The 144179-nt window shown below is 43.1% G+C and overlaps 1 long non-coding RNA gene and 1 pseudogene across 1 annotated transcript; one reads left to right on the top strand and one right to left on the bottom strand.

Moving 5' to 3' along the window:
• The first annotated feature begins 37503 nt into the window (after positions 1–37503).
• LOC117595131 lies at positions 37504–128872 on the top strand (annotated as a pseudogene).
• Positions 97276–98356, bottom strand: LOC117595316. Its single transcript, XR_004576527.1, has 5 exons — positions 98307–98356; positions 97946–98215; positions 97753–97833; positions 97492–97575; positions 97276–97364 (listed from the first exon to the last, which is right to left on the bottom strand). It is a non-coding gene; the product is annotated as an uncharacterized LOC117595316 (long non-coding RNA).
• Positions 128873–144179: the final 15307 nt, after the last annotated feature.

The following is a 144179-nucleotide window of genomic DNA, read 5'->3' as shown; positions in this document are numbered from 1 at the left end:
TCAATACTTTGTTATATACCCTTTGTTGGCAATGACAGAGGTCAAACGTTTTCTGTAAGTCTTCACAAGGTTTTCACACACTGCTGCTGGTATTTTGGCCCATTCCTCCATGCAGATCTCCTCTAGAGCAGTGATGTTTTGGGGCTGTTGCTGGGCAACTCACACCAAAGATTTTCTTTGGGGTTAAGATCTGGTGACTGGCTAGGCCACTCCAGGACCTTGAAATGCTTCTTACGAAGCCACTCTTTCGTTGCCCGGCGGTGTGTTTGGGATCATTGTCATGCTGAAAGACCCAGCCACGTTTCATCTTCAATGCCCTTGCTGATGGAAGGAGGTTTTCACTCAAAATCTCACGATACATGGCCTCATTCTTTCTTTCCTTTACACGGATCAGTTGTCCTTGTCCCTTTGCAGAAAAACTGCCTCAAAGCATGATGTTTCCACCCCCATGCTTCACAGTAGGTATGGTATTCTTTGGATGCACCTCAGCATTCTTTCTCCTCCAAATACGACAAGTTGCGTTTTTACCAAAAAGTTCTATTTTGGTTTCATCTGACCATATGACATTCTCCAAATCCTCTTCTGGATCATCCAAATGCTCTCTAGCAAACCTCAGACGGGCCTGGACATGTACTGGCCTAAGCAGGGGGACAAGTGTGGCACTGCAGGATTTGAGTCCCTGGCAGCGTAGTGTGTTACTGATGGTAGCCTTTGTTACTTTGGTCCCAGCTCTCTGCAGGTCATTCACTAGGTGCCCCCGTGTGGTTCTGGGATTTTTGCTCACCGTTCTTGTGATCATTTTGGCCCCACGGGGTGAGATCTTGCATGGAGCCCCGGATCGAAGGAGATTATCAGTGGTCTTGTATGTCTTCCATTTTCTTATAATTGCTCCCACAGTTGATTTCTTCACACCAAGCTGCTTACCTACTGCAGATTGAGTCTTCCCAGCCTGGTGCAGGTCTACAATTTTGTTTCTGGTGTCCTTTAACAGCTCTTTGGTCTTGGCCATAGTGGAGTGGAGGTTTTGAGGTTGTGGACAGGTGTCTTTTATACTGATGACAAGTTCAAACCGTTGCCATTAATACAGGTAATGAGTGGAGGACAGAGGAACCTCTTAAAGAAGTTACAGGTCTGTGAGAGCCAGAAATCTTGCTTGTTTGTAGGTGACCAAATTCTTATTTTACAGAGGCATTTACCAATAAATTCATAAAAAATCCTAAAATTAGATGAAAATTACAGGCCTCTCTCATCTTTTTAAGTGGGAGAACTTGCACAATTGGTGGCTGACTAAATACATTTTTGCCCCACTGTAGCTGTAGGACAGTCTGTGTGTGTGTGTGTGTGTGTGAGATCCATCTTATCTCAGCCCACCTCACAGTTGTCCTTTAAGCCAAACTCAGTCTCTCTGGGCTCCAACCAGTCCTCTACTGCTAAATCGCTTTCAAGTGTCCTGTTCCTGTCAGTGAATTTTCTTTGTGAAGATAAGTTGCAACTGCACAGTACACCATCACAAATATGTTAATTGCATTAGCTTGTTGCATCTAGCTAATCCATTAGAACCCAAACACTCAAACCTATATTACCAATGCCTTTCTGCTTCATTTGTCTAAATAGATTAGAACAGTTATAATCAGTAACAGTACCGTTAAAACTTTAACATTTCTGGTGCTTCTGTTCTGCTAGTGTAGCAAAATAACAATTCCACTCTTCTCTATAGTTGGTTTAACAACCAACAAATGACAAAACATCACAAAGAACAGAAGAACACAATTTCCCATTTCCCATTAATGTTCCAATTACTCATCAGTTAAGAGAGTTTGCTTACATTGAAGTATCACTCAATCAAATTCACCAATGCTTCACATAAATTATCAAATAACTCATTGCAAATCAAAACATGTCACACCATCTTGATGGTCAGCTAACATAACTGATATTTAGCCTAATTTCTCTACAAGATTAAATTGTGAATTTCTCCAAGTCTCTTCTTATGATCCTAGCACATCAAAGACATTCTGTAATCATGTCATAAATCATGAATCCCCCCTTTATGCCCTCCCCAGAGCTCACCCTGGAGTGGGGGATGGTTTATTAACCTAAGGATAACAGAGCCTGTTCTTGAAGAATGGTCACTTTATCAATTAGGGACACATTGTTGTTATCCTGAGAAACAACCCAATTTTGAAGTTGTCACCAGTAAGTATGTTACTCTTCTGAAGAGTTCAAACAAGTCAAATACCCATTTCAAACAGCCCCCCACCTCACAGACTGGTGTTGGTGTGAGTGAGTTGAGCACTCCAGGGGGTCTGTACCTCTCTTTACAAATTAGACTATGTTAAACTTCTTAACTTCGGTTTCTAAAATAGAACTTGATGCAGAATTACTTTCTCAGTATCAATTAAAACATGGCAAAGCTTAGTAAACATGTAAGGAATAACAAAATGTGCTCCCTGCACCTTTTTACCCACTTATTCCATAATGCATGAGATTAATAGGATTACTTCTAATCAAATATCAAACAGTACAGAACAGAACTGTAACAATCCCATAGTCACTTATTCATCCCATCAAATTAGTTATTTCTTATCTAAACCAAGTAAAACACTGAACAGACATTAAGGGATGTTGATTGTAACAGATACCAATTTTCTATGGAAACAGAAAAACGAAATTCTTCACGTAACTCTTTAAATACTTATTTCATATGCTTTGAACTCTAAGTTTAACTCTTTTTCATTATAGATAATCATTTCATACATTCCCCTCCTGCTTTCACGACAGAGTCAACAGAAAATGACTCCAAGCATGGAAGCATAACCACTACAGGATGGACATGAAAAGAAAATTGATAGTTGGGAGGAATCTAAAAAGTCTAATCAACCAATCACATGGCAGTTGCTTCAATGCATTTAGGGGTGTGGTCCTGGTCAAGACAATCTCCTGAACTCCAAAGTGATTGTCAGAATGGGAAAGAAAGGTGATTTAAGCAATTTTGAGAGTGGCATGGTTGTTGGTGCCAGCAATCTGAGTATTTCACAATCTGCTCAGTTATTGGGATTTGCCTTGTTGTCACGTACATCGCAGCTCTCATCCAAAGCCAGAGAAAAATAGTCAAAGTGGCCGCTCTGTTCTTCAGCTGAAGCTCCAAGTTTCCAGCGATGTCGTTACAGTGCGTCGGGAGAGAGACATGTTCTCAAATGCGCCCTTTTTCTCTGGGCACAACAACGCAACAGAGTCCAATAAGCACTCCTTAATAAACTCTCCGTCAGAAAACGCCTTACTTTTTCTGGCGATTTTGTGAGAAATTACATAACTTGTCCTGACGGCTGCATCTCTGGGGGTGTGAAGTTTCGTAAAAAGTCCTTGATGGGTTTGCAGTTTTGCTAGCAACACATCAGACTCCCACGCGCGCTCTTCATCAGACACATTTCTGTATTTATCCTCATGCTTGGTCTTGTAGTGGCGATTCAAATTATAATCCTTTAACACAGCGACCTATGTACCACAGATTAAGCAAACAGCTTTAACTTTAATTTCTGTAAAGAAATACTTGGCAGTCCATGTCTTGTTGAAAACATGGCATTCGTTATCAACTTTTCTTTTCTTAATGTGAGCCAACATCTTGAGGGTAACCTGGCTAGCATCACTTGTCGCTGTTCACCTTCACTCTCAGCTCACGCACGCATATACGTCCATACGTCCATACGTCTGTAATACAAACGTAACACTTTCCAAAATAACATTTCCAAAGGCCGAAAACCAAAAACCGAAACACCGAAAGAAAAGATTGTGTCAATTATTCGGTTTTCGGTGCATCCCTATAATTTATGATTGACCTCACACGGGCCGGACAGGGACATACAACGGGCCGGATGTGGCCCGCGGGCCGGTGTTTGCCCAGTTCTGCAATAGAGCATCTTTGGGATGTGGTGGAACGTGAGCTTCGTGCCCTGGATGTGCATCCCACAAATCTCCATCAACTGCAAGATGCTATCCTATCAATATGGGCCAACATTTCTAAAGAATGCTTTCAGCACCTTGTTGAATCAATGCCACGTAGAATTAAGGCAGTTCTGAAGGCGAAAGGGGGTCAAACACAGTATTAGTATGGTGTTCCTAATAATCCTTTAGGTGAGTGTATGTCTATGTTATTCAAAATAGTGGCGGACAGCCAAAATCGCTACTTTCATGCATAGGTCACACAACGACATCAAGATTGTTCTAGCAAATAACAATGTTGGATGACTTTAGGTCTCCACCCATATTACAAATATGTGTCAAAACCATATATTTCTACAGAAAAGCCATAATTAGCTACTCATGTAGGGGAAATTACCACAGGTTTGGACAGGCAGAACACTCGAATGGAACCCTTAGTGCAAAGGCCAACACAGGGGGTCTGCCCCCCTTCCTGGAGCCAATGAAAGTTCCCACACAAAAATGTGACATGGTCTTCAGACTGCCTGTAGTAAAAGACGTCATGCCTACAACTTAGCTGATACCCCACGTTAACTGAAAGTTCAGAGTTATTGCTCTACCCATCTAATAGCGTTGCTGTCCGAAAAATATCGCCTATCTTATCAATACAACTTCAGTAGGGGGGGAAAAACTCTCAAGAGAGGCCAAGTTAACAGAAAACAGATGCATGAAGTCACTAAAATCAAAGAACAATCAGGGAGTGATGCCCAGGATACTCTAACCTAGATCTCTAAACACAGTCACATCAATCTACCCCATTTGTCAGTTCACCAGGCTAGAATTTAAACGCCAGTAACGAGCATCAGGCGTAGGTCTGAAAACACAAGAATTATCCCAGGTATCATTATAAAGACAAATTGTAACCACATTAATTAACCAAACCCAATTCAACATTTAAAATAGGACGTCTAATATTACGGGTTTATTTATTCTGGGAATAAACAGGCTTTGGCTATTTTGCCCTCTGTTGCAGGCCATGATTATATTGGATGCAAATCCAGTCGACATGGAAAACAGCGTTTTCCTCAACTTGAAAAACCAACGCCGCATCCTACTCCATACAAGGAGAGAGAAACACACTATTTTAACCCCTCATAACGAAACCACAAGATCATATGTTACCAAATTAGAGAAGAATCATTATACCAATTTCCAATATATCCCTCTAATTAAATGTATGACATTATTTTCATGTACAATTCTAAGGTAGCAGCCGAACACTCCCACGTGTGCCAGCCACCAGCACAACACTAGAAGGCAAATTCGAATTTCGCGGATTTGGCACTAAGGCAAAAGCTAGTGTACACCAAACCAAGTAAAACCTTCCAAATTAACAACAACCTCGGTAAACGAGATCAAACAAGATCAAATAAGGAACACAGAATGCAGCCAATCGGAACCCTCGTGCACAGGAAATACCAAAATGGAAATGCATGTACTAAGTCAACCATAACCAGGTATAGACAATTCTATTATCCAAAAACCATTATATACAGGAGCAAACACTGCTCCATCTCGCAGTCCAACTTATTTTAGATCTTTACTTGGAAAATAGGAGGGCAACAGGCTGTTTGGACATGGAACAATTATGCCTTTCTCTAACAATCCTTGAAACACGGGAGCTATCCTGTCAATAGCATCTGCTTGCAGTGGGTATTGAGTCTGGCACGGTCTATGGGGTCCTGTAAGTGTAACGACAAGAGGCTGTGCATCGTTTAATAGCCCAACATCACAGTTATGCTGCGACCACAAGGAGGGTGGAACTTCCGCTAACCTAGGATCTGTAGCAGCCACTGTTAATATTAAGGAATGGCTGTAGGAAGTAGTTTCCTAGTGCTGTTTGAATGGCTGTAGGAAGTAGTTTCCTAGTGCTAATTTGAATGGCTGTAGGAAGTAGTTTCCTAGTGCTGTTTGAATGGCTGTAGGAAGTAGTTTCCTAGTGCTGTTTGAATGGCTGTTAGAAATAGTTTCCTAGTGCTGTTTGAATGGCTGTAGGAAGTAGTTTCCTAGTGCTGTTTGAATGGCTGTTAGAAATAGTTTCCTAGTGCTGTTTGAATGGCTGTAGGAAGTAGTTTCCTAGTGCTGTTTGAATGGCTGTAGGAAGTAGTTTCCTAGTGCTGTTTGATTGGCTGTAGGAAGTAGTTTCCTAGTGCTGTTGTTGTACCCTTAAAAAGGGAAAAAGTAGCGGGAAGGTTTAAGAAACACACAAGACGCTGCTCTCGCCTTCACTCGTCTGTATTGAATGAGTTGAACAATGTATACAATAAACCATACACTTCTTGCACTTGTACACATTCTAAGGCTTTCTAATTTATCTTTTTAACTAAATTACCATATAAAATGTGAATTGTTTTAAACAAAGTTACCAAATACATTTTAATACTCCTTTTTAAATGGGTTCTCAAGTAACATTAAATGAATTATACTTTTAACAATATTCAGCAGTATTCAGTATCTCAGCATCACAATAAATCACCCTTATAGTGATAATTACACAATAACCTTTACAGCAACAACGTGTGTACACACTGTAAACACTCATATGTGTCGAGACTCGGACACGACGGAGCCACGAGATACTTAGCAGCTAGCATAAAATTACACACCTACGCGGTTATCACAAAACTATTTAAACAATGCAAAAACTGTCTTATTTACTCATATAAAACCACAATATCATAACGATTTATATTATAAACATGTTTTAATATCTACATTGCTTTGTGAGTGGTAACTACCTTAAAAAGGGAAAAAGTAGCGGGAAGGTTTAAGAAACACACAAGACGCTGCTCTCGCCTTCACTCGTCTGTATTGAATGAGGAAGAAAAGCGCGCGCCTGCGATCCCCCTACAGAAGCCCCAAGGCATTATTAATACATTGACGAATAATCAATCTATACATGGATCAGCATTATCTGAATTCTGCTTCTCAATATTACTCATCTAATTTTAACAGTGACAACCTTAATACGGTTTTTAACAGTGACGAACTTAATGTGTATTCTAATATAACCATTAATATAACAGACTATTGTAAATTAAATGAGTTAGAACCACTTGTCACACTGTTTGATTGGCTGTAGGAAGTAGTTTCCTAGTGCTGTTTGAATGGCTGTAGGAAGTAGTTTCCTAGTGCTGTTTGAATGGCTGTAGGAAGTAGTTTCCTAGTGCTGTTTGAATGGCTGTAGGAAGTAGTTTCCTAGTGCTGTTTGCATGGCTGTAGGAAGTAGTTTCCTAGTGCTGTTTGAATGGCTGTAAGAAGTAGTTTCCTAGAGCTGTTTGAATGGCTGTAAGAAGTCATTTCCTTGGATTGACTAAATTCCGTTTTGGTCACTGTACAGTTTAAAAAATCAGTGCTACCGAGACAGATTTTGAACCGTTTTGGATTAGTTTAGCAGTTTTTCCGCTTGCAATGCAGCTTTGCGGGAGTTGGATGCCCAGTTTCCATTCATGCATTTGGACGTTGCTAAGAATGTTAATTACAGCCGGGTACAAAGCTGAATAATGGATGGTTGGAAAAAATGACCTATGTCCATACCAAACTTTTGAATAAATATGATCTTTAGATGAACTATTCCTTTAATGTATATTTAAGTTGTATTTATTTTAATCTATTCATTTATGTTGAGATTTTTCCATTCAAAACATTTAGACTTTTAAAAATGGTCTTCAGCATATTTCTTATAGATGGTATCAGTCTTCCATCAAACAGTGAATCAAACAGTGAATTATAAGAGCTGACGTAACCTTCGGCTGTGGTAGTAGCTTGCTGGCAACAGCTCCTTGACTGGTGTGCTAATATAAAGAAAAGACTACCACAGGACTCCACATATAAACAAATAATAAAATGTATTATGTTTAGTCCGTTTGCATCACAGTTAATGTTGTACGTTAAAGAAATCTTATTAGAAAAAGTAAAGTAATTCCTACATATAACGTATGGAACTACAGATAGAAAACAGTTTTGCTCCACGGAAATCCTGGACACTCACTTTGTTCAATATAACACATATCTGTTCAGTCCAATCACCAACTGTCATGAAGTGACGGTAACCAAACAAGAAAGATATACAATGACAATGTATCCTGTGCCTATACAATGTACATCAATCATAGAGTCCTACCATTATATAAAAATGTCAAAAAATACAATAAAAATAATTGGACAACAATTTATCCCCAGTATTTAGTATATACTGTTTATAGTAGTGATACTATTCCATGTGCACTCACACCCAATAGTAAACAACCGCACACCACTAAAGGTGCTTTGGCTCCTACACCACTTGGTTTGCATCATGCCAAACCCCCCCAGCCCCAAAACTGAACTAACTACCACCACACTGATGTAACTACCACCACACTGAACTAACCAGCACCACACTGAACTAACCACCACCACACTGAACTAACTACCACCACACTGAACTAACCACCACCACACTGAACTAACTACCACCACACTGAACTAACCAGCACCACACTGAACTAACTACCACCACACTGAACTAACTACCACCACACAGAACTAACCAGCACCACACTGAACTAACTACCACCACACTGAACTAACTTGTATCTTTGAAAATTATATATTTGAATAATTTGTAGTAGACATCATTTGTTAACCTCAGTATAAAAGGCTCATTTCATCCAACTATGTTTTTTTTTGCTAATGTTAGCTGTATCTGGGGCGCTGTTGTGGCTGCTACACCGCAACACATCGAACACGGAGCATTCTTTTTAGTTCACGCCGTGTTGAAGTAAATGCTTCATCATATTTGACGTGCTGCCTCCCTTGCACCAACTGTCCTTGCTGCATGTGTTGCATTTTGTGGTGTCTTTGTATTTTTGTTCTGAAGCTAAGCCACACTTCTGACCGTTTGCTGCGGTTGGACTCAGCCGTGGTCCAGGATCATGTCAGTGTACTTTGACCTTGAATCTGTTTTCATGCTACTTAAAATGAGTACAGGTAGGCAGGTCTGAATTTAGCTTATATTACATAATGCAAAAAAACATCACAACTTTATACTACATTACTAATTAGTGATAGAGAAAACATCTACAGGACTTACTTGAGTTTCTCCAGTCTCCAGTGTGGATCCTCCAGTCCAGCAGAGAGCAGTCTGACTCCAAAGTCTCCTGGGTGATTGTAGCTAAGATCCAGTTCATTCAGATGTGAGGGGTTTGACTTCAGAGCTGAGATCAAAGAAGCAAAGCCTTCCTTTGTGACCAGACAGCCTGATAGCCTGTAGAGATTCAATCATGATTACACAAACTACTTTGGGGATGGGACGATAGACAATGTTATGTAATGGAAGAATATCTGCTCAGACATTTTGAGCTAGAAACCAGAATTGTTACTGGGATTGTAATTAACTGGGATAAAATCGTAAATCGGTATAATTTTGGCCAGGATTATCATGGCAGGAAATTCTCATTAACATACAGTTCAAGCATCACTGGCCCATGAGTTTCATGGTTTATATTGCAGAAGAGCAATGTAGACAAAGGTATGTCATTAAATGTGCTTAAATATATTTATCACAATTTGTTAATCACTTTGTAAACATATCTGAGATCAATAACAATAACAGACAGGCACTGACTTAGCTCACAGTATAAACCTTTATCAATAGAATAGTACACAGGACATCTATGGGACAGGTACTACTAGACAACCACAGATGTACATAAAGTGTATCACTCTGAGAGGAGCCTCCTGATATACTGAAATGTAGCCGACTTAAGAGACATACTATTTTTGAATTCTGTCAGAAGAAACAGATAGTAGAAAAACATTGTTAGGCCAGCCTGCCCTTAATATGATACAACCACTGGGCTGTGGGTTGAGATAACCAGCGCATCACTACCAGATGAGTTTTTCGGGGGTTTTTATGTGTATGTTGAACCCACAGTACACATATGCTGAGGCCCTGGTTAGTGGTCATGACCTACATAGAGGAGCTGGTTTAGAGTTAGATGAATGTGTAGCATTCACAGATATTGTTTGGTTTGAAATAACAGGTTGTAAAATTGCTGTCTTTCATGGAACACGGGATGGTCACTTTACCAAGTTTCAAAACAGCGAGGAAATCCACCCTAGAACTGTCTTCATGTACTTACACGATAACCATTTCTACGGTATCATGAATCTGAAGGGTTTTCTGGGTGTGTCTTATGTCTGTGACTGGTGCTATACCGGTTTCAACACATGTGGTGATCATGGTTGTAAACATAGCTGTAGTGTCTGTCTTCATGAAGATTGTCATACCCACCCCCGTAACACAAAGCAGTGCCCTGACTGTAAGCAGATATGTTATTCAGACTTCTGTTATAAACAGAATAAACGCTTGAACAACCACAAAGGTGTGGGTCGTTGGGTTAGCAGGTGTGACCAGAAGAAATACTGTGTCGATTGCGGCCGTCATTACAATGTTAGTATTACCAACTATAAAGCACACAGGTGCATGGCTAACATGTGCCCCAATTGTAACGTGGATCTGACTGTTGAAATGAATCATCAGTGTTTTATAAAACCAGCCAAGCCCGAGGACCCCAGTGAGCGCTACATATTTTATGATTTTGAGACTATTGCCAATCCGGTGAATGGTGTACACACTGAAAATTTTGTGTGTGCAATAAGCTTTGATAACAAAATGTGGTGTTAAACTTTTGCGTTTTTCCAAAACATTAGGCAACCGAAATATAGTGATTACACATTTATAGCACACAACTCTAAAGGTTTCGATGGTTACATCTTGATGCAGTACCTTGCTAACAATGGTATTGGCACAACAGTTATTGCTAATGATAGCAAGCTCATGATTTTTACAGACAGCACATTCAATCAGAGATACATCGATAGTCATTGCTTTCTACCTATGAAGCCTGTCGGCCTTGCCACGTGCTATGGGTTTTAAGGATTTGAAAAAAGGCTACTTTCCTTACAAGACTAAAATACTTGATTCAGTGCAGCTGATATAGGATCATAAAGGAACAAAAAGAACACCCTTGTGTTAGCTCATGAACTTCACTTATAATATTGATGATTGCATTTCATTATAATAATAACTATTTGTATAGTGCTTTTCTTGTACAATTACACTGTGCTTTACACACATTCAAAATGGAAATACATACAAATAAAATATATATATATGTATATAAAACAAATTTTAAAAAAATAAAGGAAGAAAAAATAATAAACAAAATATAAAATCACAATGATAAAATCTCAATTAGTGAAAGCCATCTTATAATAGTGACTTTGGTATATAGGTGCCGATATAGCAAAGTCCCAGTTTCCTTTAGTTTTCAGTCTAGACTCGGGATTAGCCCGAGGTCCTTTGTCACCTGATCAGAGAGGCCTACTGTAACAGCGCAGTATAGGTTTAGCATGTCACTAATGTAATCAGGTGCCAGACCATTTAGGGCCTTAAAAGTGCTAAGTAGACATTTTAAATCTGTGTGACCGTTAACCAACGTAGAGCTGCCAACACGGGTTATAAGAGGCGTTGATTTAGTCCTGGTATGAAGTATGGAACGGGTTACCATAGAGATTAGCAACCAAAGTATAAAAATACAGATGCTGGTCATAAAATTGGAATATCATCAAAAAGTTGATTTATTCCAGTAATTCCATTCAAAAAGTGAAACTTGTATATTATATTCCTTCATTACACACATACTGATATATTTCAAATGTTTATTTATTTTAATTGTGATATTTATAACTGAAAACTAATGAAAATCCCAAATTCAGTATATCTGAAAAGTAGAATATTTCTTAAGACCAACACAAAAAAAGGATTTTGAGAAATGTTGACCAACTGAAAAGTATGAACATGAAAAGTATGAGCATGTACAGCACTCAATACTTAGTTGGGGCTCCTTTTGCCTGAATGACTGCAGCAATGCGGCGTGGTATGGAGTCAATCAGTCTGTGGCACTGCTCAGGTCTTATGAGAGCCCAGGTTGCTCTGATAGTGGCCTTCAGCTCTTCTGCATTGTTGGGTCTGGCGTATCGCATCTTCCTCTTCACAATACCCCATATATTTTCTATAGGGTTAAGGTCAGGTGAGTTTGCTGGCCAATTAAGAACAGGGATACCATGGTCCTTAAACCAGGTACTGGTAGCTTTGGCACTGTGTGCAGGTGCCAAGTCCTGTTGGAAAATGAAATCTGCTTTTCCATAAAGTTGGTCAGCAGCAGGAAGCATGTGGTGCTCTAAAACTTCCTGGTAGATGGCTGCGTTGACCTTGGACCTCAGAAAACACAGTGGACCAACACCAGCAGATGACATGGCACCCCAAACCATCACTGACTGTGGAAACTTTACACTGGACTTCAAGCAACGTGGATTATGTGCCTCTCTCTTCCTCCAGACTCTGGAACCTTGATTTCCAAAGGAAATGCAGAATTTACTTTCATCAGAGATCACAACTCAGTCCAGTCCTTTTTTTCTTTAGCCTAGGCGAGACGCTTCTGATGCTGTGTCTTGTTCAAGAGTGGCTTGACACAAGGAATACGACAGCTGAAACCCATGTCTTGCATACGTCTGTGCGTGGTGTTTCTTGAAGCACTGACTCCAGCTATAGTCCACTCTTTGTGAATCTCCCCCACATATTTGAATGGGTTTTGTTTCACAATCCTCTCCTGGGTGCGGTTATCCCTATTGCTTGTAAACTTTTTTCTACCACATCTTTTCCTTCCCTTTGCCTCTCTATTAATGTGCTTGGACACAGAGATCTGTGAACAGCCAGCCTCTTTAGCAATGACCTTTTGTGTCTTGCCCTCCTTGTACAATGTGTCAATGGTGGTCTTTTGGACAGCTGTCAAGTCAGCAGTCTTCCCCATGATTGTGTAGCCTACAGAACTAGACTGAGAGACCATTTAAAGACCTTTGCAGGATTTTTGAGTTAATTAGCTGATTAGAGTGTGGCACCAGGTGTCTTCAATATTGGACCTTTTCACAATATTCAAATTTTCTAAGAAACAGAATTTTAGGTTTTCATTAGTTGTGATTTATAATCATCAAAAATAAAATAAATAAACACTTGAAATATATCAGTCTGTGTTGAATGAAGGCATACATTATACAAGTTTCACTTTTTGAATGGAATTACTGAAATAAATAAACTTTTTGATGATATTCAAATTTTATGACCAGCACCTGTATACACTCACCAAAAGGATTATTAGGAACACCTGTTCAATTTCTCATTAATGCAATTATCTAATCAACCAATCACATGGCAGTTGCTTCAATGCATTTAGGGGTGTGGTCCTGGTCAAGACAATCTCCTGAACTCCAAACTGAATGTCAGAATGGGAAAGTAAGGTGATTTAAGCAATTTTGATCGTGGCATGGTTGTTGGTGCCAGCCGGGCCGGTCTGAGTATTTCACAATCTGCTCAGTTACTGGGATTTTCACGCACAACCATTTCTAGGGTTTACAAAGAATGCTTTGAAAAGGGAAAAACATCCAGTATGAGGCAGTACTGTGGGCGAAAATGTCTTGTTGATGCTAGAGGTCAGAGGAGAATGGGCCGACTGATTCAAGCTGATAGAAGAGTAACTTTGACTGAAATAACCACTCGTTACAACCAAGGTATGCAGCAAAGCATTTGTGAAGCCACAACATGTACAACCTTGAGGCGGATGGGCTGCAACAGCAGAAGACCCCACCGGGTACCACTCATCTCCACTACAAATAGGAAAAAGAGGCTACAATTTGCACAAGCTCACCAAAATTGGACAGTTGAAGACTGGAAAAATGTTGCCTGGTCTGATGAGTCCCGATTTCTGTTGAGACATTCAGATGGTAGAGTCAGAATTTGGCGTAAACAGAATGAGATCATGGATCCATCATGCCTTGTTACCACTGTGCAGGCTGGTGATGGTAGTGTAATGATGTGGGGGATGTTTTCTTGGCACACTTTAGGCCCCTTAGTGCCAATTGGGCATCGTTGAAATGCCACAGCCTACCTGAGCATTGTTTCTGACCATGTCCATCCCTTTATGACCACCATGTACCCATCCTCTGATGGCTACTTCCAGCAGGATAATGCACCATGTCACAAAGCTCAAATCATTTCAAATTTGTTTCTTGAACATGATAATGAGTTCACTGTACTGAAATGGCCCCCACAGTCACCAACCGCAACCACCCTGAATGAGAGCGGAGTATTGCCAGCAGAGTACAGCCCAATTGCACAAGTGCGCCACAGAGAGACAATAACAAGCCAGTGACTCTTCCCCCGAAAGGCATTGGAGGGAGGGCATCCCAGTGGCGACGAGAGCCCACCTGGCAAGACAGCAAGGGCGGACAGTATCAAGCCTTTCTGGTCACCTTCACACCCCTGGGCCAGACTACACTTAATCATAGACTGTGCTGTAGAGATGAGTCTTAAGTAGACACTTGAAAGTTTGCACTGAGTTTGCATTTCTAACCTTAAAGAGCATGAGTATCCAGATGAACACATCTGGAACAAGAATCCTAGAATCTTTGTTTTATAGGCTATGGAAACCTTTGGTGAGGACACGCAAGACTTACGTTCACTGGAAGATGTGTTCTTAGTCCATGAAATTCCACAGGAAACGTTAAGTCTTTTTAGGCCACATTTACAGTGATGAAACCTTCCTCATGTTAACAGGAAGTAATTGATAGAAGAGTATCAAGGGACACGTGTATACTATTTGTAAAATTGTAGTTAAAGAAAATAACCACGTTGTAAAAACGGGGACTGTAGCCCTAGCGTTGTAATTTTGAAAATGGCAAGATCATTGGCTGATGACATCCAAAAGATCTTAGAGATAGATGACTGTCGCCAAGAGATAATAAAAAAATATGCCAAAGCCAACCATTACACAGTCCAATATCCTCCAATAAGAAAGGTTCATTCTACAAAATACCCTTGTATGGTATGTATGTTCCAACCTATGGTCAATGGGCCTATCCATAGAGCCTATGTCAGTCACATGGGCAACTCCTAGCAGGATGTATGGACAGGATGTGTGGACAGGATGTATAGACAGGATGGATGGACAGGATGTATGGACAGGATGTGTGAACAGGATGTGTGAACAGGATGTGTGAACAGGATGTATGGACAGGATTTGTGGACAGGATGTATAGACGGGATGTAGAGACAGGATGTGTAGACTGGATGTGTAGACAGGATGTATAGACAGGATGTATAGACAGGATGTGTAGACTGGATGTGTAGACAGGATGTCTAGACAGGATGTATAGACAGGATGTTTGGACAGGATGTATGGACAGGATGTGTGGACAGGATGTGTAGACAGGATGTGTAGACAGGATGTATAGACAGGATGTTTGGACAGGATGTATGGACAGGATGTGTGGACAGGATGTGTAGACAGGATGTGTAGACAGGATGTATAGACAGGATGTTTGGACAGGATGTGTAGACAGGATGTGTAGACAGGATGTATAGACAGGATGTTTAGACAGGATGTATGGACAGGATGTGTAGACAGGATGTTTGGACAGGATGTATGGACAGGATGTGTAGACAGGATGTATAGACAGGATGTATGGACAGGATGTGTGGACAGGATGTGTGGGGCCCATCAGTAACAGGCAACACATCCTATCTATCCTTTTTTCAGAGTTAGTCAGCACTTACTGTATTTGTTGTGTTTAGTTTCTCATGTCCATATCCTATCAGAACAACCCCAGGAACACATTATAAAATGTTTCCTTTTTGTATACATTGTAGCTATAGTTAGTATAAATGCTATGGACCGCCATGCTAATTACAAATCCACTGTGTTTTTCTGAAGAGTGTTTTGTCCGTGGTGCTGAAGTTTTTCCTAACAATAATATTGCTGACTTTTCCTTAGTTTATTAATCTTGTGTTTATTTGGAACTGAGATATATTTTTTAATATAGAAAATAATATTTACCTAGCCAGGATAAGTGAATGTGCGTGAGAGTTAGACATACAGTAAAGTAGGTGTGCATAGTTCTATAGGTTTGTAAGGAAATCTTGCACCCGGGCCTGGCCCACCGTCACCACATGAAAGCTGTTTTCACTGCTCTCAAACCTAAAATATGCACATTCAAATTCCAAAAGCAATTGGAATTGTCAGGACTCAGCCCTCCTGAGCAGTGTGTCTGTCATTACATCTCCCCAAGTACCAGTCTCCTTGTTCCCAGCACTCCACGAAGGCACCCGTAATCACCACTGATCCTGAGCACCTGCACCAGTCTACACACCTGGGGGCCTGATTGCCACTCTCCCTATAAATAGGAGAGTTCTGCTTTCAGTCCCTGCCGGATTATTGTACAGCCACGTAATTATTACAGTGTTCTCTACCTAATTAAGCAAGCTACCCTATTTCCCGAGTATCCTGTTTTTGTTATCTTCTGCTCACCGTGTTTTTTCCCCCGTTCGTTTCCAGCCCCTTGTTCCGAGACCCGTCCTGTACCTCCCTCCCAACCACCTTTCTGCCTTCCCGTTATCGACCTTCGCCTGGACTGACTCCCCGCTCTGTTAACTGAACCCTGCCTGACTATTCGACCATTCTTGCCTCCCGGACTTCGTACCTCTGCTACCCACTATCCACCCTCCAACAATACATTCATACCCGCCTACGTAATTCTCACGTATCTCCACTGTCATCTCCAACTACTACAATAATCATCATCATTGTCCTTTTTCCCTGGTGTCTGTATCTGCTTCTGGATCCTACCTCTGTCCTGAGTCCCGGGAATCGTGACAAGAATTAAAAACTGTCATGTGTTTTAACATGCATGTGATTAAGTAATTAACAGTGAAAAGCAAAACAGCTTTACCACTCACCTAACAACGATTGCAGATAATTTAGTGGTCATTAAAATGTATTCATATTTAGCATATTGATGATGCATTTACCTCAAAAATCATGACACACTGCTCTCCCCTAAATTAAAGTACATCAACCTCTTCTAATAATAAAAATGATCGGTACTGGTATCAAAATCGGCGATTCTTTGCAAAAAAGCGAAGTTGTTGGAAAATTAGGCATTATTAACAGAAAATGTGTTTATTCAACATGTAATAAAGGAGACCAGAAATAGATCCGATTTTATTTTTAATTCTAAGGCCATGTCCACTATGTATGTCTGATTGATTGTATTATTTCACTAATTTAGCAAAGTGAGTCTGAACCAGATCAGAGAGTCAGAGAGATGAGAAGGACAGTAGGGTGGATGAGAGGGACAGTAGGGTGGATGAGAGGGTCAGTAGGGTGGATGAGAGGCACAGTAGGGTGGATGAAAGGGACAGTAGGGTGGATGAGAGGGACAGTAGGGTGGATGAGAGGGTAAGTAGGGTGGATGAGAGGGTCAGTAGGGTGGATGAGAGGGACAGTAGGTGGGTGATGAAGGACAGTAGGGTGGATGAGAGGGACAGTAGGGGTGGATACTGAGGGACAGTAGGGGTGGATGCTGAGGGACAGTAGGGTGGATGAGAGAGACTGAGGGTGGATGCTGAGGGACAGTAGGGTGGATGAGAGGGACAGTAGGGTGGATGAGAGGGACAGTAGGGTGGATGCTGAGGGACAGTAGGGTGGATGAGAGGGACAGTAGGGTGGATGAGAGGGACAGTAGGTTGGGTGATGAAGGACAGTAGGGTGGATGAGAGGGACAGTAGGGGTGGATGCTGAGGGACAGTAGGGTGGATGCTGAGGGACAGTAGGGTGGATGAGAGAGACTGAGGGTGGATGCTGAGGGACAGTAGGGTGGATGAGAGGGACAGTAGGGTGAATGAGAGGGACGTGTTTAGTTTAAAATATATTCTGGTGCTCTATGTTACAGTTTGTCTATTTTTAAATAAAAATGTGAATGTGAAGTAGGCTAAAATATAAAAATTAGATGATAGAAATAGAAGATGTTTGATAATGTCACATGTTTTGAATTTCAGGTAGTACAGATCTTGTCTTTAGATCATTCTCATACAAGTGTTTGCGATGGGTTGTTACAAAGTATCCACTGGTTAATTTTCATGTTGATATTATTGTGTAAATTGTGTTCTATAAACCTTGAATGTTTATGGACAGTGTTAATTTGATGTATTGGATTTATCAAGAATTTTGATGTAACCTTTATTCCCATTCATCAGACATTTCGATAGTTTAAATACAGCATTTGTGAAATATTAATTACTGTATTGGTCTACATCTTTCTTTATAATCCTTTTATGTAGCCTAGATCTACATTTTCTTTTGTGGAACAGTTTGAACAACAAGTGAAAGGCTTTTTGTGGGTTTTATATTTAATGGTAAAACCAAAGTTATTTTTCAAGTTACTTTTCAAAGTGAATAACATTGTAATGTCACAAGTGATAATTGTTACAAAATTACAAAATGTATTTACTGTAATTTCCTGTGTGGATGATTAATTTACCATCTTTGGTCAAAAGAGCAAACTCCTCAGACGGTGTAGAAATGGACTATCAGATGTATTGTTTCTATCCATTCATTCCAGTGTTCTGGTGAGGATTTGTAATTATGGACGTCTGGTTTACAAAGCTACCAAATGTCATAAATGATATAAAAATATCTAAAACAGGAATGAAGTAGCCTCAGTAGGCAGAGATCACTGGCCGCTTGGCAATCAATTCAGTTAATGTAGTCTATGCTGATACTGGAGTCATTATAGATTGTATCTAATGTTTTGATTTTATCATTTTTACAGATTAAGTGACATATCTTTACTATTAGTCCCTAAACAAATGTGTCTTTGTGTCTCTGACTCTGCCCCTCCAATATTTGACTGACTATTTAACCCTTGGTAACAGGCCCTGTATTTCTTCCAAATCCACTATACAGTGGGGAGAACAAGTATTTGATACACTGCCGATTTTGCAGGTTTTCCTACTTACAAAGCATGTAGAGGTCTGTAATGTAAATCATAGGTACACTTCAACTGTGAGAGGCGGAATCTAAAACAGAAATCCAGAAAATCCCATATATGATTTTTAAATAATTAATTTGGATTTTATTGCATGACATAAGTATTTGATCACCTACTAACCAGTAAGAATTCCGGCTCTCACAGACCTGTTAATTTTTTTCTTTAAAAAGCCCTCCTGTTCTCCACTCATTACCTTTATTAACTGCACCTGTTTGAACTCATTACCTGTATAAAAGACATCTGTCCACAAACTCAATGAAACAGACGCCAACCTCTCCACAATGGCCAAGACCAGAGAGTTGTGTAAGGACATCAGGGATAAAATTGAAGACCTGCACAAGGCTGGGATGGGCTACAGGACAATATGCAAGCAGCTTGGTGAGAAGGCAACAACTGTTGGCGTGAATGGAAAATGGAAGAAGTTCAAGATGACGGTTAATCTCCCTCGGTCTGGGGCTCCATGCAAGATCTCACCTCGTGGGGCATTAATGATCTTGAGGAAGGTGAGGGATCAGCCCAGAACTAGACGGCAGGACCTGGTCAATGACCTGAAGAAAGCTGGGAGCACAGTCTCAAAAACCATTAGTAACACTACGCCGTCATGGATTAAAATCCTATCATAGATAATAATTTCATACAGTCCCCCTCTGCTTTCACGACAGAGTCAGCAGATAATGACTCCAAGCGTGAAAGCAGAACCATTGCAGGACGGACATGAAAAGAAAACCGATAGTTGTGATGAATCTAACATTCATTCAGTAAAAAGTCGCAAACTGGATATCCCAAAAAAACAAATGAAAATGCTAAAAACATCCACAAAGAAAATAAAAAAAACTATTGTGCCACACGGTCGCTCGTGTGAAGGAATTTAAACCCATAAAACCCATAAACAAAAGTTGTCTCCCCCAACCAAAACTCCCAAATTAGCATATCAAAATGTGCATTTCCACAGGCAATGGCCAAACTAAGTTGAGACCACATAAACATCATGAGTCAATTAACCTCCTAAAGTCTAGGGAACTTTCTCAACTTAGATGTGTCTGTGTTATTCAAAATAGTGGCGGTCAGCCAAAATCGCTACTTTCATGCATATGTCATGCAACGAATTTAAGATTGTTCTAGCAATTAACAATGTTGGATGACTTTAGGTCTCCATAGTTAGCTTTCACTTAACATGTTATTAACCCAAAACTGGACATACTTGTTGGGGAAATTACCACAGGTGAGAACTGGCAGAACACTCGAATGTAATAAACTACTTTGATTTGATGGGGAAAGGTTGAGAAAGGGCAACCCAGGGGGTCTGCCCCCCTTCCTGGAGCCAAGGAAAGTTTCCACACAAAAACGTGACATGGTCTTCAGACTGTCTGTAGTAAGAGACGCCATGCGCCATATTTAGCCGATACCCCACGTTAACTGAAAGTTCAGAGTTTCTGCTCCACCCATCTAATATCGTTGCTGTTTGTAAAAAATGCGTATCTTATAAACACAGCAACAGCAGGGGGAAAACTCTCAAGAAAGGCCAAGTTAACAGAGAACAGATGCATGAAGTCACTAAAATCAAAGAACAATCAGGGAGTGATCCCCAGGATACTCCAACCTAGATCTCTAAATACAGTCACATCAATCGACCCCATTTGTCAGTTTACCAGGTTAGAATTTAAACGCCAGTAACGAGCATCAGGCGTAGGTCTGAAAACACAAGTAATATCCCAGTTATCCCAGTTATTAATTAACCAAACCCAATTCAACATTAAAAATCTAATTTTACCGGCCTCCGCTATTCAGGGAATAAACGGGCCGTGGCCATTTTACCCTCTGTTGCAGGCTATGACTATATTGGCTGCAAATCCAGTCTTCATGGAAAACAGTGTGTTATCTTAATGTTAAAGACTATCGCTATGTTCTGCATTCTACTCCATACAAGGAGAGAGAAACACACTATTTTAACCCCTCATAACGAAACCACAAGATCATATGTTACCAAATTAGAGAAGCATCATTGTACCAATTTCACATATATCCCTCTAATTACATTTAGGATATTATTCTCATATACAATCCTAAATTATCAGGCGAACACCTCCACGTGTGCCAGCCACCAGCACAACACTAGAAGGCAAATTTAAATTTTGCGGATTCGGCACTAAGGCAAAAGCCGAAAAGGTGGGCCTGGCCAAAACGTCACATTAACGACGCAATGAGTGCGTTCACCCACGTGTATACAAAACAAAGGAAAACCTTGCGATTTCAAAACTTCCAAGTTAACAACAACATTGGTAAACAAGATCAAATATTCCACCAAGGAATACACAATGCAGCCAATCGGATCCCTCGTGCACAGGGAATACCAATTGTGGCCCGAGTCCCGGGCATTTGTCAATATCCGGCCACCAGCGGGGTGGGCTACGTCGATGCTAGCGAAACATTCTCCACCGATGCAGTGTCGCCGGGCGGGATGGGACCACGCAAACCTCCAAAGATTCCCAGCGATTGGCCGGGTGGAAAACACCGCGGGAGGGTTGGGGCAGTCAGAGGGACGATCCATCCAACCTGATCCAGGGGAACTACAATACAGAGATCAATAAACCCCACACAAACTTTCCCAAAGCTTCCATCAGTCAACACTTTCTACACACCGTAGCCTACGCCTTCCAAACAACCTCATATTATACCTTCTGCAACTTCCATACGACACCTCGGCCATATTCCTCCAATCTGCCCGGTAGGCCGCGCATCTGTCACCGAACGAAAACACCATTTACCGGAAAACCTAATAACACTCAAAGAAACACCAAACACCATAGTTTATGCAATTTTGGCCGGTCCACAGCAAATACGTCAACAATTTACCAACACACCAACCCATCAATAAACCCAGCAAACCTGAGCGTAGCAAAAACGCCGGATCCAGAGCGAACACCATGGGTCACCCCGGTACCTTGATTAACGTGCCCAGCATACGTTAATGTTGTGGAAATTTCTTTATACAATGTATTCTCACTGAGTAAAGGACTGGGTCCCACTGTTTAGATAGGTAGAGGAATGTGGGGGATCTGGTATATACCAAGGGGGAATCATTGACTGGTATCAGCTGATGAAATGGTTACTCTTTATCTCCTTATCTGTATAACTCATCAGGGCATCTATTGTCTGTTCGGGTTCGGTTGGAACCCTTAGAGTTGAAGAAGGTATTTAGGGCAGGAAGGAGAGCTGTCCTTTGTGTGATGTTTAGGTTATAATGAAACAAAGGGAATGTGTTTGATTGACATGAGACAGATGGCAGCATCTATGTGATATATACGGTTGAATGAGCTATCTTTATTTAGAGACTATTCACTGTTACTTTGTAACCTGCATATTCTCTCCTTGCAAGTTATTAAAGCCGTTTATTGCGCAATTGATTTCTCCTGTCTTACCTACCATTTTCATAGAACTGTTTTGCACTTTAGAAATTGCCATCACAGTTAATAAGCTCGTCAGCCCTTTCACGAAATATACCTTACACTGGTGTGTTATACAGTGGTCCAACCACAATACTGTTAACAGTTTTCTATAAGGTCCAACCTTATACTGCAGATTTTCAAGCGCATTGTGCCCTTACCTCCTGAGTTCAAAATGTAAGCCCGGGTACCTGCACTGATGAATCCCAAAAATAATTAAAGCTGGGCGCCCAAAATCTCACCCTTTTTGCAGCCAGTCCACAAGCGGGGGAGGATTAGGACTCCGCTAGGATTTGATTACGAGACACCAGGATAAGTAACCAAGTACAAGCTCCCAAAGTGTGATGGCAATTTCATCGATCAGAACTCTTAAAGGCGGAAGTACAGAGACAAAATTATCTTGGCATAATGAAGTTATTTTTGCAAATAGAGAGATGCGTCAAACACTTACAAACATAATCATCCGAGGAGTCTCTAACTTAATACATGAACGGTTCGTATTTATAGAGGAAAAAAGGGGTGTGGTAAGTTGTTGCCCATCTGTCTCGTGTCACATAGGTTTTACCTAAAGGGAGGGCTGCCCCCCCCCACCTTATCCTTCCTGCCATAATGTTTACTGTTGTGTTCACCTAAACAAGCCAATTCTTCCTACTTCCCCCCAAGGACCGCATTCCTAAGGAACAGAAGGACTGACACCCTCCTGGTCTAGGCAGGAGAACATGGTCAAAGTACCTAATAATCCTCTGATATTTTACAGACAAGTGTGTCACAATCAAATTAAAGATGTACATACCAGCCAATAGAAAGCAAGACATTTCCCAAATGTACCTTAGTTCAAATTTCCATAACAACTGACAGTGACAAAACATTCTACTTACATTGGCCAGATATTTGATTTAGGTAAGGATACCAAATTGAATTTAGGGAAGGATGGTAAGTAATTACATTTTGATATGGTTTAACTTTAACAAGAGTGTCTTGAACACAAGTGTCACTTAGCACCCATTGGTGGCTAAGTGAAGTATAGCAGATTCTACTATTTATAAATAAACCAGGAACGACACCCCTGAGGGGAATACTACGTAGGATGTACAACCTACTCAGATTTATCAAGGAAACACTTTTATCAAGGAAAGTCAGGGCTGACAAACTCTGATTAAAATGGGTTAAACGGTACTACGATGGTGTTTAAGGTGTTTGTTAGTTGACTCTGTGTTAACTTAATGAAGTTTGTGCACGTTCGCCTAAAAGGGTTTTTGCAAAATGGCTTGTGCTCCCTATTCTTCCCTGGAAGCACGTTTATAATGTCAGGATATAAGGAGTTTAAAGGAAGATTAACGGCTAAATCTCACACCGTGGAGGCCAACAAAGCCAGGGAAGATTGTTGGAAGCGCATTGCCAACAGAGTAAATTCGTATGAGCAGTGTTTTTGTCATATGTTCTCTTTTGTCTTACAGACCCTTTTTATACAGCCTATTTATAGTATGATTGAGATGTAAGGACAAGTAAAATTGTCTAAATATGTGAAAACAATTAATATAATTCAGTTTTGGCCTACATCTCTGAAATTGAATTGAAATTGTTAATAATTAACTCACTATTAATTATTTAAGATCTACTCCATAAAACGCCTAGGTTGAAGGGCTACCTGTATGAATTTAATGATCAAATATCTGAACATGACTGCAGTGAATTGGCATCCTATTCACATAACCTCCTCATGTTCTCACAGGGGCTCTAATGGGAATATGAGTACAGTCAACCACACCAATCACCCTGGGATTCCTATGGTGTTCTGTATACAGCCCAGGCCCAGCCTATGTATATTAACACTAGAACCGCCAAATGCCTACGCCAATTGATGTTTGAGTTTGTAATTAAAATAAAACTGCCATTTTGAAAGCTACACCCTCCTCCTTCCATAACTTTTCCTAAATAGGCGTATATTACCATGTTTCGTTGTGGGAATTCTAAACTGACAGAAAACTATTTAGAGAAGATTTAAAAAAAAATGTACCCTGTTTTCTGACTTAATCCGCCAACAGGCCACACCACTTAGCGTTGGTACCCATATGGTACCCAGGCACTAATCACCCCTCGCTGAATGCATGACATCAATGGATGAATGTTTGATATTCCCAGATGAATGAAAACTAAATTAGTCCATTATTGAAACTTAATACAAATGATATAGGCTTCTTATCACATGGGTTACCATTTTTCAATAGGAGATTCAGCTTAGTGTGTAGTCTAATTCAGTGTCTCCCAACCTTTTTCAGTTACTGTACCCCCAAAATGTTTTTGCACTGCTTTCAGTACCCCTGAAGTACCCCCTCATGTTAATTTCACTAGTAAGTCTATAGTGTCATGAGTGTTTTCAAGTACCCCCTGTGGAGAGGCCAAGTACCCCCAGGGGTCCTAGTACTCCTTGTTGGGAACCACTGGTCTAATTCATCAAATGTAAATCGACAATGTAAATCTACATTATTTTAGAAGGGAAAGAGAAACTAAATCGCACACCCATCGTATCATCTCTCTTTGAATTTTCCCTGATTATTTTATTGAAGCCAAATGTATTAGGCTAAATAATTATTCACAAAACGAAATTCCAACGAAATCTCCTCTTTATCTACTGACTCCTCTTGGTTTTTCGATAACCTATTCATGTCACCTAAGTCAATAATCTAGGTGACTAGAGCTATGCATCGGTGTTGGCATCAACCTGATAGCCCCACAACAACCCTGGGAGAGACTTGCAAAGACACGCCGTTCACAGCCTATTCATTGCAGACCTCGTCTTTTTCTAATAACTCCTCTCAGTTTTGCAATAACTTATTGATGTCACCTATAGAAAAATATCATATGCCAGTAATCTATGAGACTAGAGCTATGCATTGGAATTGAAATCACTTTGGACCTTGTCTTTTTCTATGTATTCTTTTTTTTTTATTATCATGAGACCTTCAATACAAACACATTCCCTGTATTTTTCAAATTAATTTAAAACAGACAAATTCTGTAATTCGTGATTTTTTTTATTTTTTATATAGTTTGATGACAACCCAGTAGATGAACTGATTGTGAGGTTCTCACGTCGGCTCCTCCCCGTCACGATCCACACCTGCCACCGTTACGCTCTCTCTTCCCGACACGCATGAATGCACCCAGCAATCCAGATCCCAATCACCAGAATACTGAACACCTGTGCTCTGTTGGCCTCCCTATTTAGCCTGTTCTCTGCCTCCACTCAGTAGTGAGGTATTGTTTGTAGTGGACCTGCCAAGCCTTTGTATCATTGCCTTTGCCTGTTGTTCTCTCCCTTCCCGTGCCTGTCCTCTCTCGTTATCCAGAATCCTGCGTCCTGACCTGCCTGCCTGCTCCTTGGATTCTCCTGCCGCCTAACCCTGCCTGTACTGTTGCCATCGCGGACTGATCACCCGGTATTCCGACCTGTCTGCCTGTCCCTGGATTCTCCTACCGACAGTTGAGTTTCTGCAATTGGAACCACACGACCCTGGTCTCGGTTTTCATTACACTGATGCTCTGGCTGGATGGTGATGCTGTGGAGGAGAATGTCCATGCTAATAGGGACGATTCATATGCTAATGAACCCAAACGGCGTTTGGCTCTGGCGGGTATAGGGGGGAAAAAAGGCCTGGCGGTTCTAGTGTTAAAAATAGACCAAGTATTTTTGTGAATTACTTGCAATGGCATAAAAAGCATATTTGATCTTTAGAACGCATAAATAGCCAGGGAAAACAACAAATGCATCCAGCAGTTTAGTGAGAGCAAGTACCACCTTACAAACTGCATGACAAACAGTATTCTTGCTCAGATGTTCAGCATCACCAATGGAGTACATGAAATGTCCACTGGCAAAATATCACAAAACAAGGCACACTTGTCTGTTCAACAGTGAGGGTATTTCTCGGGGTATAAAAGGTGGCGCTGTATAGTTTACATAATTAAAATGAACATACACCACACACTCTGTTTGTCTTACCACATCTATGACATTTATGAGAAAAGCAAGGGAAATTGGATACTGTTGAAGTCTAACACTTCCCCGAGTTGGTTTGTTGGAAAGGAGAATAACACACCAGGAGTCAGGTCAATTACCGTACCGCATATTCCGTTTATTACAGAAGCTTTTGGAGACAAGTGTCACCGAACAATGTCTAAGGATCAACAGTCAAAACAGCATTTTATACTTCAACTACGCCCAAAAGATAGAGTCGTTAAATTCACAAAGCAAGTGTGCCATTGGTCCAGTTCCAGTTCTATTCCTTATAAGGATAAATGCAAGTATCCCCTTGCCCCCCTTCTGGTTTCTGTCTTGTCTGTCCGACTATGTGTGTGTGTCTCTAACCTGTGTCCTGTTTCTCAAAAGACAGACATACTAAATCTTTCTCTCCCCGGCAACCGCTTAAACAGGGTTTCCTATTCTCCTACTTGCTCCTTCAGTTTCAGCTCATCTACAAACATTTAATATTTTGTTTCATTGGTTACAACAGCTTATAACAGTTCACTAACTTATACAATCAATACATCTACATTGGTTACAACAGCTTACAACAGTTCACTAACTCATACAATCACTACATCTACAATACTGGTTGTATAAAATGTAACTATTTGTAATTGTTTGACACAGGTGTTTCATGCTGTAATCGCTTAATCGCAACTCTGTAATTGACAACCTGATGAAGGTGTAAGCCGAAGCGCATAGTTTTTTCTGATGATCTAGCCAACACATTAAAGGCTTTTAAAGTTTAAATCCACATGAGTGTCTGGAATTAAATGTTTTATAAACCAGTATACATATTTCCTTGCTTGTTGTACAACTGCTGCTTTGTTTGACCTCTTGTACAGTGAATGGAGTGTCACAGATTAGACTGATGTGGTTATTAATAAAACAGATAATATGAGCTGTTTAATATGGGGTCTATTATGGGATCTTATTTCTTTCACCTTCCTAGTTCTCTCATGTTCTTTCACATTAATTCACATCTGATTATTACAGATTGTGGGACATCCAAACATGTTTCAAAGGGAAACCCTAAAAAATGGAAAACACTAACAAATGTGTTTGAGTTTATCAGCCTGTGTATGTTTAGCAAAATGAATGAGATCAAATGTCTGTTAGCTCCACCTCCTGATGACACAACTGAAAACAGAAGTAAGGTTTCTTTACATGGTTCATTTTGATACGACTGAGCAGCATATTCTTATTTTATCTTTAAACTGGAATAGACTTTTCAGAATGACAATTCAAAGATGAAAACAGGGAGTGACCACATGGAGTAAGTCATCACTTTTCTTTTGAAGGACTGCTACTTTAGTTAGTCAGTCTGTTTTCAAAGGGAAAGTAAACCAGTTTGTCTGTCATCAGTAAAATGTAGTTGAAGAGTGAAGTCAAAACAGGAGTTCAGTCCATATTTGTTGGTGATGTGTCTTTGTTCAATGGTAATGTGTAATTATATTCCGTTTGTGTCTGAACCAGATATTGTGTGTCTCTGTAGTCTTTACAGTTTAAGTCTTGATGCAGGAAGTGTATTTCCATGATGTGTTTACAGGTTTAAGCAGAGAGAGTAAAGGACTGGACTAAGCCTCTAAAATGAGTCTCTCTGGGTAGAGAGAAAAGGGCACTGCCTCATGAATGAGTCTCTCTGGGTAGAGAGAAAAGGGCACTGCCTCATAAATGAGTCTCTCTGGGTAGAGAGAAAAGGGCACTGCCTCATAAATGAGTCTCTCTAGGGAGAGGGAGGAGAAGGGCACTGCCTCATAAATGAGTCTCTGTGTGGAGAGAGGTGAAGAGGGCCCTGCCTCTAATATGAGCTTGTAAACAAAAAACAAAGCTAAGAGGTCAGATTATAATTTAGGAATGTATGTTATAATAATAATGTTTTGATACTGACACTATAACAATCATTTTATGATATGATATATACACTAAAACAATATTGTGATGATATAATATTAACACTGTAATAATTAATTGTATGATATCCCTAAGTGAAACAGAGTCTTGTTCTTTACCCTGGGATAATTATTCAAAATAGTTCAGTGGGTCATTAATCCCCTCTATTAATGCCCAATATGGATTATTTACCCACTGAACATTTAACACAGCAGGAAGACATTAACACTATAATGCAATGTTGTATTTCCCATCTGAGGTCAGAGTTGACAAGTGAAGTAATATTTGTGTTGTATGTTGTCCTTTTCTTCTACGGTTGAAATCCTTTGGCCAGTTCATTGGTTGTCCGGGTTAAATAATCATGAATAATGCATTAAATAAATGGCCTAGTAAATTAAGTATCATTCTACAAATGTATGTTTCCCATTATAGTAGGAGAGAGATGTAATGTTGGTCTCTGATGTGTTAAAGCCTAATCTATCAGGAGAGACCAGCCTCCTCTGTACCCAGCTGTGTGTCCATGGAGAGTGACTGGTCTATGGGACGACCTACCAAGTTCAAAGAGAGAATCTTTTCAACTGAACACAGGTAAGAACTTGTGGGTCATGATCAGTAAGTACGCAACAATATCTCTTAATTGGATCCCCATTAGTTGATAACAATATTGTTTACATGTTATGTCATTTAGTAGAAACTCTCATCATATATTCCAGAAGACATTACAACTTATTTCTGAATTAATTCATTTGGATATTTGATCCATTGTTCAAAGTTTTCAAGACAGATAACATTACTAACCTACATTAACTAATTAGGTGTAATGACCTTAGTAACAAGGGCCTTTGGTGTGTGTTTTTTTACAGTAGTGGCATAAATTACCAGAGGACGTCTGCTGGGAATGATTTAAGATTATTTCTTCTATTATATTTAGTCACGTGGGTGCTGTTCACACAAGTATTTGTATTATTTCACCCGTAGTACAGAAAACACACATTTCTAAGCACATCCGACATTAACTGTGTGCAACAAACCAGATCAAATATCAGCGTGCTACATAGAAAGACGTGTTTCACATTGAAATACATGATGTTCATACAATTTAAATGTACTGTGTTGTGGAAATTTCTTTATACATTGTATAAAGGACTGAGTCCCACTGTTAAGATAGGTATAGGAATGTGTGGGATCTGGTATTTGCATAGGGGACATCTATTGTCTGTCCAGATGGAGATCAATGGGTTTTAGGACAAGATAGGAGAAGATATACAACAGGGGGAGTAAGGTCAGTTTGCCCCTTTGGGTAAACACTACAGTAAACATTATGGCAGGAAGGATAAGGTGGGGGAAGATAGCATTTGACTTGTGTGATAGAACAAAGGTAATGTGTTGGATTGACAGAGACAGATGGCAGCATCTTACCACACCCCTTTTCCTATGTAATAAATACTGTCGAAATGATGTTTTTATTTAGAAACTATCCACTGTTACCATGTAACCTGTATACTTTCTCCTTGCAAGCAAGATTAAAACCGTTTATTGCGCAATTGATTTCTCCTGTCTTACCTACCATTTTCATAGAATTACTTGGATTTTAGAAATTGCCATCACAACTGTCAGAATAGGTGTCGTAGTGGTATGTGTAGAATGAAGGAGTCAAACGCAGGGAGGCGGTTAACTTAATATTTTTTTAAATAGCATGCAGAAAATCAAACGCACATGCGCAAAAACAAGCGTGCAAAGCTTCTTGTTCAACACCAGACATAGAACAATAACTCACAAAGACGCCCAGAAACACAGGAACTAATATAGGCAACCTAAAGAGGGAATGGACACCAGGTGTGTGCAATAACAAGACATGACAGTGCCGTGGGAGGAGGAGCGGCGTGGCTAGAAGGCCGGCGATGACGCACGCCGAATACCACGTCAGGGGGGGATGGCGCGTGTCTTCCACGCGCGTCCTCGTTACAGTACCCCCCCCTCGATGCGCGGCTCCGGCAGCGCGCCCCCGCCGGCCCCGACACGGAGGACGCAGCGCAGGACGATCAGGGCGCCGACGATGGAAGTCGGCGAAGAGCTCCAGATCAAGAACATCCACCGCCGGCACCCAGCAACGCTCCTCCGGGCCGTACCCCTCCCACTCCACCAGGTACTGCAGGCCCCTCCCCCGGCGCCTCGAGTCGAGGATGGAACGGACAGAGTACGCCGGGCCCCCCTCGATGTCCAGAGGGGGCGGAGGGACCTCCTGCACCTCAGACTGTTGGAGGGGACCAGCCACCACCGGCCTGAGGAGAGAAACGTGAAACGAGGTGTTAATCCTGTAATCGGGGGAAGTTGTAATTTATAAGTTACCTCATTCACTCTCCCTAGGACTTTGAACAGCCCCACAAACTGCGGCCCCAGCTTCAAACTGCGGCCCACAGTGTAGACCGGGGCGTCGCTACGCCGGCGGTCAGCAACAGACTTCTGGCGTTCCCTGGCGCGCCGGATGTGTCGATGGGCCACGGACCAGGTGTCCTCGGCGAGCCGGAACCAGTCGTCCACCGCCGGAGCCCCGGTCTCGGGCTGGCTCTGCCACGGTGCCAAGACACTGAGGAGGCCCAGGATCGCTGCACAACGCTCGCTGAATGTCCGCGTCCACGTCCCACACAACCGGCGCCACAATGCACGAGGCAGGGCAGAATCTGTGTTTCATCTACCCGCCTTACACCCGCGTTGCACAACTGTCTGCCTTGGCGTTTTTTGTACCTGAACTTCCCGGGAAGGTATTCCGGGCCCGTCCCACTGGGAGGAGACCCCGGGGAAGACCTAGGACACGCTGGAGGGACTATGTCCCCCCGGAAGAGCTGGAGGAAGTGTCTGGGGAGAGGGAAGTCTGGGCATCTCTGCTTAGACTGCTTCCCAAGCGACCCGGCCCCGGATAAGCGGAAGATGATGACGATGAACGTGTCAACGCCTCGACCCAACTGATTCACAACACCTGTTCTGGACGCTTGTGGTGGTGCTGGATTTGATTGTATAGGCAAATGTGTCAATGATGATGATAAAGAGGCTGTAAGTCTGAATCAATTGAATGGAAAGTGTGATGGCAATTTCTGAAGTCCAAACAATTTACGAAAATGGTAGGTAAGACAGAGGAAAACTCAAATGCACAATAAACAGTTTATTCTTGCAAGGAGGGAATACACAGGTTACAAAGTAACAATGAATAATCTCTAAATTAACACAGGACAACCGTCAGTATTTAAGGGAGGCAAAGGGGTGTGGTAAGATGCAGATGCTACCCATCTGTCTTAAGTCAATACGACTCAGTCCCTTTGTTCTATCACATATCACAAGGCACCTGTTGTCCGTCCCCCCACCTGGGTAACCTTCTCAACCCTTGAGGAGGACTTAAAGTATCTGGACAAACTACAAAATAGACACTAATGGAAAATGGGTCTGTACAGATAGATTTATGATTAACCCTGTTACCAATTAAGAATGCCCCCTAGGACAAATACCAGATCCCCTCTCCCACATTCCTCTACTTAACTAAACAATGGGACTCTCCTTTAATCAGTAAGAATGCATAAGGTTTCAGAAATTTCCATGACAGAAGACACAAGTTAAAATATATTTAATTGTGCACAAAAAGCACAAGTTAAAAACTGCTAAGTTCAAATGATGTAATTCATGGCACTGCTTGGTTAAAAAGATGGTAATTGATTTCTGAAGGTAAAATACACTAGGATCTGTAGATGGGGAAAGCCATTGCTTTGACCTTTAGCTTTACTTTTAGGAAAAAGGGGTTAAAAAGATAAATAGGATGAAGGAAGGCGATTTGTGTTTAAAATGCTGTCTAACTTACCTTTATAAGATTTTGGGGAGAATGCACTTGAAATTGTATTATGCCGTATTTGTTTCCATTTGTTTCTTGTTTCAAATACCAATTGTGATTTGATTGCCTGTTTTGATTGCTAATGCCTGGTTCTGACTGTGTGGGAACGCGTGGCTCACGCTCGTTCCCTACGACATCGGACTAGACTAAGCTACATCGTGTCCATGTTTTATTTTCAATTTTCCCCTTTTCATGTAAGAACGAAGTTTATAATCTGTTTGATTATTGTATATATGTTTAATACTGTAAGAAACACGCGGTGAGTAAAGTATTAGTTACTGTGATCATTTCAGCATGTGAATTTAGCTGACTAAACAGGAAAGCATTGTTCTACTGTAGCCTGCATGCTAGCTGTGCCATGTGAAGCTAAGTGAAAACGAGGTACCATTGTAACATCGCGGTTGTGTTTGTATTTCATACTGTATGTATAAAATATTGCTATTGCTGTAGTCTAAAGAAATGTAGTGTTGACTCACAGTACTGAACGTGCAGAACCAAACAATTTGTGCTTTTGCTACAATTGATGTAAAATTGTAAAAGGGTTCTGGATTAATGATAAAGGAATACCAGCAGTATTTGGCGAGGTGCAGTTTAATATTTTTTGTTTCAGAAATTGTTTTGTAAAAGGTACTATTTCAAGTTAATTCATGAAAACTGTTTGAGATACTGAAAGGGAGATTATTGTAAGTATAGAAAATATAAGGTTTGTTACATTTTGTAACTCTGCCATTATGATGTTCATGGAAAAAAAAAATTACAACATCGGACTTGACTAAGCTACATCGTGTCCGTGTTTTACTTTCTATTTTCCCCTTTACAGGGCCGTAACATCAACGCCTCTACCCAACTGATTCACAACACCTGTACTGGACGCTTGTGGTGGTGCTGGATTTGATTGTATAGGCAACATGTGAGAAGCCGGAGATTGAAAGTTATGTTCAGCCTGTACGTTAGGAGACTAGAGCTATGCTTCGGCGTAGAAGTCGATTTGATAGCCACACTAAAACCCACAGGAGAGACCTGCAAAGACGTGCAGTTCACATTCACTTTGGACCTATTCACTTTGGACCTCGTCTTTTTCTATGTATTCTATTTTTTGTTGGTTTTTGAAGTATGAGACCTTCAATATAAACACAAATTCCTGTATTTTTCATATTCATTTACCATTTAAAACAAACAAATTCTCTAATTCATTATTTTTTGTGAAAGAGAATTTGTGAAAGAGAAATGCTTCAAAGTCCTAAAAATAAACAAAATATATTTAATTCAACATACATGCTTTTAAAATGTTTACTTTAAGTAGGGATATAATGGTATGCAAAATCCATTTAGCTAGATTGCGTTCGCTACAGGGGTTGTCATAAACGATGACCCAATTGGGGCCTCAAGATGTCTCTTGCGTCGGCCATATTTATAACAGTAGTAGAGTACTTCAGTTGCTAAGCAAAATAAATCTCCACAGAATATTATTCAACAGATAAAAACACAGTTAAAAATTATCTTCATTCGAATTACAACACATACCATTATACACATACCATTATATCCCTACTTAGAGTAAAATCTTATATAACATTTTAACTTTAATAGGTTAACAAGTATGTAAAAATATATGGCTTACCTTTTATTCTTGTTTGAAAGTTCCTTTTTTGCTGATTAGCACGGCGCAATCCTTTTGTCGGAATGACTTGTGAAATGGATTCTTTCTCAACACAATCCAGCATTTAAATCAGACTACTTCTACGACATACTGAATGGGTACTTTAGGTGCTGATAATTAAAAATGCCCTGTTTTTCCTGCTGGTCCGTCCTATACTATTAATTTCTAAACTACTTGTTTTTCTCTTGAGTAAAAAGACCATAAACCAGGGTGTCTGGTATTGAGAGTGTGGGACAAGGGGGGGTCAATTCCTTTTAATGTAATGTGTTAAATAATCTTAAATTCAAATAGGCCCATCATTTTACATTCTCACTCTGCCTAAATAAATGATGAATTTGATAGATCATTTGAGAAATGTTTATCAAGTTTTTTATATTGGTATAAAAATGTTGGCCTGTTTTGAAATATTGTTGTGGATGGGAATATTCACGATAAAATCTACGTTAAAAGTGCTAAAAGACAGGCAGCCTATTATTGTTATTTTCCTTTGCTGTCCTTGTCATTTGGACGCAACTCCAATAACTCACAACATTTTACCGTTAACATCAATAAGTACTGCAAAAGTTGTTTCATACAAAGCTAATTCCTTAATTAGGGTTTCAGCAGTTCACTTCGTTCTGAATCGTTATTATTATTATTAGGGTGCAATTATTATTCCTCGTGCAATTAAGTGTTTTTTGTGATATGAGCCTGCACCTTCAATACAGAGAGAACATTAACAAACGTGACAATCTCATCCCTAATCATTGAGATGATACCATGGTGCTGAATCACCTGTTCTGCTGCTGTGAGGAACCTGCGCAATTTCCCTTGTGCCATGTAGTCGTGCACCAACCCAAACGCATATCTGCTATCTGTATACACAGATAACGGTTCAGGGTGAGTCCTGAGGACTTCTAGCAGCGCTATGAGTTCTGCCTCTTGGGCGGACATGGAAGGAGTTAACTTGTCACATACAGTAGAAGCAGGACACCTCACCGTGCAGCCTGTGTGAAACTGACCATCCTCCCAGTAGCGTGAACCATCTATGTATGCCCAGGTCATGTTCCGGAATCTCTTGATCCAGAACTGTCCCCAAGGCTTCTGGTTCTGTTTCACAGGTGTGTGGATGGCCCTCTCCCCCACCAAGTAGGTGAGGTAGGATCCTGTCATTGACAGTGGTTACATCTCTAGCCTGTACATCTGCCAACCATCTAGCTAAACGTTGATCAGACACTCCTTGGATTCTGCCCTGCAACAACATTTGAACCAGTGTGAACAACCACAGGTTGTAATCTGACTAAGGGTTCTGTTGTTGTTAACATCCAGTGCAAAGCCAGAAAGTGTTGTGTACACAGGTCAAATCCCTGTTCCAATGGAGGTTTCTTCCTGCTGTAGTAAGATATAGGCCGTAGCTTACCTCCATGCTCCTGGGCTATAGGCCGTAGCTTACCTCCATTCTCCTGGGCTATAGGCTGTAGCTTACCTCCATTCTCCTGGGCTATAGGCTGTAGCTTACCTCCATGCTCCTGGGCTATAGGCCGTAGCTTACCTCCATTCTCCTGGGCTATAGGCTGTAGCTTACCTCCATGCTCCTGGGCTATCGGCTGTAGCTTACCTCCATGCTCCTGGGCTATAGGCCGTAGCTTACCTCCATGCTCCTGGGCTAAGACGCCATTCATCAGAGTGTTGTCCACTGTGTCAACCTGAACATGGAAACACTTTGATAGGTCGGGGAGGCCAAGGGTCGGTGATGAACTCGGAGATCTCGCCTTGGTCCCCAGTTTTGCCAGAAACGCCACTGTATGTCTGTCCTCGGTCAAGAAATGGTGGTTCTGCGTTAGTGTACAACCTAGGTTTTGGACCTCCTAACAATCAATCAGAGCCTTTGTCCTGTTCACCTTGAAGCCTGCATCACCCATTGTCTGCAATAACTTATCAACCAGCTGTAGATGGTTTTCATATGAGTTGTCTGTGTGGAAGATGTTTGCGATTTATACATGTAAAAACTTCTGATATAGCAGTTGATTATTTCAAGTTTAATTACGTGGATCCTGTGATGGTAATTCCATGTATCGACACTCGGAGTAAGGGACACAGAGACAAAGTTCTCTTTGTACATTCAAACAGGTTTATTAACTATTATGCACATATGAGAGACGCGTCAACCGCTTACACACACATAATCGTCTGAGGAGTCTCTAACTCCATACATGAACAATCCGCATGTATTACATAGAAAAAGGGGTGTGGTAAGATGCTGCCATCGGTCTTGTCACAAGAGTTTACCCAAAGGGCGGGCTGTCCCCCCACCTCATCCTTCTCAACTCCTGAGGAGACACAATGTCTGGATAGTCAACAGAGACACTAAAGGGTTATACAGATTTACGAGTACCCCTCTAATCCACCCGTGCCGGTCAAGGATGTCTCCTATTCAAACACCAGACCCCTCTCTGCATCTTTAACTAGTAACTCATTCATACATGTATAGGACGACAAAGAATACATCCTTCTTCTAGGCAGGAGGACATGGCCCAAATACCTAATAATCCTCTGATATTATACAGACATGTGTGTCACAATCAAAGTACAGATTTACATATCAGCCACTGGAAAGACAGACATTTCTCAAACGCACCTTAGTTCAAAATATCCATAACAATCCACAGGAACAATTGCTTTCACAAGACAGAGTGCAAGTACAGAGACCAACAGAGTAGTGTCATAACCATTGTGCTGATTACACATTATTGCTTCCAGCTCTTTATACTCCATCTTGTCAGCTGTCAGAATATTATCTCTAATGCTATGAGATACATACAAAACAAGTCATCATACTTATAGGAAAACAGGATAGAACCCTATACTTCCATGGCAACCATAGTTCTAGGTCATAGTTACCAGACCTCCTGATCTGAGCTACCCCTAATGTCCTACACAAAAGGAAGGATACAGAGGAGACACAGGCAACTTTACCTTGGTGCCAACTGAACAGGGTCGTTGATAAGATAGATTTGAGGCCTGGCACCTTGGTTGTGGCCCTAATCACTTCTAAGAACAAGGCATGCTGACCTAGTTCTTCTTCTGTATGTGGCAACCATGAACAGTCTAAAGCAATTTCAGGTCTAATCTAAAACAGTTCATTTATTTAAAAGAACCAGAGAACCAGTTAAATTATTCATAAAAAATTCTCTTCACGCTTAGACTCCCTTCATCTTCTCACAATATATCCAGGTCCAGGTTTAGGATACACTTTGTGTGTTGTGGTTTTTAACAGTGAGTTAAAGGGATTTAAGAGCCCACAAGTTTCTATTACAGAGCTACAATAGTCAATGTTGGATTATGTATAGTACCATTTATTAACTTGCAATTTGAAAAAAGTTGTTAGTCCCGAAATTGGAAGCACAAAACTGTGTGTGAGTTTTGTAAAACTCTGGAAGTGTAGATGTAATGTCATGTTTTGTCCACAGAGACCAACAGGAGAGATCAGAGTCAGAGATTCTCAGTGGTCAATCTGTCCAGAGTCATCAAACAGACCTGTCCTCTATATTCAGTGTATGTGGTCCTGTTATGTACATTTGTTTCTGTATACCTCAAGTAAAGTTAACCTGTCAATCTTTCATGCATTTGTTAATATTGTTCTGATATTTAATTAACTTTATTTCAGTCTAATTTGAACTTTTTCACTCTCTTTCAGTTACTTGAACAGAATATCATGATGTTTGTGAAGAAAGAGTTAAAGAGGTTTAAGACAATGCTGAGTTTAGATCTCCCTGAAGGATTTAAGAGTCAGAGGGAGGATGAGGAAGGTGTGGACCTTGAAGATGAGAAGCAGGAGAGCAGTGCCAAAGATGGGGCTCTGAAGATCACACTGCATGTCCTGAGGAACATGAACCAGAAGGATCTTGCTGACACACTGGAGAAAAGTAAGAGTTGTCTGACTTTACTGTTGAATGTTCCAAATGATATTATAGTGACCTTGAGACAACGTATAACAACCTCTTCTGTGTTGAAGAACTTAACATAGAAGAAAGAAAGACGAGAGACAGACACATATCTTACATTTGATGTACATGATATATTGACACAATTTATGAAATAACATGTTGCGCAATATCAAAATTAAAATGACTTTGCACTAGATTTGAGATTTAATCAATAAACTAAATCTCAAATGATGTATGAACTGCCAAGAAATACAATAGGCACCTTTACAAAGGCTGAAACACCAGACTATTCTAGTGAAAAGCGTTCAGATTCCCTTTGCGGAAGCAAAGTTAGTTTGCAGTCTGTGTCCATGCGATCATTAGTTTTTTAGTGTTGATTAAAAACCTGTCAGGGATAAGGCAAAAAAACTCAATTTCCACCTAAAATAATGTACCCAAATCTAAATGCTTGTAGCTCATGACCTGAATATAGTAGAAAAAAATGTTTGGTACCATTTGAAAGGAGACACTGTAGGAATTATAAATTAATGCAGGAAAGTATAACACAATAGGTTTGGCAGAAGATAAAACAAACCATAAACATGTTTGAGTTGCTGTGGGGAAGGGCAAACATGGATTTGTAACCTGGAGGAACTTCCCACTTGATCTTCTATATGTCAGCAGGATATGGGTAAAGTTTCATGGCCATTTGATATTAAATTCAGTTATCTACTTACTCATTTGTAAAGCAAGCCCAAAGTGTCCTTTCCAGATTGGCCACTTTGTGCCAAATTGGACACGTTGTGCCAAATTGGACACATTATGAATTTTCAAGTTCATACATACACAAAACATACAACACTGCAAAAGTGATTAATTTAAGGGTTACACACTCCCAGGAATGTTACACATGATGGAAAATGTGCTTTCCTTCATAAAGGTACTGACAGGAGGCGCCACAAGGAGGCGGATCCAATGATCTAACATGTGGTGTTTGCATCATATGTGGTGATCTAACATCATAATTGGTGTTTGCATCATATGTGGTGATCTAACATCATAATTGGTGTTTGCTTCATATGTGGTGATCTAACATCATAATTGGTGTTTGCATCAAGTTGCTTGACTCACATTCCATGATTTCTTCCAAAAAAATATAGTCCAAATTGATCTCCTATGTTGCTTTTCCACTTAGGAGTAGCCATTTATAGTAGCCAAGTATAGTTTTTTGAGCAGTGACAGCTATGCGTCTTGGGCAATAGTCAAGTTTGGTTGAAGATTTGTGGGGGTGGTGCACATGGCTGGTGTGTCTTGCCATAAAGTGTGGCTCGTGTGCTCTCAACCTAGGGAGTTTCAAATCCATTGGTCGTCATTTGAGGGAGCTACATGCTACCAAAGACATGCGCTCACGCGTAACCGGTGCCAGACTGCATGTCTTTGCTTACATGGTGCGAAGCATATAGGCAACGCAGAAGGATAAACTATGTCTGGTTAAATGCTAGAGACTCTGTTCTTTTCAGGAATACCAATTATTGCCGTGTTAAAACATAGTAAGGTTTGAATATCATGAATAGTTTTGCTCTGAGTTGGATTTTGTTGTACAACACTGTGGAGAACATGAATCGTGTTGGATTATAAAAACCGGATTTATCAAACAAAACGATGCTTGGCTAAATCTCTGGGACCATCAAGATAAGAAATCAGAAGAAGACGGCTCATTGTAAGTACAGAATTTACCATCAGACACCAAACTAGCGACCCTGGTGCCATTTTTGTGGATGTTGACTATACTCAAACATTTGCATAGGAGTTAGTCTCCGTAATAGCTATTTTAAATTGTGTACTGCAGTTAGATTAATGAGATTCTAAGCTTTCTGCACATATATAATATGCCTATAACAAAAAATAAATGAATTACAATTTGCACACTTTGTGGCATAAACGTTAGGTGTCCCGGCGCCGGGACGGTTGCAGCTTAGTGGAGGCAACTATTAAGTACTGTGTCTAAAAAGCCAATACCTGTGATTGGCCCTGTTTGAGAGTTGACAGGTATTCCTCTACTGTAGAGACTTTATTTAGGGGCATATCCTAAGAAAAACTTTAGATTACATTGAAGTGCCAGAAAACCTGGTACACCAGTCTAATACTTGGTAGGTCTCCCATGGGAGCACCTTTATCCATGAGGGAACGTTGCACAGTCTTAATGCTGATGTTTGTTGAGGGCCCAGCATTGAATGCAGATGTTATTTGAGACAGTGTTGCAGGTCTATCGCATGAAACAATTCTTGCTAGTTGACGCTGGTCACGTTCTCCCACAGTCTTTTTATGGCCATACTGCTGTTGTCAGTTAGATGTTTGGCCAGAATTCTTGTATTCACAGTACACCCTTTAAATGGTAGTGTGTGAAAATCCAAACTTCTCCTGTACCCCTGAAATGCTATGACCCATCTCACAAGCTCCACCTATTAATCCGTGTTGAAAATAGCTTAAAGATGATTCTACATTGTTGCTATGTATTTTGAATGGGCTCGTCTGAACCAGTTTTTTCTGGCACTTCAGTGTAGATTCAACTTCATTGTCATTGAACAGTACAACAAGTACAGTACAACAAAATGCAATTATCATCTAACCAGAAGTGCCACATTTGCCAGCCCTGACTGTGGGAACCTGAGGCGTTCCCAGGCCAGTGTCGAAATATAATCTCTCCACCTAGTCCTGGGCCTACCCCGAGGTCTCCTCCCAGCTGGACGTGCCTGGAACACCTCCCTAGGGAGTCGTCCTGGGGGCATCCTTACCAAATGCCCGAACCACCTCAACGGGCAACTTTCGATGCAAAGGAGCAGCGGCTCTACTCCGAGTTCCTCACGGATGGCTGAGCTTCTCACCCTTTCCCTAAGGGAGAATCCAGCCACCCTTCTGAGAAAACCCATTTCAGCCGCTTGTACTCGTGATCTTGTTCTTTCGGTCATGACCCATCCTTCATGACCATAGGTGAGGGTAGGAAGGAAAATTGACCGGTATATCGAGAGCTTTACCTTCCGGCTCAGCTCTCTTTTCGTCACAACGGTGCAGTAAAGCGAATGCAATACCGCCCCCGCTGCTCCGATTCTCCGGCCAATCTCCCGCTCCATTGTCCCCTCACTCGCGAACAAGACCCTGAGATACTTGAACTCCTTTACTTGGGGTAACGCCTCATTCCCTACCCGGAGGAGGCACTCCATCGGTTTCCTGCTGAGAACCATGGCCTCAGATTTAGAGGTGCTAATCCTCATCCCAACCGCTTCACACTCGGCTGTGAACCGGTCCAGTCGATATAATGTATCTATTAAGTGTAATATATGTATTAAGTATAATATATGTATTAAGTATAATATATGTATTAAGTATAATATAAGTGTAAAGTATAACATAAGTGTTAAGTATAATATATGTCTTAAGTATAATATAAGTGTTAAGTATAATATAAGTATTAAGTATAATATAAGTATTTAGTATAGTGTATGTACAAGTGGGATGTATAAATTAATGCAAATGCAAGTACAAATGACAGTTCTGAACCCCAATTTGCCGTGTGTGTCTGGTACTGTAAAAGGTTGTACAGGGTTGTCAGGTCTTCTGTTCCACCAGTACAACATGTCCTGTTCTGTAGACATGGTCTTTATTTATTCATGTTGTACCAGTCCAGTATGACTGTCTGTTGAAAAAAAACCTTGTGTTTAAATAAACCCTTTGTAGTTTTCATATGTTATGAATCTATTTTGATGGGTTTTCCCATAACCTTTGTGTTTTTACATATGTTTAAGAATATCTAAATTAATATCGATATTGCAATAATCATGATAAATATCACAGTATCACATTTTGTCAATATCATGCAACCCTACTTACAATACAGACATTTAAATGAACACTAATATTCTCTGTGTTATTTATTAATTGATAATTTATAGAAACATCATTAATATCATCTGGGTTATTTATTTCAGATGAGCTTCCTTTGATTTGCCAACATGATTTAAAATCTAACCTGAAGAAGAAGTATCATTGCTTATTTGAGGGTATCGCTAAACAAGGGAACCCAACACTTCTCAATAAGATCTACACAGAGCTCTACATCACAGAGGGTGGAAGTGGAGGAGTCAATAATGAACACGAGGTGAGACAGATTGAGACAACAACCAGGAAACAAACAAGACCAGAGACAGCAATCAAATGTAATGACATCTTCAAACCCACACCTGGACAAGACAAACCTATCAGAACTGTGCTGACAAAGGGAGTCGCTGGAATTGGAAAAACTGTTTCTGTGCAGAAGTTCATTCTGGACTGGGCTGAAGGAAAAGCAAATCAGGATGTCCAATTTGTATTTCCCCTCTCTTTTAGGGAGTTGAATTTAATGAAAGGGGATGAACTCAGTTTGATTCAACTCATCAATAATTTCTCAGTTGATACCAAAAAAGCAAGAATCTCTAACTACAACAAATACAAAGTTCTGTTAATCTTTGATGGTCTGGATGAATGCCGACTGCCCCTTGACTTCCAGAACAACAAGAGCTGTTATGATGTCACAGAGTCAACCTTAGTGGATGTGCTGCTGACAAACCTCATCAAGGGAAATCTGCTTCCCTCTGCTCTCCTCTGGATAACTACCAGACCTGCAGCAGCCAATCAGATCCCTTCAGGGTGTGTTGACCTGGTGACAGAGGTGAGAGGGTTCAATGACCCACAGAAAGAGGAGTATTTCAGGAAGAGATTCAGTGATGAGGACCTAGCCAGCAGTATCATCTCCCACATAAAGACATCAAGGAGCCTCCACATCATGTGTCACATACCAGTCTTCTGTTGGATCGTTGCTACAATCCTTGAGCACATGTTGACTACAGATGATAAAGGAGAGCTGCCCAAGACCCTAACAGACATGTACTCACACTTCCTTGTGTTTCAGTCCACACACAGGAATGTAAAGTATGATGCGAAAAAAGTGACAGAACCACACTGGAATAAAAAGAGCATTCTGACCCTGGGAAAACTGGCTTTTCAACAGCTACAGAAAGGCAATCTGATTTTCTATGAAGAAGACCTGAAAGAGTGTGGCATTGATATCAATGAAGCATCAGTGTACTCAGGAGTCTGTACACAGATCTTTAAAGAGGAATGTGGGCTGAACCAGGAAAAAGTGTTCTGCTTTGTCCATCTGAGTATTCAGGAGTTTCTAGCTGCTGTCTATGTGTTTCTCTCATTCAAAAACAAAAATAAAATCAGAATGGGTCAAACACAATCAAACTCCTTAACAACTAAGTTCAGGAAAATACCTGAAATAGATTTTCACAAGACTGCTGTTGATGAAGCCTTACAAAGTAAGACTGGACACCTGGACCTTTTCCTCCGCTTCCTTCTGGGTCTCTCACTGGAGTCAAATCAGAAGCATTTACGAGGTCTACTGACAAAGACCAGAAGAAGCTCACAGAGCCATGAAGAAACAGTCAAATACATCAAAGAGAAGATCAGGGAGAATCCCTCTTCACAGAGGTGCATCAATCTGTTTCACTGTCTGAATGAACTGAATGACCATTCTCTAGTGGAGGAGATCCAAAGATACCTGAGTTCAGGACGTCTCTCCAGAGAAGAACTGTCACCTGCACAGTGGTCAGCTCTGGTCTTTGTGTTACTGACTTCAGAAGAGGAGATTGATGTGTTTGACCTAAAGAAATACTCCACATCAGAAAAAGGTCTCCTGGGGTTGTTGCCAGTGATCAAAACCTGCAGAACTGCTCTGTAAGTACAGTCACACACACACACAAACTCTTAAATCTACAGTATATTTATTGACCGACAACATTAATGATTTTATGTACAGGAAGTTACATTCTAGTGTCATACATTAGGGGTGTCACAATATACAGGTATTGACAATAATCGTGGTATTTAAAAAATGAAATATTGGTATCATGTTAATAATACACATATGATAATATCGTGTTCACTAGGCAAAACTATGAATTTTTCCAAAAACCCCTCTCGGTTTTTCGATATCTTATTCATGTCACTTATAAACGATGCATGTGCTTAAACAATGAGACAGGCCTTATGTACTGGCGTTGAAGTCAACTTGTTAGTACAGTTGCCATCCGTCCCGTACTGTACAGGATCGTCCCGTATTGGAAAATAAAATGCACAGAATCAATACGGGACGCGATTTGTCCTGTATTTCCATGCACACCCTACTTTACTTTTTAACAAGCTTGGATTGAAACAAGAAATAATAAATCCAAAAAATGTTCATGAAACATAGTGAAGTATTACTTCAGAATGACAGTGCCGTTTTCCCTGATAAAGTTTTCAGTTCTGTAAGCAGACGATGCAACCATCCACACACACGAGCTGTAACCAATATCCCACTTGGTGGAAAGTGAAGTCACTTTTATTCATATAAAACATTTAAAAACAACAGGATTTGACCCAAAGTGCTTTACAGTCAAGGCAGGTGGATTAACATCTGCCTCAAAACAGGCATACGTGCAGGCACTACAACATACGTTTTGGACGGTCTTTTTATTTCCATGGACAGTCACATTTGTCCTACTTATCAACATAGAATAGTGGCTAAAGAACGACGGACGGAAAGCAAATAATCTTTGCATGCATGACTTGCTGAGGCTATATACTAGCAAAATACACAGCTGTCATTCAAATGTGAATGCTTTAGTAACTGCAGTAGTTACACATTCTTTGTAGCATAGTGATCACATTACCTAAAGCACATCTTTGATCGCATTTGCAGATGAAGGCAAGAGAGAGAGCCTACATTCCCAACTGTAATAAGTGAAGTACAATATTGAGAAGCATCTTACCCAAACTATTTTCTGGGGGCAAATAATTCTTGCCGGGGGACAATGACCCACTTGCCGCCGGGTCTGTATACATGATTAAATAAATAATACATAAAAGGCCCACAATACATAATATAATACAATAGTACAATAGTACATATATCCTTGAACTGCCACCTTAACGTGGTGGAGGGGTTTGAGTACCCGAGTGACCCTAGGAGCTATGTTGTCTGGGGCTATATGCCCCTGGTAGGGTCTCCCAAGGCAAACAGGTCCTAGGCGACGGGTCAGACTAAGAGCGGTTCAAAACCCCCTTAATGATGAACAACATTGAGTTCTGTGACGTCGCCCGGTATGGCGCAGCCGGGGCCCCACCCTGGAGCCAGGCCCGGGGTTGGAGCTTGTACGCGAACGCCTGGTGGCCGGGCCTTCCCCCATGGGGCCCGGCCGGGCTCAGCCCGAAGGTACGACAAGGGGCCGCCTTCCCGTGGGCTCACCACCCACAGGAGGGACCGTAAGGGGCCGGTGCGGAGAGGATCTGGCGGCAGTCGAAGGCAGGGGCCTAGACAACCTGATCCCTGGACACAGAAACTAGCTCTAGGGACGTGGGAAGGTGTTCCGGTCCCGTCCCACCGGGAGGAGACCCCGGGGAAGACCTAGGACACGCTGGAGGGACTATGTCTCCCGGCTGGCCTGGGAACGCCTCGGTGTCCCCCCGGAAGTGCTGGAGGAAGTGTCTGGGGAGAGGGAAGTCTGGGCATCCCTGTGGAAGATGATGGATGGATGGATAGTACATATAATACATAGAGGGCAAGACTTAAGACAACTAAAATTATGTAAAATCTAATCAAAGTAATACAATAAGAAGTTAAGGGAAATTGAATAAAACCAATGACAGATTAAAACAGTAAGAGGATGTTAAAAATAAGCAAAGAGTGGGCTTGACAAAAACCAAGGGCCAACCTCAGACTGAACTTAAAGCAAGAGAAAAAAAGGTGGTTTTTGATTTAAAATTGTCAGTGGTGGAATGGGACTTAATGTGTGATGGGAGACTATTCCAGAACATGGGAGCAGCAACAGTTTACTAGGCTAACTCATACTTCCTGGAGGATGGGTTCTTGCTTCTTTCAAATATACCAAATATTCTATTTTGAAAGACCAAACATCTTGCCCATATACAATTTATTAAAACAAAAACATAGAAATATATGGTTATTAAATAAGCATTATTTAAACTTCATTTATCTCAACACTATTCACATGGAAAAAACAATGTTGTATTTTTCCAAAAACTCCTTTCAATTTTTCGATACTTTATTCATGTCACTTGTAGACAAACGATGCCAGTGCTTAAACAATGAGACCGAACCTTTGCACTGGCGTTGTTATCCACTCGTTAGCCCCACTAGAACCCCTGGGAGAGATCCGCAAAGACGCAACGTTTTTGTGATCTATTTACATGGAAAAAGGGACATTGTATTTTTCGAAAACTCGGTTATATGTCGTGGAGCCCCCTAGTGGTTTACCCTGGCCGCGTCCGCGGCCATACTGAAAACTCATTATGCAAGATGCGTCAGCCAATCAGGGCACGCCTGTCCCTATATATGACCTGTGAACCCAGAGAACGCCCTCCCTTTTTATTCTACAAGCGCTTGTTTAATGTATTCTTTAGCTCCGCGTCTCATCATGAAGAGGTTTTTCCCCCCATCGATCTTGTGTTTCCTGCCTGGGACCGGCCCACGCTCGTGAGGGTCTCACAGACCCCCCGGCTTGCTCCTCCTGCGCTGCCTTCTCCGTCTCTACACGTGCAGAGAGGGCAAACTTTTTAGAACAGGAGGTGGACATCTCCGCCGTCTTGAGTTCCGGTGACGACGACGACGAGATGTCTGTGGAGGACGCTCCTACTCGAGACCGGACCCCTCTGGCACAGGCAAACCCGCCCCCTTCGCACGTGGGTTGTGGTGGCGGTTCTCGCGCCTCTCCTTCTCTCCAGGGAGAGATGGAGGACGATCTCTCCTCCGCCCCTTCTCCACGTGGAGTTTGCGGGCATGATTGAGAGGGCAGCTCTTCGTATCCAGCTGCCTCTGCCTCCCCTGCCTGCGCCGAAGGAGCCTTCAGACATGTCCTTCAATTCCTGGGCCGAGCGTGTGAAACCGGTGGACTCCCCTGCACCTGAGGTCCGCGGTTTTAGAGTTTTCGCTGAGGGTTCCTGGTCCGCTCCAGCATCTGCCAGGGCACCTGTCAAGTCTTACTCCACCTTCACCAGGGTCCACGGTAGGCTGGCTCCCATCAGCTAGGCCACCCCTCCTTTGGAACCCGAGCTGGCTGCGCATTTCCTGCCCTCCTGGGGCTGGTCCGGTAAGAAGCCCGCCCTGCCATCCACCAAGGACCGCTACTCGGGACAGCTGTGGGATAAGCTGTACGTTTTGGGATCACAGGCCCTGGCCGCGGCGAACAACGTTGTTCTCCTCGCGTCGGCAGCTTCCCATATTTTAGACCGTTCTCCTACTCCGTCGTCACGTGACGTTGAAGAGGTGGCGGCTATTCTAAAAGCTATCCTGCACCCTAACCAGGCCCAGACGGTCTGTGCAGGGCGCTCTGTGGCGTCTGCTGTGGTCGGACACCGTCATTTGTGGCTGTCTCTCTCCTCCCTGCGTGAGCCTGATCGCGCACCCCTCCTGAACGCACCGCTCTCACAGGAGGGTTTTTTCTGCGACGCTGTCCACACGGCCATAGCGCCTTTCAAGAAGACAGATGAAGGACGGAAGGAGTTATCTCGCCACCTTCCTCTTGCCAGCCGTTCTTCACGCTCGGCCCAACGTCCCTCTTCTCATTGCCAGGGCTCTTCTGCCAAACGTCGCCAGCGCCGCCACGTCTCTGCCGCCGCTTCTGCCTCCGCTCATCCTCCTGCTGCCGCGGCTCCTGCTCCTCTTCCCGTGCGTCGCAGACAACCCGCTCCCAGACTCGACGTTCCATGGCCGTCTAAGCCCAGACCATCCTGACTAGGCGTGGAGCGGGCTGTGAGTAGCAACGTTGCCCTCACGGCCCCCGCCTCTTAATCCATTAACAGAGCACGGGCCAAGTCTGACAGCTTCGCAGACTCGGCCCGACAATCCCTTCGTTTTAATAAACAAGCCAAACGTTACTCAGGCATAAGTTGTGCTTTTGTGCAGACTTCGGCGGTGTCTGAGCCTGTGGCTAATAGAGACTCAGTGAACGCTCTCTCTGTCTCTATGCCGGCCCTGTTGGATATAAGCAGTGGCGCAAATGAGCGGCTTATCCCTCATTCTCGCCCTGCAGCTGGTAGGCTTTCTAATGTGTTTGCTTGTGCATGTTCTATTCCTTTCCCTAGGCAGTGTAAGGATAAGAGCTCTGTTAGTTACGTTCAGGTTAGTGAGAGTTTTCGGGGGGTTAAAGGTATAACTACTCTCCCCTCTCTACTCGCCACCTCTAATAGACATAAACGCCGGCTAGCGGTTTCGGAGAGTCTCTTGTTCCGCTACCTGCCAGTCAGGAGCATGTTCGCTCTCAGATTTCTGCTCAGCAGGATTGTGTTTACATTCACTCGCCGTCTGGCAAGCGTTTGCGTATGCAAATGGCGGTTCTCTCTCTCTCCCGCTGTTCGTGGGCTACCGAGCGTCCGGTGAGTTTACCTGTTGTTACAGACGTAACCGTGGTGGCTCCTCATCCCGCTCGCTATGAGGAGATCAAATGCCGGGCTACGCCGCCGGCTATCACTTGCTCTTTCTGATTATCTCAGCCCTGTCTGCTCTGCTCGGCATCTCCTTGACAATGCGTCCCCACTCAAGGGTGCTACGTCCGCGTATGCAAATGCCAGGCTCCTCTCTCACTCAGGTTCTTATGGGTGAGAGCGCAGCATCAGCTGTACAGCAGGATGGCTCAGTGATTAAGGTGGTTGGCTCTCCATTGGTAGACCAGGGTTCACCTCCTGAGGCAGTGCTGGGTTTTTCTCCTGTTTTTCTCATTCCTTTCTCTCCCTGCCCTCCTTGGGCTGTGTCTCTTCCTCTCGGGTCGAGCTCGGCGGCGGTAAGGGCAGAGAGGGAATTTGAACTTTTCCTCGCCAATGCCCCCCAACTCCTTGCTCTTCCTCTCTCAGAGCGTTATTGGGAGTTGCGTCAGCATTGTACCATGTCAGCCTGGCTCGATCAAACCATCAGGCTGGGTTATCTGGTCCAGTTTCGCGCGGCTCCACCCCCCTTCTTGGGGATAGTGGAGACGGTGATGTCATCACCCAACAGAGCGTCCTCTCTACTGTCAGAGGTAACGGAATTGTTGAGCAAAGGAGCGATCTCCGAGGTCCCGGAAGATCTCAGGAAGGACAGCTTTTACTTCCGTTACTTCCTGGTTCCCAAGAGGACGGGGGAGTGAGGCTGATCTTGGATTTGCGCAATCTGAATGCACACGTAGCCAAACAATAGTTCTGCCTGCTCACCACCAGTCGCCTGCTGGAGGCCTTTTTGCCGGGGGATTTCTGTTCGAGCATAGACCTCAAGGACGCTTACTTCCATGTCCCGATCGTTCGCAGGCACAGGAAGTTTTTCTGATTTGCCTTTCAGGGCAAGGCATATGAGTATACGAGGATTCCATTCGGTTAAGCCCCACGCACCTTCTCCAAATGTCTGGAGGCAGCGCTGGAGCCCCTACGCACAGAGGGCATCAGGATTCTGGCCTATCTGGACGACCTCCTGATTCTAGCGTCGTCCCTGGAATTGGCCAGAACGCACACTGTCCTAGTGGTGTCCTTTCTCACGCGACTGGGTCTCGCAGTTAATTGGAAGAAGAGCGCGCCGAGGCCAGCCCAGCAGGTTTCTTACCTGAGTTTGGTCATGGACACGCGTACGATGAGAGCACACATTTCGGACACGCAGGCTCTCGATCTGCTCTCTGCCCTCAACCTGTGCCGCCCGCCCTGCAGGCGCCCGGTTCGGGCCATCATGTCCCTGCTGGGAATGATGGCGGCAGCACACAGAGTAGTTCCCCTGGGCCTGCTGCACATGCGCAGCTTACAGACCTGGTTTGCTCACCAGCGGGTCGACCCGGTGCGTCATCGGAACCGGACTTTGTCTCTGCCAGCTCGCGAAGGGGGGGTCAGATCTCCTGCTCTCCACCGGTCAGCGACACAGCTTTGGCTGCTGGCTCACACCCATCTCCGTTTCCTGACTGCATCTCACATTCCTGGCCATCTGAATGTGGGCACGGACATGATGTCTTGGGGCGGCCTCCATCATGACGAATGGCGTCTCCACCCAGATATCGTGTCCCTTATCTGAAAGAGGTTTGGGGAAGCTCAGGTGGACCTGTTCGCGTCCAGACGGAACGTACACTGTCACCTGTGGTTCTCCCTGTCCCAGACGGATCGCCCCCCTCTGGGGGCAGATGCATTTGTGCACCACCCTTGGCCTCAGGGCCTCATGTACGCATTTCCTCCGCAGCGCAGCTTTGCGCGTCTGCTAGCCCGGATCAAAGCGGAAGGGCTTCGGGTTATTCTGGTGGCACCCAACCGCCCTGCGGCTATTTGGTATCCGGAGATGATCCAGTTGCTGGCGGACCGGCCGTGATCAGTTCCACCCAGGCGGGACGTACTGTCCCAAGCGGAGGGCTCGATTTTACACCCCTCGGTGGAAACACAGTATTAGCCACCCTCTCATTCGCCGTTTTCTTTCGGGGACGCGCCGTCTGCACCCGACGGCTAGACTGGGCGCACCTCAATGGGACCTTGCTAAGGTGCTGGGCGCTCTCTGCGAACCCCCGTTCATGCCCTTACAGCAGTGTTCTCTCAAGTTGCTTTCCCTTAAGATGGCCCTGCTCATCGTTCTGTGCTCTGCTAAGCGAGTGAGTGACCTCCGCGCGCTTTCTGTGCGCCCGGGGCGCCTGGCTATCAGAGAGGACTTGGGTCGCACTACGTTGAGACCAAACCCGTCCTTCGTACCTAAATTTATCACCAGTTCCTTTCGGTCAAAGACTATCGACTTACAGGCCTTCTTCCCTCCTCCGCACGTCCGTGAGGAGGATGAGAGTCTTCACTGTCTGTGCCCGGTGCGTGCTCTCACCCTTTACGTAGAGCGCACTAGGTCCATCAGATGACTCCCCAGCTGTTTGTTTGCTATTCGGATTCCCAGTTGGGTCGTCCGCTTTCCAAACAGCGTCTTTCCCACTGGCTTTGTGACTGTATCACTTTGGCTTATGGCGCATCGGGTTCTGTGGTTCCGGAGGGTCTCCGTGCACACTCCACGCGGGGTGTTGCCGCCTCCTCTGCCCTTTTCCACGGGGTCAGAGTGGATGACATTTGCGCCGCAGCGTCGTGGTCGTCGCCTTCGGCGTTTGTGCGTTTCTATTTACTTGACGTGTCTCCGTCTTCTCTTGTTCATTCGGTCCTCGGGGCAGCTGCCCGAGATCTTTGAACTTGTTGAAGAATCACCACCTATGCCTTGATTCTACCTTCTCTGTTTCAGTGCTTACCTGATGGCTAGTTGGCTCAGGGGTATTGTCACTGTCTAGTAATATACTTGGTGTAGTTTAGCCTCATGTCTGGGGTGTTACTTATTATTATGCATTTTTTTTGTATCCTCTGGCCCCTCATCTCGTGATGTGTGGTGCATCGATATTTTCTGTTGTGCTTGTGTGGAACGGATACGTTTCCGCCTCGCTTGAGCGTCTTGGGGTTTTTGGGGTTATTGGGGTCAGTATTTACTGAACCCTGTGAGCTTACTGGTGTTCATTTTTGGCTCGCTCGCTCCGCCGTGAACCACTAGGAGCTAAAGCCCCTCTAGGGGGCGGAGCTCCATGACATATAACGTTAGTTACCTATTGTAACTCCGGTTATATGAGTGGAGCGGAGCCCCCTAGACCTGTTGCCCTGCCGTCCCATGAGTTATGCTGAATAATCTCGGGAGGGTGTTCTCTGGGCTCACAGGTCATATATAGGGGCAGGCGTGCCCTGATTGGCTGACGCATATTGCATAATGAGTTTTCAGTACGGGCCGCTGATGCAGCCAGGGTAAACCATTAGTAGCTAAAGCCCCTCTAGGGGGCTCCGCTCCACTCATATAACCATTTTTCCTATTCACTGGACGAAAATGCTTTGTATTTTTCCATAAACATCTCTTGGTGTTAGGCCATGTGGATCTTTTGTTTAGCAGTTCATCGCGTTGACTTTTCCCTGTCCATTAAGTGTAATTGTTCTTTTTGTACGCTTTAATTTTTTTATTTGTGGAGTTATGGTTACAGACTCTTTCCACCTCCACACACTTGTGATGGAAATTCCATGTATCGACACTCGGAGTAAGGGACACAGAGACAACGTTCTCTTTGTACATTCTAACCGTTTTATTAACTATTATGCACATATGCAACATCGCGTGGCAGTTGGGGACAGTGCCTCTGGGATGGCAGACCGGGGTTGTGGTCCCTCTTTTTAAGAAGGGGGACCGGAGGGTGTGTTCCAACTATAGGGGGATCACACTTCTCAGCCTCCCCGGGAAAGTCTATGCCAGGGTTCTGGAGAGGAGAATACGGCCGATAGTAGAACCTTGGATTCAGGAGGAACAGTGTGGTTTTCATCCAAGCCGTGGAACACTGGACCAGCTCTATACCCTCTACGGGGTGATGGAGGGTTCATGGGAGTTTGCCCAACCAATCCACATGTGTTTTGTGGATTTGGAGAAGGCGTTCGACTGTGTCCCTCGCGGCATCCTGTGGAGGGTGCTTCGGGAATATGGGGTGCTTTGCTAAGGGCTGTCAGGTCCCTGTACGACCGAAGCAGGAGCTTGGTCCGCATTGCCGGCAGTAAGTCAGACTTGTTCCCTGTGCATGTTGGACTCCGGCAGGGCTGCCCTTTGTCACCGGTTCTGTTCGTCATTTTTATGGACAGAATTTCTAGGCGCAGCCAGGGGCCGGAGGGTGTCAGGTTTGGGGACCACGCGATTTCGTCTCTGCTCTTTGCGGATGATGTTGTCGTGTTGGCCCCTTCAAGCCAGGACCTTCAGCATGCACTTGGACGGTTTGCAGCCGAGTGTGAAGCGGTGGGGATGAAAATCAGTACCTCCAAATCCGAGGCCATGGTCCTCAGTCGGAAAAGGGTGGCTTGCCCACTTCAGGTTGGTGGAGAGTGCCTGCCTCAAGTGGAGGAGTTTAAGTATCTAGGGGTCCTGTTCACGAGTGAGGGAAGGATGGAACGGGAGATTGACAGACGGATCGGTGCAGCTTCTGCAGTAATGCGGTCGATGTATCGGTCTGTCGTGGTGAAGAAAGAGCTGAGCCGCAAGGCGAAGCTCTCGATTTACTGGTCAATCTACGTTCCTACTCTCACCTATGGTCATGAGCTTTGGGTCATGACCGAAAGGACAAGATCCCGGATACAGGCGGCCGAAATGAGCTTTCTCCGCAGGGTGGCCGGGCGATCCCTTAGAGATAGGGTGAGAAGCTCGGTCACCCGGGAGGAGCTCAGAGTAGAGCAGATGCTCCTCCACATCGAGAGGGGTCAGCTGAGGTGGCTTGGGCATCTGTTTCGGATGTCTCCGGAACGCCTTCCTGGGAAGGTGTTCCGGTCCCGTCCCACCGGGAAGAGACCCCGGGGAAGACCTAGGACACGGTGGAGGGACTATGTCTCCCGGCTGGCCTGGGAACGCCTCGGTGTCCCCCCGGAAGAGCTGGAGGAAGAGTCTGGGGAGAGGGAAGTCTGGGCATCCCTGCTTAGACTGCTGCCCCCGCGACCCGGCCCTGGATAAGCGGAAGAAGATGATGATGATGATGATGCACATATGAGAGACGCGTCAACCTCTTACACACACATAATCGTCTGAGGAGTCTCTAACTCAAAACATGCACAATCCGTATTTATTACAGTGAAAAGGGGTGTGGTAAGATGCTGTCCTATGTCAATAAAACACATTCCTTTTGTTATGTTACTACCTAAGCTTCACACAAAGGACAAGCTCTCCTTCCCCCCATAGGTAACTTCTTCAATTCTAAGAGTTCTAACCGAACCCGAACAGACAATAGATGCCCTGATGAGTTAAACAGATGAGGAGATAAAGAGTAACCATTTCATCAGCTGATACCAGTCAATGATGCCCCCTTGGTAAATACCAGCTCCCCCACATTCCTCTACCTATCTAAACAATGGGACTCAAGTCCTTTAATCAGTAAGAATGCATTAGGCCTTAGAAACTTCCCCAACAAACCATCCTCTTGATACCATGCCAAACCTTGGTATCAATCCTTAAAAACGCTTCTAAGTCGACATCCGCGATATCACGGACAGTGCTCATTTGCATAAATATTTCAAAAAATAGATTCGCCATAATCATCCGATTCCAATGGTATATTATTTGTAGCCACTTTCCTGAAGCGTTCCGTGTATAATTGGGGTTGTCCGTGTATAATATGGGTTGTATAGTTGTATAGTTTGGGTTGCTATGAGAACTTTTCACCAGGCAACGACATTGCCAATGCATCTTAGAAAGGCTCATGTGTACTCTAGTATAAATATTACAAGCGTGTACATCACTATATATGATGTTTTGAACCATAATACATTGTTTGTATTATATATAAGATATAAAAATTAATATTTAGTCAAAATAGTATGGGGATGTTCTTGAGTTTTTGGGAAGAAGTTGGTAATTTTTCTGAGTTTATAAAATATATAAGTCCAAACGTAACTAGCGATCTAGTAACTAGCGATCTAGTGCGATCTGCTGGCCGTTTTGTGTCATTACACCTAAAAACCGTTAGATAGGTTTTTGATCTTTCATTTTATAGTGTTTCATTTCTAGGTTGAAGAACCAAATTTTCTGGGGGTGCCTATATTTTTTACCTTCTATTATATAATTATTTCATTATTTTCAACCCAATTACAGTGTAATTTGATAGTAAAGGCATGAAAGTATGAGGAAATACCATTGACACAAAATCTCATAATGCTTTCAAAAAAAAATCTTGATGCTGAATGGCAGAAATGTTTTCCGAATTTTTTTTTTTTGCCATTCAAACAGATGAGTTTTATAAATAGTGACCCAGAAGTCTGTTTTTATGTGTTTTTATTGTAGCCAGAGGGGTTGCTATTAAAAGGATACATCATAATAGGTTGTATCTGTTACAGAAATGAATCTAGGACCCAAAATGTCCCAGTAGTGAAATCCGGCCGAAAGCCTCATAGGTTAAACAGTTCACTCATTAGGATGTAGACTGCAACAAAACAGACAAAGTTCTCTTGTCACATTCTGACAGTTTTATTAACTATTATGCAAATATGAGAGACGCCTCAACCGCTTACACACACATAATCGTCTGAGGAGTCTCTAACTCCATACATGAACAATCTGTATTTATTACATAGAAAGATGGGTGTGGTGAGATGCTGCCATCTGTCTTGTCACAAGAGTTTACCCAAAAGGCGGGCTGTCCCCCCACCTTATCCTTCTCAACTCCTGAGGAGACACAATGTCTGGATAGTCAACAGAGACACTAAAGGGTTATACAGATTTACGAGTACCCCTCTAATCCACCCGTGCCGGTCAAGGATGTCTCCTATTCAAACACCAGACCCCTCTCGGCATCTTTAACTTGTAACTCATTCATACATGTATAGGACGACAAAGAATACATCCTTCATCTAGGCAGGAGGACATGGCCCAAATACCTAATTCTTCTCTGATATTATACAGACGTGTGTCACAATCAAAGTATAGATTTACATATCAGCCAATGGAAAGACAGACATTTCTCAAATGGACCTTTGTTCAAAATTTCCATAACACTCCATCCTCTTGACACCATGTCAAACCTTGGTATCAAACCTTAAACAGTTCACTCATTAGGACTTAGACTGCAACAAAACAGTACTCTTTAACAACATGACCCAGTCAATATTATTACCCTTAATGATTAGAGAACGGAACACATCTGAAATGTCTGGATCCTCATTTACATTTTTCTAGATCATTAACTTCGTATAAACTCCAAGATCACACGTTTTCATTATACAGAATCATAACATGGTACAACAAAACCTTTTTTTAATGTTAAAATCATAGGTCAAAGGAAATGATTTCAGGTGACATATTGACAGTATGGGATATGCAGCATCAACACGTGAGCGCGTAAACATATTACTGAATGCATCCTTCAATTTATCACGACTACAAAGTCCTCTCATGCCAATTAGATGTACTTCCAAAGTCATCACAAATGTTCTGCTCCTCCAAACGTCAGACAGTCAGTTATGAACCATTTCTTTGGCAGGCCAATGTAACAGAACGTAAAAGCCAGATGTATATTCCAAGGTGTTGTCCTTCATTCTAGCTGCTTTATCAGCCAGGCCAGGAGAATCTGTGTTCTCCCTTGTGAACGCCAAGATGATTAGTTTTAGCTAAAGGCTCTATAGCTAAAGGCCATGTAGAAAGTGACTGGTTACTAGCACCAGAAAATTCACCTTTTCCCTCAGTGACTTCAATTCCCTGTGTCTAACCTTTAAACACTGAAATCCACTTGTAGCGTGTCGTCGATCCCAGGTTCCTCTCTCAGCTACCTGGACAGCAGATGAGTGTACCCAGTATGGACACAATCAGCGTAATATGATGTTGTGCAGTAGATTTTTCCGACCTGCGTGAAGTTGGCCCCCCCACCAACGCAAAACGTCCTCAAACTATGCTCGTTCGTTTGTGCTCCGTTTGTGCTGTAAAAAGTTTGTATGTGCTGCTTCGGTTTTTTAGATGTTAACATAATATTTTTGGTCATTCTTGAGGTCAACCAGCCCCCCCACATTCTCCAAATTCACCCAAAATTGTCTCATTCGTTTGTGCTTTGTTTGTGCTGATTTGTGTGGGTAAAAGTTTTGTTTGTGCTGCATTGGGTTTTAAAATATTCGACATTGAATTATAGACGATGACGTCACCAGCCCCCCCACATTCTCCAAATTCACCCAAAATAGTCTTGTTCGTTTGTGCTTCGTTTGTGCTGGTTTGTGCCGGTTTGTGCCGGTAAAAGTTTCGTTTGTGCTGCATAGGGTTTTAAAATATTCAACATTGAATTATAGACGATGATGTCACCAGCCCCCCCTCATGCTCCAAATTCACCCAAAATAGTCTCGTTCGTTTGTGCTACGTTTGTTTTGGTTTGTGCTGTAAAACGTTTTGTTTGTGCTTCTTCTGTATTTTAGATATTAAAATAATATTTGTAGGTCAATCTGAGGTCAACCAGCCCCCCCACATTCTCCAAATTCACCCAAAATAGTCTTGTTCGTTTGTGCTTCGTTTGTGCTGGTTTGTGCCGGTTTGTGCCGGTAAAAGTTTCGTTTGTGCTGCATTGGGTTTTAAAATATTCAACATTGAATTATAGACGATGACGTCACCAGCCCCCCCACATTCTCCAAATTCACCCAAAATAGTCTTGTTCGTTTGTGCTTCGTTTGTGCTGGTTTGTGCCGGTTTGTGCCGGTAAAAGTTTCGTTTGTGCTGCATTGGGTTTTAAAATATTCAACATTGAATTATAGACGATGATGTCACCAGCCCCCCCTCATGCTCCAAATTCACCCAAAATAGTCTCGTTCGTTTGTGCTACGTTTGTTTTGGTTTGTGCTGTAAAACGTTTTGTTTGTGCTTCTTCTGTATTTTAGATATTAAAATAATATTTGTAGGTCAATCTGAGGTCAACCAGCCCCCCCACATTCTCCAAATTCACCCAAAATAGTCTTGTTCGTTTGTGCTTCGTTTGTGCTGGTTTGTGCCGGTTTGTGCCGGTAAAAGTTTCGTTTGTGCTGCATTGGGTTTTAAAATATTCAACATTGAATTATAGACGATGACGTCACCAGCCCCCCCACATTCTCCAAATTCACCCAAAATAGTCTTGTTCGTTTGTGCTTCGTTTGTGCTGGTTTGTGCCGGTTTGTGCCGGTAAAAGTTTCGTTTGTGCTGCATTGGGTTTTAAAATATTCAACATTGAATTATAGACGATGATGTCACCAGCCCCCCCTCATGCTCCAAATTCACCCAAAATAGTCTCGTTCGTTTGTGCTACGTTTGTTTTGGTTTGTGCTGTAAAACGTTTTGTTTGTGCTTCTTCTGTATTTTAGATATTAAAATAATATTTGTAGGTCAATCTGAGGTCAACCAGCCCCCCCACATTCTCCAAATTCACCCAAAATAATCTTGATCGTTTGTGCTACTTTTGTGCTGGTTTGTGCCGGTAAAAGTTTCGTTTGTGCTGCGTTGGGTTTTAAAATATTCGACATTGAATTATAGACGATGACGTCACCAGCCCCCTCACATGCTCCAAATTCGCCCAAAATTGTCTCGTTCGTTTGTGCTTCATTTGTGCTGTTTGTGCCATTACAATTTCCATTTTTTTCTATGTGGGGTTTTAAAAAATCAGAAATTAAATCAAATTAATGTTAATATTTATTAGACCTATAGGCTACAAAATAGGCTGACTGAATAAAATAGATAAATCAATGGTCACAAGATCAAAAATAGTTATTGATAGCTCTGTATTTCTGTGTGAAGTAGGTCAGTAGCCTATAGCCTATGAGCATTTTATTTCGGTTTTGTCTATTCAATCTCTAAAATGTTAGATGCTAATAAAGATTATTTAATAGAACATCATGCAACTTCTTATCAGTGTTTTTTGTAGTCCTGTAGTGTTTAATAAAAACGTCATGTTGTTCGGATATTAGGTCTATGTCACTTTTTTTTTCTGCCACTCTCTCTGAGCAAAATGGATTTGTGCGCATGTGCCAACAATTTGTAGTTTACAGTTTTTTTCAATTGTTTACACGCAATTTTGAAAACAGAGTTCTTTTTGTCAAAATATAATCACAATTATCCAAACACCACAATCAATTAGCAAAATTCCTAGATTGTTTGCAAAATGACACACTTCAGTCAAAACATACACACTTCAGTCAAAACATATACACATATTTGTGAAAATGCTATTTGTTTTCATTTAACCAACACAGTCATCAATGATCATACACTATTGCAGCCAGTTTCACACTGCTGTGATAAATAAAAAACACATTTGTAAAAAAAAAAAAAAAAAAAAAGATTTTTGGCCAGACATTCTTACTGTATGTAAGAGATAATTCAGATGACAAAAAATAGTGAGAAACTCACAACATTATTCATGATTTGTTTTGAGATATAAGGAGAATGTAGACAAATACTGTAGGCCTACTATGACCTTACCAAGCACTGCACAACACTTGATGCTGCAGACTGAATATTTCAAGTATTTATTTCAATACTTACAGTATTTCTTACCATAATCAGTTACAGTAATCAACCAACAATTATATCAATTACTGTAAACAAATAAAATCCGTAGACAAATAAAAATTACTGCATGAATTACAGTACATACACTTTGACTCTGAAGAAAAGTAAAGTAAAAGTAAACAGAAATGAAAGAAAACTACTGTAAAAGCAACAAAAATACTGTAACTATCCGTATCAGGTATCGGGTACCTTCTTCTCCTCTACCTATGCCTCTTCCTCTACCTCCTTCTCCTCTTTCTCTACCGCCTTCATCTCCTCTTTGAGCTCCCCCTCTCATTCTCACTCTTCTTCTTCTTCTAACTCCTTCCATTTTTGTTGAAGACAGGTGAACTCACCTGCTGCCTTTTATAGCACACCTGAGTGCTGCGTTTTCAAATTAGCACGTGTGCTTCCACACCTGGTAGATGTGTTTATCCAATTCGTTCATTAGTGTGGTAATTGGCAATCCGGTGCTTTGTAATTACAAGGAAGTAACCTCACGATCCTTATCTGTGTCTAAGGTGTGAAAATGTGTGTAGAGTTTTACAAATCACTGTGTGTAATGTTTTGCAAAAAGGGTGAAGCGGACATTGTGTGTAATGTTGTGCAAATCTGTGGAGGTGTTTACTCATTGGAGTAAAATTTTGCTAATTGTGTGGAAATTTTAATTTTAGTGTGTAAACAATTGTAAAAAACTGTAAATGTAACTTCAGCATTTTGGGCAAGAAAACAGTGTCACGGCTTCGTGGTTGAGAGGAGCAAGGAGGAACCGGAGAAGGCGTGATGGAAGGATTGTTTAATGTATCCCAGCGAAAGTAATCAGCATAAGCTTTAACAAAGCGCTGTACAGCTCTTACGTTAGCAAGAGACAATTACACACAAAGACAGGGGGAGCAGAGGGAACATATATACCGGGGGAAACAGCGATGATGAGGAACAGGTGCATAAACGAGACACAGGTGAAATGTATGATGAGACGGTGGCGTCAGAAAGCAGGTGACGTCGACCGCTGGGGCCCACCCGCTGCAGGGGGGGGTGAACCAGCAGAGGTCGCAGTTGTCACAGTACCCCCCCCCCCCCGACGCGCGGCCCTAGCCGCGCGACGACACCGGCCCTGGGGCCGACCCGGGGGGCGCGGAGCAGGGCGATCCGGCCGACGCTGGTGGAAGTCGCGGACAAGGACGGGAGCCAGGACGTCCTTCACCGGAACCCAGCTCCGCTCCTCCGGGCCGTACCCCTCCCGAGGTACTGGAGGCCCCCCGCCCGGCGCCTCGAGTCGATGATGGAGCGGACAGAGTACGCCGGGGCCCCCTCGATGTCGAGAGAGGGAGGGGGAACCTCCCGCACCTCACACCCCTGAAGGGGACCATCCACCACCGGCCTGAGGAGAGACACATGAAACGAGGAGTTAATACGGTAGTCGGGGGGAAGGCGTAACCGATATGTTACCTCGTTGACTCTCCTCAGGACTTTAAAGGGCCCCACAAACTGCGGGGCCAGCTTCCGGCAGGGCAGGCGGAGGGGCAGGTCCCTGGACGAGAGCCAGACTCGGTCGCCCGGCCGATACACCGGGGCCTCCCTGCGGTGGCGGTCCGCAGAGGTCTTTTGACGGCGGACAGCGAGCCGGAGGCGGGATTGTACTGCCTCCCATGTGCCCGCTGCCCGCCGGAACCAGTCGTCCACCGCAGGGGTACCGGTCTGGCTCGGCGTCCAGGGCGCCAGGACCGGCTGGTAGCCCAGTACGCACTGGAACGGCGTCACGCCCGTGGAGGAGTGGTGCAGAGAATTCAGCGCATATTCTGCCCACGGCAGAAACTCTGCCCACTCCCCCGGCCGGTCCTGGCAGTAGGACCGGAGGAACCTACCCACTTCTTGGTTTACCCGCTCCACCTGCCCGTTGGACTGGGGATGGTAGCCCGAGGTCAGGCTGACCGAGATCCCCAGGTGCTGCATGAAGGCCTTCCACACCCTGGACGTGAATTGGGGACCCCGGTCAGACACGATGTCCTCGGGCACCCCATAGTGCCGGAAGACGTGTGTAAACAGGGCCTCCGCGGTCTGTAGGGCAGTAGGAAGGCCGGGCAGAGGCAAGAGGCGGCAGGACTTCGAGAACCGATCCACAACGACCAGGATGGTGGTATGGCCCTGGGAAGGGGGAAGATCAGTCAAAAAATCAACGGATAGGTGGGACCATGGTCGTTGTGGAATGGGCAAGGGGTGCAACTTGCCCACAGGTAGGTGCCGGGGTGCCTTACTCTGGGCGCACACCGAGCAGGAAGAGACGTATACCCTCACGTCCTTGGCTAAAGTGGGCCACCAGTACTTACCGGCCAGGGCGCGCACCGTTGGCCCGATGCCAGGATGACCGGAGGAGGGAGATGTATGCGCCCAGTAGATGAGGCGGTCGCGGACAGACGCCGGCACATACGTACGGCCCTCAGGGCATGCGGGCGGAGAGGGCTCGTTGCGCTGCGCTCTAGCGATGTCCGCGTCCAGCTCCCATACCACCGGTGCCACGATGCATGACTCCGGGAGCACGGGAGCCTCATCCACCAGCCTCTCCTCCGTGTCACGCTGGCGGGACAGCGCGTCAGCCCCGACGTTCTTACTCCCCGGCCTGTAGGTAAGAGTAAACACAAACCGGGTGAAAAACATAGCCCACCTTGCCTGGCGAGGGTTCAGCCTCCTCGCTGCCCGCATGTACTCCAGGTTCCGGTGGTCAGTCCAGACGAGGAAAGGGTGTTTAGCCCCCTCTAACCAGTGCCTCCACGCCGACAGAGCTCGAACCACGGCCAGCAGCTCACGATCACCTATGTCGTAGTTCCGCTCCGCCGCACTGAGCTTCTGGGAGAAGAAGGCACAGGGACGAAGTCGGCGTAGCTGCCCTGGGTGGGCTGCTCGGTGTTCCAGACGGCGGTGGCCCACTCCAGGGCTTTTCCGGACAGGCAGGAGACGAGCGAGGTGATCTTCTGAGCCTCGGTCGGCGCAGGGTGCATCGCCTGGAGCGCGATGTCCAGCTGTAGGAGGAATCCCTGGCAGCGGTCCGCCGCCCCGTCGAAGTCCCTGGGCAAGGGGAGATGCAGTGCCCCCATGCTTGGCGGCACGGCAGGGGCAGGCGGAGAAACGGCCGGTGCTGCGGGGGTCTGCTGGCTCAGCTCTAGGCGCTGCACCGCTTTTAAGATGTTGTCCATTGCAGCGCCTAGGCTGGCCAGCATTGTTGAATGTACTTGGACCGCCTCCGCAACACCGACCTCGCCTGTGGCTCCCGTAGGCTCCATATCCTTGCTGTCTTGATAGGTGTGTAATTCTGTCACGGCTTCGTGGTTGAGAGGAGCAAGGAGGAACCGGAGAAGGCGTGATGGAAGGATAGTTTAATGTATCCCAGCGAGAGTAATAGCATAAGCTTTAACAAAGCGTTGTACAGCTCTTACGTTAGCAAGAGACAATTACACACAAAGACAGGGGGAGCAGAAGGAACATATATACCGGGGGAAACAGCGATGATGAGGAACAGGTGCATAAACGAGACACAGGTGAAATGTATGATGAGACGGTGGCGTCAGAAAGCAGGTGACGTCGACCGCTGGGGCCCGCCCGCTTCAGGGGGGGGTGAACCAGCAGAGGTTGCAGTTGTCACAAACAGCTAAACTATCCTCGAGGCAAGTACACTTTTAAAGTAGAATTGACGAAGACGTTCTGTCAACACAAAATTTGTTGACTAAACAATTATCTTCACTTCAGTGTCTCCTGATTGTATTTAATTTTTTTTTTTAAATTGGTTGAACATTTTGTATGTCATAAACTCTTGTTTTCCCACTCCTGTTAGGAGAAGTAATGTGCTATTTTATGGAAGTTTGCACTCAAGTCTATTATTTTGTGTGATATCTTTTGATGACAGTTTGTAACTTTGATGACAGTTTGTAACTTGTCAGTATTAAGTGTTTTTAAGTTTTTAAAGGTATTTTTTTGTGGTTAATGGAATGTTCGATAGTACATTATTATATTTGAAAAGTTAAATCATTTTGACTTAATTGAGTCTCCACATACATAATAATAATAATAATAATAATAGTAGTAGTAGTAGTAGTAGTAGTAGTAATTAAATGATATATACACACAGAAGCATAAATACACACACGGTAGCCTACCAGTGAAAAGTTTTAAAAAGTGTTTCTCAAAGTTTTATGTTCTCTTATGCTCACTAAGGCTATATTTATTTTATCAAAAATACAGTAATATTGTGAAATATTATTCCAATAATACTGCAGTTTAATGTGTGAATATATAGTATATAAGTAAAGTGTAATTTATTCCTGTAATCAAAGCTGATTTTTAACATCATTAGTTCAGTGTCACATGATCCTTCAGAAAACATTCTAAAATAGCTAGCCTACTGATGTTATCAATTTGATGCTCAAGAAACATTATACATTTTGAAAAGAGTTGTTATTTTCTTCTTCTGAAAACCAACATATACAACAATTCAAAGATTTTGGTTAAGTAATGTAGCCTATATAAAAAAAAATATTTATATATTATTTAGCAAGGACGTAATTAATTAATAAAAGGTTGATCAACATTGATCAAAATTAAGAACCTTTCTTAACTGAGCACCAATAATAATTGAGCATACAATCAACATTTTACTATAATTTCGAATGAATCATGTGGAATTGAAAACTGGAGTAGGTCTAATGATACAGAAAATAGCTAGCCAAAAATAGCTATAAAATAGCAAATAGCTTGTAATAGTATTTCACAATATCAGTATGTTCAATAAAAAATAAAAAGCCATAGTGAGCTTAAGAGACATATAGGCCTATGGCCTTTACAATACACATGTGTATAAACACAGCAAACCGATTATGGTGCGTGTATTTGTGACAATTTTTATATTATTAACAAAACACAGCATACAGTAAGTAAAAACACATCCACACATCCTGTGATCCGCATCAGTTCGTTAAAAGTTTAAAACGCACAGGATAACAGTAACCTATAAGTGAATATTGTGATTTGGTTTGCCGATTCTTTAGGTCTTACCTTGTTACTTCAGCTAGCCTACTGTTAAACAAAAGTGGGCTGGTGCACCGTCTATAATTCTCTCTCATTCAGTGTCTTTCCCATTCCGTTAGTTGTGCACAAACGGAGCACAATGAACGAGAATTTAGAGCGTGTGGGGGCTGGTGACGTCATTGTCTATAATTCAATGTGTAATATTTTAAAACCCAACGCAGCACAAACAAAACTTTTGCCGGCACAAACCAGCACAAAGAAGCACAAACGAACAAGACTATTTTGGGTGCATTTGGAGAATGTGGGGGGGCTGGTTGACCTCAGATTGACCTAAAAATATTATGTTAATATCTAAAAAAACGGAAGCAGCACAAACAAAACTTTTTACAGCACAAACCAGCATAAACGGAGCACAAATGAACGAGCATAGTTTGAGGACGTTTTGCGTTGGTGGGGGGGCCAACTTCACGCAGGTATCTTTCCGCCCCCGTAAACGTTGTCCATAACCGGAGCTTTCCTCGCCTCCATCCTCTCGGTTGGAGGCTGCCTTCTCCATCACATTGCAGAATCGTCAGGACTAGAATTAATCCAGCTCACAGGAACCAGCATCCTGTAGACGTGCGGCCACCTCACAGTTGTCCTTGTAAGCCAAGCTCAGTCTCTCTCTGGGCTCCAACAAGTCTTCGATTGCCGAATCGCTTTGAAGTATCCTGTATCTGAAGTGTGAATTATCCTTGAGAAGATTAGTTCCAACTGCACAGTACATCATTGTTGCATCTCGCTGATGAATTAGAGTCACACACTATCAAACACTCAAACCCTATATTTCCAATATTTCTCTACTTCTTTTGTCCAAATAGATTAGAACAGTTGTAATCAGTAACAGTATCGTTAAAACATTAACATCTCTGGTGCTTCTGTTCTGTTAGTGTAGCAAAATAACAATTCCACTCTTTTCTATAGTTGGTTTAACAACCAACACAAAGAACAGAAGAACACAATTTCACATTTTCCATTACTGTTCCAATTACTCATCAGTTAAGATAGTTTGCTTACATTGAGGTACCACTCTCTAAGAGCAGTTCATGAACAATTCTCAGTTCACCTATATAATTTACATCTGATTGTGTTGTATCGGAACTACAATCAAATTCACCATTGTTTCACATAAATGATCAAATACCATATTGCAAATCAAACATTTCACACCATCTTGAAGGTCAGCTAACATAACTGTTATTTAGCCTAATTTCTCTACAAGATGAAACTCAGTGTGAACTTCTCCAAATCTCTTATTATCCTAGCACATAAAAGACACTTCTGTAATCCTGACATAAATCATGACCCCCCCTTTTTACTCCCTCAGCTCAGCACCCCTAAAACTTGGAGTAAGAAATGTTGTTATTCTAACATTTTTGTTCGTCTTTGACAAGGTTAAATAATGTCCAAAACATACTCCGTAGTTTTTGGTTTAAAGTGTATGTGTTAAGCATGAAAATGAAAACATCCCCGCTTAGCAAATGGTGTCATCCTCTTCTCTTCTACTTCTCCTCTGTACCTGCACCGCTCAGCACGACCGTCATCCAGCGCGAAACACACGCTGAGTGAGAACCCGTTATGTAGTGTTGTGAATCGACTAGTTGCTCCAAAGCTATGTCTCACACTTCTTTCCTTTTACCTAGAGTTGTTCCGATACCGAAACCATATCGGTGAGTACTGGAGTCAGTATCCTGAATCACGGTACACCTATAATAAGTGTTTATTTTCTGACTATTTTAGTCCAGCGTGTCGCCGCTGCTGTGGAGTTGCACAGGACCTGGGTGACTCGTCCATGGTCATAAACGGAGAGAAGTAGCGCCGGTTACAATGTTCTTCCGCAAGACGCATGCAGTTCTGTTTTTTTTTTTTTTTTTTGTATTTAAAAAAATATATATATATAACAAAGAAGAAAGTATACATCACATTTGTGAATGTAAAATTTGCTTAGGAAAATATTTAAATTAATAACAAAACCGATATTTTCTTTTGTGGGGTCTGAGTCAAAGTACCCAAATAATGTTTCTCATATGTATTGAGAAGCCTGGCCAAATCTTACACTTAAATGCATCAATATCATTCCAAAGCATCTGAGTGTAGTGACATGACCAAAATAAGTGAACCACTGTTTCATCAGACTTCAAACAAAAAGAGCATGTTAGCTCAATATCTGACTTAAATCTTTGTATACATTTCTTAGCAGGATAGAACTTGTGTATGAGCTTAAATGAAATTTCTTTCACTTTATTTGTGAGAAAGAATTTCAGATTTTTTTCCAATTAAGGTTAACAAACAGATTTTTCCAAAAGGAAATAACAGGAGGAACAGATATCACATTTTTAAGAAATAAAGATCTTATTTTATAGTTTTTAGCTTTCAACTGAGAAAAACAAGTTTGACCCACAGGAGTATCACAAGGTTTAGGAAAGGATGTAGTAGATACTGGGGAGGAGTATTTACAGTTTTTAAAAAGCATACATAAGCCAGAAGGAATAACACCCATTACAGTATGAAATTATTTTGGGGTTATTGGTATGTGGTATTTTGAAAGAAATTCTGAATATCTGAACAAAAGACCTTGTTTATTAAACAACTGCTCTACCAAAAATAAACCATTACTGAACTAAGTGTCATAAAATAGAGACTTATTCTTGAATAAAATGTTCTTATTGTTCCAAATAAAACATCTCTGTGGTGAAAAGTTATGTTTATAAATTAGTGCCCATGCTAAGAGAACCTGACGATGAAAGTTGGAGAGTTTTATAGGGAGTTTGGATACATCATAATTACACAATAAGAGAAAATGAATGCCACAATGTTTTGAAAAAACAAGTTGAGGAATAACATTCCAGATAGAAGATGGTTTAGCTAGGAATTGTTTCAGCCAATTAATTTTAAATGTATGCAGTTCTGTTTATTAACTGCTAGAGCATGAAACAAAAATAAACTGCGTACCAGTGTATTGCGTACGTGTGTCTCTGTTGTTAAAGTTTATTGTTCATTTGATACTCATGTAAACATGACATGATGTGCGACTTTTCTGGTCAGTCGTCATGGAAACATGAAGCCCTGGCGTTTGGACCAGGGTGAAAACAAACATCACTGTATACCAGTATCTGTGAAAACACTAACTGTGGCTTTTTAAATGAATTGTTATTCATTCCTAGATTTATATCTGTTATTTTTCAGTTGTGGCTGACTATCAAACTAGACAATAAAAGAAAGTTTAAGTGTTGATACAAAAGGAAACACATGGAGTTAACGGTCAGGAAAACCAGCTGAGTGAAGAAGGTTTTGTGTTTGTTACAGGGGTTAGGGTTTTTTCTCAAAAAAAGAAAAAATAAATCTGCATTTTGGAGTTAGTTGAACCAATTTTTCAATAAACATATTTTTTGTTTTTGTGTGAAAAGAGGGTGGGTGGTGGCAGTGGGTCTCATTGGGTGCTCAGCACCCCTAAAGCGCTGACCCTAGAATCGCCCCTGCTGCAAAGGCCTTTAAATGGTCTCTCAGTCTAGTTCTGTCGGCTACACAATCATGGGGAAGACTGCTGACTTGACAGCTGTCCAAAAGACGACCATTGACACCTTGCACAAGGAGGGCAAGACACAAAAGGTCACTGCTAAAGAGGCTGGTTGTTCACAGAGCTGTGTCCAAGCACATTAATAGAGAGGCGAAGGGAAGGAAAGGATGTGGTAGAAAAAAGTGTACAAGCAATAGGGATAACCGCACCCAGGAGAGGATTGTGAAACAAATCCCATTCAAATATGTGGGGGAGATTCACAAAGAGTGGACTGCAGCTGGAGTCAGTGCTTTAAGAACCACCATGCACAGACGTATGCAAGACATGGGTTTCAGCTGTCGCATTCCTTGTGTCAAGCCACTCTTGAACAAGACACAGAATCAGAAGCGTCTCGCCTGGGCTAAAGACAAAAAGGACTTGACTGTTGCTGAGTGGTCCAAAGTTATGTTCTCTGATGAAAGTAAATTCTGCATTTCCTTTGGAAATTAAGGTCCTAGAGTCTGGAGGAAGAGAGGAGAGGCACAGAATCCATGTTGCTTGAAGTCCAGTGTAAAGTTTCCACAGTCAGTGATGGTTTGGGGTGCCATGTTATCTGCTGGTGTTGGTCCACTGTGTTTTCTGAGGTCCAAAGTCAACGCAGCCATCTACCAGGAAGTTTTAGAGCACTTCATGCTTCCTGCTGCTGACCAACTTTATGGAGATGCAGATTTCATTTTCCAACAGGACTTGGCACCTTCACACAGTGCCAAAGCTACCAGTACCTGGTTTAAGGACCATGGTATCCCTGCTCTTAATTTGCCAGCAAACTCGCCTGACCTTAACCCTATAGAAAATCAATGGGGTGTTGTGAAGAGGAAGATGCGATATGCCAGACCCAACAATGCAGAAGAGCTGAAGGCCACTATCAGAGCAACCTGGGCTCTCATAACACCTGAGCAGTGCCACAGACTGATCGACTCCATGCCACACCGCATTGCTGCAGTATTTCAGGCAACAGGAGCCTCAACTAAGTATTGAGTGCTGTACATGGTCATACTTTTCATGTTCATACTTTTCAGTTGGTCATTAGCTGTCATTTATAATCATCACAGTTAAAATAAATAAACATTTGAAATATATCAGTATATGTGTGCAATGCATTAATATAATATACACTTTCACTTTTTGAGTGGAATTACTGAAATAAATCAACTTTTTGATGATATTCTAATTATATGACCAGCACCTGTAGATTTACCACGATAGTATCGTTACCGTGAATTATTTTGGCCATGATAGTGTAGTGAATTTCTGATATCGTGACAGCCCTATCATGTATTACAATGTCAGTTTTATAAGCATGAACTAAAGTAAATTTGCCATGACAATGATGTAATATATTGTTCAATTTTCTCTTTGTCACATCGTGATATTCTCTCTCAAGACTGTCAGGTTGTGGAATCACGGAGGAAGGCTGTGCTTCTCTGGTCTCAGCTCTGAAGTCAAACCCCTCACACCTGAAAGAACTGGATCTGAGTTACAATGACCTGAAGGATACAGGAGTGGAGAAGCTCTCTACTCTGCTGAAGGACCCACAATGTAGACTGGAGACTCTGAGGTGAGTAACACCATTGACAACAGAACAATAAACATAACAACAACACAACAGAGGGGCAACACAACAAAAGGGGAATACAAACATCTTCTGTGTTTCCACCTCTACCTGCTCTGAGCTGCCAGCAGGTCCAAGCCTCCATCCCTGGTAAAGACCAAACCCTGTCAGACATCCCTGCAGGCCTGGAAGGAAACACAACACAACTAACAGGACCACCATTACAAACATAAACACATTCTTACATAATAAATAATAATTTCTGTTAGTCCAAGTCCATCACACATTAGAACTAATCTTCATTCCACCCCTGATGTCCACTGATCCACCATTCATTCCCACTGTATTATTGTTACACTCTTTCTTATTGAAGACATCCCTTCATTCTACCATGTTGTCTCATAGGGACTTGAACTTCCCATCTGTTACATTTCTTCATGAATTGTCTGGTTACATCATACTGATGCTGCCCAGGGATCCATCATAGTACAGAGTAATTTGTCTCAGTTCTGCCAGGGTGGATGGGTGGAAGTCACACAGGGCTGCCTTATCATGTTGCACTCTAGCGACTCCTTGTGGTAGAGTCGCTGATTGTAATATTATTTTATCATGAAACTGAGAGGGGAGAAACAAAAATGTTAAAAACTGTTAGAAAATCTCAAACATTTTAGCCAAAAGCACAATGATATTTTCTATTGACTGACCTGGATCAGTATTTGTTAGTCACACAAGTAGGGACTATAATTCCCACGTTGCAGAGATTAAGATTGTAATCACTGAAAGGTAGGTCAAGTACAATTATTCCCCATAGAAATATAATTATAATTTAGTCCTGTAATATTAATTACCATTACATTTTGCCTACTTTAAAGGTGCGATGAGTCTGGAAGAACTTTGGGCTTTGCAATGTGTGTGTGTTGTTCCTTTAATAAGCTATTGAAACGACCTAATATGCATACCACCGCGTATGCGACCGTGTATACGTCTATACGCGTATGTGACCGTGTATACGTCTATAAGCGTATGCACCCATACGCGTTCCTATACCCGTATACACGACGCGTCAGTATACACGTTCAGTCGACTGTTAAAGACGACCTACCCAGACGAGTGAACGCACGTTTATATGCGTGTAGATATTATCCCATACAGTAAAGGGCGCAGAAACCCGGGGATCTCTAGTCTGTACAAAAAAGGAAGTTGTTTAACACCTCAGAGGAAATGAGGCATTGGTTCGTTTTTCTACAGGTGAGTTAAGGTAGTCATTCATCTAGCGAAAACCACCAGGCATGTTGAGGTGCTTGGTTATGCAATACAGCTAGTTACCAGTGAGTTTTGTTGCCTCTGTTAGCTAGCGACATTGTAATTATTTTTTCACTCTGGAACATTTCATCAATGTGGCTGTAAACCGTTGGCCGTTAGCTATAGCCTGTACCTCCTTACTTCACACTGTGACAGAAACCATGATCTCACTCAGACAGGTCTGTGGTCTAGTAGTGATACACTGGTTGTCTCATAACCCACAGTCCAGTGGTTATATCCACTATATATTATATCCACTATATATTATATCCACTTATATCCACTATATATTATATCCACTATATATTATATCCATTTATATCCACTATGCAGCCAGGCAGATGGTCAGAACATATTGTTTGGGTAAAGAGAAGGTTGTATTACATTTCTAACCCTAACAATGTTTTTGTAATGATCTGTTACTTCTGACAGAATTAGACTATTGTATGTCTCTGAAGTAGGCTACATTTCAGTATATCAGGACGTGTCTCTCTGTCACTCAGTGTGAATCTCTTTATGTACAGCAGTGGTTCCCAACCTAGGGGAGTAGGACCACTGTTAGTACATCTCCTATCCACAGACCTACTGTGTACAAGGTTATTTCATTGATAATGGTTTATACTGTGAGTGAAGTCAGCACCTGTCTGTTATTGTTAGTTATTGTTATGTTTACAAAATGAGTAAGATTGCATGATAAATATATTTATGCACATTTTGTGACAGACCTTTGTCTACATTGCTCTTCTATAAAGTAAACAATGTAGCTTCTTGGACCAATGATGCCTGAACTGTGTTACAGCAGAATGTTCTGTATTTGCGTGTTCATGTTTGATGTGGGATTGAGAATTTCACCTTATCCATATAGTTGAGGAGGGGTTATTAAGAATTGCGGGCAGTAGAAGGTAAACAAACAGCTGACCCATGTGATGGAAATTCCATGTATCGACACTCTTAAAGGAGTGAGAAACAGAGACAAAGTTCTCTTGGCACATTCTAACAGTTTTATTAACTATTATGCAAATATGAGAGACTCGTCAACCGCTTACCAACATAATCGTCTTAGGTGTCTCTAACGCCATACATGAACAATCCGTATTTATTACATAGAAAAAGGGGTGTGGTAAGATGCTGCCATCTGTCTTGTCACAAGAGTTTACCCAAAGGGCGGGCTGCCCCCCCACCCTATCCTTCTCAACCCCTGAGGAGACACAATGTCTGGATAGTCAACAGAGACACTAAAGGGTTATACAGATTTACGAGTACCCCTCTAATCCACCCGTGCCGGTCAAGGATGTCTCCTATTCAAACACCAGACCCCTCTCTGCATCTTTAACTAGTAACTCATTCATACATGTATAGGACGACAAAGAATACATCCTTCTTCTAGGCAGGAGGACATGGCCCAAATACCTAATAATCCTCTGATATTATACAGACATGTGTGTCCCAATCAAAGTACAGATTTACATACCAGCCAATGGAAAGACAGACATTTCTCAAATGCACCTTAGTTCAACATTTCCATAACACCCACCAATACTGTCTTGGGTGTTTATGTGGAGGTGTGACATTAAAAACTGAATCACAACAATTTAAAACGGTTATCACAGAATTTGGAGAAATTAATACACCAGGGAATAAATGATGAATATATTTGTGCAAATTTCATGACAGACCATTGTCTACATTGCACTTCTGCAAAGTAAACAATGTAGCCTCTTGGGTGATGCTTGAACTAAGTGTTACAGCAGAATGTTCTGTATTTGCGTGTTCATGTTTGATGTGGGATTGAGAATTTCACCTTATCCATATAGTTGATGGGTTATTAAGAATTGTGGGCAGTAGCAGGTGAACAAACAGCTGACCCACCAATACTGTCTTGGGTGTTTATGTGGAGGTGTGACAATAAAAACTGAATCACAACAAGATAAAATGGTTATCACAGAATTTGGAGAAAAAAAATTCCCTTCGCAAGGAAGAGTTTTATCATACTTGAAAGTGCAGAGACTTTGCAAATGTGAGTAGTTTGTGAACTAATGATCAACTCTGTGCAGGCTGTCAGGCTGTCTGGTCACCAAGGAAGGCTGTGCTTCTCTGGTCTCAGCTCTGAAGTCAAACCCCTCACATCTGAAAGAACTGGATCTGAGCTACAATCACCCAGGAGACTTGGGAGTCAGACTGCTCTCTGCTGGACTGGAGGATCCACACTGGAGACTGGAGAAACTCAAGTAAGTCCTGTAAATGTTTTCTCTATCAGTATGTGGTATGAAGTTGTCATGTTGTTTTGATTTGTGTTAAATACAGACCTGCCTACCTGCACTCATTTTGCATAGCATGAGCACAGTTTCAAAGTACACTGATATGAAAGCAAGCTGGATAATTGTGAATTTGAGGAAAACACATGTATTACTTCTCAATGTTAATATGCTCAGATATCAATGTTAATATGTTCAGACATCAGCTGGTCTGTCTTTGTTTTCACTGATAATAACCACACCATCAACATTTCTACTACTTAAACTCAACTCTTGTATCCCTTCTGCTCTCAAACCCAGTCTTAATCTCAGCTTCTCCCCCTCATATCACCCACACTGCCTCAACACATGATCCACTGTCTCAACTTCCTGACAATGGTCACACTGACCTGTTGGATGTTTCCCTATCAGATGTAATGTATTGTTTAAATGAGTGTCCCACCCACAGTCTAGTTAACACAGATTCCTCCACTCTGCTCCTAGCTGCCCTCCTTCCATCCCCAACTACACCCTGTATTCTGAACAGGTGTCTGTCTGTAGTGTCTCCATTCCACTGCTCCTGCCACCTCCTCATCATCTCAGTCCAGACAATACATTTATCCATTCTCCTCAACTCTCTCAACGTGCTCAATCCAAGTCAGTCTGGCATCAGAATACACCCCAAGGAATCTAAAGACCCCCACCCTCCCCAAATTCTAAACAGAACACAGGGTCCATAGTACCCCTCCCCTTCCTGACCTCTGCTTCTAAACAGAACACAGGGTCCATAGTACCCAGTTGTCTTTTATTTATGACACCAACTCAGTTCATTTCTATAACAGTCTCATGATCACTGTCACTCAGTGTGACACATGCAGTCACTTTTCCTTCCCAATGTTCCTGCTTCTCCTTTCCATCAAAGTCAGGATCCTGGAACTGGAAAAAGCCTTGAGTCATATGAAAAAAAATTAAAACCTTATAATTAAACTATTTAAAATACTAACTGGATGTACATTGTCAAAAATGAATTCCAGTGATTGGGGGGTTTGCTTGTTGTGTGGTTGATTGTGTTGCAGGTATTTAAGGTGTATGTGTGTATAAGACAAGGTTGTGTGTCACTGAATTAGTCTGCTCCTCTGCTTCTTACACAGTATGGATCATGGTGGAGAGTGGAGGTTGAAATCAGGCCTGAAGAAATGTAAGTGATTTATTATACAGAACACAAATACAGCTGGTGTTTGTTTGTGTGTGTGTGCCTGTGTATGTCTGTGTGTGTTTGTACATGTCTGTGTGTCTAAGTTTGTGCATATTTGTTTCATTCTGCATGTGTGTGTATAATATGAATGAATGATGATGTGTAATATTGTGTCTTGGTCTCATCCATCAGATGTCTGTGATCTCACACTGGACCCAAACACAGTAAACAGATTCCTCTCTCTGTCTGAGGAGAACAGAAAGGTGACATGGAGGAGAGAGGAGCAGCCGTATCCTGATCACCCAGAGAGATTTGAGGACTGGCCACAGGTGTTGTGTAGAGAGGGTCTGTCTGGACGCTGTTACTGGGAGTTAGAGAGGAGTGGGAGAGTGGCTGAGATAGGAGTGACATATAAAGGAATCAACAGGAGAGGATATGGTGATGACTGTTGTCTTGGATACAATGACAAGTCCTGGATTCTGGACTGTGATGAGGACAGTTACTCTGTCTGTCACAATAAGAAGACAACTGTCATACCTGTCACCTCCTCAGACCCCCACAGAGTAGGAGTGTATCTGGACTGGCCAGCCGGCACTCTGTCCTTCTACAGGGTCTTCTCAAACATACTGACCCACCTGTACACATTCAACACCACATTCACTGAGCCCCTCTATCCAGGGTTTAGGGTTTATTCTTACTCCTCAGTGTCTCTGTGTCAGATGGTCCCTGTGTCAAACACAACATGATGTTTCACTCTAATCATGGTCATATTCAGTAGGACACCGTAGTAAAACACTGACAATAACTCTCTAGTAGTGAGTAAATATATCATATGATTGAAAATATTCCTGATTAAACACCACTGAAGATCTAACCTGTAACCTAGAGTCATTAATCAATAGAATGAATCACCACACTGGTCTGTAAAACCTTCACATTTAGAAATCATTCATCAGGTTGTTATTGTTTATCATTGGTGTTTGTAAACATTGATGTCTTTAGAATGTTTATTTATTTAATTGTTGACAAAACATTCCTGCTTCTGTAAATGAATTTCAGTGTCCCAGATTTGACCAAGCGTGCCGCACAAGCCCTGAAAAGTGAAGCCAAAACGTCTCGATCGCCCCCTGGTGAGTGGTCCCAGTATAGGTCATAAACCCCGCCCTCCCCATGTTATTCAATGGCACGCGAGACCAACTAAACAATTAAATTACCCTTCAAATATCTTTTTTCCGAAGCTGGTTTCTGTCATTTACTGTAGTTTGTATCACGCTAATGTAAATTCAAGAGTTTGTTTTTAAAATAAGTTGGTTTTTGTTAGTTATTTAATGCTCTAAAAACGGTGGTGTGACGTCGTGATTCACAGCTGTGATTGACAGCTGTGATTGACAGCTATCTGAGCCGAGGAGCCACTGAAGCGCCTTCAGGCTTTTTTCGCGATCTTCGGAGGACTGAGGAGATTGGAGCTTTATATTTAATCTCTAAATTTCTATAATTGATATAATTTCACACGGACATAAAGTACATTGTACTAACCGATCTGGCATTTCCAATCGATCTTTGAATTTTTTTCGGTAAGTTAAATTTATAAGCTATTTAAATAGTAAATACATGTAATGGGCTAGCTAACGTTAGCTAAAAGACAACAAGCCTCGTTAATAGCCATGTTAATAGCTAGCAGGTGATCATTAGCTAGAAGTTACCAATTATTTTTGTATTAGGCCTATTCTAAATTAAGGTTAAACATGATGTAAGTTAGGCTATAACATATCGTCTAGGTTTAACAAGCAAAGGTTGTACTGTACTTGGACTTGCGATTGATTACGGTATGCGCATTCTGCGAGGGAGAGTGAGGGCGGGGCACAGGGGTGGGGCCGTTGATTTCGCGGCTTTACGGCTTTACTTCCTGCTCGCTACTGCGCATAACTACTGCGCAGAACTGGTCCCAAGATCGCTATCTGCGCAGACGCAAGTCCAAGATGTCAGCGCCGTATCGGGACACTGGCGGCTTCAGTTTTCACCAATGGAAAAGAGCGAAAGGGCGTCGTCCATTTTTTTTTACAGTCTATTACAGTCTATACAGTCTGGATTTGACAGAATAAAACAGATTATTTTGGATTGTGTTTTATATATAGTGTGTGTGTGTGTGTGTGTGTGTGTGTGTGTGCCTGCATGTGTGTGTGGACAGATAGAATGCTGTAAATACTGATTTATATTGGGCCCAGATGTGTGATCCTGCAGGTTCCCAATAATTGGTTACAGACCTTCCCACACTGTCTCAGTCACAGAGGAATTACATGGATGTTCCTCTGACATTGAGTGACCTGGAATGACATGGATGTTCCTCTGACATTGAGTGAACTGGAATGACATGGATGTTCCTCTGACATTGAGTGAACTGGAATGACATGGATGTTCCTCTGACATTGAGTGAACTGGAATGACATGGATGTTCCTCTGACATTGAGTGAACTGGAATGACATGGATGTTCCTCTGACATTGAGTGAACTGGAATGACATGGATGTTCCTCTGACATTGAGTGAACTGGAATGACATGGATGTTCCTCTGACATTGAGTGACCTGGAATGACATGGATGTTCCTCTGACATTGAGTGAACTGGAATGACATGGATGTTCCTCTGACATTGAGTGAACTGGAATGACATGGATGTTCCTCTGACATTGAGTGAACTGGAATGACATGGATGTTCCTCTGACATTGAGTGACCTGGAATGACATGGATGTTCCTCTGACATTGAGTGAACTGGAATGACATGGATGTTCCTCTGACATTGAGTGAACTGGAATGACATGGATGTTCCTCTGACATTGAGTGAACTGGAATGACATGGATGTTCCTCTGACATTGAGTGAACTGGAATGACATGGATGTTCCTCTGACATTGAGTGAACTGGAATGACATGGATGTTCCTCTGACATTGAGTGAACTGGAATGACATGGATGTTCCTCTGACATTGAGTGAACTGGAATGACATGGATGTTCCTCTGACATTGAGTGAACTGGAATGACATGGATGTTCCTCTGACATTGAGTGAACTGGAATGACATGGATGTTCCTCTGACATTGAGTGAACTGGAATGACATGGATGTTCCTCTGACATTGAGTGACCTGGAATGACATGGATGTTCCTCTGACATTGAGTGAACTGGAATGACATGGATGTTCCTCTGACATTGAGTGAACTGGAATGACATGGATGTTCCTCTGACATTGAGTGACCTGGAATGACATGGATGTTCCTCTGACATTGAGTGAACTGGAATGACATGGATGTTCCTCTGACATTGAGTGAACTGGAATGACATGGATGTTCCTCTGACATTGAGTGAACTGGAATGACATGGATGTTCCTCTGACATTGAGTGAACTGGAATGACATGGATGTTCCTCTGACATTGAGTGAACTGGAATGACATGGATGTTCCTCTGACATTGAGTGAACTGGAATGACATGGATGTTCCTCTGACATTGAGTGAACTGGAATGACATGGATGTTCCTCTGACATTGAGTGAACTGGAATGACATGGATGTTCCTCTGACATTGAGTGAACTGGAATGACATGGATGTTCCTCTGACATTGAGTGAACTGGAATGACATGGATGTTCCTCTGACATTGAGTGAACTGGAATGACATGGATGTTCCTCTGACATTGAGTGAACTGGAGGCCGCTGTCACCCAGATGAACTCCAGCCGCACTCCAGGAATGGATGGATTGCCAATTGAATTTTATACATTCTGGGGCCTCATACGTCAGGATGTCCTTTATCTGGGCCGTTATGCACCCTTGCTATTGAGTCCTTTTTGGGTCTGTTATGCAGGAGACTGCAGGAGGTGGCCTTGCCAGGCATGGGGTTGAGGCCAGGTTTAGAGGTCTCTGTCTACGCTGATGATGTCTCAGTCCTGTTGAAGGATGACCAGGATGTCCTGGCATTAGAGTCGTGTTTAAGGGTGTATGAGGGGGCATCATCTGCCAGGTTGAACTGGGGCAAGAGTGGGGCATTGCTGTGTGGGGCATTGCTGTGTGGGGCATGGGGGGACAGGGTACCTCCTGGGCTTCCTGGGGGGTTAGAATGGGGTAATGAGGGGATAAGGTTTTAGGGGTTTATCTGGGATCAGAGTGTTGGGTCATGAAGAACTGGGAGGGGGTGTCTCAGGCGGTGGTGTCTAGGCTGACGAGGTGGAGGTGGCTCCTCTCCCAGGTGTCAAACCGAGGACGGGTGCTGATCATCAACAACTTGGCGTCCTCCCTGTGGCATCGACCTGCTGTTCTTGACCCTCCTGCCGGGCTGCTGGTGGACTTCTGGTCTGGACATCATTGGCTGAGGGCGGCGGTGTTGTTTTTACCGGTCCGGGAGGGCGGTCAGGGCCTGGTGGACCTTGAGAGCAGGGTGGCAGCCTTTCGTCTTAAAGCGGCACAGAGACTGTTATGTCACACAGGTGTCAGTTGGAGGGGACCGGCTTGTGCTCTGCTGAGGAGGGCTGGTGGTCTGGGGCTGTAACTCTTCCTCATGAGACTGCAGGGGCTGAAGCTGGCTGGGGTCTCTGACTTCTATGCTGCAGTTCTGAAGGCCTGGATATTGCTGAAGTTTGTGCGTGAGGAGGGAGTGACATCTGGACCTTGGGTGTGGAAGGAACCCATTTTTCATAACCCACTGATCCCTTTGGTTCCTGTCCGTTCTGCATCCCTGCCTGGACGGTTGATGGCAGCAGGTATCAGGACACTGGCGTATTTGCAGCAGCCCGGGGGGGGGGGCTGGAAGACCCCGCAAGAGCTGGCGGGGCAGTCTGGAATTATGTAACAACGGCTGCTGGAGAAGTTCATGGGTGAGGTACAGGATGCGCTGCCTGAACCAGTGAGGGGAGTCTTTCAGTGGGAACAAGGGGAGGGGCCACCACCATTTCCACCACCACAGGTGACGGCAGAGACGGGGGACTGGCAGGGGGGTCGGGGGGACATATTTTCTTTTGGTTCTCCAGAACTGGGTGATTTTGCAGAGGTGGGGAGCAAGGTTTTATACTCCCTCTGTGTGAAGGTCAGGCACATTAGGGAGTTGGAGGGTGTTAGGAGTCACCCATGGCAGGGGGTTCTGGGCTCTGATGGAATGGCTGGGTATAGGTGGAGGGTGTTAGGAGTCACCCATGGCAGGGGGTTCTGGGCTCTGATGGAATGGCTGGGTATAGGTGGAGGGTGTTAGGAGTCACCCATGGCAGGGGGTTCTGGGCTCTGATGGAATGGCTGGGTATAGGTGGAGGGTGTTAGGAGTCACCCATGGCAGGGGGTTCTGGGCTCTGATGGAATGGCTGGGTGTAGGTGGAGGGTGTTAGGAGTCACCCATGGCAGGGGGTTCTGGGCTCTGATGGAATGGCTGGGTATAGGTGGAGGGTGTTAGGAGTCACCCATGGCAGGGGGTTCTGGGCTCTGATGGCATGGCTGGGTGTAGGTGGAGGGTGTTAGGAGTCACCCATGGCAGGGGGTTCTGGGCTCTGATAGAATGGCTGGGTATAGGTGGAGGGTGTTAGGAGTCACCCATGGCAGGGGGTTCTGGGCTCTGATAGAATGGCTGGGTATAGGTGGAGGGTGTTAGGAGTCACCCATGGCAGGGGGTTCTGGGCTCTGATGGAATGGCTGGGTATAGGTGGAGGGTGTTAGGAGTCACCCATGGCAGGGGGTTCTGGGCTCTGATAGAATGGCTGGGTGTAGGTGGAGGGTGTTAGGAGTCACCCATGGCAGGGGGTTCTGGGCTCTGATGGAATGGCTGGGTATAGGTGGAGGGTGTTAGGAGTCACCCATGGCAGGGGGTTCTGGGCTCTGATGGCATGGCTGGGTATAGGTGGAGGGTGTTAGGAGTCACCCATGGCAGGGGGTTCTGGGCTCTGATGGAATGGCTGGGTGTAGGTGGAGGGTGTTAGGAGTCACCCATGGCAGGGGGTTCTGGACTCTGATGGAATGGCTGGGTATAGGTGGAGGGTGTTAGGAGTCACCCATGGCAGGGGGTTCTGGGCTCTGATGGAATGGCTGGGTGTAGGTGGAGGGTGTTAGGAGTCACCCATGGCAGGGGGTTCTGGGCTCTGATGGAATGGCTGGGTGTAGGTGGAGGGTGTTAGGAGTCACCCATGGCAGGGGGTTCTGGGCTCTGATGGAATGGCTGGGTGTAGGTGGAGGGTGTTAGGAGTCACCCATGGCAGGGGGTTCTGGGCTCTGATGGAATGGCTGGGTATAGGTGGAGGGTGTTAGGAGTCACCCATGGCAGGGGGTTCTGGGCTCTGATGGAATGGCTGGGTGTAGGTGGAGGGTGTTAGGAGTCACCCATGGCAGGGGGTTCTGGGCTCTGATAGAATGGCTGGGTGTAGGTGGAGGGTGTTAGGAGTCACCCATGGCAGGGGGTTCTGGGCTCTGATGGCATGGCTGGGTATAGGTGGAGGTGCTCTATAAACTCCCAGCTCCCAAACGGTCTGGTGACCTCCAGTGGGGGGTTTTACATGGGGCCCTGGCCACCAATAGCTGGTTGACTCCAGTTGACCCTGGGATTGGGGAAGGTTGTCCTTTTTGTATGATGGCTGAGACTGTCCAACATGTATTCTCTGTATGTGCAAGGTGGATGCCGTTGATGTCATTGTTAGAATCTGTTTGTGTGAGGTTGGGGGAGTGTTTGTTTAGAGATGTTTGTTATGGGACCTCGGTATTCGAGGGAGGAGAAGAGCAAATGTGTTTTGTTGAATTTTTTGTTTTCCCAAGCTAAGTTGTCTGTTTGGTTGACAAGGAGGAACCGGGTCAGGGGGTTAGGAGTTACGGACCGGTGTTGTTATTTAGGGGGATGGTCTCTGCGCGCCTTAGGGTCCAGTTAGAATTTTACCAACTTATTGACAGTGTTTAACTTTTTGAGGAGGTTTGGGGACTTGGGGGGGCTGTCTGTGTGTTTGGAGAAGGGGGCTTTGAGGTCTTATTGTGATTTGGGTTTGAGGTGTGTATTTGTGTGTGGTGTAATTACACCTTACTCCCTCTCCGCTCTTCCTCCCCTCCTCTAGTCTTCTACTCTTCCTCTCCCACTCTCTTCCTGTCTTCTCTTTCCTCCTCATCCTCTCTGCCTCTCCCATCCTTCTCTCCCTCTTTCTTCCTCATTTTATCTCCTCTCTGTTTCTATTCTTCTCCATACCTCCTTTCCACATCTCTTCTCCCTGTCCCTCCCCCCAGCTCTCCCCCTTCTGACATCATATCCTTCTCTTAGATATGAACCCCTCCATGACTCTACCTCTACACCTAAACTGTCAATATAGGTCTGAATGGTAGTAATAATAAATGGAGGTAGATATGAACCCCTCCATGACTCTACCTCTACACCTAAACTGTCAATATAGGTCTGAATGGTAGTAATATTAAATGGAGGTAGATATGAACCCCTCCATGACTCTACCTCTACACCTAAACTGTCAATATAGGTCTGAATGGTAGTAATATTAAATGGAGGTAGATATGAACCCCTCCATGACTCTACCTCTACACCTAAACTGTCAATATAGGTCTGAATGGTAGTACACTCTGGACTAAAAACATCCTTGTAACAGATATCAGTGAGGTCAGCCCCTCTGTTACGTACTCCCCTCGGGTGGTTCTCGTCTGAGGCGGAGACGTAGTGACCCGTGCTAGCGCACAAGATGACAAGATATGGACCGCGCAGAGGTGTGGGGGTGCAACCAATTAAATAAGACAGGACAGTCAGAAGTTGTGGGTATCCCCACCCTGGGGCAGGTTAGTTACTAAGTAAACACAACCATAACACACCCATTTACAGGAACAACCATCCCACCAAAACACCACAGACACAATAGGGAAGGTAGGAGAAGGGACTTAGGGAACGGGGTCCAATCAATGAAAACAATAAAAAGGTCCCTACGCTTCTACACCTCTAATCCTTCCTCACCCGGTCTAGTCCCTAACCAGCTTTCCTAGCTCTTACCAAAACACATGGGTGACTCCCGCCCAGCTAACCGAGGGTGTATAACAGAGGGTTATCTACGTGCAGAAGTAGACCCATGGGCAGCACTATCTTTCCCTTCTCCAGGAACCAGGCAGGGTTGTAAATAAGAAAACAGGCTGGAACACAAAACAAAGCAAAATAGAACAGACATTAAGAAATCACAATACAATCTACCCACAAATAGTCAAACAAGAAAAAGCCCCTCCCGAGCTCACAAGGCAAACACTACATATATACTATGGTCAATCAGGCCCTCAATCATCTCCAGCAGCCAGGACCCCAGGCAAACCACGCCCCTGCTCGTCAGCAGCAACTCCGCGCACCTGGGAATACCAGACAACTCACACACTGGGAACATCACTCAACCACATACACATCATTCGCACGAGGAAGGCAGGAAGGAAAACATGGCACATGTAACACGCCCCCCCCCCCCAAAAAAAAAATAAAAACAAATAAAACGTAAACACTCGGGCAGCCTACACGAGAAGCATAACACATAGCAAGTCCGATATCATACAATCCCCAACACAATACCGGGCCCTCACCCCAACTTAGTCGTCTAACTTCCAGAGTAGGCGCGGGACAGCGCGTCCGCTACTACGTTGGCGGTACCCTTTATATGACAAATATCTAAGTTATAGCCCTGAACAACCAGAGCCCAGCGCATTAGCCGCTGGTTGTGGTTATACATGCGGCTCAAGAATAGTAGCGGGTTGTGGTCTGTGTACACCACAACCGGCAACACACTGGACCCAACATAAACCTCAAAATACTGTAAAGCAAACAACAGGGCTAGGGTCTCCTGCTCAATAGTGGAATAACGGGACTGACAGCTGCTGAACTTGCGAGAGAAGTAACAAACGGGGTGATCCAGACCATCATGTTCCTGCAACAATACAGCGCCTGCACCCACGGAACTGGCATCCACCTCCAACTTAAACGGTTTCTCAAATTCAGGGGCAGAAAGAACAGGAGAAGTACATAACAGAGCCTTCACCGCCTCAAAGGCAGACTGACACTCAGCAGTCCACACAAAGGACACTGAAGGGCTGAGTAACCGTGTCATCGGGGCGACAACAGTAGAGAAATTCCGACAAAAAGTACGATAATAACCAGTCATGCCTAAGAATCGTCGTAATTCCCGACGAGTGACAGGGAAACGGATAATAGCGTCTACCTTGGCTGTCACTGTACGAACTTGACCCCGCCCCACCTCTTTACCCAAATAGGTAACCGTGGCCTTTCCAAACTCACATTTGGCTAAATTAAGGGTCAAAGAAGCATTGGCCAATCTTGCAAACACCGCTCTTAAGGTACTCATATGATCCAGCCAGGTAGTTGAATGAACCACCAGGTCGTCAAGATATGCTGTGCAATCAGGAACATCAGCCAATACAATGTTTACCAAACTTTGAAATGTGGCAGGGGCATTCCTCATTCCAAACGCCATTACGGTGTACTGGCAGAAACTGTCAGGGGTTACAAAAGCAGACACCTCAGAAGCACGAGGGGTTAAAGGCACCTGCCAGTAGCCTTTTAAACAAAGTGTCCTTTATCAGGGTAACCATAATTGGTGTCTCAAAATCATTGCTCAAATGAATCTTTTTAGCCACTGCTCATAGGGCCTGGAAGGCCCTGGACGTCTCCAATCCGTAAGTCACATCCAGATCCCATGCTTGGGTTTCATACTCCAGGGCCAGCAGTTCTTGGTAATTGCCTGGCCTATCAAATGAGAGATTTGTGAACGAGATGCTACCTGGCAACTGAAAGGACGATTGGGATAACTATAGCACAAGTTCATTTTATAGTCGCTGGACAACACAGACTTTCAACTCCCTCCAAAGATTTTCTACGGGGTTGAGATCTGGTGACTGGCTAGGCCACTCCAGGACCTTGAAATGGTTCTTACGAAACCACTCCTTTGTTGCCCGGGCGGTGTGTTTGGGATCATTGTCATGCTGAAAGACCCAGCCATGTTTCATCTTCAATGCCCTTGCTGATGGAAGGAGGTTTTCACTCAAAATCTCACGATACATGGCCCCATTCATTCTTTCCTTTACACGGATCAGTTGTCCTTGTCCCTTTGCAGAAATACAGCCCCAAAAAAGTATGATGTTTCCACCCCCATGCTTCACAGTAGGTATGGTATTCTTTGGATGCAACTCAGCATTCTTTCTCCTCCAAACACGAGTTGAGTTTTTACCAAAAAGTTATATTTTGGTTTCATCTGACCATATGACATTCTCCCAATCCTCTTCTGGATCATCCAAATGCTCTCTAGCAAACCTCAGACGGGCCTGGACATGTACTGGCTTAAGCAGGGGGACACGTCTGGCACTGCAGGATTTGAGTCCCTGGTGGCATGGTGTGTTACTGATGGTAGCCTTTGTTACTTTGGTCCCAGCTCTCTGCAGGTCATTCACTAGGTCCCCCCTGTGGTTCTGGGATTTTTGCTCACCGTTCTTGTGATCATTTTGACCCCACAGGGTGAGATCTTGTGTGGAGCCCCAGATCGAGGGAGATTATCAGTGGTCTTGTATGTCTTCCATTTTCTCATAATTGCTCCCACAGTTGATTTCCTCACACCAAGCTGCTTACCTATTGCAGATTCAGTCTTCCCAGCCTGGTGCAGGTCTACAATTTTGTTTCTGGTGTCCTTTGAACGCTCTTTGGTCTTGGCCATAGTGGAGTCTGGAGTGTGACTGTTTGAGGTTGTGGACAGGTGTATTTTATACTGATAACAAGTTCAAACAGGTGCCATTAATACAGGTAACGAGTGGAGGACAGAGAAGCCTCTAAAAGAAGAAGATACAGGTCTGTGAGAGCCAGAAATCTTGCTTGTTTGTAGGAGACCAAAAACCTAGTTTACAGAGGAATTTACCAATAATTTCATTAAAAATCCTACAATGTGATTTTCTGGATTTCTTTTTCTAACTCTGTCTCTCATAGTTGAAGTGTAACTATGATGAAAATTACAGGCCTCTCTCATCTTTTTAAGTGGGAAAACTTGCACAATTAGTGGCTGACTAAATACTTTTTTGCCCCACTGTAATTACATGTTGGTGTTTTCAGTAGTAAAAACATTTGGTAATGTTCTGATGGAGCTAAAAACTGGAACAAAAACTTCTTACAGAGAAAGTATGCAAACATACCCTTTTTTTTCAGTATCACATTCACACATTAAACATTAATTTTATATTCTTACAGATAAAAAAGGTGATACAGCAGGCTAATGGCCAGTTAATATAAGTAATTGACAACTACATTAGATCATTGGCTGAATTGTTAGGTAATCACCAAGTGGTGATAAACACCTCCATTAACAAAAGGAACAATGGACCTAAAGGCTATTCAGCAATTTTGAACGTGGCCAATGGGGTGGACGGAGTAAAACACCAGCAACAATAGCAAATACAGAGTGCCCTTTGAATTCTTTGCATATAATTACTCTATCCACCTTCCTTGACATTTCCTACAATACATTCACCGCGGCGTATAGAACAGTTTTTTTTTATAGGCCAATATATATTTCATATGCATTGAGTTACGTTATGGCCAATGGGGTGGGTGGAGTAAAACACCAGCAACAATTGCAAATACACAGTGCCCCTTGATTTTTTTGCATATAAGCATTCTATAGAGTCTCCTGAACATTTCCTACAATACATTCACTGCGGTGTATAGAATAGTATTTTTTTTATAGGCCAATATGTATTTCATATCCATTAAGTTAATTTGTGGATAAAGAGGGTGTGGAAATATTGTGTTGCTAGATGTAGCACACCGTTCCCCATGCTCTACACATTCTCCTGGACATTTCCTACACTGCTTTCTCTGTGGAATATTCAATAGTTTATGAGCTATGAGGTAATATGTATTCCATATTCGGTCATTGGCATTGTCTGAATTTTACCCTTGAACGTGTTTTAACACCCACTTTTTATCGAAATTACTCTTAAATATGATCATATTTGAATTGTTGTCAATGTTTTGAGAGGTAAATGTTTTCAAACAATTAATAAACTCAATTTCTCTCAGTTTTTAAGTAATTCGTTGGTCTCTTTTATTTAGAAAAATTTTCGTGACCCGGAAGTGTTTCTTTAATGTTGCTCACAAGACGCAGATAGAACGAAGAAGGGTGTACTCATAGACATACTAAAGAGTAGACACCGCATCGACCGCTACTGCCTACTGGCGCTGACGAGCCGTGGGACCGCCATCTTGGACCGGTCCGCCACTTAATGTAATCTGTTTTGGCAGGTGAAACAAGCTGTCAGCGCATTTAATTAATCATACCTCAGTGAATACCTTACTGATTTTCACGCTGGTTTTTTTGCTGCAAATGTCATACATGTAGCTATGATACAGGACACATGGTTCGGCGTATTTTAATATTCATAGTTTTATATTCATCAAAACTGTGAACATAATCCCCAAAAAGGGAGAAAACAGGAACATTTCCAGTTTGACTATCATTCTGATTGAAACACCTAATGTGTAAATAGTGGCAGTAAAGTCAGAAATATATATTTCTCTCTCATTTCACAGCCCCCATTCCAACATACACACATGGGTCCCAGTCTAAAATAGCAGGATTAAATTTAAACTGCACTTTTACTTTGTTGAAACTCCCTTGAAAAGTCTGCAAACTTAATAAATGTAGCAATTTTCAAAACACAGTTACAAGTGCTTTTCAGAACCCAGAGGGAAAGAGATCAGGGCTAAGACAATCACAAACACAAGGACATAATGTAAAGATAAACTTCATTATACACAAGCTCACAAACCCAGTGTAAGGCAAAGGAGACCAACATTTGGATTCCTGGAGACACACACCATGAGGCTAGAGTTCATGAAACACAAACAAACAGAGGTATTTACAGACCCACCAACATTTACAGCAGTATTCACATATAATGTGACAGACCACTGTTTCCAGGCAGTTTTAAGCCATTGCTTTCAGTTTCAGTGTTAATCTTGTCAGAATGATGACAGATATGACATAAAGATTCTATGTGTGATGAGTAAGGTTAAAGTACAGATATAAAGCTTAGAATTAATTTTGGGATGCTGGAATTTAGGATTAAAGTCTTGAATTGTCGTGGAACCACACACATGCACACGCTCTAAAACCCCTGAAAGAGGACAGTTCTTCCTCGTGCTCCCTTTCTGCAGTTCAAGAGAGGTGAGTTTGGTAATGTGGTGCAGCCTTATTTTGAGAAACACAGACACAACCAATGACAACAAGTCAGAATGATGGTTGTCGATGCCAAACAGTCTCCTCAATGTGTTCCCCAAGCAGAAAAACATCCTCCGTTCCAATCTCCTCCCGGACGATGTGTGTGACTGTCGACACCTTAGGAGCCTGCATTGGTGAAGCTTGGCGGATCACCCTCTCTGCAGCTCTCAGCACCTTATTAAAATAATAATTTAAAAAAATACATTATAATTTATATAGTGCTTTACACAGGTGAGACACCACACCGAACCATCAGGCGCCGGAAGATGGCCTGGAAGTGCCGATGGATTGTTATTCCAGCCTCCTTATATGGAAAACAGGCACACAATACATACATTACTCACAAGACATAAAGATATTTATTAGGTATATTTTCAAAATTGTAATTAAAAGAACACCAACCCTACCTGACGCTCTGATTGAATTAAATAGGAGCTCCAAGTGATCTTGGCTGAACCTGTAGGTGAGCACATACCGCTGAACTAAATAATAAGCTTGTTTAAAAACCATTCTACTATCAGATGTTCTGTTGCCTTTATTTTAAGTGGGGTGGGTATGAGACATGAGAGGTAACTTACTTTTGTTAGGGTGAATTACACGTGAATAATAAACAGTGTTGGGCAAGTTACTTGGAAATTGCAGTGAGCTAAGCAATTAGTTACTCTGTCATAAATAAAGCTTCACAACACAAAAGCTACCACCCAGTCAAATGTAGCAAGCTAAGTAACACAAACACTAGCAGTAGGCTAGTTCATTACATAGGAAGCTACTTTAAGGTGTGCTAATTTCACATGACAAGAAAAGTAGCTTGTGTGGCCAAGCTACTTGGTAAATAAAGGAGTTACTACTACTGAAAAGTTACTTGATTCTGGAAATATTGAAGCTACCACCAAAATACTAAGTTACTAGTGTAGATGTAGTGATTGTATGAGTTAGTGAACTGTTGTAAGCTGTTGTAACCAATGTAGATGTATTGATTATATAAGTTAGTGAATTGTTATAAGCTGTTGTAACCAATGAAACAAAATATTAAATGTTTGTAATATGAGTTGAACCTGAAGGAGCAAGTAGGAGAATAGGAAACCCTGTTCAAGCGGTTGCCGGGGAGAGAAAGATTTAGTATGTCTGTCTTTTGAGAAACAGGGCACAGGTTAGAGACACACACACATAGTCTGACAGGCCAGACAGAAACCAGGAGGGGACAAGAAGATGTTTGCGTTTATCCTTATAAGGAATAGAACTGGAACTGGACCAATAGCACACTTGTTTTGTGAATTTAACGCCTCTATCTTTTTGGGCGTAGTAGAAGTATAAAATGATCTGTTGAATGTTGATCCTTAGACATTGTGCGGCGACACGTGTCTCCAGAAGCTTCTGTAATAAATGGACATATGATACGGTAATTGACCTGACTCCTGGTGTTTTATTCTCCTTTCCAACAAACCAACTCGGGGAAGTGTTAGACTTCAACAATTTGGGGGCTCGTTCCGGGATTGGAAAGAGGAGAAGGAATTCGATCTGGTCCAGACAACCTACACGAGATTCACAGGTTCCGAGCCGGCTCATGATAAAGGTAAGCAGAGCCTGTTATATCTAAATCTGCATATTGGATGTGAACTAAATTGTGGACCTGTGAAAAACGTAGTGGGACTGGTTTAAATTCAGGAGGTCAGAGGAACGGTCTGTGAGTTAGAGTCTCACTATAAGTCGGGTTAGAGGCCCGTTAATGGTCTGTGAGTTAGATGCTCACTGTAAGTCGGGTTAGAGGCCCGTTACCGGTGTGTGAGTTAGAGTCTCACTGTAAGTCGGGTTAGAGGCCCGTTACCGGTGTGTGAGTTAGAGTCTCACTGTAAGTCGGGTTAGAGGCCCGTTAATGGTGTGTGAGTTAGAGTCTCACTGTAAGTCGGGTTAGAGGCCCGTTACCGGTGTGTGAGTTAGAGTCTCACTGTAAGTCGGGTTAGAGGCCCGTTACCGGTGTGTGAGTTAGAGTCTCACTGTAAGTCGGGTTAGAGGCCCGTTACCGGTGTGTGAGTTAGAGTCTCACTGTAAGTCGGGTTAGAGGCCCGTTACCGGTGTGTGAGTTAGAGTCTCACTGTAAGTCGGGTTAGAGGCCCGTTAATGGTGTGTGAGTTAGAGTCTCACTGTAAGTCGGGTTAGAGGCCCGTTACCGGTGTGTGAGTTAGAGTCTCACTGTAAGTTGGGTTAGAGGCCCGTTACCGGTGTGTGAGTTAGAGTCTCACTGTAAGTCGGGTTAGAGGCCCGTTACCGGTGTGTGAGTTAGAGTCTCACTGTAAGTCGGGTTAGAGGCCCGTTAATCGTTCTAGGGTTGACTACCCTACGCCACTTCCCGATGGGGACGGTGGAGAGTTGCGAGTTAGAGTCTTGGCAACCAGTGGGGTTAGAGGCCCGAGGACTTAGGGGCAACTCGAAATACTTATTGTGTGTAAAGGTTCAGCTGGGTTAGAGGCCCGGGGAGTTTGGAACTCCCCAAATTTTTTATAAGAAAACTGGGTTTGAGTCCCAAAAGTGTTGGGTCAGGGACCCGTTCAGCTGGGTTAGAGGCCCAGGGAGTTTGGAAATCCCTGAATTTTTTATAAAAGAACTGGGTTCAAGTCCCAAAAGTGTTGGGTCAGGGACCCGTTAATCATTTGTTAATTATTCTGAGTCTGGGACTCACAGTAACATAAGTCAGGTTGAAATGGACGGGGAGTTTGAGAGAGAAGTTGATGACGATGGGTGGGGTCCAGGCACGGGAAAGTGGAAACAATTGGGGATACAGGTGGCAAATGTAATGACTGTTGTAGGCAGGATGGACCCAATTCAGAAAGAAAAAGAAGGGATAGAAGAGAAATTGCGACAAGTGGTGAGTGAGGCAGGATTAAGGATGGAGGAAAGGAGATCATTACATGTTATTTTGTGAAATAAGGAGGAGTGTTCTAAAAATCGAGATAGAGTTAGAGACAAGAAGGAAACAGCAAATTTGGTCAAGAGAGGGAGATATAGAGAAAAGGAGAAGGAATGGGAAAAGCACAGAAAAGAATGGTGTAAATTAGCAGTGTGGTGTCAGGGCGTAGACCATTTGAACAAAGAGAAAAAGGAAGAGAAAATTAAGGAGGAGAAAATGGGAGGAGAGATAGAACCCCCAGCATATGAAGATGACTTGGTGCTTGGTACGAACCGGGCACCATTATATCCAGTGTTAAGTTTAGAGAGTGGGATATTGTTTTTAGACACACAGAATAGCAAGCCCATAACTCAAGTCACAGGAAAGCAAGATAAGAGAAAGTTGACTAGGAAGGCGGAGTCACAGAGCGAAACACTGAGGGGGAGGTGAAACCGTTCAAGGCAAGGGCCGAGAGAGAATACGGGAGATACGATGAGAAGAGACGACTAGGAAAGAATAAACAAGAGGAGATTACAGGGGCCATAAAGAAAAGATCAGGCCGTACTAAAGGCAGGGTAGGTGAGGACTCAAGGTCGGGGTCAGACGATAGTGACACAGTGAGAAGGACCAGAACTAGGCAGAACAAAGTAAATTCACATAGAGGACGGGTGGTACTCACGGGGCAAGCAGTAGGGAGATGGACTGACTCAGACGAAGACCCCGACACAGACAGTAGTGGAGATGGGAGTAAGGGAGACGTAGACGTATACCCTCTGCCGCGTACGCCCCCACCAGAACATAAACTACACCATGACACAGTAGAATCAATTCAAAAGACTCAAAATAAAATGTATACGCGGTCACAAGCAGGGGAAGCTGGTTGTGCTGGGTTTCTGCTGCCTCTCTTTAGAGTGGGAGGCGGCGAACCGCGATATAAACCATTGGGGCTGGGAGACGTACAGGCACTGGTAGATAAATTACCCCCGATGGGAGAGGGAGGTGGACTATGGTTGTCACAATTTGATAAACTCACAGCTGGTAAAATGTTGGCACTGGGGGACTGGAGGGCAGTAGTCGCCCGAGCCATGTCCGCCCAGGCTATGACTGAGATAGAAAAGGGGGCCGCCACTAGGCGGAGCCCTGACGACACTCCTTTCAGTCAGGTGGTCGGGCGCATAGCCACGGCCCTGAGGGAACGGTTTCCCTTGCCCGCTGGGGCCCCGATGCCCAAGTTACCTTGGGAAAAAGAACAACACCCTAGACAGTATCTAGAAGCATGTAAGGACACATGGGCCAAACACACAGGGCACCACCCGGGGAAGGGGGGTCTGCAGCAGGAGTGGTTTAGAAGGGCGGTCTTAGAGGGACTTCCAGAGAAAATAAAAGAGGCAATGATGGCAAATCCTGACTTGCCGGGTAGTGAATCACACATATGGGAAAGACACATAGTGCATCATTTACAGAGGGCTAAAGATGAGGAGACAGAGAAAGACAAACAGATACAGGGACTGAAAGAGAACCTGTTGCGCTTACAGCTGGGTGAAGCCAAAGGGAGGCTCAATGAAGGGAAAAAGAAACACAGACAGATGGCAGCCCTAGGCTCAGGAGAACCTGACACACCCGATTTATACCCTGTTCCCACATGGGCACCCCAACCTCACGGTGGCCGGGGGGCGTTCACCGCGCCCTATCAATCAGGGAGGGGAGGCTATGGTAGGGGGAGGGGGCGGGGTAGAGGCAGAGGGGCTCCAGGAGCCCAAGTCTCATACGGAGCCTGCTTTACGTGTGGTGACCCGAACCACTGGTCCAGAGAGTGCCCACAGAACACTGCAAGGGGCAGAGGATACCCAAACGAAGGGGCAGCTCCAGTTCCCAACCCACACGCCGTCCCACCACCTAGTGCACCTGGACAATACCCACTCTCTTATGAGGGAGGTTGGGACCAGGCGTGACGGTCTACCGGGAGGGGAGGGGACAGCGGGGGAAAGGCAGACCCTATGCTGTCCCTGAATGTCGACGGGAAGGATTTCTCCTTTCTGGTTGACACAGGTGCCACTTTTTCCACCATCACCGCCCCTCCCGTCCCAGGACTACTATCCTCCAAGACAGTGGAAGTTGTGGGGTTTGAAGGAGTGGGACAGACTTTGCCAGTGACATTTCCTCTTAAACGATACTGGATAAACAGGCCCTCAGCCATCCGTATGTGGTGTCGACAAACACACCAGTGAACTTATTGGGGAGAGACTTGTTGATAAAACTGGGGGCTAATATCTTATGTTCTCCAGATGGACTAACTGTCACGTTACCAGACGGGACATCGGCGGTGTGCGGACCTGAAACCACACGCAAAGGGCAATACCTGGTACAACCGGTGAAGGGTGAAATAGCGGAAATATACTGGGGACTATTGACACCGGAAAAGCCGGACAAACAGGGTATTTTGTCCCAGTACTTCAAGTGGAGGCCGTGGATCTCCCTCCTCGAGCCGTACTTTCCTCCGCCAGACCCCCCACATGTAACCCTATTTTATGATCGGCAGGGCGATGAGGTGTATAGAGAGGGGTTTGGCGATGTAGTGTGTGGGGACACGTGGCAGGTCGGATCTAAATTCATATATGTAGGCCCTGAAGGGGTAGCGGCAGATGTACAGTTGACAGAGGAGCAGGATCAGTGGTACATGATGGTGGAGGAGTCCGTCCCACATGTGTCACTGGCCCTGCATCCTAAACACCAAGCAAAAGACCTGGGGCCCATGGTTAAAAGGGCGGTCGAATGCACTGATTGGACACTCACTCAGGCACCAAAAGTATGGTACTCACCCAGCTGTAAGACGTATCGGTTAGAGGCACCAGGGACGGATTGGGTGTATTTAGAGCGAAGGGAGATAACTCGGGATCATGGGAGGGAAAAGATGGATCCCCCTGTAGCCATGGCCAGACTTATTGAGTTACCTGACTCACTGTGGTCCAAGGGCCCCACGGATGTGGGGCTCACCGATTGCCCACCGGTCACCTTTAAAATCGGACCGGGAGAGCCCATATGGCTGCCCCAATACCCACACAAACCAGAGGCAGAGGAAGGGTTAGATGTGACATTGAATGGTTTGTGGCCCACAGGGGTGTTAGAGGAGTCAGGTTCCGCGTGGAACACGCCTATCCTCCCGGTAGAAAAGAAAGGGACAGGGAAATACCGTATGGCCCATGATCTCAGAGCTATTAACAACATTTAACCTTTTCACGCGTGAGTTTCAAATATTCCTTACCGACCCCCCAGCGTGAGTTTTTTTGCACGTGACTTCGGTACTCTGCAGCATTTGAACTCACTCCAGCATTTGAACAGTCACCTTGCTAGGTAAGGAACACTACATGCATTGCATTGCAAGCTTCTCTCGTTGACTCGAATTCTAAGAGCTACAAAAGTTGGTTGATTTATTACTGTAGCTAGCTAGAAAACGTCAGCTAACCGCTAGCAAACGTCAGCTGCCCGCTAGCTAACAAATCGTGACCAGTTATTCAATGCAGTGAAAATGAATAAACTATATAAAATGCATACAACGGGGAACGTAACTTCTAGAAAGTTTTTGCAATGGTTTTGATCGGTAGTAGTCGCTAATATAATTCGTTTTTGTGCATTAGTGTTGGCTGTCTGTTGGTACGTAACTAACACTTCTTGTCCCGATTTGAATGCTTTCTACCTGGTTAATATCATAGTATGGTCTTGAAACAATTACAATCAGGAAATAAAGTTATAAACACTGTTTGACCTAAATGTGAGTAAATAATAGCGTGGTTTTACCAGCCATTGTTACGTTACTTGTAGCTAGGTATGCTAATGGTGCGTTCTAAACATGACGTTCTAATCACACCGGTGTGATCGTACGCTCCAGGGACCACTCTAGATTGATCACACTGGTGTGATCGTACGCGCCAAAGGGTTAACTCACACCCACTATACCGGTACCTAACCCGTATGTAGTACTCACTAATTTGACCCCGGATCAAAAATGGTTCACCTGCATTGACCTGGCTAACGCTTTTTTCTGTCTCCCACTAGCAGAGGAACTTTGTGATATTTTTTCTTTCACACATAGGGGTCGGCAATGGCGGTACACGAGACTACCACAGGGGTTCGCGCTTTCCCCTGGTATATTCAACCAGGTACTGATAGAAGCGCTGCAGGGATGCTGCCTGCCGACAGGGGTAACTTTGGTCCAGTACGTAGATGACCTGCTGCTGGCGGCCCCGACGGTGGCCGCCTGCATCCAAGCTACAATGACGGTCCTCACCAGACTGGCAGAGAAAGGGTTCAAGGTATCAAAAGAAAAGCTACAGCTGGTAAGGACGCAGGTCTCTTTTCTGGGCAGAGTAATCTCGCAGAAGGGAGCGGGGCTTTCCCCAGCTCACCGTACAACCATCCTCCACCATCCTAAACCCACTACTGTTCAGGAAATGCTATCATTCCTGGGGCTCACGGGGTACAGCCGCAATTACATCCCAAACTATTCAGGGCTCACAGAGCCACTTAGAGCGCTAGTTAAGGAGCAGGGAATGCGTAAACTTAAAGCCACTCTCAATTGGACTTGCCCGGCCGACCACCCAGCTAGCAAAAAGACGTCTATTAGACGTTGAATAGACGTAAACCTTCAACGTCTAATTACGGTCCACTGAAGGTTGAAAATGAAAATTGAAAAGACGTCGAATTTGTCCAACTTTTCAACGTTGAAAACAGGTCGATCTTTAACGTTTACTCAATGCCTATTGACAATTGTCAATTCTCAAGTCTACACATTCAAATAACATTTTATATTAACATATGAATGAAACAATGCTTTAAAGGGTTAGCTTAGAATAACTTTATTTATTAAACACATTTTAATTAGTGCATAACTAACAGATTTTACAGCGTCAGTGCAATAAACGGTCCAGTAAGCAACACATTCCAAGAGTTAAAAACAAAAAAACAACTCTAAGAATGTACAATACACAATGTTCAGACTTTGCGACGACCTCCACCTCCAGCTCTCCTGGGAGCATGTTTCAGTGTCTCAGCCATAGCAGCCCTAATTTCAAGTTCCGTGGCAGTTTTACTCCACTTCATTACTGCAGCTGCAAAGAAAGAAAAAAATAAATCAATGGTGCATAAATAAACCACATCATTAAGACTCCTACTACACATTGTATTTACATTTTATCAATTAACAATTGCATGGATTTGCATACCTTCCCAAAAGAAATACTTCTCAATAAATTATGTTGTGTAAGTTTATTTTAGGAATTCAACTTAACAGGTGAAACTAGTATATTATATAGACTCATTACATGCAAAGTGAGATATTTCAAGGCTTTGTTATAATTTTGATGATTATGGCTTACAAGCTTATGATACCAATTTCAAAATCTCAGAAAATTAGATTACAAAATCAATTAAAAAAAAAAGATTGTAAATACAGAAATGTTGGCCCTCTAAAAAGTATAATCATGCATATGTAATCAGCAGGGCAATTCCAGGATTTTATGAATGGAGGACAAAGAACCAGTGAGGGGGGGCCCATGGGAAATCAGAAAATTAAACTGGAAATAAATACTTGTTTAGAAAATAAGCATGATTTCAAAAATATTTGAAATGCCCAGTGCTCTAATATAGATGGTATTAAATTTGGCACTGCATTTATTGGACCACACAGTTTTGTTCTAAAAAATACAAATAAATTCTGTTAAAAAAAAACAAGTACAGAGTATGCATGATTATACTTTTCAGAGAGCCAACATTTCTGTATTTAAAATTCCTTTATCGATTTGATGTAATATTCTGAATTTGCAAGATTTTGAATTTGTGGGTTTCATAAGCTGTAAGCCATAATCAAATGTATAACAAATAAAGGCTTGAAATGTCTCACTTTGCATGTAATGAGTCTAATACATTAGTCTCACCTGTTAAGTTCCTAAAATGAATTGACTTTTTTCAATATTCTAATTTGAGAAGCACCTGTATAAACATGAAAAATGCAGTTACCTTTTACCAAAGAGTAAAAAACTGTATCCTGGAAGGCTTTTTTCTCACTGCGACCGTGCCCCTTCATGTTGAAACCAGCCATTACATTGTTGGTGAAAAGCCTGAGAAAACATGCAGAAAATCATATATATAGGTCCATGCCTACATTCTACAAATATTCCTTTATGCTTGCATTATTCCTAATGAATCATCTCTTTCTATATTTTTGCTTTTCTAAGTGCTAAGAGGGCGGTAAACAGAGCAGGCAATGAGTAAAAATTTAACTGCATAATTACATTCTATATTCTGACCATGTGACAGTTGTTTATACCTCTCCATCACTTTATGGACGCAGTCTTTATGGTTTCTCGCTCCCACCTTTGAGAGCTGGGACACCTGTACACAACACATGAAAAGCCACTCAATACATTATGAATAAACCAATGGTGTTGGTAATTTACGGATTGTTGCCAGATTGAGCTTTAATGGGAACTGGTCATGTTGACTCATCCATACATGTTGAGTCCATGCATAATATTATGGGACAGTAGTATACCTCCAATACAAAAGACATGAAAATACGCCTTCAAAAAATGTGAGCACTGTGTGTCCCTCCATAACACATACTATAAAGCTGTACATGTTAACAGATGCATGAGAAAAGCATATTTTTGAACAATATAGATCATTTAGACTTTTTGGAGACTTTGAGGTCTAGTCTTTTTGACACAGTTTAATCCAATTTCTGTAGAAATCATACCATTTGTTCCCAGAGGTTGCGGTCCTTGAGACGTGCCTCTTCTTCAGCAAAATCTTCTAAGGTTTCTAGTCTAGCAACATGGACAGCAGAATTCAGGGGCTCATAGTGCCTTCCGACTCTTTTTATCTCATCAAGAAGTTCAACTAGCTTTCCAAGCACTGACTTCTGGTATTCTGTGGAAGAAAATACATTCCTTTATTATGATTATTAAAAAAATCATACAATAATAAATGTTGACCTTGGACGTACTAGCTTGAGACATGGGGAATAAGCCTCTCTCGGACAGTGATGGCATTCGAACTCCACGCTGAGGTGTGCGAGAACGCCTAGATCCTAAAAAAATAAAATAAATAAATAAAAAACAAAGTCAAGCTTATTGAAATTGTTTTTTAAAGACAGCTGATTCTGCAATATTGTCAATAAGTGAGGTAGGGTAATTGACAACTATGAATAATGCAACTGATCATGGACTCACTGGATGAGGATGCACAACCTTTTCTGCTTCCAGACTGTGATGGATTTGGAACTCCACGCTGAGGTGTGCGAGAACGGCTAAATCCTGAAAAAACAACATTGAAGCTCCTTGAAATCGATTTTAAAGACAGCTGCTCCTGCAATATGGCCAATAAGTGAGGTAGGAGAATTGACAACTATGAAGAATGCAACTGATCATGGACTCACTGGATGAGGATGCCTGACCTTTTCTGCTCCCGGACTGTGCTGGATTTGGAACTCCACGCTGAGGTGTGCGAGAACGCTTAGATCCTGAAGAAAAATTATTAAAAAAAAACTGTTGAAGCTCATTGAAATATTTTTTTTCTCCTGCAATAATGTTAATCAGTGAGGTAGGAGAATTGACAACTATGAAGAATGCAACTGATCATTGACTCACTGGATGAGGATGCCCAACCTTTTCTGCTCCCAAAATGTGATGGATTACAAACTCCACGCTGAGGTGTGTGAGAACGGTTAGATCCTAAACAAAAAAAAACAGTTGAAGCTCATTGAATAATGTTGTTAATATGTTCATAAGTGAGGTAGGAGAATTGACAACTATGAAGAATGCAATTAATCATGGACATGAAAAATTAACTACATTTCTATTGCCAAGGTGTATGTAGAGGATTGTAAAAAAAAAATTACACAGACTTACTGGCTGACCCTGGACTAAATGCTTCTGCTGATTCAGACCTTGTGGGTGAACAATGAGGCGTTGGACAAGAACATCCAGAAACTGAAAAAGGAACAGGAAGGTTAAACGACTTTGTTTTGAACCCAGGCTTAAAAAAAACTTTATATTCCATTTGCATTGTGAGCAAGTAGAATAAATAAAAACATGAAATTACTGTCTGAAGATGCAGGACTCTCTGGTCGTCTATTGATGGTGTTAGCCAGTTCTAGGGGTGCAGGTAACTCGAGCAGCATTGCATTTTGTCCTGTGGTTGCTAAAAGAAATTCCAAAACCAGAAGCAGTACAGCAACATATTGCTCATATTGCCAACCATTCCCTGAAGTTTGATAACTGAATTATACCACTGGACCAGCCCAGCTATTTTACTCACCCCTATTTGAGAGCTTAATCTTTGGTGGAGGAACCGGAAGCAACACTGTATCCTCTTGACAAGAACATGCACAATGAAATTAATCACAGTAAGAAAACAATGAATACTTAATACAGTTTACACAAACAACTTAAATTTTACTCACCCCTTTTCTTGTCTGGCAAGGACTCATCCTCCTCAGGAGACAAATCTGACCCTGCCAATATTTGTCACTTGATATGTGATTGTTTACATCATGCGCTCATTGTGTAATGCAGGTCCTTAAATAGGACCAAATAAATTACCTTGAACGTAATCTTCAAATTTCCTTCTTTTCTTCATTCTCTTTTGACTGACAGTACTGTCCTCCTCTTCAGTTTGAGCTGAGGTGTAATTATATTTTTCACACTCCTGTCGGCTTACTAAAAATCAAGAATGAAAACAACCACTAGTAGCAATAGTAATACGTATTCCAAGAATTGTACTGAAAAAAAAAAAAAAAAACATGCCAGAATTAACATTCAAAATATTTTTTCACCTGATGTCACTTTGACCTTAACAAATTCAAAGCTTAACCAGTCCTCTTGTGGTTGTAAAAGGCGCTTATGTGCCACAGACACATTTTTTAGAGGCCATCGCACCACTTTGGTCTCTGTGTTGATCCAGTTCAATGGCAAAACTCCTTCCATCTGCTTCCCATTCTCCACCCAAACAGCCCGTGCGTATACCATTGCCTGTAACACAATTAGATCATTTAATTTAGAACTACACATTTCCTTTTCTACATGATGCTAACAGTGCACTACTATTTCGAATAATAGTAAATATTACATACGTTATTTGTGTTCATTTCCTGTGCTCCATTCCATGGAGGAGAGGAAAAAGGACATGCCCTTGCTCACAAGGAAGACAAGCAACCTTCCGGTAAAGGTCATCGGATTGCAATAACTTTGTCTTTGTCCGTTTTCTTTGAACATAGACTACATTGAATAGCCTTGACTCACATGGCTTCTTAAAAAAGTCTCTTGTGTCCTTTTGGCTCAGCACATCACATACCAGAGTTCCATCTTGCCTTTTTTCCTTCACAAATGCAAAACTTTCATTGTGAAGCATAAAGCAGTTGTCTTTATCTTTTGTTGATATATAAAAACATGATCTTGTCTCTTGATGCTTGTTAATGCATTTCTTTGCATTTTCGATCTCACTCATCCGCTTTGTTACTTGAGCGATTGGATTGCGGCTATTTTTGACCAATTTTGTTATTACTTGCAGATGATTTTCGAATGGGAAACATGAGATGTCATTTAGTGAACAGTTGAAGCGAGAAGCATCTTCATGCAGATGCAACAGGCAGTGCACATTGTAGACTGCAAATGTTTTTCCATAAAGGTCATCACACCTTTTAACAAAGTATTTTAGGAGTTCCTTAGCATATGCAATATATGAACGTCGTGTGTTCTCATCAGAGCTCAGCAGGATTGACAGAGCCACTGACAATGTCAAAAAGTGAGTATACACTTCACGCGAAACTACATTTCGAAGAACAATTGGTCCAGTGTATAAAACAAACTGACGAAATTCAGTGGCTTTCCATCGATCCAGTTCCCTCAAACCCCTGGGCTGCCTTGCAAACTCACTTGGCATGGATCCATTCAGCTTGTTTAGTTTTTCTGAGATCTCATCTTTTTGTCTTGCAGACAGCCGGCACACTTTTGGACCCCGAGACAAAAAAACTAGAACACGTTTTACTACTCCTAAACAAATCAAATGCATGTAGTCTAATACAAAAGAGCTCACGCAAGGTATGCCTGCATCAATAAGTGGGGTTTTTGTAGTCAGGTGATCTTCATACAGTACTTGGCTAAACTCCTCATCTGTTCTTGTTCTAAAGCTCTCATGACTGTTAAAAACCACTCTACCTTCCCACGATCCTTCGGCCAAACACCTTTCACAGCTGAAGTACCCATTGTGGTTTTTTATGCACTTTAAAAATGACCTTGCTGGTGCATCACATATAAAGGCCTTAAGGCTGATAGCATAAAGTTTACATTCATACTCCATCCCAACAGCTTTGAGATGCTGAAATTCTTCCAAAAGGTCTTTAACAAAATCATCCAAAGGACTTGGCTTTGCTTTTCCACAGAAAAGTGCAACAATGAAAGGATCAAATTTGTCAAACTGTGCCATTATGGGCCAAAATTGAACACTATTTGATTTAAAAAGTGGTACGCCATCAATGTTCACACACAAATCAACAGTGTTTTGTGAAAAGGATTGGCACTGTGCCATCTTCTGTCGAATGCCTTGTTCTAAACCGTAATAAATGTACTGCCCATTACATTTAGAAATACATTCAACGGTTTTGGGGGTTGCAAGGAGGGTGCGTGCATCCTTTGGCAGCTGGTGCCCATGTCTACGTAGGATGCCTAGTAGCTCATTTAATGACGTTTGAGTGACTGAATTAGTTGTTGACCAATTCCTTAAATCACAGCCAATATCTGGTCCATCACTATCAGGGTGTAAACTCAGGATTTCAGGCTCAGACTCAGAGGATTCTACATATTCTGTGTATCCGTAATCAGATCCGCTATCTTGTACAACTTCTTGAAGTCCATCACCATCACTTCTATCACTCGGTAGCGAACGAATATCAAGGTTGTCATTGTCATCACTATCCAACTGAGCAATGGCATTAACTTCTGCTTTTCTTTTTCTCCAACTTCTTAAGTATGTCATATCTGCAACAGTAATAAGTGTATGTTGACATAATTTATTTTTATTGATTTGATTTTTAAACAAACAAAAAGCTTAATAGTGTGTGCAAAGAAACTAAAATCCAAAACACAGAAATTGTCAATCAACTTCCCACTAATAATAGGAGGTAAATTTATATGCAGACATCATGATGCTTGCTACTGAACAATTTAAATAGTGTAATCCTGGCAACGTTTTGTAAGGATATCTTTCTTGTAATAATACTAATATTTGTGGTTCTTGAGATCAGTTTAATTCTCCATTCTCAAATGTTTTTTTGGGAAATTCACAAATAGCCTATATTAATTGTATTTTATACAATTAAATAATTAGTCATATATACAAAATCCTTATAGTGATTTTTTTTAAATACTGGTTTAACTTTAAATTTTAGAAAAACTCGTTTTATCTACTTTTATGCGGGTAGCAGCTACCCGAACCGTTGTAGGACTCTGATGGCAATGGATAGCCACCTAAAATGGCGGCGCCTTCGCGGTGTTAAACGCGTGACGTCCAATTCTCAATCTTGACCTTCACCATCTAACGTTAGCTAGCTAACTTTCGTGCATGCTAGTATGAAGAAAAACCCACTGGATTCACAAAACCCACAAAACTCACTTAGCCGTACTGCAACGCCTAATCAAAGCTGAAATTAATTCATCTGGATATCTACCTCGATGTAACATAACAAGTTACAAAATAATCACAAACAGTTAAACCTTAAAGGCATTTTGGGAATTTAACACTAACGTTAACTGCCCATCGGTGTGAACTTGTGGTAAAGTTAGCCGAATGTCTACAGTAACGTTACGTTTACTATAAAAAAAAAGTCAGGTTTGGATGAAATAAGGTAAAAGTTTATAATGTTACACTTATTTTGCTATCATATCGAATTATTTTGGCATAGCTTGCTTACTTACTTTACACAGCTGCTGGCGGTTGGCTTGATGGTTGGGGAGGGGGTAATACAGAGCGCGCCACATTCGCGCGCTTCTTCTTCTTTGGTTTTATGGCAGGTGGCAAGAAAATGTTTTAATGGTGCGCCACCAGGTGGGGTGGGGTAATTATTTCCATATGATATTAATCGCAGTTTCAATGAATTTTTTTTCATATACTTTATTTCATAAACTTTTGACGGAATATATACAACTCTTTACATTTATTTAAGATAATAATGAACATGATTTGGTAACTTTTTTCTCCATTGTTTTAGCATGTATAACATGTATGATCAACTGAAAAGAGTCAAACAGTCTACTTAGTTGAAATCACGTCGTAAACCAGTCCAAGGCGGACCGACTTATTTTCAACCATATTTCAACGTTGAAAGACGTAGTCAAACAGTCCAGCCAAACTACTTCGTTGAAATCACGTCGAAAACCAGTCCAAGGCGGACCGACTTATTTTCAACCATATTTCAACGTTGAAAGACGGTAATTGTTTACTGGGCAGGCCTTCATTTTGCTGAAACAACAACTAGCCACCGCAGCTGATCTGGCAATTCCCGACTACACAAAACCCTTTTTTCTAGATGTTTCTGAAACAGGACAAGTCATGAACGGGGTCCTGTTTCAGAAAAAAGGGGGAGATAGGAACATCCTTATGTACATAAGCGTAGGATTTGACAAAACCGAAAAAAGGCACCCCACCTGCACACAGCATGCAGCGGGGGTAGCGAGACTCATTCAAAAATGCGCACACATAGTGATGGGGCATCACCTTCAGATACTCACAACACACAGTGTAGTGGCGTATATAAATTCACAGATGTTCACTATGACTTCCCTCAGGCAACAACACCTAAGCAAAATTCTCAGGGCTCCAAATTTGATTTTCACACATGAAGGGATAAATATTGCAGACCGAATGGGGACCCGCGCAAGACCCGAACCGATCTGGAGGCAGAACCCCTCCCAGGGGCAGAGGACCTCTTCACTGATGGGTGCTGTTTCAGACACGAACAAGACGGGCTGAGGGCGGCCTTTGCGGTAGTGAAACTAACACCAGAGGGTTTAGTCACGCTGAAAGCAGAGAGGCTCCAGGGGATGCAATCAGCCCAGAGAGCAGAAGTTAGAGCACTAATAGAGGCCCTCAGACTGGCCCAGGGAACAACAGTAAACATTTACACAGATTCGGCATACGCAGTAGGCGCAGCACACGTGGAGCTAGGACAGTGGTTAAAAGCGGGGTTTAGAACAGCAGGAGACAAACCGATTAAACACGAGGCAGAGATGAGAGAACTAGCCGAGGCCCTAGACCTGCCCAAAAAGGTAGCCATCATAAAATGCAAAGGACACGATAATTCAAATAGTGTAGTAGCTCAGGGAAACCAAGCGGCAGACACAGCAGCAAAACAGGCAGCAGGGTACACTCCGCGAGTGATGGTGGTAAGAGCAGAAGAGGAAGTGGGGTGGGGAGAAGGCCCTGAGAGAGATGGGCTAGTGAGACATCAAAAGGGGGCTTCTCCACAAGAGAAAACAATTTGGCAACAGAGGGGAGCAACAGAGACGAGCGGGCTCTGGAGAGGGCCAGACGGTAGAGTAATACTTCCACCAGCCATGCGGGGAGATAAATTTGCAGAAGCCCACGGGTTGGGCCATGTAGGGCCAGCACAGATGTTGAGGAACTTGTGCCATTGGTGGCACCCGTTTATGGTAGACATGGTACGTAACTACACTAGGACATGCACCATCTGCACTCACCACAATCCAAAACCGACAATCAAACCTGAGATGGGGGCGTTCCCCATGGCGACGAGACCTGGGCAAGAGATAGTGATAGACTACACGGACATGGGGGAAACTGTACGGGGGTGCCGCTACATGTTAGTGTGTGTGGACATGTTCACAGGGTGGCCAGAAGCCTGGCCGGCAAGAAGGGAGGACAGTCAGATAGTGATCAAGTGTTTAGTGAACCAGTACATTCCCAGACACGGCTTCCCAGAGAAAATTAGGTCAGACAATGGGACTCACTTTCAGAACAGTGATTTACAGAAGGTAGAGAGCTTATTGGGCCTAAAACATGCTTTTGGCACTGTATACCATCCACAGTCCCAGGGAAAGGTAGAAAGGATGAACCAAAACTTAAAAAACAAGTTGGCTAAGATATGTGCACAGACTAAATTGAACTGGGTGGATGCACTGCCACTGGCACACATGACGATTCGATGCTCGTTAAATCAGACCACTGGGTTCACCCCATACGAGCTGCTGACGGGGAGACAGTTTCCAGGACCAGCTGCGGGGCCTGTGGTCCCGGAAGGGGAGAAATGGCCCAAAGATCACAGAGTGTATTTTGATGAATTGCGAGCTCTCGTTTCAGAATTCACCAATAGAGTCGGGGAACGGAGGGACCTGCACCCGCTGGACCAGAACCTGCCCCAGGCGGAGTGGGTGTTGCTGAAGGTCATCAAGCGAAAGTGGTCGGAGCCAAGGTGGACGGGTCCTCATCAGGTGGTGGAGAGAACGAGTCATGCGGTCCGCCTGAGGGACAAAGGAGAGACGTGGTACCATTGGAGCCAGTGTACACCAGCGCAGGAGCCAGGAAGGTCGCTGATGGACCTCATCCAAACCGGGAAGGAGGAGCTTTCCCCAGTGTGGATGGAAGAAGGACCAGCACCAGCCGGACCCGTGCCAGGAGCGGACCCCAGGACACGGCGGGACCACGAGCGAGTGAAGGAGACAAAGGACGGCGCCAGGGGAATAGACTCTTAGGGGAAAGAACTGAAAAATACTGTAACAAAAGGGGGTATAGGACACCGAGTGGCTCATACCACTTGTACCAAGATGACAGGGTTACAGAGAAAGGTCTGAGGAGATGAGAATAGAATAGAATGAAGTGGTACATGGACATTGGTGGAATAATGATGTGTGTTGTATGTTGTTACAGGTTTCCCAGGTTGGCATTGGGTCTTCATTCCCCCAGCGAAGAGGTCAGCGACCCCACCTGAGGACACCTGTTTGAGGAAATTCGGGGGATTGAATTGGACTATGTCACGGGGTCGCATACGAGCATTCTGGGATAGATAACCCGCTGGAGGAATGGATGACCTCGATGTTCGGCCAGTGGAGAGGTTTATAATGTCTGTTCTTTTATCGCTATCTACATTTGGTGCTATAATGGTTACTTGTGGGTGTTGTTGTATCCCATGCATAAGAGGGCTTGCCATGAGAGTGATTTCTACAGCCATTGAGAAGGCTCCAGGATCGCCATCAGGGATGCTGATGCCTCTACTGGAGCAGCATGACCCGGGAGAACTGGAGCTTGGCGAATAGGGGTGATCTCTCTGGGGAGAGATCAAAAGGGGGAATTGTAGATGTAGTGATTGTATGAGTTAGCGAACTGTTGTAAGCTGTTGTAACCAATGTAGATGTATTGATTATATAAGTTAGTGAACTGTTGTAAGCTGTTGTAACCAATGAAACAAGATATTAAATGTCTGTAATATGAACCGAAACTGAAGGAGCAAGTAGGAGAATAGGAAACCCTGTTTAAGCAGTTGCCGGGGAGAGAAAGATTTAGTATGTCTGTCTTTTGAGAAACAGGACACAGGTTAGAGACACACACACATAGTCTGACAGGCCAGACAGAAACCAGGAGGAGACAAGAAGATGTTTGCGTTTATCCTTATAAGGAATAGAATTGGAACTGGACCAATAGCACACTTGTTCTGTGAATTTAACGACTCTATCTTTTTGGGCGTAGTAGAAGTATAAAATGATCTGTTGAATGTTGATCCTTAGACATTGTGCGGCGACACGTGTCTCCAGAAGCTTCTGTAATAAATGGACATATGATACGGTAATTGACCTGACTCCTGGTGTTTTATTCTCCTTTCCAACAAACCAACTTGGGGAAGTGTTAGACTTCAACAACACACTGCACATGATAAGTGATGGACCAACGACGCAGTATCGTTCAAAGAAGAACTTCTTCCGTCTCAGCTGTGTTCCATTTGAGCTAGGATTCAGGTCACATGGAATTTCCTAGAGGTAGGCCATGGAAAGGGTGCAGCTGATGGGGTTGGCACAGCCTTAAAACGGAGGGCAGATGTTGTTGTTGCAGGTGGAACAGACATTCCAGATGCGAGGATGTTCTTTGAGAAGCTGATAGAAGAGAAGTAAAAAATCAAGCTCTTCTACATCACAGAACGTGAGATAGAAGAAAATGACAGATCTACACCAGACCAGCTTGAAACTGTATGTGGTTCAATGAAAATCCACCAGGTAAGCTTGAGCACACACCACACAAGCAGTACAACAGCCCAAAGTGTTGGTTTTCTTTTAGTTTATATTTGTGTTGTGTGAAATTATAATGACTGTTGTGCTTTTTGTTTGTAGATTTTTACCACCAAGTCCGGCCACATCAACTGGCGAATCCTAAGCTGTTTCTGCTCAGCTCCTGAAGATTGCCTTTGCTCTGCCCCTGAGTGTGTGGTCCTCAACAAAGCACAGAAAAAGAAAACCATTATGAAGACTGTGATGGCAATTTCTAAAGTCCAAATAGTTCTATGAAAATCAGGTCTTTACACTGGCTGCCAGTTACATATAGGATCGATTTTAAAGTATTATTACTGGTATATAAATCGTTCAAAGGCCTAGGACCTCAATACATTGCAGATATGCTCAATGAATATAAACCCAAACGAACACTCAGATCATTAGGATCACATCAGCTAGAAATACCAAGGGTTCACTCTAAGCAAGGAGAGTCTGCTTTTAGCTATTATGCCAGTCGCAGCTGGAACCAGCTTCCAGAAGAGATCAGATGTGCTCCTACAGTAGTCACATTCAAATCCAGACTCAAAACACATCTATTTTACTTTGCATTTAATGAATGAGCTGATCCCTGCTTAGACTGCTGCCCCCGCGACCCGGCCCCGGATAAAGCGGGAGAAGATGGATGGATGGATGAATGAGCACTGTGCCACTGTCCGTCCGACTGTTTTCACTGTCCTTTATTTTATTATATTTTTAATTCTAAACTGTATTTGCTTAACGGTTTTAATTTTTCTTATTTCTTCACTGTTCTGTATTTGATTTTATATTCTTAATGGTTTTTATTTTTTCTTATTTCTGTTACAGTACCTCTGTCTAATGGATATTTAAATTGTTTTTATGTAAAGCACTTTGAATGACCATTGTGTATGAAATGTGCTATATAAATAAAATTGCCTTGCCTTGCCTTGCCTTGCCTTGAAAATGGTAGGTAAGACAGGAGAAATCAATTGCGCAATAAACGGTTTTAATAAAACTTGCAAGGAGAGAATACGCTGGTTACAAAGTAACAGTGAATAGTCTCTAACTCAATATAGCTCATTCAACCGTATATATCACATAGGAAAAAGGGGTGTGGTAAGATGCTGCCATCTGACTCATGTCAATAAAACACCTTTCCCTTTGTTCTATCACACAAGTCAAATCTTCCCCCACCTTATCATTCCTGCCATAATGTTTACTGTTGTGTTTACCCAAAGGGGCCAACTGACCTGTTGTGTATCTTCTCCTATCCTGTCCTAAAACCCATTGATCTGCATCTGGACAGACAATAGATGCCCCCTATGCAAATACCAGATCCCCCACATTCCTCTACCTATCTAAACAGTGGGACTCAGTCCTAATCAGTGAGAATACATTGTATAAAGAAATTTCCACAACAAGACAGAGCCATGCCAAGGGATGCTCAATACAACGCCTGAAATAACCATGTCTTTGGTGGGAGAATGGTGTGTGGTCTGTTACGATGGGGAGGCCTACCCAGGTGTGGTCCAGGATGTAGATGAAGAGTCTGTCCAGGTGAAAACAATGTGTATCATTGGGGTTAACCGTTTTTTTTTGCCTCTGAAAGACGACATCCTGTGGTACAGGCATGAAGATTTCCTGGGGCTCGTGCCAGAGCCAAAACCAGTCACCAAGAGACATATGATGCTTGATGTCTCTGTCTGGAATAAAGTATCGTCCATGATGGATGAGAGGATGGAAGTTTGACAAGTTTTTGTCTGTTTTGTGGATTTGGTATCAATGACATGTTTGTGGTGTTTCATATTTTAATCAATTGTTGAACAAAAAGTTTAAATAAACTGTCAGATTAGATTCTAGTTGTTTGGTATAGTTAATATGACTAATGTGTTATTTCAGCGTTTTACCTGTTCTTAACTGCCCTCCTGTTTCATGTTTTTTTTTTTATTCAACATGGCTATGAAATGATTAAATAGTCTGTTTAGACTATATTTATACTGAACCAATCCTGTTCACAAGGAACACAGTTTATGTTTGGTCTTCCATTATCAGATTAAACTATGTTTTGATGTTTAAACAGATTACTAGCTTTTGTTTTTTTTTGTTGGTCTGAAGTCACTTAGGTTATTAAATTACAATTACAGGTTACGATCAGTGATTTGTCATCACCGCAACAAACTGTCATTACCAGAACTCCAATGTCATCACCATCACAATACATATTTTTGCCAATAAATTATGTATAAATTACAAAAACATCCTACAATTATATATTTCTGACAATGTTGGACAGTCTAAATGATCACTGTATTAAAAAGTTTTGATATATGGCATTCACTTAAAATAAGCTTATATTCCAAGCCAGGGTAGATGGATGAATCAGAAATGTAGATGCTTAAATGATTATAATTCATCTTGCAAGTGAAAATCAACAATCCCATTAAGTTCAAGATGAAATAGATTCCATGTGAAACCACAAAATGTTTTAAAAGCACTGATTTATCATTTAAGTTTTATTTTTTACATATATTTGATGATGTGTTGGTAATGACATATTTACTTGACATAGATAAGAAAATGGCAAAAAATCATAAATTCCCTTATCTTATGGTCTCAACCAATCTTGTAACGTCACTCCTGACTAATGGACTGATAATTTGATGTATACCAATTAGTCAAATTGTGGATTTTAATTTTCAAAATTGCAACAACCCAATTTGGCCCTTAATCTGAGAAATGCCCTGTTATAATGTTCAATAAAGGAAACTTAAATCTGAACCCGTTACAAAATGGATAATATTGTGCTTGTTCATACATTTTTTAAATGTACGATTAAAGAACTCCTTTCCAGAGTCCGTTTGGACTTTCTTGGGAATTCCCCTCTCTTTCAAAATAGATGCTTTTGAGAAAATGTAGTCAGCCTGGAACTGGTCTGGAAAGTTTTTCTCACTGGCTTATGGAGAGTATAAGCATCCTGGCCAGACAGCCAATCAGTTACAGGTCCGTCACTTACACTACTTCCTGTTTCTTGCACAACAGCTCTGTGACGTTGCTCCTTTCCCCAAAAAGACCCCGGGTGAGCGGGATTTAAATTTATATTTTTCATTAGCTGCTCCATCCTCGTTAATTATCGTTATTATGGTCATTTCAAAAGTATGTATCAGACACATATAGAAAAGGTTGAGGAGAATTTATTGAAAAAAATCTAATTACATGCTTACAATATCAATCAATAGTTTAAAATCAATTTGCAATATCAATCAAGGGTTTAAAATCAATTTGCAATATCAATCAAGAGTTTAAAATCAGTTTACTCGTTTATGTAATAATTATTGACTTTGAATACTTTGATTACATTTACAGGCTTGTGGCTCTGTACTTTTAAAACACACAGATCGATTATATATGCATACAAACAAATTAGATGATTCACATTACATATCATCAGTGGTTCAAAGTAAATACGTAAAACTTTAGACCAATATTTTTCTAACAGTCCATCTACTTCTAACGATATCAAGTTTTGCCATTTTTGAGTCATACAGACACGATCCAAGATTTCCTTCATTTGTTGCACACATTCAACATTAACAAAAGTTTGGGATGTGTAGAGTGAAGAATTATTTACTTTCCTTTCAAAATAATTTGCATTATAAGATCTGTAACATTTCTCAAAACACATTTTTGAGTTGTTCTCTCAAAAAACCTACATAAACAGTTACCCATTATACCAATTAAGGATTTCAGGAAACAGATTTTAGACAGTCTGACTGGGAGACAAATCTTCAGGTATGTTCTGCCAGAAAATAATGACTTCCATTACCAGGCCCTGGCTGTCTTTGTTCTTGCCCAGCAGCGAATCAAAGATCTTGTTCCAGGGTCATACTGATGGAGGTTGAATCTTTCAGCTCGTTTAGAAAAACCTAGGAAATTCCACGGACACAAGTTAATTCAAATTTAAGTCCCAAGGATTTCAGGGTTCTGGCCAACACGGATATGAAACTGTCATCAAAATGGTTGATATAATAATACTTGGTACAATCATAGAGACACTGATGCTGCCGCTGAATTCTATGGCCTGTAAGACAACCGTGGCAGTTTTCTTTTTTGTGCTCTTCGAACACAGTCCCTAAAAGTGTTACAATGCAAGCCTTTATGGTGATCACAAAAGTCTGACTCAAACGTCGACCATCAAAAACGTCAGAATCCGGGGTATAGGAAGGCTGGTCAGGTGGTGGTGGTGGTGGGGTATAGGAAGGTAGGTCAGGTGGTGGTGGTGGTGGGGTATAGGAAGGCAGGTCAGGTGGTGGTGGTGGTGGGGTATAGGAAGGCTGGTCAGGTGGTGGTGGTGGTGGGGTATAGGAAGGCAGGTCAGGTGGTGGTGGTGGTGGTGGTGGGGTATAGGAAGGCAGGTCAGGTGGTGGTGGTGGTGGTGGGGTATAGGAAGGCAGGTCAGGTGGTGGTGGTGGTGGTGGTGGGGTATAGGAAGGCAGGTCAGGTGGTGGTGGTGGTGGTGGGGTATAGGAAGGCAGGTCAGGTCAGGTGGTGGTGGTGGTGGTGGGGTATAGGAAGGCAGGTCAGGTGGTGGTGGTGGTGGTGGTGGGGTATAGGAAGGCAGGTCAGGTGGTGGTGGTGGTGGTGGGGTATAGGAAGGCAGGTCAGGTGGTGGTGGTGGTGGGGTATAGAAAGGCAGGTCAGGTGGTGGTGGTGGGGTATAGGAAGGCAGGTCAGGTGGTGGTGGTGGTGGGGTATAGGAAGGCAGGTCAGGTGGTGGTGGTGGTGGTGGGGTATAGGAAGGCAGGTCAGGTGGTGGTGGTGGTGGTGGGGTATAGGAAGGCAGGTCAGGTGGTGGTGGTGGAGGTGGGGTATAGGAAGGCAGGTCAGGTGGTGGTGGTGGTGGTGGTGGGGTATAGGAAGGCAGGTCAGGTGGTGGTGGTGGTGGTGGGGTATAGGAAGGCAGGTCAGGTGGTGGTGGTGGTGGGGTATAGGAAGGCAGGTCAGGTGGTGGTGGTGGTGGGGTATAGGAAGGCAGGTCAGGTGGTGGTGGGGTATAGGAAGGCAGGTCAGGTGGTGGTGGTGGTGGGGTATAGGAAGGCAGGTCAGGGGGTGGTGGTGGTGGGGTATAGGAAGGCAGGTCAGGTGGTTGTGGTGGGGTATAGGAATGCAGGTCAGGTGGTGGTGGTGGTGGGGTATAGGAAGGCAGGTCAGGTGGTGGTGGTGGGGTATAAGAACGCAGGTCAGGTGGTGGTGGTGGTGGGTATCTTCATCAAGCAATGGTATAAAAGATGTTTTAGAACTGTTCGTAATAGGCCTATAGGAGAGAGGTCTTTTCCAACATTGTGAGATAATGTGGGGGTTTAGGTCTCCTGGCTGAGTCCTCTGGCATCAAGGAAGCCATGGTTCTTTGAAAGGGTCTACTTTAGCCCCGCCCTTTTATTGCTGCATAGATCCTTTGACCAGAGGGCGTGGCTTTTTAACCAATACATATCATTCCTGCTTCCATATACATCGTGGCTTTAGCTGGATCGTATTCATAACTATCGTCTGCAACAAGACATCTCCTAAGTTTAACAACGCTCTACCATTGTTGACTTTGTACGTATAGCTCATCAATTTTCCAAAACATGTCATTTTCCAGATCACCCCAGACGTTAACTGATATCCTTACCTCTGACATTTTACCGATCTTTCAGTCTCTTATGTTCATCGTGAGGGAAGAAAGCTCAACAAAAACCGAAAGGAAGTCCATTTTACCTTCAGATTTTTACTGTGTGATGCATTGTCTCTGGAGCTCGGTACACCTTCCCAATCCATCTCCAAACCAGTGTCGATAGTGTAACCTCTCATGCCTGACTTTATTTCATGACACAACACATGGCGTAATACTTCCCAGTCAGTGATTTGGTACTCCACGCCACAGGTGTCATTTGTATATTCAGCTCCCATGGCTAAAATGTACAACTTCACTTTAGAAGCCAGATAATCAAACACAAAGCCGACCATTTTTCCATCCGCCATGTCATGCTGATCCATCAGCTGTTTAAACGGTGGTTTATCTTTTTTTTCACTCCTTCGTTCTGCAGCCTATTTCAAAGGTCAGGGTTGTCACTGGTGTATCACGAAGTACAGATGTCATCTTGAATCTTATACAGAGTAAAAAACGCTTTCAACTGCAAACCAGGAGAAGTCTAGCTCTGATGTATGTGTAAATCTCAGAGAATGAACCAATGGTAAACCTGCTCAACCCAAATATTACCACCCCCAGACTGTTCATACAAACTGTTACTCATAACCCTGTTTGAACCCCCCTCTCATCCCACAGAATCACCTGCTCTACCCCTCCTACATAAATAGACATGTACCCCCCTCTCATCCCACATAATCACCTGCTCTACCCCTCCTACATAAACAGACATGTACCCCCCTCTCATCCCACATAATCACCTGCTCTACCCCTCCTACATAAACAGACATGTACCCCCCTCTCATCCCACATAATCACCTGCTCTACCCCTCCTACATAAACAGACATGTACCCCCCTCTCATCCCACATAATCACCTGCTCTACCCCTCCTTCATAAACAGACATGAACCCCCCTCTCATCCCACATAATCACCTGCTCTACCCCTCCTGCATAAACAGACATGTACCCCCCTCTCATCCCACATAATCACCTGCTCTACCCCTCCTACATAAACAGACATGTACCCCCCTCTCATCCCACATAATCACCTGCTCTAACCCTCCTACATAAACAGACATGTACCCCCCTCTCATCCCACATAATCACCTGCTCTACCCCTCCTACATAAACAGACATGTACCCCCCTCTCATCCCACATAATCACCTGCTCTACCCCTACTACATAAACAGACATGAACCCCCCTCTCATCCCACATAATCACCTGCTCTACCCCTCCTACATAAACAGACATGTACCCCCCTCTCATACCACAGAATCACCTGCTCTACCCCTCCTACATAAACAGACATGAACCCCCCTCTCATCCCACATAATCACCTGCTCTACCCCTCCTACATAAACAGACATGTACCCCCCTCTCATACCACAGAATCACCTGCTCTTCCCCTCCTACATAAACAGACATGTACCCCCCTCTCATCCCACATAATCACCTGCTCTACCCCTCCTACATAAACAGACATGTACCCCCCTCTCATCCCTCATAATCACCTGCTCTACCCCTCCTACATAAACAGACATGAACCCCCCTCTCATACCACATAATCACCTGCTCTACCCCTCCTACATAAACAGACATGTACCCCCCTCTCATCCCACATAATCACCTGCTCTACCCCTCCTACATAAACAGACATGTACCCCCCTCCCTTACCACATAATCACCTGCTCTACCCCTCCTACATAAACAGACATGTACCCCCCTCTCATCCCACAGAATTACCTGCTCTACCCCTCCTACATAAACAGACATGAACCCCCCTCTCATCCCACAGAATCACCTGCTCTACCCCTCCTACATAAACAGACATGAACCCCCCTCTCACCCCACATTATCACCTGCTCTACCCCTCCTACATAAACAGACATGTACCCCCCTCTCATCCCACATAATCACCTGCTCTACCCCTCCTACATAAACAGACATGAACCCCCCTCTCATCCCACATAATCACCTGCTCTACCCATCCTACATAAACAGACATGTACCCCCCTCTCATACCACAGAATCACCTGCTCTACCCCTCCTACATAAACAGACATGAACCCCCCTCTCATCCCACAGAATCACCTGCTCTACCCCTCCTACATAAACAGACATGTACCCCCCTCTCATCCCACATAATCACCTGCTCTACCCCTCCTACATAAACAGACATGAACCCCCCTCTCATACCACATAATCACCTGCTCTACCCCTCCTACATAAACAGACATGTACCCCCCTCTCATACCACAGAATCACCTGCTCTACCCCTCCTACATAAACAGACATGTACCCCCCTCTCATCCCACATAATCACCTGCTCTACCCCTCCTACATAAACAGACATGTACCCCCCTCTCATCCCACAGAATCACCTGCTCTACCCCTCCTACATAAACAGACATGAACCCCCCTCTCATACCACAGAATCACCTGCTCTACCCCTACTACATAAACAGACATGTACCCCCCTCTCATCCCACATAATCACCTGCTCTACCCCTCCTACATAAACAGACATGTACCCCCCTCTCATCCCACATAATCACCTGCTCTACCCCTCCTACATAAACAGACATGTACCCCCCTCTCATACCACATAATCAACTGCTCTACCCCTCCTACATAAACAGACATGTACTCCCCTCTCATACCACATAATCACCTGCTCTACCCCTCCTACATAAACAGACATGAACCCCCGGAAAAAACAACTGTTAAAAACCCGGACATAAATTTACAACCATTAAAATTTCATTTTTCATAATCCTTTTGACCTACCCCTCTCATCCCACATAATCACCTGCTCTACCCCTCCCTCTCTAACCAAACATGAACCCCCCCCAGAAAAACAAATGATACCATCCGGTCATGAATCAAAAAATCATTTTAATATTCTCACACATATGCAGCTGCCAAAAGATCATAGGTCAAAGCAATAAATCACTCTTGATGTAATGTGCCTTATACCATATCTCTCTCATGGGGAATGGTGTGGTACATCAAGGAATACAATATTTTACACACCCTCTTTTCCACAATGAAACTCAATGGATATGAAATACTTATTGACTCATACAGAAAAATATGCCACAGTAAATGTATTTTAGGAAATGTCCAGGAGACTCTATAGAGTGATTGTATGCAAAAACATCAAGGGGCACTGTGTATTTGCAATTGTTGCTGGCATTTTACTCCACCCATAACATTGGCCACAATGCAAATGACTGTATTTGAAATATATATTTCCCTATACAAAAGAACTATAGAATATTTTTTTCTGTATGAGTCAATATGTATTTCATATCCATTGAGTAACATTGTGGCCAATGGGATGGGCGGGGTAAAATCTAAGCCTTCAGAGTAGGTTACGGTGTGTTATTTTTTAATGGAAAAAACAAGTAAATGTAACGTTATTGAACAAAACGGTAAGGTGACCATAATAGGTGACGGTAGCTGATAGTAGCGGGTCGTATTTTTAGCTACGTCGCTAACCAACTATTGGAAAATATCAATATTTCCAATGTAATTTCAGAAATTATCATTAAATAATTGCTAGCTAACATTTGAATGTCACTAATAATCGCTAAAAATGTATTACTCTGTACAAAAACATATATTCTGTTGGCTATGCCGATAATAGGGGGTTGTAGACCTCTAGTCTTTGGAAGTGTGTTTCTCTCCATTATGTGCTTACAGGTCTAATCAGATAGAGAGAGAAGAGGAGACTGCCTCTAAAATGAGTCTTTCTGGGGAGAGGAAGGAGGGGGCCTCTGCCTCTAAAATCACTATTTTTGGGGAACATCAATCAAATTTATTTATAAAGCCCTTTTTACAACAGCAGTTGTCACAAAGTGCTTTACAGAGACACCCGGCCTTAAACCCCAAGGAGCAAACAACAGTAGTGTTGAATTTCAGTGGCTAGGAAAAACTCCCTAAGAAGGTCGAATTTTAAGAAGAAACCTAGAGAGGACCCAGGCTCAAAGGTGTGACCAGTCCTCTTCTGGCTGTGCTGGGTGAGATATTAAGAGTCCAATTGGAATAATAAATACATTTCTCTGGGCTAAATCCAGAGTCTATTGGATTTTAGACTAGGTCAGAAGTATGACCAGGTGGACAAGGACAGGGACAGCAACGGGCCCCCCAAACCAGGTAATCCGCAGGTGTGGACCAGGACCTCATCTCCTTCTAAAATGTAAAACTGGAGGAAACTGAGAAAAGTTATTAGTACATCCCTCATATCCCCCAGCACAATAATATAGCAGCGTAACACCTTGGAACTGAGACAGGGGGGTCTGGTGACACTCTGGCACTACCCGGGGGAGGCCCCGGACAGGGCCCAACAGGCAGGAAATCAATCCAACCACATTGCCAGGCATCAACCAAAGGGACACCCACCAACCGCAACCCCCCTGAATGAGGGCCGAGTATTGCTAGCGGCGTACAGCCCAATTGCACAAGTGCGCAACAGAGAGTCAACAACAAGCCAGTGACTCTTCCCCCGAAAGGCATTGGAGGGAGGGCATCCCAGTGGCGACGAGAGCCCACCTGGCAAGACAGCAAGGGTGGAAAGTATTAAGCCTACTGGTCACCTTCACGCCCCCGGGCCAGGCTACACCTAATTATAAACCGTGCTGTAGAGATGAGTTTTTAGTAGACACTTGAAAGTTTGCACTGAGTTTGCATTTATAATCTTAATTGGCAGATCATTCCACAGGAGTGGAGCTCTATGAGAAAAGGCCCTGCCGCCAACTGTTTGTTTAGAAATTCTAGGTACAATTAAAAGGCCTGCATCTTGCGATCTAAGGTTACGTGTAGGTATGTATGGCTGGATCATTTCAGCAAGGTAAGTAGGAGCAAGTCCATGTATTGATTTATAGGTTAAGAGTAAAACCTTAAAATCAGCCCTAACCCTAACAGGCAGCCAATGTAAGGATGCCAGGACAGGAGTAATGTGTTAAAAAAATGTTGTTCTAGTTAGAATTCTAGCAGCCGTGTGCAGCACTAATTGAAGTTTATTTATTAATTTGTCTGGATAACCAGAGCATAACAGAAGAGCATTGCAGTAATCTAATCTAGAAGTAACGAAAGCATGGATTAATTTTTCTGCATCATTGAGGAACAATGTGTATGGCCCGGGGGACCTATAAATGGTAGCTATGTAAAATGATTTATCGGCCTGGTTAACTTTCATGAGTAAAACTTCGAAAGAATGAAACTCTGTGATATGTTTGAGAGTAAGTTTATATTTGCTGTCATAAATATTAGCGACACCCCCTCATTTTCGGGATGCACGAGGGATATGATCACTAGTATAGCCAGGAGGAGAGGCCTCACTTAAGGCAGTGAATTCATTAGGCTTTAGCCACGTTTCACATAAACCAATAGCATCTAGTTTATGATCAGAGATTAATTAATTTACTGCAACTGCCTTTGGAGCAAGGGATCTAACATTTAGGAGTCCCATTTTGAGATGCGAAGTGATACAATTATTTTTATTTTTGACCGAGGTGGAGGAAGGCTTTATCTTAATAAGGTTGTTTTTGTTAGCACTACCTTGTTTAACTTTTCTCAGCCTGGAACGAGTCACAGTGGCAATAGGTAAAGCTGTACTAACTACTCTGGCTATGCTATTGACAGACTCCACTATGCTAGCAGGCTGGCTAACAGCCTGCAGCCTGACCTGCACCCTGTCTCATGTTAAAGCTATAGGAGTGAGACTCCTGTCAATGTTCCTAGATAAAAGAAGAGCACCACTCCAGCTAGGATGGAGTCCGTCGCCCCTCAGCAGATCAGGCCTGGCCCTATTTCTGGGAGAGTCCCAAAAAGAAAGCCAGTTATCTACAAACTCTACCTCCTGCGACGGGCAGAACTCCGTTTTCAGCCAGCGATTGAGTTGCGCAAGTCTGCTGTAGGGGGCCAGAGACAATTACTCGATGCCGACACATCTTTCTAGCTAATTTACACGCTGATGCTATGTTCTGCTTCGTAACCTCTGACTGTTTCATCCTAACGTCGTTGGTGCCAACATGGATAACAATATCTCTGTACTCTCTATACATGCCAGTTTTAGACTTCGCTAGCACCAACCCCAGATTTGCGGCTACGTCGGTGGCTCTGCCCCCCGGTAAACAATGTACGATTGCCGGCTGATTCTTTAGTCTAATACTGCGTGTAATGGAATCGCCAATGACTAAAGTTTTCAGTTTTTCAAGGCCACCGGTAGAACATGTCTGCCGATCATTCCCCTCTGAAGACGGCTCGGGCCTTGACTCCGACTCCAGTGGGGAAAACCTGTTCGAAGTCTCAGTTGGTTTTAGCAACGATTCAGGTTTAACTGGTCGACGGCATTTCTTCCCAGTGACCAAGAGAAAGTTATTGCCCGGCTGCAGGAGCTGTGCCGGGGGGCTAACAAAACTATCGTTTCTACCTGGTGGCACTGACGCAGATTTTTCTATTTCTACACTAGCATAATCCTTGCCTGGCATTTGCGTCAGAAGCCGAGCCTCTAACTCTGCTATCTTTAACTTAAGACGAACATTCTCCTCCGTGTTGTTGCTACAACAATTACAGTGAAAAGGCATTGTAATGATACTTAGCGTCGGGTGTTCAGGGGTGAGGAGTTATGTTAATTATGTCCAAAAAGAGTCCCGGTGTAGAAAAGTTGGGTAAGAGGTCAACAGATAAATATTGCGTTGGTAAAACTCTAAAATAGAATTTTGACCAATTAGTTTATATCGAGTAAATTCGAAAAAGTTTGGCAGGTAGCCAGGTAGGTAACAGCAAGCAGAGTACAGCACGTCAACAATCCGACAATGCAGAGAACATGACACCACAGCTAAGAGGTACATTTTGTGAATGGGTTTGTACATCTGAGTTTAGAGTAGAAAAGTGACTGAATATTTTCCCATAAGATGCATTTATTGGGGCTGGTACAATGGGAGTATAATGCGTTTTATGACCCACAAAAGTCAAAATAGTTTGTTACATATTCAACCTTATGGGCATTTGTTATCTTCATTTATATGTCACAAGCATGTTTTGAGTTCCCTTTGTTATCCAGTAATGTGGGAGAACATGAAGTGCTGTATATTTTTAGTAATTTACAAGAGGTGTTGCTATTGTATCGGCCAGCAGAAGGAGACACTTACTCTAGTAGTTGATTAACCCGCTCTCACTCTAGTGCTGCTCTCACCAGCCTGTCTAGTAGTCAGTTAGTTGACAGAGAAGAAGACAACTAAACAAAGGCTGAGGAACCAGAAAAACATGATTTAAAACGTTATATAGAAGGTGAGGAATTCATAAAACATATGATATGAAACACCAAGCTAAGGAGATGATATAATTGTTATTTTGTGAGTGCATTTTTATAGTTTTATTAAATTGTAAATATATGTTAGCATGTCGGCTATTTTTATCTACAAAGAAAGTGAAGGAGGTAGTCCTTATTGATAACAGAGCTAAACAGAGAGTCTACTTGAAGTAGGTCATTATCAATGTTTAAATCCTGCTACATCAGTTAGCAAGTCAGCCTACATTTTTATTCACTATACATTTATATACTTAATGTGGCCAATAAGTAACAACTTATAATGTACAGCACCAACAATACCGCTTCTGTTTTATCTCCATTACACTGAATGTAATTTACATGTCACAAACATGACCAAACCAAGGTTACTAAAACAGATACAGTATTGACTTCAAATGTCTGTTAGCTCCTCCTACTGTTGACTTGTGTAATACATGTTTTGAGGCAGGTCAGTTAGCACAGGTAAACTGAAAGTAAAGTTCCTGCACAGGATCCATTTTGATTTGACGTGGCTGTATAATATATATTTTTCAATATTTGAACTGAAAAAGGTAATACAAATTGTTTCATAATGAGTAATCAAAGAACAAAGCAGAGAGAGTGATCATTTGGAGTAAGTCATTATCAGTGTTAAAGTGCTGTAACATCAATGTAGTTATTCAGTCCACATTCTCAAATGTGTTGATTTGTTGTCAGTAAAATCTATGTAAAAGCTAAAGCATAATTTACTTCTGTGTTTGTTATTTACTGGTATTTGATTATAGTAATGCTTGTTATTCTTCAGTTTGTATCTGATCAATACATTGTGACTTCTAGTCTTTGAGTCTTGATCCAGGAAGTGTGTTTCTCTCCATTATGTGCTTACAGGTCTAATCAGATAGAGAGAGAAGAGGGGACTTCCTCTAAAATGAGTCTTACTGGGGAGAGGGAGGTTGAGGGCTCTGCCTCTAAAATCAGAATGTTTGGTGAAAATGACACCAGAGCTAAAAGGTGAAATAATAATAATTTGGTTTGAGAATGGATTTCCACATCTTTGGTCAGAGTAGAAAAGTGACTGAATATTTCCCGCTGTTGTGTTGAAGGGTAAAATGGCAGAAGAGAACTTCAAAACAGGAGATTCAGGGTGAGAAATAAAGAGAAGCTGGGTTTTGATAAGTTTTAGATACTGTTGTATCTGTTTACTAATGTTTTAAATCCAGGTTTGTGTTTAATATTGATGCTATGGGTGTTTTAGTTTAATATTTAAATTAATTAACTAAACTTTCATAATGTGTATTACATATCAGTGCTGAGGTTTTAGTATAATATTTATATGGTTAACTTACACTTTTCAGGTGTGTAATATTTATTTATACCATTGTATAGATATAGATCATGGAAATGGTTAACCGGCATTATACAATATACCATGGTAATAAATAAATAAGAATAAGATTGCCTTTTTATAGTTTAATAAATTGATAAATACATGTTAGCTTTGAAGCTAATGTCGGCTATCGGTATCACACACACACACACACACACACACACAAGGCAATTTTGGTATATGTACTTTTTGTCAGAAATAATACATGAAAAATAATATATATTGAGTTTAGGAGATTAATACCAAGGCCTTTTTTACAAATGGTTTTTAGTAACTTTGTGATTTGAAATTGAAGTGTGGCCTTGACAAATGACAGAGGTTATATTGAGATTAAATTGAAAAAAGAGAAAAAGAACCAGAGAACCAGTTCAATTATTCATAGAAAATCTTCAAGCCCAGAAAACCCTTCATCTTCTCACAATACTATATCCAGATTGAGGTTTATGATGAACTTTGTGTGTTGTGGTTTTTAACTGTGATTTAAATGGATTTAGGAGCCCACATGTTTCTATTACAGAGATACAATAGTGAATGTTGGATTATGTATAGTAGCATTTATTTGTTTTTTTATTTGAAAAAAGTTGTTAGTCCTGAAATCTGAAGCACAAAACTGTGTGAGTCTGTACAAACTCTCGAAGTGTAGATGTAATGTCATGTTTTGTCCACAGAGACCAACAGGAGAGATCAGAGTCTGAGATTCTCAGTGGTCAATCTGTCCAGAGTCATCAAACAGACCTGTCCTCTATATTCAGTGTATGTGGTCCTGTTATCTACATTTATTTATTTTTACCTTAAGTAAAGTTAACCTGTCAGTCTTTCATGCATTTGTTAATATCTTTTGATATTTAAAGGACTTTATTTTAGTCTAACTTTTTCACTTTCACTTTTTCACTTTCAGTTACTTGAACAGAATATCATGATATTTGTGAAGAAGGAGTTAAAGAGGTTTAAGATAATGCTGAGTTCAGATCTCCCAGAAGGATTTGAGAGTCAGAGGGAGGATGAGGAAGGTGTGGACCCTGAAGATGAGAAGCAGGAGAGCAGTGCCAACGAGGGGGCTCTGAAGATCACACTGCATGTCCTGAGGAACATGAAGCAGAAGGATCTTGCTGACACACTGGAGAAAAGTAAGAGTTGTCTGACTTTACTGTTGAATGTTCCAAATGATATTATAGTGACCTTGAGACAACGTATAACAACCTCTTCTGTGTTGAAGAACTTAACATGGAAGAAAGAGACGAGAGACAGATACGTATCTTACAATTTTGTGTTCATGATATATTGACAAAATATTTGCAATAACTTGTTGCGCAATCTAAAAATGCAAAATGACTTTTCACTAGATTTGAGGTTTAATAAATTAAAAAAATCTCTAATGATGTATGCACTGCCAAGAAATACAATAGGCACCTTTACAAAGGCTGAAACACCAGACTCTTCTAGCGAACAGCGTTCAGATTCCCTTTGCGGAAGCAAAGTTAGTTTGTAGTCTGTGTCCATGCGATCATTTGTTTTTTAGTGTTGATTAAGTACCGTGTCTAAAAAGCCAATACTTGTGACTGGCCCTGTTTGAGAGTTGACAGGTATTCCTCTACTGTGGAGACTTAACTTAAAAGCATATCCTAAGAAAAACTTTAGATTACATTGAAGTGCCAGAAAACCTGGTACACCAGTCTAATACTTGGTTGGTCTCCCATGGGAGCACCTTTATCCATGAGGGAACGTTGCACAGTCCTCATGCTGATGTTTGTTGAGGGCCCAGCATTGAATGCAGATGTTATCTGAGGCAGTGTTGCAGGTCTATCGGGTGAAACAATTCTTGCTAGTTGATGCTGGTCACGTTCTCCCACAGTCTTTTTATGGCCATACTGCTGTCGTCAGTTGGATGTTTGGCCAGAATTCTTGGATTCACAGTACACCCTTTAAATGGTAGTGTGTGGAAATCCAAACTTCTCCTCTACCTCCGAAATGCTATGACCCATCTCTCAAGCTCCACCTATTAATCAGCGTTGAAAATAGCTTAAATCATGATAACTTGCCATTCTCATGGTGGAAACAGCTCTAGATGCTTCTACATATGTCTTTACCTTTATATATGCACTGGCAGACACAACCAATGACCTGCATGGCTGGCGTTGCTATGGATTTTGAAAGGGCTCATCTGAACCAGTTTTTCTAAAACTTAAGTGAAGATTCAACTTCATTGTCATTGAACAGTACAACAAGTACAGTACAACAAAATGTAGTATCATCTAACCAGAAGTGCAATTAGAAGAGGGTAGAAAATGTACAAGTATTAAATATTATATAAGTATTAAGTATAATGTATGTACAAGTATTAAGTATAATATAAGTATTAAGTATAATGTATGTACAAGTATTAAGTATAATATAAGTATTAAGTATAATGTTAGTATTAAGTATAATATAAGTATTAAGTATAATATAAGTATTAAGTATAATGTAAGTATTAAGTATAATATAAGTATTAAGTATAATGTATGTACAACTGGGATGTATTAATGTGCAAATAATGCAAATGCAAGTACAAATCACAGTTCTGATCCCCAGTTTGCTGCCTGTCTGGAACTCTAAAAGGTTATAAAGGGTTGTCAGGTCTCCTGTACCACCAGTACAACATGTCCTGTTCTGTAGACATGGTCTTTATTTATTCATGTTTTATCAGTCCAATATGACTGTCAGTTGAAATAAACCCTTGTGTTGTAAGAAAACCAATGTTTTAGTTATCATATGTTATGAATCTATTTTGATGGGTTTTCCCATAACCTTCGTGTTGTTGCATATGTTTAAGAATATCTAAATTAATATCAGTACTGCAATAATCACAACAAATATCGCAATATAACATTTTGCCAATATTTTGCAAACTTTATTGATTACAATTTATTACAATACTGCAATTTAAAAGAACATTCATATTCATATTCTTTGTGTAATTCATTAATTGATGAAATATTGTAAGCCTTTATAGAGACATCATTGATATCATCTGGATTATTTATTTCAGATGAGCTTGCAGTGATTTACCAACATGATCTCAAATCTAACCTGAAGAAGAAGTGTCAGTGCTTATTTGAGGGTATCGCTAAACAAGGGAACCCAACACTTCTCAATAAGATCTACACAGAGCTCTACATCACAGAGGGTGGAAGTGGAGGAGTCAATAATGAACATGAGGTGAGACAGATTGAGACAACAACCAGGAAACAAACAAGACCGGAGACAGCAATCAAATGTAATGACATCTTCAAACCCACACCTGGACAAGACAAACCTATCAGAACTGTGATGACAAAGGGTGTTGCTGGAATTGGAAAAACTGTTTCTGTGCAGAAGTTCATCCTGGACTGGGCTGAAGGAAAAGCCAATCAGGAAGTCCAATTTGTATTTCCCCTCCCTTTTAGAGAGCTGAATTTAATGAAAGGGGATGAGCTCAGTTTGATTCAACTCATCAATTATTTCTCAGTTGAAACCAATAAAGCAAGAATCTCTAAGTACAACACATACAAAGTTCTGTTCATCTTTGATGGTCTTGATGAGTGCCGACTGCCCCTTGACTTCCAGAACAACAAGAGCTGTTGTGATGTGACAGAGTCAACCTCAGTGGATGTGCTGCTGACAAACCTCATCAAGGGAAATCTGCTTCCCTCTGCTCTCCTCTGGATAACTACCAGACCTGCAGCAGCCAATCAGATCCCTTCAGGGTGTGTTGGCCTGGTGACAGAGGTGAGAGGGTTCAATGACCTACAGAAAGAGGAGTACTTCAGGAAGAGATTCACTGATGAGGACCTGGCCAGCAGAATCATCTCACACATAAAGACATCAAGGAGCCTCCACATCATGTGTCACATACCAGTCTTCTGTTGGATCGTTGCTACAATCCTTGAGCACATGTTGACTACAGATGATAAAGGAGAGCTGCCCAAGACCCTAACAGACATGTACTCACACTTCCTTGTGTTTCAGTCCAAACACAGGAATGTAAAGTATGATGGGAAAAAAGTGACAGAACCACACTGGAATAAAGAGAGCATTCTGACACTGGGAAAACTGGCTTTTCAACAGCTACAGAAAGGCAATCTGATTTTCTATGAAGAAGACCTGAAAGAGTGTGGCATTGATATCAATGAAGCATCAGTGTACTCAGGAGTCTGTACACAGATCTTTAAAGAGGAATGTGGGTTGAACCAGGACAAGGTGTTCTGCTTTGTCCATCTGAGTATTCAGGAGTTTTTAGCGGCTGTCTATGTGTTTCTCTCATTCAAAAACAACAATAAGAATCTAATGGATGAACAACAATCAACCTTCATAACACGTCTACTCTGGACAATACCTGAAATAGATTTTCACAAGACTGCTGTGGATAAAGCCTTACAGAGTAAGACTGGACACCTGGACCTTTTCCTCCGCTTCCTTCTGGGTCTCTCACTGGAGTCAAATCAGAAGCATTTATGAGGTCTACTGACAAAGACCAGAAGCAGCTCACAGAGCCATGAAGAAACAGTCAAGTACATCAAGGAGAAGATCAGGGAGAATCCCTCTTCAGAGAGGTGCATCAATCTGTTCCACTGTCTGAATGAACTGAATGATCATTCTCTAGTGGAGGAGATCCAAAGATACCTGAGTTCAGGACGTCCCTCCAGAGAAGAACTGTCACCTGCACAGTGGTCAGCTCTGGCCTTTGTATTACTGACTTCAGAAGAGGAGATTGATGTGTTTGACCTGAAGAAATACTCCTCATCTGAGGAAGGTCTTCTGGGGATGTTGCCAGTGATCAAAACCTGCAGAACTGCTCTGTAAGTACAGTCATGCAAATTACCCCCCCCCCAACACAAACCCTCATTTTACATACCATACCATACCATACCATCTTCTTCCGCTTATCCGGGGCCGGGTCGCGGGGGCAGCAGTCTAAGCAGGGATGCCCAGACTTCCCTCTCCCCAGACACTTCCTCCAGCTCTTCCGGGGGGACACCGAGGCGTTCCCAGGCCAGCCGGGAGACAAAGTCCCTCCAGCGTGTCCTAGGTCTTCCCCGGGGTCTCCTCCCGGTGGGACGGGACCGGAACACCTTCCCAGGAAGGCGTTCCGGAGGCATCCGAAAAAGATGCCCAAACCACCTCAGCTGACCCCTCTCGATGTGGAGGAGCAGCGGCTCTACTCTGAGCTCCTCCCAGGTGACCGAGCTTCTCACCCTATCTCTAAGGGATCGCCCGGCCACCCTGCGGAGAAAGCTCATTTCGGCCACCTGTAGCCGGGATCTTGTCCTTTCGGTCATGACCCAAAGCTCATGACCATAGGTGAGAGTAGGAACGTAGATTGACTGGTAAATCGAGAGCTTCGCCTTGCGGCTCATCTCTTTCTTCACCATGACAGACCGATACATCGACTGCATTACTGCAGAAGCTGCACCGATCCGTCTGTCAATCTCCCGTTCCATCCTTCCCTCACTCGTGAACAAGACCCCTAGATACTTAAACTCCTCCACTTGAGGTAGGCACTCTCCACCAACCTGAAGTGGACAAGCCACCCTTTTCCGACTGAGGACCATGGCCTCGGATTTGGAGGTACTGATTTTCCTCCCCACCGCTTCACACTCGGCTGCAAACCGTCCCAGCGCATGCTGAAGGTCCTGGTTAGAAGGGGCCAACACGACAACATCATCTGCAAAGAGCAGAGACGAAATTGTGTGGTCCCCAAACCTGACACCCCCCGGCCCCTGGCTGCGCCTAGAAATTCTGTCCATAAAAATTACGAACAGAACCGGTGACAAAGGGCAGCCCTGCCGGAGTCCAACATGCACTGGGAACAAGTCTGACTTACTGCCGGCAATGCGGACCAAGCTCCTGTTTCGGTTGTACAGGGACCTGACAGCCCTTAGCAAAGGACCCAGGACCCCATATTCCCGAAGCACCCTCCACAAGATGCCGCGAGGGACACAGTCGAATGCCTTCTCCAAATCCACAAAACACATGTGGATTGGTTGGGCAAACTCCCATGAACCCTCCAACACCCCGTAGAGGGTATAGAGCTGGTCCAGTGTTCCACGGCCCGGACGAAAACCACACTGTTCCTCCTGAATCCGAGGTTCTACTATCGGCCGTATTCTCCTCTCCAGAACCCTGGCATAGACTTTTCCGGGGAGGCTGAGAAGTATGATTCCCCTATAGATGGAACACACCCTCCGGTCCCCCTTCTTAAAAAGAGGGACCACCACCCCGGTCTGCCATCCCAGAGGCACTGTCCCCAACTGCCACGCAATGTTGCACAGGCGTGTCAACCAAGACAGCCCCACAACATCAAGAGACTTGAGGTACTCAGGGCGGATCTCATCCACCCCCGGTGCCTTGCCACCGAGGAGTTTCTTAACCACCTCTGTGACTTCAGCCCGGGTGATGGACGAGTCCACCTCTGAGCCTTGATCCTCTGCTTCCTCAATGGAAAACGTGACAGCGGGATTGAGGAGATCCTCGAAGTACTCCTTCCACCGCCCGACGACATCCTCAGTTGAGGTCAACAGCTGCCCACCTCTACTGTAAACAGCATTGGTAGGGCACTGTTTCCCTCTCCTGAGGCGCCGGATGGTTTGCCAGAATCTCTTCGAGGCCAGCCGATAGTCCTTCTCCATGGCCTCACCGAACTCCTCCCAGGCCCGAGTTTTTGCCTCCACAACCACCCGGGCTGCAGCCCGCTTGGCCTGTCGGTACCCGTCAGCTGCCTCAGGAGTCCCACAAGCCAACCAGGCCTGATAGGACTCCTTCTTCAGCTTGACGGCATCCCTTACTTCCGGTGTCCACCACCGGGTTCGGGGATTTCCGCCTCGACAGGCACCGGAGACCTTACGGCCACAGCTCCGAGCGGCCGCTTCGACAATGGCGGTGGAGAACATGGTCCACTCTGACTCAATATCTCCAGCCTCCCTCGGGATCCAGTCGAAGCTCTGCCGGAGGTGGGAGTTAAAGATCTCTCTGACAGGAGACTCGGCCAGACGTTCCCCGCAGACCCTTACAGTACGCTTGGGCCTGCCGAGTCTGTCCAGCTTCCTCCCCCGCCATCGGATCCAACTCACCACCAGGTGGTGATCAGTTGACAGCTCCGCCCCTCTCTTCACCCGAGTGTCCAAGACATACGACCGCAGGTCAGATGAGACGACAACAAAGTCGATCATCGACCTGCGGCCTAGGGTGTCCTGGTGCCACGTGGACTGATGGACACCCTTATGCTTGAACATGGTGTTCGTTATGGACAAACTGTGACTAGCACAGAAGTCCAATAACTGAACACCACTCGGGTTCAGATCAGGGGGGCCGTAATCTTTGATTATTTTTTAAACCTTGTTGTAAAATGCTCCCAGTTCTGTCTTGGATGCCAGGTTGCTTTCACTCACTGACCTCTACTTGACACCTAATTCACCAGTTTATGTACATTCTACAACAGGTTGGTCAAACAGGTGGTGTTGGGGACATGAGTTACAGGCAGTGACATGAGACACTATCAGTAAATAGTGTCTCAACTATTTCAAAAAATGTTTCAACTGAACTCATAACCTCAAATTATTTATTACTGATCTGGAGATGTCACTATTGTGAACTGTTTATTAACTAAATTCATCTTTAGTAACTATTTCGTATTTTTTAACAATGTTCTAAGGGCTTAAAAAGCCTTGGTTGCCCATCAGTACTTAGAAGTTTATAGACTTTTGTTAATGTGAGTCGTTTATGAAATCATGATAACATGATAATCTCTGTACAGGCTGTCAGGCTGTCTGGTCACAAAGGAAGGCTGTGCTTCTCTGGTCTCAGCTCTGAAGTCAAACCCCTCACACCTGAAAGAACTGGATCTGAGCTACAATCACCCAGGAGACTTGGGAGTCAGACTGCTCTCTGCTGGACTGGAGGATCCACACTGGAGACTGGAGAAACTCAAGTAAGTCCTTTAGATGTTTGCTGAATCAGTAATCAGTAATGTGGTATTAAGTTGTCATGTTGTTTTGCATTATGTAATATGTGTCTAATACAGACCTGCCTACCTGTAATCATTTTGTGTAGCAATTGTTAATCATAGGAAAACATTATTTACTGTATCCATGAAATGCAGTTTTCCCCTGAAATATAAATAAATATTCTAACACTGTGACTGAACACCCAAAATATTATTTAAACTCAACTCATCCCTTCTCCTCTTAAACCCAGTCTTAATCTCAGCCTCTCCCCCTCATATCACCCACACTGCCTCAACACATGATCCACTGTCTCAACTTCCTGACAATGGTCACACTGACCTGTTGGATGTTTCCCTATCAGATGTAATGTATTGTTTAAATGACTGTGTCCCACCCACAGTCTAGTTAACACAGATTCCTCCACTCTGCTCCTAGCTGTCCTCCTTCCATCCCCAACTACACCCTGTATTCTGAACAGGTGTCTGTCGTGTCTCCATTCCACTGCTCCTGCCACCTCCTCATCACCTCAGTCCAGACAATACATTTATCCACTTCTCCTCAACTCTCTCAATGTGCTCAATCCAAGTCAGTCTGGCATCAGAATACACCCCAAGGAATCTAAAGACCCCCACCCTCTCCAAATCCTTCCTATACAATCTCAGCTGGACCTCATCACCCCTCTTCCTTGTGTAGAAAGACATCCACCACTGTCTCCCTGTTCACCTGTGTCTTCCTGACCTCTGTTTCTAAACAGAACACAGGGTCCATAGTACCCCTCCCCTTCCTGACCTCTGGTTCTAAACAGAACACAGGGTCCATAGTACCCCTCCCCTTCCTGACCTCCGATTCTAAACAGAACACAGGGTCCATAGTACCCCTCCCCTTCCTGACCTCTGCTTCTAAACAGAACACAGGGTCCATAGTACCCCTCCCCTTCCTGACATCTGCTTCTAAACAGAACACAGGGTCCATAGTACCCCTCCCCTTCCTGACCTCTGCTTGTAAACAGAACACAGGGTCCATAGTGCCCCTCCCCTTCCTGACCTCTGCTTCTAAACAGAACACAGGGTCCATAGTACCCCTCCCCTTCCTGACCTCTGCTTCTAAACAGAACAGAGGGTCCATAGTACCCCTCCCCTTCCTGACCTCTGCTTCTAAACAGAACACAGGGTCCATAGCAGTTACTACCCCAGAACCGGCCGCACCAATTTAAAAATAAATATGGTGTGTTAATTGGAGGAGGGGTTGTGTATGGTGTGTGATGGGTGGAGGGGTGGTTTATGTTTGTGTTATCGGGGAGTGGGGCTTGTGTGGTTGCTTGTGTTGCAGGTATGTGTGTGTGTGTGTGTGTGTGTGTAAAACAGGTTGTGTGTCACTGAATGACAGTCTGCTCCTCTGCTTCTTCCACAGTATGGATCATGGTGGAGAGTGGAGGTTGAAATCAGGACCGAAGAAATGTAAGTGAATTATTATACAGAACACATATACAGCTGGTGTGTGTGTGTCTCTGTGTGTGTGTGTGTGTGTGTGTGTGTGTGTGTCTGTGTCTGTGTGTGTGTGTGTGTGTGTCTGTGTGTGTGTGTTTGTGTGTGTGTGTACATGTCTGTGTGTGTAAGTTTGTCCATATTTGTTTCATTCTGCATGTGTGTGTATAATATGAATGATGATGATGTGTAATATTGTGTCTTGGTCTCATCCATCAGATGTCTGTGATCTCACACTGGACCCAAACACAGTAAACAGAAACCTCTCTCTGTCTGAGGAGAACAGAAAGGTGACAAGGAGGAGAGAGGAGCAGCCGTATCCTGATCACCCAGAGAGATTTGAGGACGTGACACAGGTGTTGTGTAGAGAGGGTCTGTCTGGATGCTGTTACTGGGAGGTAGAGTGGAGTGGGGGAGGAGCTGATATAGGAGTGACATATAAAGAAATCAATAGGAGAGGAGTGGGTTTTGACTGTTGTCTTGGACACAATGACAAGTCCTGGAGTCTGTACTGTTATGATGACTGTTACTCTGTCAGGCACAGTAAGAAGACAACTGACATACCTGTCACCTCCTCAGACTCCCACAGAGTAGGAGTGTATCTGGACTGGCCAGCCGGCACTCTGTCCTTCTACAGGGTCTCCTCTGACACACTGACCCACCTGTACACATTCAACACCACATTCACTGAGCCCCTCTATCCAGGGTTTGGGGTTGATTCTGACTCCTCAGTGTCTCTGTGTCTGATGGTCCCTGTGTCGCTCTAATCATGGTCATGTTCAGTAGGACACTGTAGTAAAACACTGACAATAACTCTCTAGTAGTGAGTAAATACATCATATGATTGTAAATATTCTTGATTAAACACCACTGAAGATGTAACCTGTAAACTAGAGTCATTAATCAATAGAATGAATCACCACACTGGTCTGTAAAACCTTCACATTTAGAAATCATTCTTCTGGTTGTTATTGTTCATCATTGGTGTTTGTAAACATGGATGTCTGTAGAATGTTTATTTTTTTAATTGTTGACAAAACATTCCTGCTTCTGTATGATTTTCAGTGTCCCAGATTTGACAGAATAAAAAAGGTGTTTTAAAACATATTATTTAGGATTGTTTTATATATAATGTGTGTGTGTGTGTGTGTGTGTGTGTGCACAGACAAAATGCTGTAAAAACTTTACTAAACACAGACCACCAAAGCCATTGGATTGATGTGACAGTTGACCGTCCAACAACAGAAACTTAGTGAACCTCCTCCTGTTAACTGATCTACTAACCACGAAGAAAGAGAACCATGTAGCACACCAGGTGAACAGAACCTGATAGAAACATGGATAGAAAACACACACACACATCTTCTCCTGTGTTTCAGGGTGTCTCTGTCCCCTCTGATCCAGTGTCTCCTCTCTACCTCCCTCTCCTGTCCCCTCTGATCCAGTGTCTCCTCTCTACCTCCCTCTCCTGTTTACTCTGATCCAGTGTCTCCTCTCTACCTCCCTCTCCTGTCCCCTCTGATCCAGTGTCTCCTCTCTACCTCCCTCTCCTGTTTACTCTGATCCAGTGTCTCCTCTCTACCTCTCTCTCCTGTCCCCTCTGATCCAGTGTCTCCTCTCTACCTCCCTCTCCTGTTTACTCTGATCCAGTGTCTCCTCTCTACCTCTCTCTCCTGTCCCCTCTGATCCAGTGTCTCCTCTCTACCTCCCTCTCCTGTCCCCTCTGATCCAGTGTCTCCTCTCTACCTCCCTCTGCTGTCCCCTCTTATCCAGTGTCTCCTCTCTACCTCCCTCTCCTGTTTACTCTGATCCAGTTTCTCCTCTCTACCTCCCTCTCCTGTCCCCTCTGATCCAGTGTCTCCTCTCTACCTCCCTCTCCTGTTTACTCTGATCCAGTGTCTCCTCTCTACCTCTCTCTCCTGTCCCCTCTGATCCAGTGTCTCCTCTCTACCTCCCTCTCCTGTTTACTCTGATCCAGTGTCTCCTCTCTACCTCTCTCTCCTGTCCCCTCTGATCCAGTGTCTCCTCTCTACCTCCCTCTCCTGTCCCCTCTGATCCAGTGTCTCCTCTCTACCTCCCTCTGCTGTCCCCTCTTATCCAGTGTCTCCTCTCTACCTCCCTCTCCTGTTTACTCTGATCCAGTTTCTCTCTTTTACACTATCTCCTCTCTTCCTCTTCCACTCTCTCTTTCCTCATCTCTCCTTCTGCTCCTCTGCCTCTCCTGTTCTCCCTCTCATTCTCTCATTTCTCTCCCAATGTCCACCTCTCCTTTCTCAATCTCTCTTCTCCTTTCCTCCTCTTACTCCACTCTTCACTTCCTTTCTTCCTCTCCTGCTCTCCCCCTTTCCTCCTTTCTTCTCCCCCTCTGCTCTTCTATCTTCATCTTCCTCTGTTCCATTCTTTCTTTCCTCTCTTCCTCGTTTCCTTCCACTTTCCACCTCTCCCCCTCCTCCTTTCTCCCTCTACTCCTCTTCCTATACTTGTCACTTCCTTGTTTCCTCTCCCCCTCTGCTCTCTCCCACTCCTTGTCTCCCATTTTGCTTCACTTTTCCTCTCCCCATTTACTTGTCTCCTCTCCTTCTTTCCTCCTCTCCTCTGCTCCTCTCTTTATCTTTCCCATTTCTCCCTCTTTGTTCTTCCATCTTCATCTCTCCTCCTTCGTCTCTGCTCCTTTCTTCCTATCCTCTCTTCTTCTCCTCTTTTCCTCTTCCTCATTCCTCTCTTCCTGTCTTCTTAACTTCCTCTCTTTTCCTCTCCCCCTGTACTCCTATTTCCCTTTTTTCCACTCCCCATCTCCTCATTTCTCCTCTCTTCCTGGCCGTGGTTGAGGGTCTTTTATTTCAACTGTGGAATCTGAGCATTAACAATTACAATATGAATGTAAGTGAATGTGTCTAGATAATGAGAACAACAGAAACCTCTCTGTTTAGATTCTCTCTGTAGGTTGTGCTCTGATAACCACAGGAATGTTCACATTGACCATTTGGCATGGGGGTTACTGTCTTGGAAACCTGATCTTTGTTAGGTAGATACACCCTTCAATGTATATATCAGCTTGTAACCAACATTACAATGAGAAGAGATTGAGTGGGATAAAGATTGAGGTTGTGTAAGGAAGACCAAGTCCGTAACCTCATGAACAAGACTATCTAATGCCGCAATCAGGTGTGGGTAGAGTACTGAAAATCTGTACTCAAGTAAAAGTACAGTTACTTGTCCCAAAATGTACTCAAGTAAAAGTACCACCCAAAAAAAGTAAGGGTTAAAGTACTACTCAAAAAAGTACTTTAGTAATACTAGTATTTACATATTTTGCTTTAATACATTAACGCCATAGTCACAACAAGGAAAACGTATTTAAGAAAGTACAAATGCAAACTGCTTTTTTAATGGTCGAGTCAGCCAACAATAATGCAGAATAGAAAAAAAATAATAATAAAAAAATAAATAATACTGTAGTTCTATTATTAATCTGTGTGGCAAATAAGATTCTTGCAAATTAAGAATATCATACATGTTACTGGTTATATATATATATATTTATCTTGTGTAGAAATGCTCAAAACATCTTGTCAAATTAGTAAGTCAGGTCTTTGGTTTGGAATGACTGACTGTATTGCAACTAAGCCAGCTGGGAACCCTAACTAAAGTGTATTACTAAATACAGTTCAAGACAAGACCAAAGAACCACTAATACAAATATACTAACAAGCTGCAGTGTTATTATATGTTGTAAGTTAGCTAGAATATTATATTATCATTAGGATATATTACTGCATTTCGTGGTACTGTACTACTGTAAAATAACAGCTAATTAAAAGGTCCCGCCTGTCAATCATTACTTCCGATCAAAATTAGGTTTATATGATTATATAATCTAAATAAATTGTGAAAAACTATGTTTTTATTCCATCAAGTTTACATAATTTTGAATGCCTTTGAACATTGAAGTTCATGCTTTTTCATGCCAGTCCATGCCTGAATTTTCACAAAATCTATTTAATTACTTTTCATGCTTTTTAATGACCCGCGGAAACCCTGCTGTCTGGATGCCCTTCGTCCTCCTCTGTCTCTTACCCCAGTGAACCATTTTGACAGTGACCTCTCTGCCTCCTAGTGCCCTCTCTGACTCCCAGTGCCCTCTCTGCCTCCTAGTGCCCTCTCTGACTCCCAGTGCCCTCTCTGACTCCCAGTGCCCTCTCTGACTCCCAATGCCCTCTCTGACTCCCAGTGCCCTCTCTGTCTCCCAGTGCCCTCTCTGTCTCCCAGTGCCCTCTCTGTCTCCCAGTGCCCTCTCTGTCTCCCAGTGCCCTCTCTGTCTCCCAGTGCCCTCTCTGTCTCCCAGTGCCCTCTCTGCCTCCTGCTGGTTCACTTGTGCCGTCAATGAATTCTTCTTAAGAGCCTCTGTAAAACAAATTAGGTTTGAGTTAACATTAAAAACATGTTCTCTTTAAATACCATTTAGAATGAAACAATGGCCAACTTCAGGGCCATATTGGCAAAAGTATGAAGGATATGATGATAATTTTTTTTGTATTACTTGAACTTAATACAACATTTTATTACTCCCTCATAATGATAATTAATATATAACAGCTTTGTGAGGTGTGTACAAATAATCATAAAAAAAAATGATGCACATGTTTTCACATTAAAATTAAAATGCACTCAAAGCAATAACTGATGCACATATATTCTGTAACGGTGCGGTGTAGTGTTGCGGAGCAAGGAACCAGGTGCAGGCAGGGGTAGTCGGTGTAGTTATTCTTTAATTGATAAACAAACAAACACAGAGCACAAAACAACGAAAGAAAAGGGCTGACTAAAGCAAAACGAAAGTATGCAACAGGTATAATAAACTCACACGTAACAGCAACACATAGACATCCGACAACAGCAACAATGATCCACATTGTGGGAGCAGAGGGGAAACATTTAAACACACACTAATGAGATAAATGAGACCAGGTGTGAATGATGAAGGACGTGACACGAAACAGGGATGCGTTTGTATCTGACGGGAACTGAGGGTGTATGGAATGGTGGCGTTGCTGCTCACCTTACCATGACATATTAGTTGAGGCTTCAATGGTACAACGCAGGCTTCAGATTTGAAATGCCAATAGAACCAGCATTATTTGGGTAAAAAGGTTGCTATTTATATGTTGATTTAAGCTTATTTAGTAAAGTTTTCAATCTATTAAGTTTAAGACTTTTATAAAAACTTTTCAGTGCATATTTTTATTTATCTTACACACCCAATGCTGAGAGGGAGTCCTACATTTTGATACAGGCCTAATGTCTATCCAACTTAAAACATGATCATTTCTATTCTGCCCCTCAGCAGGTAGCATCTTGAACATTCCTGACCATTTGTTCTGCCATTTCCACAGCATATACAGCAAGGATACAAAATAAACATGTGCAAATGAAATGAAATAAAATGTTTACAAAATCAAATAGTGCAAGAAAACGTGTCCAGCAACAAATATAGTAAAATTAATTATTTTAATGTGAAAAAGTACAAAATAAACATAATACAATACAAAATAGGGCTAGAATGGCAGTAATATACATAAGTATGACCTAGCAGCAATCAATAGTTATTGAATATTGTAGATACATCAGTGCAATAAGCTTATGAATTGTGGCACAGCACTCCATAACTAGTCAGAATTAAGAACATTCACACACAGCTTTACATATATTAAGAGGATAATGTGATTATATAACCCTGTACATAGCAGCAGCTAAATAAAAAATAAAATATAGTACTGCAGCTTAGCAGCAATATTGGTTGTGCTGGAGATGTCATTCATATTCACTGCGGCGACGTCTTCACCCACCTGCATGGTCAGCCTTTCTGGTACCTGGGGACCTGGTTCTGGACAGCCTCATCAGTGGCATCCTGGTTGGAAGGATTCTTCCTCATGGCTCCTGTAATACAGTAATGAGATATTGTACTATTGTACAAATGAAATGTTTCATGAAGACAACATGCTAGCGCAATTATAGTCTTGTTTTTACCTGATTGTAGAGTCAGCTGTGCCCTCAGCTTGCCATTCTCTTCAGTCAGACGTTTATCAGAAGCTAAAAAGCACAATGAAATGTCAATAGCTTAATAGTGAAATAAACAAAACTGCCATATAGATGTAATTTCAGAAAAGGTGTACAGTATTTATTCTGTCCTAGCAGTTGTGTTCTAACAATGCTTAGGCAGATAGTGAACAAAGCAATGAATAAAGCTGGTTTGACATCTTCTTGAGATGGAGATATATTGAAGAATTCACTTTTCCCCGCTCCGTCGCTGAACTTCAGATAATTGCTGCAAAACCACCCAAATGCTATTCTATACCTACTTAAAGTCAATCTAATGTCATTATAAGTTAAACATGTCCAGGGGATCATCAAAGTCAAAGAACAGGCATAAGAAATCGCTCAACTCTCTGATCTTTCAAGCTGGCGAGGACGGTGTCTCAGAACCCGAACACAGTGAAGGAGACGCCATGTCGTTGGACACGACATGGCGTCTAAAGAACGGGTTTCCTCGGCGGAGGATTCAATTAGTGGCCTGCAAGCAAAAGTCAGTGCGCTGTGTGGATACACTGAATGTATAAGCTGTTGAACTGTTGTGAGCAATGAAGCAAACTATTAAGTGTCTGTAGCATGAGCTGAAAATGAAAGTTGCAAGTAGAAGAACAGGAAATCTTATTTAGGCTGTTGCGGGGCAGAGAAAGATTTAGCATGTCTGTCTTTGACAAACAGGAAACAGATTAACAACACACACACATAGTCTGGACAGGTCTGAATTAAGAATAGACACAAGACAGAAACCACAAAGGGCAAGATGACGCTTGTGCTGCATTTACACATGTAAGGTATAGAACATAAATTGGACCAATGGCACACTTGCTTGGCTAACTTAACGTCTCCACTTTTTAGGCGTATTTGAAGTATAAATAATGCTGATGTGACTGTTTATTTTCAGACATTGTGGGGCGGCACTCTGTCTCCAGAAGCTTCTGTAATAAACGGATGATACGGAATTGGTATTGACCTGACTCCTGATGTGTTATTCTCCTTTCCATCAAACCAACTCGGGGAAGTGTTAGACTTCAACAGCTGGAAGGAAAAGTGAAGTTTTTGGAAACAAAGGTAGATGATCTGGAAAACAGAAGCCGTCACAATAACATGAGAATTGTGGGCATACAAGAGAAGGCAGAGGGGACGGATTCTTGCGCCTTTATGGAAAAATGGTTTACCAAAAATCTACGTGTGCAGCCGCCGGTGACATTGGAGAGAGCTCACCGTATTACTGGGTCGGCACGCGTCCTCGCCTCCTCCCCGCGAACCTTCATTGTGAAGTTTCTAAATTATCGAGATAAGGAGCGCGTGTGGAGAGCATCAAGAGCAAAAGGCCAGTTGACCTACAAGAATAACAGCATCAGGTTTCACCCGGATCTATCGGCTGAAGTACATAAACAACAGCGAGACTTCTATCAAGTGCGGCAGAAGCTGAGGGAGAGGGGAGTTGACAAACACAGGATGCTTTTTCCAGCCTAGTTGCTTGTGACCCACGAAGGACGTACACAACTTTCAACACACCTGCTGATGTCTATCAGTTCATTGCTGGTCTGGGAGGGGACACATGATGAAGCTATGGTGACATCTCTTCTCTTTCATGACTTTTCTTTTTTTGGTTCTCCCCCCCTGCACTCTCCATCAGACGCGGTGGGGAGGGGGGAGGGGGTATCGATAACTTGGCGCGCTACTTTATTAGAGGGCTTAATAACTTTAAAGGTTAACCTTTCTACAATCACACTCCAGACGATATCCGGGGCATGGATTAATTGGACTGTGAAATAACAGAACTGCAAAAAGTGAAGCTTGCCTTCGGTGAGGAGAGTCCTGTGGTTCCTATGTTGTCGGATGACTTTACGGGTGTAAAGGCAATGGTGCTACATTCTCATCAGTGGAGGATAAAGAATATTTGTTTTATTTTAAAAAGCGGGCGAGCGGGAGACATAAACGCAGGACATCTGATGGTTGGAGGGGACACAGATTTACTGCGGGACTGCAATAACGAACTTGCAGTCAAGGCCCAGACCCCCTTATGGAGGCTCTGGATAATCCTTCACTTCCTTGCAAATTCTTTTTTTCATGGTCGACTCAAGTGCTTTATATTGTTTTGTTAATGTTACTGCAAGGAAGACCTGTACGTTTATGGGTGAACAAATTGAAAGTCTGGATGCAGAATGTTATTATGTATATAGTTCAGTAACGTGCCGTGAAATCTTGTCATGGGTAGGCTGTGACCTATCAATGTGGCATATATGTTCATATATTCATTCAGTTAATGTCATATGTGAGGCTAATGCACAATCAAATCTAATAATCAAATTAATGGACACATCTATCTTATGACTTATACAACAAACAAAAGGTTTGTGCGGTAAGAGAGGGAGGCGGCGCGGCGTCAGCGAACCGACAAGCAGCCTAGTCACTCCTTCAAAATGCGCAAAAGCGCAACAGACAGCCACACACACACACTAATGGTCTGGTGACGGCGCACCAGGATTTGAATAGGCTACTGTCAGAAAATATTGTGTCAGCAGTACAGCTTTAAAGTACAAAAACAGCTTATTCGCTCCTACAAACTGCGCTAGGCGCACACGCCGACACGCAATGAGCATCTGGTGACGGCGCACCAGGATTAAAAAAAGAGAACTACAAAACAGCATTTTAACCCACGAAATGCTGTCCCTTCTGTTGGATAAGATCATGTAGGGCAGGTGTTGGTTTCCCGTTAGCGACCACAGCTCTTTTTTCTTCATAGGACAATGTTGAAAATATTTTAAAGTAATTAATATCCATAATATCTAACGGTTCACAGCCGTTGAACTATGTTGACAGCCAACGCTAGGCGCCGCTAGAAGCTATTGCTAATTATCGGGAGTGTGGATTGAGAGCGAGTGGATCACGTGACATGAAGCAAGTCTCTGCCTCAATGTTGATAATTCAAGTCAGCATGAGAACTGACTGCGCAAATCTACGTTAACTACGTTCTATGGACCAAAGAGGCACTGCTAACCTCTGCCTCAATGGTCATAGCCTTGAATTTCCTGCATTAAACATGGTTTTTAGGAGCAGCAAAATTAGTATATTATATGAATTCCTGAACATTTTTGTTACAAAAATGTATATTTGGAATAATATAAATGCAATTAATAATGTGCCGTCGGCTCTCCCGGCCTCTGACCCTCCGCCGGCTCTTCCGGCTCCTGGCCCTCAGCCGGCTCTTCCGGCTCCTGGCCCTCAGCCGGCTCTTCCGGCTCCTGGCCCTCAGCCGGCTCTCCTGGCTCCTGGCCCTCAGCCGGCCCCTGACCCTCAGCCGGCCCCTGACCCTCAGCCGGCCCCTGACCCTCAGCCGGCCCCTGATCCTCAGCCGAGTCATAGACCTTCGCCGGCTCCCCCGGCCGCCGGTCCTCCCCTGGCTCCTGAACCTCCGCCGGTCACCCCGGCCCCTGAACCTCCACCGGTCACCCCGGCCCCTGAACCTCCGCCGGTCACCCCGGCCCCTGAACCTCCGCCGGTCACCCCGGCCCCTGAACCTCCGCCGGTCACCCCGGCCCCTGAACCTCCGCCGGTCACCCCGGCCCCTGAACCTCCGCCGGCCTCCCCGACGCCCCGCATGGTCCCGGCCCGCCTCCGACCCTCCCTGGTCCCGGCGCTCCCTGCTCCCGCCGCCCGGCTGTCCCGGCTGTCCCGGCTGGGTCTCCTGGGTCCTTGGGGCCGCCGGATCGGGGCTCTGCTGGGGGTCTTCCTTGTGTTCCGGTCCCTGGTCCCAGTCCTGGGGCCGTGTCTCCGCCTTGGTGCCCTGCCCGTCCCCCCCTTTGGGCGTTTGGGCGCGTCCGGGAGTCCGCGCCTTTGGGGGGGGGTACTGTGATGGTCCCTTCCTTAAGGGGCCATTCCGCTTCGTGTCTTCTGTGTTTCCTTGTCTTGTCCTTGTATGTGTAATGGTCCCTTCCTGAAGGGGCCATTCCGCTTCGTGTTTTCTGTGTTTCCTTGTCTTGTCCTTGTATGGTCTTTCCTGTTCTTGTTTCTGTTCAACGTTATATTCAGTTCACCTGTGTTTTGGCCCCCACCTGTTTCTGTTTTCCTCGTTTTCTCAGTGTATTTAGTTCAGCCCTTTTCTCCTTGTCTTTGTGGGTCATTGTGTGTGTATATGTCGTGTACACCTGTTGTGGCTGTGCTCCTGTGCTCCTGTGCTCCTGTGCTCCTGTGCTCCTGTGCTCCTGTGCTCCTGTGCTCCTGTGCTCCTGTGCTCCTGTGCTCCTGTGCTCCTGTGCTCCTGTGCTCCTGTGCTCCTGTGCTCCTGTGCTCCTGTGCTCCTGCGCCATTGGACTTTTTGTAGTGCCCGGCACTCAGTTTACGTTATTCCTTCGTTTGTTTAATAAAAAGGGGAAACCCTATGGACTTCTGCATTTGCCTCCGTCTCCATACCTAACAGCGTGACAGCAATATTGTTGTACAGTTGGCTGCAGTTTTGTTTACATTCAGAAATGACGGATAGAGAGGGGAGATTTATTTTGGTGAATGGGGCCATATGTGGTGTGACTGTCTCTATGCTGAATATCTACGCAATCCTAAATTCTTTAAGAAAATTTGTGAAAAGATTATAGAAAAAGCTAAAGGAATAATTTTGATTGGAGGTGATTTTAACTGCATTTTGTCAAATAGGATAAAAACCCACCGTCATTTGTCACGTCTTCAGGGGCAAGTAGGATTCTAAAGCAAATGATGGAAGACTTGGGTCTGATCGATGCATGGAGACTTACACACCCAAGAGACCGGGATTACACGTTCTATTCAAACCCACACTCCTCATATTCCAGGATTGATTATTTTTTTGTCGCTAAAAATGAATCTTACAGAGTCCTGGATTGTAAAATACATAGCATAACCTTAAGTGACCATGCCCCAGTTAGTTTGATTTGGGATTTGGGTGGATGTTATAGTCCAAGTCTATGGCGCCTAAATGTTTCACTTCTAAACGATCATGCATTTAAAGATCATATAAAGGTGGAATTGGCCCAATACCTTCACTTTAATGGCACAAGTGAGACGTCACCAGTGATCTTGTGGGAGTTTTGAGAGGAAAGATAATGCCATTTGCATCAGCTAAGGCAAGACTTAGAGAAGCCAAACGTAAAGAACTTGAAGAACAAATTCAACAGTTAGAACAGAGACATAAAAGTCAACTATCTGCAAACCATTTAACTCAGCTTAATGAAGCCAGGAGAGCCTTGGGAGATTTGCTCACAGATAATACTGAGAGAAATGTAAGATTCTTAAAACAGCGCTATTATGAGTATGGGAGTAGAGCTAGTAAATTATTAGCATTCCAACTTAAAAAACAGATGAGCCTAACAGCCTAAAACGACCCAGATAAACCCTTTATGTATAAACCGGATGAGATATTGTGAGCTTTTGCCACTTTCTATAAGAAATTGTACTCAAATATGGACCCATGCACGGAATGTGAAAAAAATTGATGCCTACTTAGAGGGCATAAACCTGCCAAACCTATCAGAGGAAGATTCACAAGCTATAGATCGACCCATTACAAGAGAAGAAATTGTGGAAATAATCAACGGGTTAAAAAACTGAAAAAGTCCGGGCTCGGATGGATACTGTAACGGATTTTATAAAGCCTTTGTGGAAGACATAAGCCCTATGTTAGAGAAAGGTTATGCTTATGCATTTGAAAAGGGGGATTTCCCACCAAATTGGAAGGAGACAATAATGTCAGTTATACATCAGGAGGGAAAGGACCCTACAGAGTGCAGCTCATATAGACGCATAGCGCTTCAAAATTCTGACTGTAAAATATTGACCTCCATACTGACAAAAAGACTTAAAACGGTTATTACAACTCTAGTGCACCCAGACCAGACAGGCTTTATTACTGGTCGCCAGCTGTCTGATAATATTCGTCGGTTACTGAATGTTATGTCTTATGCCAAATCGAAACCAGTGCCATGTATGGGACTAACTCTGGACGCAGAAAAAGCATTCGACCGTGTCTCCTGGCCTTTCCTTTTTAGAGTTTTGAGGAAATACGGTCTAGGTCCTGGCTTTGTTGGGTCCAACTGTTATGCTCATCTTCAAAAGCGTCAGTAAGGGTAAATGGGTGTTTCTCACAAACATTTCTGTTGGGAAGGGGTTGCAGGCAAGGGGACCCTCTTTTGCCTCTCATTTTTGCCCTTAGTATAGAACCCTTGCACAATTAATAAGAGATATCACAGATATTAGTGGTATTGAGGTGCGTGGAGAGGAACATAGGTTGTCGCTATACGCAGACAATGTAATTGTGTATATCTCAGATCCCACAAAGACTGTCCCAAATTTAATGAAATGTACTGAGACCTTTGGATTTTACTCAGGTTACAAAGTAAATGTGACTAAGACAGAAGCACTCACCATGAACAATTTAGTCACCCCGCAGATTAAATCTGCTTTCTCATTTAGATGGCCCAGGGAGGGTATTAGATATTTGGGAATAAATATACCCCTGACCTTAGTTTATATCAAAGTTACTATATTAAATTAATTGATAAAATTAAGCAAGATTTGAACCGCTGGAATACACTTCCCCTTAATTTAATAGGCAGGGTGGAAGCTGTTAGGATGAATGTTCACCCAAGGCTCCTCCTGTAAGCCCTTTCTTTTTCAAACTATACCAATCTCTCCGCCTAAATCTACTTTTAGTCTTCTGGATCGTCTCATCTCAAGATTTATATGGCAGGGTAGGAGACCCAGAGTCAGATATAAAGTCTTACAACTGACAAAAACTAAAGGGGGTCTATGCGTACCCAACTTAAAGCATTACTGGTTAGCGTCACAACTGCGTGCAATGATAGTGTGGTTATCAGATGACACTAGTACAAGGTGGCTCAGTATAGAAAAAAGTGGCAGTCCTGATATGCCTTTGTCGGTGATCCCCTTTAATGGGATTAAATCCACCAGAGATATTTTGGGAGAATGGTCGAACACAACATGTGTAGCTTGGAAGGAAATACAACAAATGTTTAAGTTAACAGGCGATCTCAGTTTTGAGTTCAATTACTTACATTAGAAATGTTCTTCCATTGAGACTTGATATAGGATTCAAAAACTGGAAACTTTTGAACCTTCATTATGTACAACAAGTATTTAGTAATAACATCTTCAAATCATTCGACCAACTGAGAACAGATTTTAAATGACCAAGAACATATTTTTTCAGGTATATACAATTGAGGAGTTTCGTACTGAAGCACCCAAACTGGAATAGATTAATAGAGCCCTCCCTTTTAGAAAAGTATTTATTAAAAATTCATGGTGAAGAACAAATGAGGAAACCAATAACCAATGTTTATAAAATCCTTGCTTCAATGACAAAAGATAATTCATTTTATGTGAAAGACAAGTGGATTAGGGAGCTACGGCTCATAATAAGTGAAGACGTTTGGTTGGAGATATGTATTCAGGCTCACAAAGTCACGAACGCCAATTTGTGGAAGGAATTTCAATGGTAAATAAATAACAGATTTTTCAGAACACCACAAGTTGTGGCTAAAATGAATCCGAATCAATCAAGTCAATGTTGGAGGGGGTGTGGAGAGACAATGGCTACTCACTTACATATTTTTTGGCAATGCCCATTGTTGGATAACTTTTGGAAATCCATTTTTACATATATTAATGAAGTATTGAATGTTGAACTGATAAGAGATCCTCTGGTAGCAATTCTAGGGGTGAAACCGGTTGGGATACACAGTAGGAAAGATACGTATTTACTACAGATATTACTGATAGCAGCAAAGAAAGCAATTACAATAAAGTGGCTTAAAAATGAGTCACCAAACCAAGCTGGATGGCTAACAATTTTGAGAAATATTTACACTATGGAAAGAATTACATACTCGCTGAGATTACAGAGGGAACTTTTTATTGAAAGATGGGCACCATTAATGACGGTGATGGAAGATCATTAGAACTAACTCTGGTTATATTTGCCAGGGGAATTTGTATACAACCCATGTTCAGTTGTAAGTTGTTGTTTGTTTTGTTCATATTGTTTACTTTAAATGATGTTAATTCTTTTTAATTTCTCCTTTTCTTTGTACCTCTGGACATATTCTTCTATGGAATTGATCATACACATAAGAATACGTGAATGTTATGATC

Source organism: Esox lucius, chromosome 11 (genome assembly GCF_011004845.1).
Source record: "Esox lucius isolate fEsoLuc1 chromosome 11, fEsoLuc1.pri, whole genome shotgun sequence".
Classification (NCBI taxonomy): domain Eukaryota; kingdom Metazoa; phylum Chordata; class Actinopteri; order Esociformes; family Esocidae; genus Esox; species Esox lucius.
Note: the sequence above shows the minus strand (reverse complement) of the source record. Positions and strands in the feature narration are given on the sequence as shown.